Source organism: Columba livia, chromosome 3 (assembly GCF_036013475.1).
Source record: "Columba livia isolate bColLiv1 breed racing homer chromosome 3, bColLiv1.pat.W.v2, whole genome shotgun sequence".
Taxonomy (NCBI): Eukaryota; Metazoa; Chordata; class Aves; order Columbiformes; family Columbidae; genus Columba; species Columba livia.
Window position 1 is genome coordinate 107,701,729 of NC_088604.1, and position 144,179 is coordinate 107,845,907.

The window sequence follows — 144,179 nt, forward strand, 5'->3', positions numbered from 1 at the left end:
ACACCTCCAGGTGTTTTAACTCCTTATGCCTTCAGGTGTCATAACACCTTATGCCTTTTAAACAATTCTGGGTAGGTTTTTATTATTATTGTTCCTGAGAGCTAAGAAATCGGAATATTATGAAAAAAAGACATACAGCCACAAAGAAATAACAAGGTTATCTTAATGGTTATTTTAAATAGAAACTAAAAAGCATAAAGAGGTAGACAACTATTCATATCACTGTGGAAGTAGCTGTACAGATCATCAGATGTGTTTTGCTCTAAATGTGATGTAAAAGGTCACTTTTACACAATTCTTGTCCCACAGTGCTACAAGAAACCTTTCATATTTCTTCCATATCCCATTGGAGATAGCTATGAAGGCTGCAGCAAAGCTATGAAATAGAAATGTTAAATATTTTTCTGGCAACTGAACACAAGTAACAAAATTGATGAAGTAGGGCTATGAAGGAAGAGTGAATAGATGTACAGTTAACTTGGGTAACTTCAGATCTACTTAATACCAAACAGCAGAAGTTCTGTTGTTGATGTTTTTTGTCTGGTTCCTCCATGGATTTAGGGTATGAGCCATTTTCCATCAAAGTTAATGATAAAATCTCATTGAATTCAACTGAATGGAATAAATCCTATAACTCTGTCCAACTTTAAATGCAGTTATATCTATAAAACAGGTGCATAAGGAGGCTTAAGGCAAACCAGCAAAATGTTGAGAGATCATTTATTGTGAATGAAAATTATCCTGAGATTTTAAAAGACAATAATAGAGACTGCTTAGACTGGGGGAAATAGAGGTAGAGGGGAAAAGAATCCCTAATTGTTGTTGCATGCTGTAGATCAGAAAGCAGAAGAGCTTCAAAAATAGATTTTCAGCACAGAGAGAAGTCAGCAAAATGATCTCTAGGTTGAAGCTGAGAAGGTAGGCAGTAGGTTGAAATAATTGATCCTACATGTTCCTCCATGGATCAGCCCACATATACTATATGATAACAATGGAATTGTTACCCATTCCTCTTAGTGTTTGCTATCTCAAAGATGGCAACCCCAAAATAAAGCTTACCTGGCTTAAGAATTTATTCCTTAGAAAGAATCCACATCTTGCACTCTGTAATGGCACTTGTCAGTGTCCCCATGAAATGCCACTTATCCTTTCCTGGGCTAAGTGGGGCCAGGACACTCAGTCTGTAAAGAAACACTCATACACTGCTTGGCAGCTTGCTGTCCTATCTTCAGCAGTCTAACAGATCCAATGTTTTTTCCCACAGGCACACTATTTCACACTATTTAAGGTGATCACCTTAAAACACTTACTTCTTGTGAGTATTAGTTCTTTGAGTATTAGTTCTTCAAGCTCCCACTTTGCTTCTCCTATCTGCCAAAGTCCATTTTATTAGAATTGTTTGGACTCCCAAGTCTGTTTCTAAAGGATAGATTTTTAGTTTCAATAAACTATTGTATCTTACCTCTTTAACACATTACAGGGGGTCTCAAATTCCTATTTTTTCTTTTCCTTTTATATTTTGGGGTGTGCACACTGTCCCCTCTGTGATGCTAATAAGGTGCTCTTTATGTGTCTCCATGCTGAGTCTGGGGAATTAGTTTCCTAACTTTTTCCTTTCAGGCAGTCTCTAACTTCTTTTAAATAAGAAAGTTTCCTTTTGCAGGCTAATGTTACTTTTTTACCCCTTGGTGTGATGCCTCTGAACAACATTTGACCTACTGACCTCACCCCATTTCCACTCATCTCCTCACAGATGCTGAGGACTGTAGAGACTTATTCAAAGGTACATGCCTGGTCTTTTTATCTCTGTCACTGTAGTTAACTGACTTAGTAATTCTGCAAAAAATTACTTCCATAAAGGAGTTATATTGTTCATTTTGCAGAGTAGGTGGGGATCCTGCATGTAGGCAAGGGCTAATACTCATCCGTCACAAAATCCTGGAGAGCTACAGAGGCCCCTTGGATGAACTGTGGAAGAGTTGGTATTGCTTTAACGTATGTAATGCTTCCAGTGTTTGCCTTTCGGTTTCTCTCTACTGAATCACAAGGGTCAGGATTAAAATATATACAATTCTCAACCAGGTCAGCATTGAGACAGGTGGTATTCACTGTACTAGTTCGAGGAAGGTAGAGAGCAGAGCTGCTGAGGCTGCAACTACAATTAAAATCAGTATATAAACTCTAAATTTTCATTTTAAAAACTGTGAGAAAATAATTGATTATATTCCTAAATTTAGTTATCCATGTAAGTGATTGTTGTAGTTGCAAAGGGAGGGTACTTTTTCATGAGGAAGAGGTCAAGAAGGCGATGCAATGGGAAGGAACATGATCTGTAACATAACCTCTGTAAAAGCATCATAAAATGGTGTGAAATCTTATGACAGTTAAGTAATACCATGTCAGCTCATTTTCATTAGCTTCAGAGCTGCCTAGCCATTTGACAGTCCTCTGACTTTCATTTCAATTTTATTACATTAGGGAAGTGACTGGAGAAAGCTCTGAAAACACACAACAAGCAATAAAATAAATAAATGAAGAAAATCACATTTATTAAATCAAGCAGTTTATGTGAGATATTTAAGGCAGTGTTTGCGTTTTTAAAAGGTCAAATTAAATTACCTGTTAATTTATACCAGACTTGCCCATGACAATTGTCTTACAAATCTCATCTAAACAGACTGATAGAAAGCATGTATTTGCTTACTTACCTCGATCACTCTGCTACTGGACATAGATCAAGTGCAGTGAAGGAGAAGGCTCATTTTTTGATGATTTATGTATCTGGCAGAAGGACTTTTTGCTGTTAGGATTATTATTAATTTTTAGGCATGATCAGAACTCAATAGGCTGAACACAAACAGTGCTTTCTTATTGTTTTCTTGGGTGAAATCACAGAAAGCAAAAGAAAATGGGTTTAGTTCCATGTAGCAGAAGTTTGTTCATACAATTGAAATGCCTACAACCTTCGCTGTTGCCCATAAGAAATGCAAATTATTCAATACACTGTTGTGGTTTAACCCAGACAGCAACTAAGCCCCACTCACTAACTCTCTCAATGCCCTCTGGGTGGGAGGGAGGAGATAATCAGAAGGGTGAGAGTGAGAAAACTCATGGGTTGAGATAAAGACAGTTTAATAGATAGAGCAGAAGCCGTGCTCAGAAGCAAAGCAAAACAAGGAATTCATTCACTACTTCCCATGGACAGGCAGACTTCCCATCACATGTAGCCATTACTTGGGAAGACAAATGTCATAACCCCAAATGTCCCCCCCTTCCTTCTTCTTCCCTCAGCTTTATATAATGAGCATGATGTTACACGGTAAAGAATATCACTTTGGTCAGTTGGGGTCAACTGTCCCGGCTGTGCTTCCTCCCAACCTCTTGTGCACCCCCAGCCTACTCTCTGGTGGGGTGGCATGAGGAGCCAAAAAGTCCTTGACTGTTTAGCAACAACTAAAACATCAGTATGTTACCAACATTGTTCTCATACTAAATCCAAAACACAGTGCTACACCAGCTGCTAGGAAGAAAGTGAACTCTATCCCAGCCAAAATCTGGACATACATTTCCATGTGCCCAATACATTACTCATATTGGTGAAAGATGAGCCAAGAGAGGGGAGACTACTGTACTCAGGAAAGCAGATTGAACAGTCTTTTGATAAAAAAGTAAAACAGCTAGAGACTCCTAAGTACATTCAGTATTTTTATTTACCTCTTCAAAATTTTAATTTTAGGTAGCAGAGTAAAATTTTTTTGAATTTGTTACTTTAGGATAAAACTGGAATTTCTTCTCTGTACTCCATCCGTAAGCCACAAATGTCATTTAGACAGTGTTTTCTATGGTATTTCTCAGAGATATTCAGACAGCTTTGCAACCCCCCAGCTGTGTCCAGAGGACAAGGAATCACAGCAAGTGCTAGGCAATGCTCCCATTACATAATATCCAACAGTTCCAGAAATATCCTGTTATTTTTTAGACACCTTCCATTTTTCAAGGCATATAACTTATTGCACCTGAAATTAACCTCTCTCTTTGCTAGATAATGGCATCTGAGGACCCATGTCAAGCATCTACTGAATTTGGGGAAGATTTCAGAGATGTTGGAAGTAATGCAGTTGCTTCACAGTTCAAACCAGAGGGACTTCAGAGTCACCACAGTCTTTTTAGGGACATTCCTTGTGCCACCAGATGTGCATGTGAAAAATGTATGTGGTATCTTGCTCCACTTGCCCTGCCCTATTTTTCATATCTAGACTAGAGCTAAGATTTCTTGTTGTCCTATTTTAAAAAAAGTTTGCCCATGGTGAACTTATTCTTGCTGACTACAAAAACCACATCAAACCTGTCAGGAAAGCTGTTACCTTTCTCAGCAAAGAAGCGGAAACTGGAATTAGGGTGGAGAAAGAAGACTCATCAAGATTACAACCTTCTGAGGCAGGTTCATGGAGACTATAATGACTACACCAGTTTGGATGCACCAAGAAGTGCTCCATTCAGTTGTGGAACAAAAAGGTACCAGGCTTTCAAAGGTAACAAATACGTTGTTCCAAGACAAGTAGCCACCTTTCCCTGTGGATTTGCACATTAAGTTCCACATTCTGGCAGCAAAAACACCATTTACCAGAGTTAATGGTGTCAGATTGCTTCCATACCAAATGTGTACTCTCTCCTTGATACTCATTAGTCTTATTCTCCAGACATGACAGCAATAGCTCAAGCATGCCCCACACTTCTTCCTAGTCCTTTGCCATGTTCCTTTCATACACCGTGTATCCTTTGCCTGATTGCAAGCTGGCATGATGTTGCATTGCTGTAGGTGTTTCAAAACTACGCACCTATGCTAACTGGCTAAACAATGTGTGTGTAGTGAATGATGAAGTGGCAGGCCAAAGAGGACAAATACTCTACCTGGTTATTTTTTCACTGAGGATAAAACAGTAAGGGTCTCTTGCTTTTCCAAACCCACTGATTGTCATGGAATTTGTAGAAACTTAATTATCCTTCTGATCCTCAAATTTTTGTCTGAAGTGGTTAAAACTTGCCAGCAGTGTCTAATGGTTTTGTGAGGGGATTAATGCAGGGAAGGAAATCTCTTGGCATACATAATTTTTCCTTCAGAAAAGAAGCTAAGTAATAATACCTAGAGTGTGCCTATGCTATTAACCTTGCCCTTGACCAACTGATCACGTAAGCCTTCTGAGACAGGAACGGCATCCATCACAAGAGTGAGGTCCTTGAAATGGAGCATAAGCTAGGGCTTTTATCTTCCATCCTTGTGGTTGTCTTCATAGGTGGACTTTTATTCTTTAAAGTTCTCCAACAACCTATACAAACGAAGAAGGAAAAAACATTTGAGGACGTTCACACCCAAAAAGCAAAGAGAAACATGGCAGTAATAGCCATTCCTGGATTAAACAGGAGGAAATTCTGCTGTCAGGCTTTCACAATTGATTTAATTCAGATTTAAATTTAGCCTGATCAGTTTATTTGTAGTTGCTGCAATTAGCATATCTGTTAAATCCAGGGAATTAGATTTAGGATTAAATGCAGTTCCTGGAATCAATCAGAACAAGTTAAAAAGGACAAGAGGAAATGACCTCAAGGTTCACCATGGAAGGTTCAAATTGAATATTAGGAAAAATGTATTAATGGAAAGGATTGTGAGGCACTATAACAGGCTGCACAGGGAAGTGGTTGAGTCACCATCCCTGGAGATGTTTAAAAGTCTTATAGATGAGGTTCTTAGCCACATTGTTTTTGTGCTGGAATTAGGTTATGGTTGGACTCGATGATCTTGAGGACCTCTCCCAACCAAAATGAATCTATGATTATAAAAAACATATTCTCATGGGTGTTACACCTGCTTGCAGGCCTGAATCTGTGCTACTGAGTCACTGGGAGCCTGATGACTGATATACCCAGGCAGTGATTTGCTGCAGAAGTTGAGTATGACCCACATTTTGTTGTCAGATTTTTCTGTAGTTGTAAAGTGAATTACAGCATGTGGGCTGCTTTACTCTGGGTCTATGCAGAACGCATATAGAGTGTTGGGTTCACCTGCATGAAGCGTGTTAGGCACTGCATATTAGACTTGCTGAACATGTGCAAGGGTTGTAACACAAAGATGTCAGACCTATTGAAAAAGTATGTTATTCCTACCTCACCCCTGCACAGCAAATTCAGTACTTCCCACAGTGCCAGACATCCTGCACATCACAGAACAGCTGAGTGCTTTCTTCTTGGGCTGCTCGACAGACAGCAGTCTGGTCAGACCTAAAGAGCAGTCGACCACCCAAGCCACTACACTTCCCAATACATGTAGGAAAGGCTTTGAATCTATACTGGTAAAATTTCCAAGGGCAACATGTTCGATTGTACCTAGATGTGGTAGTTTCAAGCACTACAAAGATGAAAAGTTCAGCCCTGCACTCCTCGGTGAAAGAAGAAAAGAGGAGGGCACAGAATCATAGAATGGTTAGTGTTGGAAGGGACCTCTGGAGATCATCTACTCCAACCCACCTGCTAAAACAGGTTCATGTAGAGTAGATTGCACAAGAATGCATCTTGGTGGGTTTTGAATGTCTCCAGAGAAGGAGACTCCACAGTCTCTCTGGGCATCCTGTTCCAGTGTTCTGTCACCCTCAAAGTAAAGTACTTTTTTGCTCATCTTATCTTTCCTGACACACCCTTCCCAATGCATAACATTCCAAGAGAGCTTCGGAGTACCAGACAGGTACAAGGTCCATGCTGATCTATTGCCCTATGTCAAGCCGAAAAGACAAATTCTTTGTCCATTCTGACACATGGACAAGCACCTAAGGTCCCATTTAGACTAGTGTTAGAAGTGTTGCATGTTGCCACATGAAGAAAGTTCTATACTGTCTTTGAAGATCCAACCAAAACTTCATGCCTTGAAAAAGCTAATTACTAGTTTTTTCCAAGGAATAAAAATGGCATTCCTTAGGCTTTCTGTGACATAGCTGTATTTTGAACATCATTTATTGGCTGCCTAAAAAGAGCAAAGCCATGTTCACTGACAAAGGACTTCACATTAATTTTCTAATTTGACATTTTCTAAATAAGCTATTTAATGGATTTCAGCTCTTATCATTCTAATTGAACAGCAAAATAGGCCAGTTAATTCATTTACAAAGAGCGCGTGAGAACCAGGACTTGGACTACCTTCCAGCTTCCCAAGAGGTTGTTCCAAGTATTGACATTCAGACAGAAACAAGTTGTATATATTCACAAATTTACATTGATAAACCTCAGGATGGAGGTCAAATTTCTACTTTCAGTTCATTAAAAAAAAAAAAAAACAAACACAACAACAAAAAAAAACACCAAACCACAAACAACAACAACAACACAAAACAGTGTAAAATAAAATGTTGAGGTTTTATGCATATTGATTTAACATTATTATAATCGGCAGCTTTCAACATTAATTCAGCAGTTCCACCTAATCTCAAATGAGATACATATTAAATGCAAACTTTCTCTATCTTTTGGGTAGAGCATAACTGAATATACCCAGAGTTATGCCTTAATTTTCCAAGTGGAAAACTGCCTGTATGCAACAGAAAATCCATGATCTTTAGTATGCAAAGTTTTGCAAATTTGTGCAAAAGTTCTATCATATCTGTAAATACTTGCATACAAAAAGCTTATATACAGACAGGCTTAATTTGCTTAAACAAAAGAAAATAGGAATTTTAAACTGCAATTCATAATGACTTATCACTCATTAAAGTTCAGTAAGTTAGCACTAGGTTCTAAGCTTGACCTTGATTTAATTCCATATCAACAGCCACCATGGATAAAACTGATACACACTTATTTATTTATTTGTGAGAGTTTTCTTTTTTTAAGTAAAAACATGTCCTGTTCAAATAAATTCATATTGTCAATATGAGAGTTTGAAACTGAAAAAAAGTAATCTATGGAGTTTCTGAAACAAGAATCTAAGCAATAGTTTTACTTCATTTGGAATATGTAAAGCACTGAGCTAGATGATTGCATTACAGTGGATAACAGAGAGGCTTTTCTAAAGCAAAGATATAATTTAGCAGTGATTACAGATCTTTCCCCTTAAAGAGTCTCTGGAGATTACACACACATTTTATACACATGTATATGTATATCTACTTATAAATAAGTGCATAATGAAAATCACACTTTGCCAAGTGCCCCTCACTCCCATTAGAACATAAAGTGAATGCAAAAGATAACATTGTTAGAAATAAATGTGTAATCTAATATTTCAATAGCAATCTAGTTGCTTCAAGGCTAAAAATATCAAGGAGACTAAATCAATTTGAGCTTTAAACTTAAGAAGATTTCATGCCTCTGGTTTGTCTATTATTTGTTATTTGGTATGACAAAAACAATGAGATTAAAGCTTTTGAAAAAGAAAGTTCTAATTTGTTTATACTATATTTTGGCAATAACCCAAGTAGGGGAAAAATAGCTGTCTGGCAAGAAGCTCCAAATCAAGGAACTGAAAATTAGGTTTCATAATGCATAAATTAAAAAAAAAAAACTCAATTGTTTTCTTAATATCAGAAATTCTCTGAGGTTCAGGCTATCCTTGATCTGTTCCCTTGTAATACCTTCCAGAAGAAAGTTCCAAATTAATAGGAAGCATTCACTTCTGTTTGGCAACTGTGAATTATTCATTTGCAGTAGGTCTCACCACAGAGGATTACAAGGTAATTATTGTCCCAGAGGTATTCCTTGTACTGTAGTTAGGATGATGTATACTGTAGTTGAGATGATGCCGCTGTGTCTAAGTATTATTTTTAAAAATACACTCTTGAACCTCTGCTTCTCAGGTGCAATTTTGTACTGATGGATCACAAATCACATGACCTGTAAGCTTTCGCCATCCTGGACATCTTGATGGCGCTAAAACATTGAGTTGACATAAATCACCAGAACTAAACAGCGTCCAGACCAGACTTCTGATATCCCAAGTCTCTAAAGATGAGTTTCGCTTTTTTAATCAATTGAGCAGCTATGAGGACTTGGTCAAACTCGATGTGCTGTTCAACTTTCAGCTGGTATGCTTACTTAATCTTTCCTGGTAATAGCACCCTTCCTGTCCATAAATGTGACAGCATCTCACCCTGAAAATTCTCAGTATTTAAGCAGTTTGTCATAAAATGTGTGCAAACAACTTTTACCTTAGTCTTCAGAACTTAGCTCATGGTAATGGCAGAAGGACAGATAGAGGCAGATGCATCCACTAACCTCCTGATCCAGAAATCTAACCACAAGAAGCTGTTTCTCTAACATACTTTTCATCTGTGCTTGCAGACATAGCATGTTGCTCACCAAACATAACAATGGAGTTATTTCCAAAAAGATTTTGAAAAAATAGTTACTACATGCCCTATTTTAAAGGTCCTACTTTAATTATCATGGATAAAAGAATTAGCACATTTTCTATTTTGAAACTCTGATTTCTATGCTTGCAGTGCAGACAGGTCAGAATCTTACTGGGTTCCACCAAATCACCTGAAGAAAGAAAAAGTCATGATGAAAGTGTAACAGACAGTGAGAAACATTAAGAAACCATATGTTATCCTGTTACATCCAGGAGCAGGGTTTTTCTGAGCAAAACCAAACTTCCAACAAACCAGGGAACAAGTATTCCTAGAAGTATCCACCAGAAAGTACAGCTGTTATTGTTGATGTGGAAAGGACATGTGCATGTGTGCACAGTATTTTGGAACAGGAGAAGACCGAAGACAACCAGTCCTTCTTCATTATCGTGCAGTTTAAAGCAGCACAACAAAACTGCATGTTGCCCAGACAGCTGGGTGTCACCATCCTGCCCACATGGCTCAAGTGTGGTAGTGAGATGAAACGAAGAAGGCTCTGATCTAGAATGCAGCAGACTTTGACTGCAGTTCAAGCACAGCCATTGACCTGCTGTGTGATCCTGATCTAAACCCCATTACCTTCACACCTTTCTTTTCTTTTTCATGCTTTCTTAACTCTGAGAGAGCAGGGAATTTGAGTTTTGAGCTGTAAGCTTCAAGGGTGCCCTGCAGCAGTCCAGGAATGTAAAACAAAATGTTTCTATTAAAAAGACAAAGTTACACATTTCTCTGTTGGATGTCAGCTTGGATGCCCCTAGCGCCCAGCAACTAGCCCAATCTTCACTGAGGGCAAAAAGTGGGCAAAATGCCCTTACGGTATTTCTGGGTGAGCAAGATTGTGAAACTCTATAACTAATCACCACAGTGACACAGGTCGATTATGATCAGCCATGGACAATTTTAGCCTTAAATGGAAAATGATAGAGACAACCAAATGAGAGCAGCAGCATCTGAGGTAAGAAGACTCCAGATAACAAAAAAGTTGCAGAAGTGAGAGCAGGACCTCTGCTAACTTATCTGTTGGTTTCACCTCCATCTCCTGGCTAATTTTTTTCCCTTCCAATACTAAAAGCCAGGTCCTGCAGCAGCAAATATGTGAAGGGCATTACACCTACTTGCTTAGTCAGCAAGGCTCTATGTCATAACACAAAGAAAAGCTGATGTGCAAGGTTGCAGTGATGAAGGGTCTTTAGGGAGCACTCAGAGGAGTTCTCACGTACCTAGCCAATTTTTAGTAATACTACAAACAGAATAGCACATGGACTTCAGGAATGTCTGTAAAGTTGAATTAAAAAAAAAGTTTCTAATCCCAAAATTTGCAGTTTTAAAAGCAAGCATTCTTTATTGGCACACCGCCAACCCCAGGGGATCCATCCTCCCAGTGGAAGCGAGTAGAAGAGGCTCCTAAAATCTAATGAGTGCCTAAAATCCAATGTCTGTGAACCTTATTCTTACTAATTAGGTAAATGCCTAAAATCTATGACCCTTGTTCATATAGACTTATTTTTTTACTAATTGCTAATTTTAGGTATCAGTACAAAAGAGTTTGTAGACTAAGTTAAGAGAAAAGTAAAGGAGAAGGAAGGAAGGGCAAGGTAGAAGGACGATATATTATAATTATGTGGTCACTTGGGAAACTCATACATATGAACGAAAGATAACTCAGTATGGTTTTGTTTTGTTTTAGATGCAATTATATTAACTTCAACTTTTAGTCTATAAATAGTCAAGGTCAAAAGACTCCTTGGGGGAACATGCTCAAAGAGCAATTTCAGCAAGAGAATGTAGGATGCATGTCTGGTGGCAACAGGCAAAGGAGACATTGAGCATGAAAGGGAAAACTGCACAGAGCTGAACTCACTTTGAGCAGGCCAGGTAGGCATGGGAGCATGTGCCCAAGAAAGAATAAGTAAAAAGAGGGATGACTTCAACTGCTGAGAGACTCTAGACTGAGGAAAGATTAAAAAAAAAAAAATAACAACAACAAAAAACAACAACAACCACCAAACAGAACTACAGTTTCCAGTTGAATCAAACAAAAACAAGGCACTGGGTACAATAACATGCCAGGTCACAGGTTCTTTCAGACTTGTTTGCTTATTTATGTCCTAGTCAAAATGCAACATAATGAAAATGGAAGTTAACACATGTTACTATTTTGAACATAATAAGAACTAAACACCAAGGGAGAAATAAACAAACAAGGGGTATGCCCATTAAAAAACCCAATAGCCCAGAGAAAGCAGCAGGTTGAAAAGAATACAGATATCAAACCATAGATAGCATGGCAATAAGGCATGGGGGAAATCTTTCAAGTCAGGCAATCCAAAGAGTGAGTAACTTTCATTTCCTTTTAAACACTCCTGCCTAGGGTTTCTGAAGCTCATCTCCACCCTCATTGCTGACAGCTCCTCTCCCAATAGCTAAATCCCAGTCTTGATAGAAAACACCCAATTCTGTAAAAGGAAGGGCAGCAGGCACTCTTCTTCATATCCCAGTGACCACACCTATCTCTATTTGACCACTTCACCATAGGACTAGTACTTCAAAAACTTAGACCTATAGAAGCCATACAAAAAGAAGTGTTGTGCATATGTGGCAACAATGGCTTATATTGATCCATGACTACTAAAGTACAAACAAGGAAATACTCTGGACATGTTCTGTTTCTAAAGAAATAAAGGAAAATAGCAGTCATATGCTATGTATGTTTAACCAGAGCAGCTCATGCTGTCACAAAGTCCCGTTCTGTGGGAAGACCACAAAACCACAAGCCAAAGAGAGAAAAGTAAATGCCGAGAAGGTCTGATAATCCCCAGGCTAATATTCCTGTTGAATCAGCAAGAAATTATGAAGTCATGACACTAAGACTCTTCCAAAGGCCACTGTCACATACTGACATCGATAACATCATCCATTCCAAACAAGGCAGTGGCTTGCTTTACACAGCTAAAGACCACAGGACTTTACTTACACCTGCTGAAACACAGGAGCCTCTCGAGGACTTTCTGAACACCTTTCTACCGAGATGCTGGCACATGAGTATAATCCTCCTTCCTTGCTCCACATCCAGGGAGCAGCTGGAGTTGGCCAAGTCAAGTCTACCGTCTCTCTTTAGGTGACATATTGTCCATTCCCTAAACCACTGCTACCCATAGATTTATGAGGCTGTAACAGGTGACGGTGTGTGTGTTGCAGTCTGTCACCAAGATGAGGAAAGAAAAATGAGAGAAGCTGGTGAAAAGGCATTCTGGCAGACATTGAAGACAATGACCGAGAACACAAGCAGTTACTTTGTTTCTGTCAGCCTGGGGTTTTCAGTGAACATGTAACTGTGTTTGCTTCAGTCTAGACAAAAATCAAAATATTATATTAAGCAGCCTCAAAATGGAAAGTATCCACTGAATTATATATGAAAAAGGTTTATGGGAAAATAAAATCAATGTAAATGCATCATAATGAGGATACTATCTGGTCACCAGCAGGACCTGAAGGAATAACACAAAGATGTGCCAGGGGAGGTTTTGTCTGGACATTAGGAAAAGCTTCTTGGCTCAGAAGGTGGTGGAGCACTGGAACAGTCTCCCCAGGGAAACAGTCGTGGCTACAAGCCTGACAGTGTTCAAGAAGCAGTTGGACAACACCCTCAGGCACATGGTGTGAATTCTGGGGTTGTCCTATGCTGAGACATGAGCTGGACTCGATCCTTGTAAGTCCTTTCCAAATCAGGACATTCTATGATTCTATGACAAACTGCCAGTCACTCTCTAGGCTGTATGATCTACACAAACTGCCTCCTGGTGTTTCAGAGAAGCAGAGTCCAGAGCTATGATCTATTGTACCTGTGTGACATGCACCTCAGCAAACAAAAATGCACATCAGAAATTGACACTGCTGAATGTCTCGCTTTCCAGGCCAAATAATGAAAGCTCTTCTGTTTGACAGCCCAGCATGCATCCAATGCATTGTTTTTCTTTCTCACCTCTGGGTTTATGTCTCTTCCATCCTTCTGTTATTCTTCTTTATATTACAGCGATGTCCATAGTCTACAGTACTTATATGATGCAAGCACGTAACAGGAGGCAGTTTAGTTTCCAGCCAAAATTAATATCACGTAAAATGGAAGAGGTGTAAGCTTAAAAGCATATGCTGAGAGTGGAGGTGCAGATGGTTTAAGTGACTTGCCCAAGGTCAGAGATAAAATCTGATGGCAAAAATAATCTATGCACTTTCCTTGAGATTAATCTAGTTCAGGGAGGGAATTTATTTTTTTCCCCAGGGAATGTGGATAGGAGAACTACTTTGCTCAGAGATCAGATCAGGGTAATAATACCATCCTTTTCCTCTACAGTGAACAGCACACACAAAAACTCTCATCCAGAAAGCTGAATTTAAAGTAATGGACTTCAGCCAGCTTAAAGCTAAACACTTAATTAAGACCTTGGCTGAAGAGAGGTTCAGAGAAGCTTGCAAACTGGTGCAAAGACATCCCCTTATTTCAGTCCACCTGTAACAACAATCCCAGTTCTCAGATATTAAAGGGACTTGCATCCAGATGTATCAATAGGAATCACATTCATGTGTCAGGAAGGTATAATTTGCTGCTCTTAGGAATCAGTGGAGTACTTCCAGATTTTCATCTGCATTAAAACAAACAAACAAACAGAACTAATTACTAATTACTATTCAGTTTCATTCCTCGATGTCCCAGTGAATAGCTAAATTATTTTCCAGATATATTAAGTTCACTTCTCTGAACTTTTTTTTTTAATATTTTGTGCCCCTTCCCTCAGCTTCTAAGTGCCTGTGTAAAGTAAACTTGTCCACCCTCACCAGCATTCACTGCTTTTCCTGATTTACCTCCCTTCAGGAATTTCCATTTTATTTCTCTTCCAGATCAATAACAAAGATACTTAATGAGACCTGAAAGTTACCCAATTATATATCTTTCCAATGGATCTATCACTGGATATCCCAGTTTTCAGGCTACATGACAACACACTCCATAAGCCAACCTGAAATAATTTTCAACTAAACATTCAGAAGGCATCCAGTCTCCTGTATTCACTCTCTTGTGAAGTTCATAGGCATAATAGAGGCAATGGTACAATGGAATACCTGTGGAGAATAAAAAGGATATCAGAATACAAAGGATAACGTACATACAAAGTTATGATTATGAACAGCACAGGGCAAGATTCAGAGCAAGCCACTCTCCCCCCATCACCTTCAGAGCATCTCCTCTGAGCTGTGTCTCTGATGCCAAAGGCCTTTCCTCACTCTCTTCTCACTGTTGCAAGCAGGGGTTTCACACCCTGAATGACAACCCCATCCTAAATAAGGGGCTTTTTCTCGTCTACAACATAACAGGTGACCCAAGATTTTTTTTTTTTTGTTGCGCACAAATAGTCCTTCACAGCTTTCTCACCTCTCTCATTCTTCTCACTAGATTTGCTTGTGTTTTCCTGTAAGTGCAAGCTTCAACATTGTAAGCAGTTTTCCGTTGAGTATTGTAGAGAGCTCATATTTCACACCTAGAACTCACTGGAACCTGTATTATCTCACTTAGTAGCCCATTTCTGCTTCTGTTCTTTAGAGTACTTCAAATGATGAACACAACCAATTTTGTGTTTTTTTAAAAAACACAAGTAATTTCCTTAAGAGTTCTGTCACTTCTGTTTCTGCTTTCACATCCAATGTTTTTATTCCTGCTGACATGCACTTTCAAAATAACTGGCACAACATTTTTAGATTATAATCATCCTCTAAATAGATTATTTGCTGCCAAAGCACTTTATTAAACTTGTTAACTCCTCCTTTGGATTACTAATTCAATGCTAATGTTGAAGGACAAAGTTATGAGTGAACATATGGCTCTTGCAGCATTGATTATTTAAAAAAATAACCTATTATAATCTCAGGCAGAACCATAGCCATTTGTGAAGCATTAATGATAAAAGAATGCCAAAACAAAACACAAAAAGCAAAATGTATGACCACGTGAAGGATGGCTTCTTTTTTGCCTTTTGTTTTTTTTAACTGGAACACAAGTAGCAAACAGCATGATATATATATATTAATATATTAATATTGCTGATTTGTTTCCACAAGGATCAGCAATATTTACCTTTTCACATACAGTTAATATATGTGTTGACTACAGAATTTTATCTAGGTAATCCACAAAAGACAGCCATGCATTAGCAGCCACCCAAGAGTTTGGCACAAAATGCTCTTCATAAGGCAGACAACAATCTTTACGTATAAGCACATCTTTAAAATTTCTAGGTATAATTTCCTGGACTGTGGGCTGTTATGTGTCACTCCAATCAGAAGATGCCAAAACCTCTCAGTCCAATTCTGGATTATAGTGGGTAGAGGAGAAATGGCCTTTGTTCCTGTGGATTCTATGCTGCTTGCTTCCTTCCTTACAGATCCCAGGTCAGCCCATCAGCATCCTTGTTTCGAGTACCACAGGATACAGGTTTATCTGTAACTCTCTCTTCGCCTGTTACCTCCTAAATACTGACCCTCAACCATGTGAGCATGCTGGACAATGCACTGAGGGTTTGTGGCCAGAAAGTGTGCTTTTTAGGTTGTTCCAGCCCTCCTCAGACCCGCTGAGAGGATCAAACTTTTCAGATTGTGTGCCAGCAAAACAGACAAGCCCAGAGGTTAAGGCAGCCTGCTAAGCTGTTTACAACACCAACAAGCCCATAAATTACAACCCTCATGGGAAAGGTCATAAGGAATCACACAAGGGGTTTCAGATGATATGAAAACTGATAATTTGCCCAGTGCGGAAGGAGACAAACACCCCCATCTCACTTAGTCTTACCTGCATCCAGCTAACTGTCCCACTTCAAAACCAGATTGAAATATTTTTGTTGTAAAGACCAACTGTTTCATCATCTTTGTCTTCCATGGTTTTTCCCCACACAATTTAAAATGTGAAAAGCAATGAAATATCTTTCTGTCTTATTAAACTCAGGTAAGAACCCAATTTCATGAAATTAGATGAAACCTCAAGAGCTTTAAATTAATTCCAGAGGAACTATGCTGACCAGAATAGTAGCATTAGAAGTCGAGTATAATGGCATACAGGACAAGAAATATTTTCTTCTTTCTAAAATCAGATTTTTAGTGGAACTTGTCTGCTCTGTTTATAAGATTTATTCCTCCACTTTCCTCTGTGAGAAACATCTGTTCTGTCACCTTTCTTAAAAAGAAAATCACAGATATAGTAAGTGCATATAAAGCTTCTACCAAATACACGTCTCTTTCTGAGAGCATATAAACCATAATTTGATTATGTCAAATAATATACCTATAATTATAATTTAATCATCTTGTAGTAATTTCTTATAGATTTCACTCTGAACCGCTGTTTTAACATTTGATTAAAAATACTAATGTGTCAAACATAAAAAAGAAATTGGGATTGAAACCGTATATGGGAATATAATTATACAGCAATTAAAGTACAATTGCATGATGATTACTAGAAAATTTAGAGCAACTGACATAGTAAAGGCATTTTTCTCTTTTAGTATGATATGTTAGGCAATTTTCTTGATTTCACTTCAGCAATCCTATCTTTTGGATTTTTTTTTCAATCTTAATTTTACATGGAAGCTTATTTAAAAAAACAAGCAAACAAACAAACAAACAGGCATTATCTTGGAAACACTTAAGTTTCTTGGGCCACATACCTCACATGAAACAATGTTTGAGTCACATCACTATCACCTTATAATTTTATTGACATGGATGCTAAATTAGTACTCAGTTGAACATGTCTGGTCATTCAGTGGGAAACATGAGCGTCTTTCTAGGATGCCATTTGTATGCAAGACACACAAATAATTCAGATCTCTCTCAAAATCAATTCACAACTATACATTTTACAAAATGATGCAATGTGAACTGTCCTTCATATAAGGTCCCAATTCTACAAAGCACTTGACATATGCTTAACTCTCTTTGAAATAACCAAAAGACTGAATCAGTTTCACTTTCTGAAGACTCCCATTTCTAATACAGTAAAATAAGTGTGCTAGATATGCTTTCAGCAGTGTGGTACAGTTTTCCTCTTTTCCTTTACTATTTATCTTTTTTTTTTTCTTTTTACAATGAACCTTTGTACTCAGCTGCAATAGTTTTGTTATTCTTATTGCCTCTAGCTGTCTTCCAACTCTGTCTTAACACAGTCCACCAGTATCCGTATCACATTAAAAATGTAATAGCTGCATCTGGAAGGGGATACATTTTCTAATATTTGTGATTTGCACAAGGGACCAAACATTGAACTTCAGGCTATAAGTTGGAGATGCATTTTTTTTGCAGCTAAGTCTTTTTGTATTCATAGTGTAAATGGAAATTGGTATTTGTTCACGTAACAATTAGATTAAGCTTCTAGATGCCATTGATCTGTGCACACAAATCTGGCAAGAGGCATGAATATGCAAATTTTGAATTATGTACACTTTTTAAAAGACTAGCCCATAACATCTCAACCACTTTCCTCATTGTCTTTAATCAAGTACCTTGCTTATTACTTAAATAGACTTCACATAACTATCAACAACGTAAAACTAAGAAAGTGGGAAAAGAAGGTAAGAGCTATTGTATTGGAAATCAATTTAATAGATTTATGACAACAACCTGTTGTGAGTTAATGAGTTACTAGTAAGAGATAAGTCCTTGAAGCAATCTGTCATACAGGTATGTCCCAACAGGTAACTTAAGGTGGAAGAGAGAGATATCTTAAGTGTTTGCTTACACATTGTAGAAAATAGTCATAGAATAATTTTGGTTGGAAAAGATCTTTAAGATCAGCAGGTACAACTTTTAACCTAACACTGTCAAGTCCACCTCTAAACCATGTCCCTAAGAACATAATTTGAGCAATGTTTATTTTAAGAAACTTCATGACGTACTGTGTTTCAACTGTTCCTCTAGACTTGGATGTTGCAGAGGTTGTGACTGTCATTTAACAAGCTGTACTTATTATTTAAAATTTAATTTCTTCTAGACCACTTGTTTTCATAAGTACTGACAGGAAAATGCTGAAAAAAGACTAAAGAGACTCATCTACGAGGAAAGACAGATCTGCCAAAATGGATATACTTCCTCTGAGACAGAATATCAGCACAAAATACCTGGATAGGCACAATAAACTTTTCAAAGGTGAGCCTTAAGAGAGAGCATAATGGTCCAGTGGTTAGGGCCCAGGACCAGGACTCGAGGCACCTGACTTCAGCTACAACATCTGTCACGGATGATCACTTGTATGACATTGGGTAAGACACTTGGGACCTAACCCAAAGATCAACTGCAGCTCAATACCTGGCCAGCTTTAGACTGGGCACTGTAGCCCTTTAGCTGACATGACACAGAGGTCACATCAAGTGATTCAACTGACTGAGGACCCAGGTACCATGTGGCTTTTGCACTGTACTCCAAATTGAAGAAGGCTGTGCTAGTTTCAAGGTGGGTCAGACAGGGCTACAATTTGGAGCCTCAGTGTAAATGCACTGTTTGTTTTGATTCCCACCTTTTCCTATAACAGCATTGCAAGGGTAAAAGCAGAAAGCTTGTGAGCACTCATAAACTACATGAACATAAAGAGAGAAGGGGTGAAATCTCACCACCTATGATGGGCAAATATGCATACACCTTTAGAGAAATAACCTGTCAAGATCTAATCAGCTCAGCAGTAGACATATAAGAGAAGCTGCAGAAGTCTAGCAGTCTTCAGACTACTGTCAGTGCCATTATGCCTAACACAGGGGAAAGACTAACCAGGAAAACATTTGGAGAAGCTCAGGTTGTTCCCGAGTGCATCTGGTTTTCGTTTTTGTTTTTTTGTTTGTTTGTTTGTTGTTTGGTTGGTTGGTTTATTTTTAGAAATCAAAAAATACAATAAAACCTTGAAAACACAAAACATGAGTGGAACAGTGACATCGGTCTTATTTTGTGAAGGACCTACAATAAGAGCTCTCATCAGTATGGCATCCCAGTCATTTCTGTGTGTGATCGCAGAAGCCAGAGACGAAACTTTATTGGCCATGATGCTGTATGTTCCAGTGTTCATCAACAAAGGTAAGTTTGGAGTTCTACACTGACACCTTCTGTTTCTTGTCATGGTCTGAACAAACACCATACAGAAAGAATAAAAACATGCAAAATACCCTCCTCTCCCTAAACTCTACTTTCACGATCTGGGGAAAAATGAAGCAGAGCAGACTCTTGCATAAGTCATGTGAAAGTGAAATGGAGGGAGAAATCCAGCAGTGGATGGCAGAAGTCTCCTGAAAGACAGCTCTTTTCAGCATTATTTGCATAGTGATTTGAACTGTTGGTATCAGAATATCTTACCTTATGTCTGTATTTTACACTTTGCTTTCCCTGCCCTCCTTTATGCTTTTACTTTGGCACGCAAGAATCTCTGTTTAACATAATTTGAAAACAAATACAGTGCTGTGTATCAGTGCTGTAACACACGAGACAGGAGCAGGAACAGCTACTTTTCTCTACAGCCTGAAAGCAAAGCAGGTAGCAACCATATCTTTCACTGCTGTGAAAAAGAGCAAGAACAGAGCATCAGGGCAGTAGCAGTCTCTGCAGGACAGGCTGCCTCTTCTCCCAGGTGGCACCAACTCCAATCCCCTCTCAGATGAAAGCTATTTATTTCATATGCATCTTTTAAGGGAAGTAGTAGCTGCTAAATCCTTAGGAGATATCATATCATAAAGCTTGAGATTCAAGCAGAAAGAGAAATCTGGGAATGATAATATAGTAGAAAAAAAAATAATAATAAAAAAAATCTGTGTATCTTTTAGAAGATATTACTGTGTACATCAGATTGAGTTACTGCTGTTAAATAATGGGTGTGTTTACATGTTTTCTTTGTTATTTAATTTCCTACAGCAACAAGACCTTTGTATTGTAATTCTGCTGCTATTTTTGACAGCTTATGGTGTTTTAGAGGTACCTTTTGAAATGCAACCTCAGTATAAAATCAGTGTCTTGAGGTAGAGACCTCGTCTGTCAGAGGTCCTGGAAAGTCTGGGCCAATTCACGCAGACAAAAATGAACAGCAGGTTGCCCAGTGATTTAAGGGAGATCTGAACGAACTTGCTCTACCTGAGGTAATAACAGTGCCTTTGAGGATAGTTGAGACAAAGTATAATGCCTTGAATTTAGGTGTTTGGGACCACAGGGACACAAGGGTGCAGAGAAGAAGAGGGAGGTCTTCAGTTGATTGTTTTCTCACTATGTGTAAATCTTGCCATTCCTTTTTCTCCTCAAAGGGTATATCCATAATTTAGATTTTTAAAGTTTGAACTCAAAATCTACAAAATACACATTTAAATAATGCAAATATATTATGCAAAGGCTAAGGATATGTAGGTGTAAGTCCACAAGCAACTTCAGTGATATTTTTGTCTTGTATTAGGACAAGAGAAATTTCACCAGCTACCCAAAATTCAAACTTGTCGTCACTACTTACCCTATTTTCATTTGACTTAGTGCTGGTAAGGTACGTAGAACTTGATATTCTTCTTTCTACTTGTTAGACATAAAGTCTCTCATCTGTTTTACATTCTTCTCTCTTTATCTTAATTTTATCTCATTTAATATTCTTTCATATGCTCTGTAAACATGCAGAACCACAAAAATCTGTAAATTAAGGCAGGCAGTGGTCCATAGAGCATACCTTGGCTGTCCTGACAAAGGTGTAGAAGATGTCTCTAAAGTGTCAGAAGAGGTCAGATTAGCCCCTCATTCACATAAGGGCAATTTCCAAGGAGCTGCTGCTGCAGCTGCTGAGAAGAAAAAAATATCCTTTGCAAACTTCTTCCTGTTTTGTTGAGAATCAAGATTTATTCAACCTTCCATTTGTAACTGTGTACTTCTGACCCAGGAGAAAGAGTAATTCTTAGTCATATAAGGCAAATAAATGTTAGAGTATCCTCAAAATAGGTGTCCATAACAAAAACACTGTCTTACAGTTTTCCCACCGTCACCTGGTAAAGTAGTCGCTACAAATGAACATTTCGCTGACCTAAAGGAAAAAGAGGTTAGAGGTGACATAAATGAGGCCATCACTCTATGAAGGAAAAGCTGTCTAAGTAATAACATAATTTATCCCAGGCACAGATCTGTTCTACCATGAACAGATTATTACAGGTATCCATCCTTGCTAGACCTAAATCCAATTGAAAAAAAAAAAAAGAAATATGTAAGACATGTAACATTGTACTGGACAGGTCATCCTCCTAGGCCAGTGCTCTCTCTGTGTGTGGTGCAAGGGACACTGGTCAGGGGATGCCTGGGCACTCCTGGCTGTTGGTTTTCCTCACACCTTCCCAGCATCCACAGCTGTTGTTCCTGGGATGAAGAAGGGCACATCCTCTCCTGTTCTTGATTATGAACCTGTTGTTTATGAATGTGTGTAATTGCCTCTCTGGTCTGGCTGATACTGTCTGCCCCATGTCCTCCTCTGGCAACAAATTCCAGATATTCACTAACCCCTGGGTAAGGAAGTGCTTCCTTTAACTGCTTCAAGTAATAGTTTTAAGAAATATTCCTAGCACTGTTTTACCTTTGCTGTATTTACTACCTTTGAGAATCTGTAAATCTCAGTCCTATCCTTTCTCAGCTTCATGCTGTTTAAAACAGCTGTGCCAAACTAGTCTTCCTAGTGCCTCCTCATACAGCAGCAGTTACAACCCCAACACCCATTCAGTTGTCTTTCCTCACACCTCTTCTTAGCTCTGTTCTGCCTGAGATGTGGACACCAGAATGGCACTGAAGTCATGCACCCACCACAACTCTGCACAGGAGTGCAATGATCTCCTGTCTTTTCCCACTACCTCTTCTGCTGAGCAGGCGCTGCATAAAGTACTGCATATCACCCATTTAAATTGACTGTGAATCTGAACAACCTTAAGCAACTATTCCATGTACTTTCTCCTGCTTCCTAATTCTCTTTTCTGCCCAAAGCACAAGAAAAATAGACTTTTTACAGCAGATTATAATACTATTAAGCCAAGGACAATGCATGCAGAAAACATATGAATATTTTTAAACTGCTTTAGGACCGTTTCCATGTTTACCATTAGATCTTTCCTCACAAATTACTATTTAACTGTAGCTTCTTTATGACCTAGCTCCAATGCTGTCAAGACAGAGCTGTACAAGCAGGCCCTAATGCAATTTCATCTTCAGCGTCTAAAGGCAGAACAGATCATTAATTTTTGTAAAAGCAAGCAAAGATTCAAACACCCAGAAGGGAAATGCTTAAGTGCATTCTCAATATTGGGCACATTATTTAAATACTGGCTAGAATAAAGGCTTAAATAAGCTACACTGGTCACAATGACATTACCAATACCTATGTCCATTAATTACATCTTCATCTCATCCATAAACCCTCTCATCAGATATGACCATTTTTAAAGCATTTTCATGTGAAAGATTATTCTCTGTTTCTCCCAGTTGTAAAGAGATAATGAAATGGCATATATAAGTAGCATAATCGAAAAGCAGAACATAATATAATTCAAAAGTCTTCACTCAAAATTATTAACAGTGGTTGATGATTTTTGGATACCCAGTCCACTTTGGTTTTCAAGTGTTATTTTCAGCACTTTACATATGCACATGAAATCTGAATGTATGCTTTAAAGGAAGAAAAATCAAAACATTAAGTGCCACAGGTTACATCACAGTCATCTAAAATCAGCAATGAACTGTGATTGACTAACAATAAATAGCAAACATAAAATCCAAGAGGAAACAACTAATATAAATTTGTCGACTAGAAAATTTCAAATTAGATTCATTATTAGAAAGAAAGGCATTGACTGCATCTAATAAAATATGAAAGGATTGCATTACCATAAACCTGAGTTGTGACATATCACCATGCCAAGATGCCATGAAATATCATAGTGTGTCACAGCCTTTACTGAAAATCAAAAAGCAGAAAATTAGTGACAATATAGCCTTATGAATCTTCTAGATCCTCATTGTTTTGGCCTTCAATCAGAAAAGGGTTCATAACCAAAGAAAGGCTTTCACTTCCCTACACTCAAAGGAAACATTTTATTTCTCACTTGCAGCTTATGTGCAGGAATGACTATTGATGCAATGATGTCCAGATGATAGAAGCTGTGGTTCAATTATCAGTATCTCTTTTCTGCATGTAATCTGGCATTGCTACCAGGAAAAGGAAACGTGCTGCAGTTTTCCAATTCAAATACAATAACAATTGTTCATGCTTTAGTCATGAACCTACCTGCAATATTTACTGAAACAATGTGCTTGTCAAAGGCCAAAAAAGGTCCATCTATCAGCATATTATTACTGTTAGACCATTTGGGGTTGTTTGCTTTTTTCGTCCTTTGTTTGTTTGTTTGCTTGTTTTTTTTGTTTTGGTCTGGTTTGCTTTGGTTTGTTTTGGCTGGGTTGATTTTGGTATTTTTTGTATTTGTTTTTTGAGGGGTGGGGCTTCTGTGGGTTTTTTGTTTGTTTTGGTATTTTTTTGTTTGGGGTCTTGGTTTGGATTTTGTTGTTTTGTTTTGTTGGGGTTTTTTTACTTCTTCCTTTTGTGTAGGTTTAAAATCAATATTAAAAACACTGTTTTAGCAACTACTGAATCAAGCAATCTCATGATTCTGCAGGTGTGACAAATGAATAAACTGACCATAACAAGGTCAGATTTTAATAATCTTTTTCATTACCATGTAAAAAAACCCCCTTCCATAAAGGCTGACAGCATTGTACAGGAGTGGTTCATCTGACTCTTCACATCAGATTGAGGTTCAGAGTGACTCTTTTGTTCATGCAGGCCTGTTATCAATGCTTCTCAGAACATCTCTACATAAAAGAAGGTCCCTGAGACTCTTTCTGCTCTCAAGTTTCTTCACCTGCTGTATACTGCTACTCTTCTCGTACTTTTCCTATTTTGTTATATGCCTTCACTGCCAGAAGAAAATGTTTTTTCTTTAGTCTTCCAACACAATAGTTAATGCCACACTAATGCTCCTACTAATATTCCATGTACACTAAGAATATAATTTTCATGCCATTTCATGTTGGAGCTCCAGAATAAGATTCTCTCTTTGTGAATAAGACAGTACTGGCATAATGGTTTTTCTACCTGAAATGCTAAAATCTGGACAGCAACATGTCAGACATAAATACTAATTTTGATCGCAATTGAGTGCCCCCTGCAAGCAGAGATAAACCTTTGAAACCCTGGCAAACAGATTGTAGTGCTTTGGTGTTTGGTAGATTTACATTAAATACAAAAATAACCTAGTCACGATTTGTCATGTATCTTTCCACTTTCTTCCTGAAACCTCTGTCTTTTCATACTAAGCAACTCTTTTAATAAATACAGAGGAAGATTTTACATTTCTGCATGGGTACTCTGTAATAATATTTAGTTGACAAGACCTATAGAGGTCACAACTCATTGGTGTTTCAATATTTCTCTGTGCTACGTAAATATATCTACAACATTTTTTTTCTCTCTGTGTTTCAGTTTTGGTTGATGCTTGTCTGTCTATCTCAAAATTAAAAAAAAAAAAAAAAAACTAAATACTGTTTCAGATATTTAAGATTTGTGACAGCTATGTTACCATACACTTATCTACATACACTTTTTAGCTAATTAAGAAACTACACATAGCATATCTATTAATGCAATTTATACACCTGACAAAAAAAAAATCAAATATTTTTAATTCATTAACTCAACAAATACCTGTACATGCTGCATTAATGCTACTGTTTCTGTAGCAATTAATGTAACTAATAAAATTCTTCCTCACGGTGAGTCAATGTCATATGTTTGATTAATTTACACCCCAAATGTGCCCTCTCTTCTTTGTCGCTGAGAAAATGCTAAGAACTTAATTCTTTCTTTTTAATTAACTATTTCAATTGTCAAAGGTGGTGGCAAATATCTTAATTTTTTTAATAGCTTAATTTTAGACCTGCTCTGAAGTAAGCTTTTGAAACCTTTAGTCCCTCTTTATTACAATAATCAGATTTTTTAGGATTCTTTCTCATAACAGCATGCCAGAATCTTCTTACTCATCTGAGACATCTGCTCTCTACAGAGGAAAAAAAAATCCTTCCCTAATGAAACTTAAAAAGAAACATTTCTGCATATGCAAGATGGAATTCATTTAAAAGTATGAAGAAAGGTATGGTTTCCCTCCCTAAACAGTAATGACTCATACAGAAAAAATTCTCCAGAACTTCTAGCATAATATTTTTTCCTAAAATAATTATGGAACTGATTCACTCTTGCATTGCTCCAGTCCCAAAATACATTGAAATCAACTGACTTCCAAACTAGAATTATACTGCAATGAATCAGTTTTTATATATATTTAAACCAAATTATTTCCAGATACATGTTCTTTTAATATTAAACACCCTCTACAATGCATGTTTCTGTACCTGAATATCAAACTACTCATTCCTTTACCTACTATTTTTTTTTTTTGTGCAAAACAGAAATTACGAAATACTAAAAAATATACAAAGCTATTAAAAGCAACTCAGATCTCTGTTTTCTCACCTTCTCTCACAATAGTCTGCAAGTTCTCTGCTCTTGGCTTCATGAAGAGGAATAAACTGCTTTCCTTGAGGATTCCTTCCTTGGCCAAATATTGTGGGGTGCTCTAATTACATATTGTACATATTGTCTTCAGTATTTTTCCATGACAAGTACAGACAGATTTCTAAATTACAAGAGTCCTTATACTGTGTATTTTACAAACTATTAAACTCTTTATGTTACCTATATCTTAAGTGCTGAAAGGTGTAAGAAGCAAGACCCCACCTTCTACTGATGAGGACAGACATACTATAGAGAGGTGACTGGACCGAAGTTGTATGTCATTAGAGGAGGATGGGCAGAAAGCATCAGATGAAAAACTACCAGATTCTAGTGCTACTACTGATTCCTCAGAGATGTCACTCTGTGTATCTTGAAAATGAAAGTATTTTACACACCAGAAAGGAAAAGAAACAGAGGGAGAAAAGCTCTATCATTTCTACTCCCAACATTTTCAAAAGTACACAGAAATCACCACTAAAAAATTGAGTATTTAGCAATTTCAAATGCATGCCAGAAGTGAAGGAGTTAGGCAATTAGTGTCATGAAATCTCATAGATAAGTCACTCAACTTAAGCGTGATAATGCCTATTTTGGAAAAGGATTCAATTAAAATATATGTACACTGACACAGACTGTGAGCACACAGGAGTTGAACACTGAAAGAGGTTTAAAAATTCTGTAAGTAAAAAATGCATAATCATCAATAATAACAATCAAATAACAACTATGAAAATCACTTATCTACCATTACGTATTCAGCGTTTTTCAGTAAAGTCACTACGTGGTTCCAAAAAATTGTGCCAAGACCTTACACAATTCTAAATTTGTTGATTTCTCATTAACCCAGCTTTATGGTTTGGGTTTGTCTTTTGGTTTGTTGGGGTTTTTGTTTGTTTGTTTGTTTGGGTTTTTTGAGTTTTGTTTTACTTTGAGCAAATTCATAATTTTGAATAAAATTACTGTGACTATGACAAAATAGCCTTTTAGCCAGGAAAAGAACCTACTTTGCTGAGAAACTAAGAGATTTATAATAAGAGACAAAATTTTTGAAAATAAATTTAAATCAGAAATAAAATCTTGTTGGACCCAGAATTTTCCACCTTTATATTCACTCATTATTCCTTCCAGTGTTCCAAGGAAATACATACCAACATTTTTTTCCACTTTTTACTTGCATACTAGCAGATGCAGCACAGCAGAATCCATATTAAATGTATCAAATCTTTAGTGAGTCTGTAGACTGAACAAGCACGTCAACACTTTATGCAAATCACATAACCACTACTTGATGATGACCTTTAGGCAACGGGTATCTGAAATTGACACGGATATTGGATTAAGTGCTAGAGAAGACAGAACAAGTCTGTTTCCCACACAACCACAAAGAGTATGATTGAGACTTAGAAGCTTCCACCTGAGTTCTCTGAAAATACCCAGTGCGGGCATCCTGTGATAATGGCTGTGTTAACAGAGGTTCCCTCCCTATCCGCCTCCATAGGCACTCATTACCGTCACTTACTGCCTAAGCAGTAGTCATCAAGGACATACATGTCCTGAATTTAAATGACAGAATACAGGTGTAAAGCATTTGTGATTGTGGTGTGGTTGGTGATGACACCTGGAAGAAGTCAGCAGTAAAAAAAAACACTCAACATCACCTCCCCCTAAGCTCCAGCTGCACAAACTGCAGTGAAACAATTTAGGAGTTCTGTTTCTCTTGCCTCACATGTAAGTATACATTTTATTAAAGTGATAGGTCATTAGGCTCTGATTTCCACAGTTCTCAAATACCTATGAACAGTTGCTTGACAGTTGAAGGCCTCCAACAACTTAGTAGTTACAAAGAGCACAAAGTGGGAAACTATAGATCCTGCTGGTGGAGCAGCCAAGTATAGAAATAGGCTGCCTGGTTTTGCCCACATTAAGACAGTAGGAATTAAAGAGTACAAGGTGGGGGAGGAATTGGGGACCTAGAGAAATGGCTTGCCAAATTGCACTCTGATGCCTTGCTACTATTGCCCTGCTGCAAGAAGCTTTGTCCATAGGACACTGATAATGCAGGATACACCCAGATTACACTCTGAATTCTACAAAATCCAGAAAAATAACAGAAAACTGGAGGCAGGATTTTTCTTTAATGTGATTCAGGTTAATGTACCACACTAAGAAGACACTACATAGAACGGAGACCATCTGATTTATTAGTAAAACAAATGTTAGGACCTCTACTTTAAATTTCAGAAATGCAGAATTATTTTCCTGCTGAACACAGTTGATGCGTAATAAAAACATGCAAGTGAACACCACAGGGTATAGAAAACCCACAACATACTCAATTTTTTTAGTACTAGAAGGAGGTTTTGTTTGATATGCACAATGACAGTATGAAATGTCAAATAAAACAGTAGTCCAAGAAACATGGTATTGATCAAATCTGAGACTATAACATTAATGATTTCTGTTGCTGAGCAGAACTGCCTGATTTATAAGTAAAATGCGTAAAAATCAGTTTAACCATTCAATGGAATTTTTAAATAAAAACATCATCAGTTCCGAAGCCAAACCAATGTGAGTTAATAATGTTCAACAACAGATTCGATTTCAGTTTTATGAAGGACCGTGTGCAGTCCCAGTGACTAATAAAGCATACAAGGAACCCTGTTTTGACTAAGTTCAGAACCTAGAGATTTAGAATAAAACCATACCTAACCTGAATGGACTAAAATAAACATAAATGCAGAAGATTGTTGGAGCAGGTCCTCTTGGAAACACATTTCTGGGCTCATGAAGGAACAAGAAAACAGTCAGGACTAGATTTACCAAGTGTAAATTATGCCTGACCAACCTGATTGCCTTCTAGGTGAAAATGAATTTATTTGAGGACAAGGGGAGAGCAGTAAATCTCTTTTACTTCACCTTTCGTGAAGCTTTTGACACTCTCTACCAAAACAGCCATGGGTCTGAATGTAGATGTTACAGTCTATATACATAGATAAGCACACAGATGGAAAATGGGTGGGTAGGCTCAGAAGGCAGAGATTCATGGGTCATAGTCTACCTGGAGATAACAAGCAGATTACCATCTGGGTCTGTTCTGGGATCTATCCTCCTTCACATCTTCATCTATGACTTGGAGGAAGCCATGGATGTCACTCTCATCAAGCTTGCGTGTGACACCACATTAATGGTGGTGTCAGGGGGACCAGTTGATACATGCAAGGGCAGGGCTGCTGTTCAAAGGGAAAGGATGGAGGAATGGGCCAAGAAGAGCCCTGTGAAATTTAACAAGGACAAATGCCATGTCCTGCATCTGGGAAGGAGGAACCCCTGACAATGACACAGGCTGCAGCTCTGTGGAAAAGAAACATTAGATCTTGGTAGACACCAAACTGAATGTGGGTCAGGAAGGACACCTGGCAGTGATGGAGACCAACAGCATCCTGGGCTGCATTACCAGCAGCACAGCTGGTATATTAAAGGCAGCACTTGTTACACCACATCTAGAATATGACATCTGATTTGGGGACCTCCAGTACAACTCAGGCATCAATAAATGGGAACGAATTCAGTGGAGGTTCACTGCGATGACTGGTGTCTGGAGCACTTGCCTTGTGAGAAGTAACAGATTTTCAGCTTTGCATTGCACTCACTCCCCAGGATACTAAAACCATTTTCAGTGAAAAATGGAACAATGCTTGCAGCCACCACCAGTTAGAGACAAAGAGAAAAAAATGCCAGACATTCATAAGCTCAATGTCTCCAGTGTAATATCATTATCAGAAATCTCATAGAGTAATCCAAATTGATACAGAAAAATACTTCTAAAGGATGATATTAGGTATGTGACATTTGAGGAGACTTTTTATTTTCCAGTCCTTTAAGAAAACTCTTTGAGATGCTTAGAAAGAATCATAGAATCTTTTTGATCAGAAGAGCCCCTCAAGATCATTGAGTCCAACCATAACCTAACTCTAGCACTAAACCAGAAAAGTTGGATATAAAAAATTTGGTCATTATTCAGCCAGAAATCCCAGGAGGGAGGGAATGAACTCTTCTTCTCTCACATGTGGCAATACTGCCAGCGCCAACAGCCAAGAAGTGCTGAGGAGCCTACATTCCCCTAAACTGGAACTAACTGAAAGGGACCAAGTGCATTAATTACTATCTACAAGAAAAAAATGATATTTTCTGTTTTTCCTTTCAGCCCTGATGAGTGGCCTTAAGGGGGCTGTCATTTATACTGAGTTTTCCTGATACACAGAAGTGCACTGTCATTGTTTTGGATGCCAAAAAATGATTTTATTCCATGTTCCCCTGACATCAAAGAACTAGATTAAATGACACACTGAAACAAGGGCTAGTCTGGTTTTATTACTACTTTGCGTGTATGTGTATATACATGCACACACCACAGCAAATCAAGGTAAAATTGCCTAAGTCATTTTGGGTTTCAAGGTCTTAAAATAACCAACTTCTGTGTTTTCCTCTTTCAGCCTTATTGTTACATTAAAACTACACTGTTCCCAGAATATTCTTGTGTGATTCAATATCATTGCATTTACAGCTGCTTCTCTCTCCCTGTTCCTTTCTCTATGCCTATGATTGCCTTTCTGTTTCTCCATAGCCTGCAATATCCCTCCAAGGAGCAAAGGAAAACAGTTCTGTATTGCTCAGAAAAAGGAATCCACCTCCTGACTTCCAGCTGTGATACAGGAACAGTCTGAAATGAACCTCACACCAAGCAACACACTTCACCTGGTAATTCCTCAAAGCAATGAGACGAAAAACAATGGCAAGTAATTCACAGTAAAAATATTCACATTAAAGTGACAATTTTAGAAACATCCTATATAGACAGCTCTCTAACAAGACAGAAAACAGTACAGCTGAAAAATAATTAGAGAATAAAATGGCTGTGGAATATCAGTATTTCCTGACGGGGTTAGGTTCTCAAATGTAACACTGAAATTTCTTTTATTTTCCTCAGAAGAATTCCTTCACTATCTTGCTTTTATATCCCCGAGGTTTTTGTACCAGAGATTTTGTACTAATTATTTTCAGGTTTATTCCTTTTCTTTATAGCGCTGTAAGTTCACTCCAGTTCCACATGCTGCAGTCTGGGGTTGCACACCCAAAAATCTGCTTTCCAGAGGCCACATGCCTTCCTGCTCATCAGGACTTTGTCACTGAAGTGCTGTTTATCACATACACCAGGTCCTATTTCTGTCTTTCATTTGTTAGGCAACTACAGAGACCTGATCATGTTTTACTTTCCTACCTTCTCAGCAGCCACTTAAGGTTACATATTCTCACCAATAATTTAATGAAATCAAAACCTGATTCCAACAAGCAGAAGATTCTGAATGAAGGCTTAAACGTAAAGTTCTTTTTATTAGATACTACTTTTATGCTGTCTGTGGTTCTGTCAAGGAGAAAAAGATGGTCAATAGGCATTACATAAATTAAAATTGCTGTTCTTACAAAAGAAAGAAATGGTCACTTTTAACATCTGATAGCGAGCAGATACTTTAAAAATAAAGCCACTTTTGAAATCTACAGGTTTTTAAATATTTTTTGTGAGATTTTAATGAAATATTTTGTTTAGATATTTCTGAAAAACTCTTCTGATTCCAGCTTTGGAGAAGGACTGAGGCGGGATGGGGGATGAAAAAAACAGATATAGGAAGTTAGCTCCACTGTTTGAATTAATGTTTTTCCTGGCATAACCTGAAAGCCCTACACCAACATTCAGCCTGAAAGGGTGCTAAATAAAATCCATCTAAGATTGGCTACACATAAAATGAAATTAGACAGGCAGTTTGATTGTTTTCACAAAAAGTTTGAACCAGTGCATGTGTATTACCCAGAATTGCCTAACTGATTATGTTGACGAGATCTCAAATTTACAAAACAGCAATAGCCTGAACTGCACATGAAAAACATGTCAGCTGTTCTTCCTGCATTTTAACTAGGTACCAATTTAAGCCAATTATAGCTATTCTAATTATTTGAGAAATATGACTACATAAAACATCTGATTTCTAGTTGATTTAATTAGATGTCTGCATTACCAAATCCTCCTTACTGATAAAGGTTATATCAGATCATGGACACTGGAGAATGAGTGAATCTTTTGCATGCACCCGTTCAAATGGGATCAATTTTAGACAATGGTTTGACTGATTCAAGGTTTTCTTCTAGAAGGTGGATCCAGAAGGAATGGCATTTCCTCAGAAACAGAAGAGACAGAGTTGTTTGAAACAACTGGTACAAAATCAGAGTGCTTGAGCAGCAACATGATTCCTGAAGAACATCCCAATATGGAGAAGTGAAGCATATCCTCAAATAATCATATGTATACACATACACCTCTGCATATATTTACATCTGTGCAGGGAGAAAGAATGTATGACCTGAGCTACCTATGTGAAGACTGATGTATTTTTGATCTATTGCCCTGGGCATTTTTGCTTCTCTAAACATATATCCATGAAAAGGTGAACTGTAAGCCTCAGGTAGCTGCAAGGCTGAAGCTCTCAAACATGGGAAGCTGAGGAACTTGGGGCATCATTTATCCTACAGCAGCTGGAAAGCAGAGCAGGTCTTGCAGAGCAGGTCTTGCAAAGGTGGAGTCTGTTAATTTTGAAAGTCCATCTTCACCCTGCCTAAGTTCAGGAAAGATTAAAAAAAAAAAGTCTGATATACAGGTTCCAAACTCAATAAGGCAGGAAGCTCCGCTGGGACAGATTCCTCAGCTTAACAACACTGTTTATCAGTCTTTACTGCAATCCTTCAAAACAAGAAGCTTCCCTACTGTCTTTTTGTTCAGCTTTTTTTTTCTTCTTTTTTAAGAATAATCTCTAAAGCATTGTCATCAGAAAGTTATCCTGCATTTTTGAGACAATTATTGTTACATTGGTTTATGTCACATCTTTAAAGCTTTTGGAATCAACAGAGACAAGACCAGAAAAATATCTCAATATGAGGATTTTCATCTCTATTTGTAGGACTTTATTTGGTAAAAGACCAAAAGATGTTGACTATCTAATTTAATTGCCTAAAGGTAATACTGGTTACCAAAGAAACCCCAAAATATATTTATTAAACACTGAAAACTCCTTATTGGAAGTACAATCCAGTAAATGTCAAGATGAAGTGAGTCCTGAATTTAACTCCTTTTTACTTTCTGTAGAGAACTGAATTTAGATTCTCTACAGAGCTTCCTACTTAGTACATATTTCCATAATGTTGCATATGGATCAGAACAATAAATCTGTAAAGTTTATTGACTTGTGGAGTTTGTTTAGTCAAAATATTTCCTCCCTTCTATAGGGAACCTTCTATAGGGAGCCCAAGTGTTGATTATGAGTCTCCAGGAGGATGCTGGAAAGAGACAGGCAAGGTCTGGGTTCTCCTGAGTGCTGAATATTCATAGAAGGTGCCTGCAATTATGTAATTGGATAAATGATATTTAGGATCCATCTTTTACCTATCTAAGATAAATTATGTTTTAAACCCATGCCAATACAAAGACACTAGGTATATTCAAAATATTGAGTTCTCTTTTAACAAGTTAAAGAGTATGTGAGTGTAAATGATCAGATAAAATAGTTCCTGTGCATTAGCAACACTTTTGGTCAAGTGGAAACAATAACTCTTCTTAGCATAAAAACTTTGGTATACCCAGCATATCTCAATGCACATGGCTTTTGGCTTGGTGCACATCCATCATTTTATTGTATACAATTCCTCCTGACTGGGCTGCACCATTTAACAATTCCTTCTAGGTATATTGTTCTATAGGCCTTTGACTGTCCAAGATTCTTCCAAAGTAGCTTTAATCTTACGTATTATTTTTGCAGCTGAAAAATCTAAATGTGATTTGTTGGCTCTTTGTCATCAAATTGTGACAAAACTATGGCTGGAGCTTACGCTGCTTTTTGGCAGACCAAAATTTCACTATAGATAAGGAGACTGCTCTCTCTGACACCTATCACATTTAATTCTGTAGTCACAAATAAAGTTTCACAATATGCCAGATGTTTCTACTATCCTATTGTAGAAAATAAACTGCAAGAAACCAAATCACACTTACTTAGAAGGTTACCACCTCTTACCTCAGTAGCAACTGGTGATATGTGCAATATTAATTATCTGCAAATATGAAGGAAAAAAGATTAAATTAGATTTATTATTATTATCCTAATACTTCAAACACCACATTATTTCCCCATCTGCCAATGAGTATTCTTCTCATATTTCAAATATCACACACTTTCCCATATGTCAATGGGTCATGCAGGTGCCCCTACACAGAGAAAAATGTGCAGATCAGACTGTAAAGAACAAAACTCCTCAGCTAATTTCACTAGCACCTGATTTAACTTACTTTTCTATTGAGGTTTTGTATAATGTCTTGTACCATCCCACTTAGAAATTCATATTCCTGGATCTCTCATTGATATGAATATAAGTTAGCGTATAAACGGGAAACAACAGACCTGATAATACTGTAAAAAAATTGTTTATAATCATGTAATGGAAAAAAATCTTATATACAGATTTTTGCTTCCTATAACAGCTTCATAAACTACAAGGGACTACAGTTTATAGTGTGTGTAGTGCCATAACTCACCATGTCTTTATTTTAATGCAGTAACTTGGAGGTGATCTTGGGTTCCTCACCTCTATCTGTCTCACTACAGTAAAAAACAGATCCCTTCATTCTCAAGCAGTAAAAGACAAAGCAAAAGCAGTGAACTGAAGTATGAACTGTTGTCCTGGTTGCAGTGATTACTATAGGAGGCAATGATGGGAAGTAAAGTGATCTCAGACAGTGTCATTGCACAGAGGTACCAAAGGAGGATACAAGTGAGTAGGAGAGATTAAATTGACATCCTCAGAGATTTGAGTATGACAGAGGTAATAACTCCCTCCCTGAGAAGGAGTTACACCTGGTAGTGGTTCCCAGAGCTCTCCTGCACAGTCTGTGAGCGCCCTAGGAGGAGCCCCGGGAATATGACATATCTAAGGTTTACATAATACCCAAGTGGCTTCATACAGTAGGATTAAACAGAGGCTCTGCTTTTTAAAAACCTTGCCCAAGTATTGTTAGGATTATCATATATCAATAATTAATGTAATTAAAGGGCAGCATATATGCCTGTACTGAATCTTTGTTGAAGATGCTATTACTAGATTAATTATTTTTTTTGTTTTGTTTTGTACTTCAGGAATAAACAAAACCTCACTGTGGAAAAGAAACACTGCAACTATAATCTATTCATTATCAGCCTTTAACAAAAAAGGGAGTGTTTACAACTCCAAGAATGTGAGGTAAACAATTAAGGAGGTGCTGCTATTTGCTGTTGCTTAGGGTTGATGGAGCATGCAGTGCATGACATGAGTGATTACTGGACCCTCGTGAAAGTTTCTGTGCTGGCACACAAAGGCCTCTGTCTTGATTTTAAGCAACTATCCAATAATAAGATCTGTAATAATTAGTTGCCAAATCTAGCAAAGCCCCAAGCTTGACTGACCAATACTTACTGAAGGATACCAAAACAGTTCAGCCCACATTTAACAGGTTTACACATAAGCAGCAAAGACATTAAGCCCTTTTCTTTACTACAGAATTATATTAGAGACAGTATAAATACTGTAGCTGTGGTGTCTGTAACATAGGAACTCCCTATGGCTAGGCACAAGAGAAATTTAATTTTTCCCTTTCAAACATTTCTCTAAGCCCTAATTTCTAATCCAATTGCTCTTCAGTTCTTTCCCTATGCTAACTCAAGTCACAAGAGAAAAAAACATTCAAAATCCCTCCTATTCTAATTAAAAAGGTCTTGTCTTGTATTACTATGAGGACACATTCTGCTCCCTCCCAGGAAACTTGATGGTCTCTATTTTGAGAGATCAAACTCAAACGGTACAAATGAGTTTCTGAGTCTTTGTTCCTCTTTCTTCTCTATGGTAATTAAAACTGGCAGACAGAAAGAATGCACAGGTTGACTTTCTTTTATTCAGGTCAGCTAATTAAACCGTGGTATTTTTAAAGTATCTATCATTTTCATTTCAGAGTGAGCATTTTTTTGAAACATCTTCAGGACTCAGGACTTCATGAAACAATGATTAAAGTCTTATACATCTGGGACCCTGAGTCTTCCTGACAAAGAACGTGTCTCCAGGTTCTAAGTCATCTGTCTTTTTTTGAAAATGCCAGCCTGAGTGGAAACTCACAATTTGCAGCCACTAAAAGATGGGACAGCTCATAGAATGTTCTAAGGCAAATTCTCTCCCTTGGTAAGGACACCCAGTTCCCATGCCCCCTGACAGGGTAGCTGGTCAGCATCTAGTGGAATCCTGCTTGGTCCCCATTCAGACCCTCCCCTCTTCTATCAGACCTGAACACCTTCTCCAGCAGCTGCTCATGATGACTGATATTGGTTTGCAGACCAGGCTCAAAGCTAATTTATAAATTGTGAGAGTAAATTTACATTCCAAAAATTGCACAAAAGCATTTTTCATCTATTAAGAGAACTGTGCTGTGTTTAGTCAAAACATTCAGAATAAGCCTTTTCCCCAGCAGACATGGAGGCACAGCTCCACTGAAGTTAATGGATCTGTACTGATTGACACCAGTGGAGAAGCTAGCTCAGGATTTGAATTTTTTAATACTAAACAGATTTCATTTGGACTCTAATTTCAACACACAGCACCTCACCTCAGGCATTCATTTTATATCCTGTATGGCTAATTTGTACTAAACATAAAATTTGCTGTTGTCTATGGGACTGAAATATTCAACCTACCCATGCATGCCGAAGTCAGGTACCCCTGTACACTCTGGAGTCATTAGAATATGCTATAATAGGTATATCTGTGCATTTGGGAATGCACATAGAATTTTATAAAAACGTTTTCAACTGTTTACTGAGTCTTTAATTGCAGGCACTGATGTATTTACTCCCCATGCAATTGCACAACAAGTAAAAGATCAATTTGCACACCTACAAATTCTGAATTTTAGTACGTTCTTATTTCAGTGAGAACCCAAATCCCACCTGAGCAGGGCAGAAAAACTTGTTGCCCAAGGTATTTTTTCTAAAATGAGGAAAACTGGAAGTAAATAAAAATCAAAGCTCCTGAGCTACACCTTTCTTTACCATCATACCAGCAGAACACACTCTAAGACCTGGGAATTACATTTCTGTCTGGGGCAGAGACAAAGTCAAATGAAACACCCTACTATCAGGCAGGCGTGCCGCCTCACTGAGAGCTGCAGCATCCTGCCTGTTGGGTTATGTGGCTGTTACAAGGCAAAGGCAGGCAACCTGCTCCTCCTGTTGGCAATCCCCTGTGTTTTGGTTATACTGCATTAAAAGCAAGGAGGATTACACACCAACATCTGAAACAAAATATACTGCTGTACCTAGTCTGTCTTGGCGAGAGAGTAGAATTCAAACTTTTAAATTAGAGAAATTATAATATTTCACCAAATTTGCTTCCTTGTTAATTACCTCCCAACAGTAGCAATAAAAATTCTGTCTGAAGAAAATATAATTCACAGGTCTGATTGAAAAAATTACAAGCTTTAAATTCTCAGAAGAAGCCCCAGCCTTATCCAGGCATCCAATATTCAGAGGAGATGCCAAGGGGAATCTGTCCACCATTCCTTCTAGTGTGTAATCTGAAGCTGTTAATAGCCCTAAGGTGCCTTGGCTAACTATTTCTCGCCTGCTCTAATCAGGATTAACAACTTCTGAAAAATGAGTTTCCTTCTTGTTTTAACTGTGATCGGCATGGCAAAATCTTTTAATTGGCCTTGCCAGCCCCTCTGTGCTGCCAGGAAGCTCCATTGTCCCTTCAAGTTTGGGGAATGAAGTGATCCTGGGGCTTATCACATCCCCAGTAAGACGAACACCTCCAAAGCATATCAGTCAGTTTGGATCCCTAAGGAACAAGATAGGTCTAACACTGGCCAAAGACTCAGGCTTACAATCAGCTTCCCAATGGCCTCGAACAAGTCATATCAAGCGCAGTCTTAGGATCCTCCTCTACTTCAGCTTCCTGTTTAAAATCTCATATAGCAGTAGTTTGGATCTGACACTTTTGAAAAGCAGGAACCACGCTGTTTCTGGCTCAATTCCTTGCAGTAAAAACAGGTAAGATTTGACAGAGGGCATCGTATTTACCCTAGCAATAACTGGAGACTGCTCAATGACTAAAATGTTAAGACTGGCAAAATGAGGCAGATAGAATAAGGGCCCAAAAAGGGCAAATTCAAGAGACGAAGGCCTGAGCCTGAAAGGGAAGTCTGCAAAGGTGGAAAGGCATGGGGAAAAAACAATTCTGCCTGCTCCCGCTGCCTCGGAGCTCAGGAGCAGCTGTGGAAGCCAGCGAAATGTTGCAGTTTCAGATTGCACCAAGCTCAACCTGGTCAATCAGAGTCAGAGGTCCAGATACCAACTGGACACATAGTTCACAATTAAATGAGTGGCACCAGCAAACCCACCAAGGCAAAGAAGCATCAGAAGGCACTATTTACCTTATAAAATGGAGCTATCACCAGGTTACGGGGGCTGTTGCAAACGTTTTGCCCTCTGCAAAATGCTATATCCAATCTCATCACATGATGTGAGTTTTTTTCCTTCCAAGAGAAAAAATACTGGCATACAATGAGATGTGCACTGTTAGCCTTTAAGCTATAAAATATATATGTCATGATATCTTACATGATAACTAGGCTAGGACAATGATTTCAACACACTGTTATGGTCTTAAATTTACCAATGACTTTGTACTGCGAGCTACCAGAATATCTCAGCAAGTCAAAAATATTAAGACAAACTCCTAGTCCTATGTTCCACTCTATATTCAAGCCATAGCCTACATAATTTTCATTGTTAAGCAGTCTGGCTAGCAAGAGCCCTCTGATTTTGTCAGTATAGTCTATACTTATTTTTTAAAAGCAAATGTTCTATGATTTATTTCTCTCTCCTAAAAAAAGCATGATCATGAAATCTGCAATTTAATTCCTCTGCAGTTATATTTCTGACTATAGCCTAGAGTTCAAAATATTCTTTGACAACTATCACAAGTTCTACTGAGCATAGATCTGCTGCTGCTAAAGATTTCATGTGAAGTTGAATTTTAAGTACTAGAAGTAGATTAGCTTGGCAAATGGAAGTACTATTAGGCATTCAACAACTGTTCACACAGTCTGGAGCAGAAAAATTGAGCTGATGAAACCGACAGCTTGACAGTGAAAGAAAGAGCAGGAACACATCACCATTGTCGCTTTTTTTTTTTTTCCCCAGAGAGAGCTCTGAGACAGCAAACAAAGGAAATGTATCACCCACCAGCTAATAACAAAGAAAACAGGTTGGATTTATATTTAGTTCAAAACCAGTGCAGGCTAGCAACACCCGACCTCTGTGCACCAAAAGATTACTCTGGGTCTGATCCAGGGGATGGCAGAGATCCATGCTCACAGCAAGTCTCAATGACTTTTCCCTCAGTCAGTAATGAGCTCCCCTTTTTCTCAAGGCTTCAGACCTTAACTGAAAAGTTAAAATGCTGTAAAGAGGTTTTTTTTTGTTAGTTGTCTAAAATCCATTAAATACCTTGCATGAAGAAGCCCTCATGTTCAAAACCACTGAGACAGTGATGGATTTTAAGAGTCTAGCATTCAAAAAGATCTTAAGGATCTAGGCTTCAAATGAAGAAGACCTTTTTGTAGGCATCCAGAATTGCCTCTGTATTTTTGTGGTTATGGCATGAAAACTAACTGATGCACATGTGTCTCCATCTAAATGCAAATTAAATTCAATGAGAAGTATAACAGTGTGTAGCTCTTTGCCCATATTTTGGTCTACAGGCAGGTCATCTCTGATGACACTCAGATCCTCCTAACCAAGAAGCCAAACTGTCTTTGCAAATCGCACTAATAATAACAGAAAGTTTTCTATCACTAAAGAAACATTAACACTTAAAAATAAGTGTAACATCCCACCATGAGTACAAAATGCATTATCATTGAATATTTTTGGATGTATGCAAACTTTGCAGATTTATTTGCAGTTGAAATCCACCCCTCAAAAATTTTGGAAAAACCAAAACATTCCAATAGTTTGAAAGTAACCCAAACTCAAACTTTTCAGTTTGTCTTTAAGCAGCATTTTGCTACAATATTTGGAGGATTTTTTACTATTGCAGCACACTCTTTTTCCTCTGAAAACCAAAATATTTTGCAGCAAGTTTAGTATTTTTCTGGTGGAGGAAAGGACATCTATAACCAAAAAAATATCAAAATGCATCTGGTTTTGTGAACCTATATAATTTCTGATATGGGTCCAAACTTTTGGTTCCGCTGATATAATTAGCAGTGAAAAAGCTTTATTTGCAGATGAGAAATGTAGATTACGAGGTCCATCTGCTTTATTGAAATTCACAGACAAAAACACTATGCTGGACATGGAACTATGAAGCCAAAAATGTTAAATCATGCTTAAATGAAAGAAGGCAGGCCCAGGTATTCAAAACCAGAAGTGGAGGGTTACAGAGCAGGGATGAGAAAAAGCTCTTTGCCAAAGAAGGTATATGGAAGGAAAGAAGCGCAGAGAAGAACCAGGAGTATTATATGATCTAAAAGGTCATGTCAAAGGAGGTCAGGTACATCCACAAGATGAAGAACATGTTAAAGGCTCTACAGAAGACCTGTAGTGATGTAGTCACTACAGGTTGGAGAGCCTTAAAGAAAAGGAAAAATTTAAGCCAAGGAGAACCCACAAAGCATCCTCTCAATAATTACAAAGGATGAAGTCATTTTTAGCCCATAAGAGAATTAAATATGAGTGTAAAATGGAACTTAATGGAGATCTGTCCCTAAAAGAAAGAAATTGTGTTCTTAAAGTATCAGTTTGTTTGCCTAATGTTAGGTGTATATTTCAGAAGAAAAAAATGACACCTGAAAAAACAGTTTCTTCCAATTGACTTCAAGAGGAGCCTAATTTCTATAGCCTTCATACAGATGTCTGCAGGTTCAGCTAAACCATACCCATTCACCCTGACGGAAGAGTGTAAAGAATAGAACTACCTGGATTTTGTAGTTTTGAGTTTCCTTTTTTTAAAAAAGGCAGAATCATGTTTCTCTAGTAAGTTTTTGATTTTATATGTTCTTCAACAAAGGGTCCTTTGAAGTGGAAAATCCTTACTGTCTGCATGCAAAGGTCTATTTGTTTATATTGAATTAAAAAAGCTGACATGTCATCAACATTTTACATGCAACTGTTCAACACAAGTTTACCATAGACAGCTGTAAACAGGTCAGAAATCAATACAATGTAGATATGTTAATATCACCAGCTACTAATTTCTAAGTTAAGATTAAATTAAAAATACTTCCTCTGGATCTGTAGCAAATTGTAAGCCTTCATAATAAGGGTTGTGGATCTTCTTCTATGTTACACATAAACACCGTTTAATCCAAAAAATCAAAAGTTTTATTCATGAAATGCACCTAAGGCAGTGACAGTCAATAATACAAGTCTTTGTTTCTGTTTAAAACAGGTGTTGCACTAGCACTAGTAATAAAAATGTCTTCAATCCGGGTGGACAACATTCAGCTTTCCTGTTCTCCAAAAACACATCTTGAAGGGGTATTAGCTTCTATATCCAAATGTCTGGTCTCTACTGAGTTCTGCACTAGCATCATGACCTCATTTTATCTGTGAAGCTGATAATTGATTTCTCTTTACTGAAAGCATGAACGTTGCTGCTACCCATACTAGACTAGTCTGGATTTAAACTACCAGAAGACATGATGGCTATTTCTTAATCCTACTAACAGTTTTCCCAGCCATGCATTGCTTGTCCTTCCCCTTCACGTTTGAGATATAACTATTGTTGTGTGCTTGGGATATAGCTGACATTGCCTTAGAACCATGAAGAGTGCAATAATAACATTAGCAAAAGAGGTGTCATTAAGTAAAGAGATGCCTCTGCCTCTACACACTCATTTTCAGAATGGTTTAATTGAATTTGCTGAGATGAAGAGAGCTATTTCTGGTCATCTATTCAGTGCCTGTTGCCTTGGAAAAAAGTCTGCAATAGGATGCCGTAGTCAGTTTTAACAATACAAATGTGGAATGATACTACAAGGGTAAAAGGGAAGAGTAGGCTTGTGTAATTTTCTCTTATAGAGATATGTACTGCAGTACAAACAGATCACCACAAATGTAATGATTTCAAGATAAACTAGACATGCAAAACCAGCATAGATGTCCTGCCCCAGCAAGGACTATATTACAAAACCTTTAATCTCATATATATATTTTTCAATCATGCTGCAAATTCTGTCACAGGCCTATTGCCATGGCATGAGATGTTCCAGGAACATTCAACAGATTCCTCACCTATCTACTCTTGCTCACATTTTACTTTTCTCTGTGAAAAATATGTGTTATTTATGTTTCTTAAGCTAATGCTCGCTGACTTAAACGAACTTTCACTCATACCTAGCGAAAAAAAGGATAAAAAAGCCAAAATAACATCTCAGAAAATCTGGCCACTAACCTACTGTACAGCAAAAACAAAGCAGATATTTGAAGACATGCTCTTGCTTCACAGCCCTTCAGGCAAGATTCATTTTCCCAGCAGCTCCCCTTAAAAAAAAAAGTCTAGCCCCATTGCCAGAAGGTCAACAAATTCAGGCTATTTGAATTGGTGGTATGGAAATAATGCACTGGAAGGGAAAGAAACCTTATGCAAGAACTTCCCATGAGCAGCAATGGCTGGTTTATAGTAATATAAGGTATCTTGCTTGCCTGTGGACCTTAGGTGAGCCAGTGTTTTGCAGAGTAAAGCAGTACACCATGGCTACAACAGTACATTTGTTCACAGGTATTAGCTCCCACATACAACACTAGCTCTCAAACCCACCTTACAAAAAAAATCCATAATAAGCTTTAAATATTATCAAATGTACATGAAAGTAACCAAATGAAAGAACAAACAGCTTCCCCTACAGTACAACAGTAAGAAATGAAGCACTTCTCCTTTTGCTCCATAACCATGTGTTTTACAAACATGTTTGTATCAGCAAAACAATTGAAATTTTTTTCCACTATCCCAGACATCAGGTAGAAGTAGACACAGAAAGATGCTAAGTCAATGGAAATTCAAAAGTGCCCAGTACCTCACAGCTGAACCATGCTGTGCTGTGGGGTCTGACCTGTAGCAATAAAACCCTGCTTGTGTTTTGGATATTTACGTAGGCAGACACAAAAACCCACCATGAATAATAGATATCTCTGGGTTGCTTCTAAGACTAAGCTCAGGCTTTTCATGTATAAAAAATAACTCTGTTTCAGCACTGACTGTTCCAGCGACCTCCATATGACTTTTAATCAAAACTTATATGTAGCTTGAGCTTCAGAAATTATTTGATTTCTTCTCAGAAAAGAGTGAGACAGCTCTTGTTTCAATTAATATTTCAATCTCACAGCACACTGCGTAATCAAAAAATGTAAGAGACCCCTGTAATTTCAAAAAATTGAACTCAGTAATTAAAGATTAAAAATATCATGGAATCCTCGAGTGGCCATAGCAATATAAATACCCCTCAAGATACCATAGCAACACTTCCTCTTTTATTATTAAATATATTAAGTATCTTGCAGCTCATAAAATGCCAGTCAATGCAGGTATATTTTTAGCATCACTCCATAGAGCATTGATTCCTCTGCTGCTCCTCTTCAACTGAGCTTGTCATGTTGGAACACTAGAGGTCAGCCTCCCAAAGAAAACCAACCACTGCTCTGTTTTTAATCCATGAGGAATTATGGGACTTGGACTTAACCTCCTTCAGAAGCGTCACTGGAGATGCAGTGATCAGCAAAGTGCCGGGCTCCAACCACACAAAACCGTGCAAGGGCATCAGGCTAGGGGAATGGTTTTGTTCTTAAGCCAATCTTCTTTGAGCACTTGACTGATGGAGATTAAACCAGCTAGACAAATATTAATTTTGCATTATATTCCACAGACACCTGTGTGAAACCTACAGACCAGCTGTCAAGCATAGAAATAGAATAAACAAAGGCTTCTGATGTGTTTTTCCCAGGGCAGAGAATTCAGGTTCCCCTTTTTGGCCATCTTGCATCTACAGGAATTTGCAAAAAGGTAAAGGGGCTAGCAGCAAAGTAATTGTTTGCTAGAGGCAAAAAAATAGTAACTGGCCCATAAAGGGAAAAGCTGTGTTTCTTGCATGAAAAACAGAACAATATTTTTGTTTTCTTGCCTGTTATAATTAGTGCTGTTCCACTTACCAAGGATAAATCATGTACTGCCAACCTCGCCACCTACTAAGTGAAAATGAATGGATTTGGGGACAAGGGGAAAGGCAATGTATGCCATTTACCTCAGCTGTGGCTTTTGACACTCCCCTCAGTATTCACATATTCAAGTTTGTATGTTACACTGGATGCACAGACAACCTACATGGATGGAAAATGGTAGGATGTGCAGGCTCAGAAGGCAGAGATTCATGGGTCATAGTCTACCTGGAGATAACAAGCAGATTACCATCTGGGTCCATTCTGGGATCTATCCTCCTTCACATCTTCATCTATGACTTGGAAGAAGCCATGGATGTCACTCTCATCAAGCTTGCATGTGACACCACGTTAATGGTGGTGTCAGGGGAACCAGTTGATACATGCAAGGGCAGGGCTGCTGTTCAAAGGGAAAGGACGCAGGAGTGGGTCAACAGGAGCCCTGCGAAGTTCAACAAGGACAAATGCCATGTCCTGCATCTGGGAAGGAGGAACCCCTGACAATGACACAGGCTGCAGCTCTGTGGAAAAGAAACATTAGATCTTGGTAGACACCAAACTGAATGTGGGTCAGGAAGGACACCTGGCAGTGATGGAGACCAACAGCATCCTGGGCTGCACTTGTTACACCACATCTAGAATATGGCATCTGATTTGGGGACCTCCAGTACAACTCAGGCATCAATAAATTGGAACAAGTTCAGTGAAGGTTCACTGCGATGATTGGTGTCTGGAACACTTGCTGTGTGAGGAGAGGCTGAGGATGATGGACTTGTTCAGCTTGGAGAAGCGTTGGCTTTAGAGAAAGAAATGGCAGCCCACCACTATCCCTGACAATGTTACAGAGGACACAGAGTCAAGCACTTCACAGCACTGTGGGAAGGTGAGGGACAACAGGCATAAACTGGATCAAGAAGTGTTACACCTGGACACAAGGAAAAGCCTTTTTACCCTGGGACTGACAAGCAGTGACAGAGGTTGCACAGGGATGTGCAGGCTCCATCCCTGGATGATTCTAGGGCCCAACTGAACAAAGTCCTGCGTTGCCCAACTTCTCTGACCAGCTGATGTTTCTTTGAGATGGAGTTTCGACTACAAACCTCCAGAGATCCCTTCCAACCTGAATGGCTTTTTGACTTTCCATTTCATGATATGCTGTTTTAAAAGTCCATAAAGGACTTTCTCTTCTTTCATCTTAAAACTTGGCCACAAAATCACATAAAGTTTCCCAAATTGGGGGATTACAAATTAGGAGGTCTCAGTTCCGGTCCTCACTCTATCATTACTCTGCAATATGATTACTCCTTCTATTTCAGGTTGATTTGCTTTACACAAAGGCAAAGCCATATTATAATAGATATTGCTGACCTGTGCTTCTCATCTCAGGGAACAACATAAGCACTTTAAAGTGGCAGAAACCACTTCACCTCAACCCACAACAGCTATTCAAGAGCCCACAGCAACACTACACAAGACACAAGGACAGTAGGTGACGCAAAGCAATGAATCCATTAGAAAATGAAATATCAGTACAATATTAGGATGACTACCAGAACAAAATTACCTAAGCTGAAAATGGACCAGAACTCAAGGTAAGAAATCTGTTTTGACAAAACCAGCTATTAAGGTCTCAGATCACCAAGCACAGGATTGTACCTGCGTTGTCACACCACACCCCAGGAGCAGCTCTCTGGCAGAGCAGCAGATGCCTGCAGAGCAGCAGTGCAGAGGGGGGAAAAGCCCTGCTAAAGTCCAGGTTCCCCCCCACCTCCTGCCATCTGATCACCAGTCTCAGTTTTGATTACTTTGCTCAGGCCACCGGAATTACTGCCTGTGGCATTTCCTTTGTTTGCTTATTTTCTCACTTTTCTGAACAGCTTTTTAATCTCCAGCCATTTCACTCTCCTTCCTTCTCCCACAATTTGCCTTTTCCATTGCTGCTTTTATGCTCAATTAGCTCTCCATTCTCCATCCCTTCTCCCTAGGCAGGCATCACTGCACTAATTTCTCAGCCATAAACACCCCCATCACCTCCAGCTCTTCCAGAGCTAATGACCAGAACAGACCATGTGATGATGCAGGTGACATCTCACCTCACCTGTGAGCTGGTAAGACAAGCAGCAGGTCTTCTGACAGCAACAGCACATATATCCTCTAGCTGGCAGATAACCATCAGAACAGCTAAATGTTAGTGATTGCTTCCTAGTGTAACATCTAAATTTTTAGTCTCATGACTCAATGAAAATAAAGGTGGAATAGAGAGGGAGAGAGAGAGAAGAGATAAGGCTAAAAGCAACTATTTTCGTATGCAACTTATGTCTAAATTAGGATATGGGAAAGGATGAAGAATGAATAAATGGTATTTTATCCTCACATGGAAATAAAAAAATCTCCAATTCCACCCAAATGTAACAAAATGTTATTTTGCTGTCTTCCAGATCTCAGTAGAAAACAAAATCAGCAAAAATCCACTGTAGACATGGTAGTCTACATCAGCTAAATTGCCAGATGTTTTATTATAAGGAAACTGTATTTTTAGAAAGGCAGAAAAAAGGTTCATATTTTCCTTTTTTTGTACTCCCTTCTTCTCTCATTGTCCTGGTTTCAGCTGGGATAGAGTTGATTTTCTTTCTGGTAGCTGGTATGGTGCTGTGTTTTGGATTTAAAGTAAGAATAATGTTGATAACAGTTTAGTTGCTGCTAAGTAGTCAAGGACTTTTCAGCCTCTCATACTGGCCTGCCAACAAGAAGGCAGGGAGTGCACAAGAACCCGGGAGGGAACATAGACAGGACAGTTGGTCCAAACTGTCCGAGGGATATTCCATACCATATGACACCATGCTCAGTGTATAAACCTGGGGAAAGCTGGCTGGGCTGCATATCAGTCACCAGGTGGTGAGCAATTGCGTTGTGCACCACTTCATTTGTATATTCTTTTGTTATTAGTAATATAATTGTCATTATCTCTTCCTTTGCTATCCAATAAACTGTCTTTATCTCAAGCCATGAGGTATTATTTATTTTTAACCCTAACCTACTGGGGGTGGGGCAGTGAGCAAGCTGTTATGTGATGCTTGGTTGCCAGCTGGAGTCAAGTCATGACACTCATTTTACAAAAGCTTATTACTTAAACTATGCATTTGGGGTCAGAGGCATGAAAGCACAACTTCAGTGAGGCCGCAGTTCCTGAAATCCTCTACAAAGATGGGTCTTACTGATCCTGCCCAACAAAAGGGACAAACAGCACAAAAATGTTTCAGGCTTGGCAAGAAATTGCCTTGATAATCAGGTCTAGCACACACAGTGGGATCGTCTAAGAAAGGAGACTGAGAAACAGCTGTGGAAGTAGATAGAAAAAGGAGATAAAGACAGACAGGAAAGCACTACAAAGGACGCTTCCTCCCTCCCTGCATAATATAAGCCATGTATTTATGAAACACAGTGAAGGTCTCATTATGTTAGCTAGTAATGAACACTTAATTGTAATTAGCCACAGTTTCAAGCTGGAGGGAACAATTATTTTCATTACTGCTAATTAATGCACAGGATGCTGTGTAAGACTTGCCCATCGCCCATCCTAAAAAAGTGACCTCACCCACTTCATTGTTTTCCTCTTTTAATATGGAAGGTTTCAGCTCTGTCTTCTCTGCTGCTCATCACAGTCTCATCTCATTTATTCCTTTGCTTTCATTATTCCTTTCAAATTTTCAGGCTGTTCAATTTTTCTCCATATCACAAATGCAGCAAGGTGTTAAAGTACTTTGGCATTTTCTTAGCATAGGTGTGCAGTTCAACTAACATCAATGAGTTTCTCAGAACTGGATTTCAAAGAATTTCATTTTCGATTCAGTAGATATTTTACTGAAAATTGTCTTTTCAGTGCTTCCTCCCCTCTCCTAGGCATGTAAAAGAAAAACAACTCTTTTTTTTTTTTTGGCTAAATCATTGTGATTTCCAAAGTTATGCTGGGGGGGGGAAGGGAGGGGGAAGAGAACTAATCTTTTCTACATATGAGAAAAGTGTGATAATCAGATTAAGTTATTCATATGGACTAAAGATAGTTAAATATGGGGTATGGGGTTCTTCTTCTATAGATGTTTATTGTATGGCACCCAGAACTACTATCATGAAAACCATTTCCTGCATTTTTCTACTATTTTTAGTTTCTTATCTTCAAATCAGTAGTGATCTGCCATCCTCACTGAATCAATTATCAGCTCTTTCTCCTGCTGTCTTCTCCTGACAAACAGGAACTGGGACTATGGAGTCAGGTTCAGGTTCACATCTTTGATACCTTCTTGGTAGCATTTCAAAACATTTTGCTATATGATCAACCAGCAATTACCTTATTATTCCTCTTTGTCTTTGGGGTTGAGTAGAACTATTTCTAATTCTTGGGAAAGTTGATACAAATTTGGCTACGACATATTTCTCACCAGCTGTATTATTATAGCAGAAAATTATAGTCTTTTACCAAACCTAGCACATTTTGAACACTCAGAATGCAGGCAGCACTACTCAGCACATTTCAGCTTGGCAATCCTTTCAAAAATAAAATTTGAATTTAAAATGGGCCTTTCTTGATTTGTGGCATGATGACAGACCCATGGGGGATAGCTTTCATTCCTCTTTGTGTTTCATCTGAATTGTATAAACAGAAAGATTACATTGTCCAGAGAGTGTTTGTGAGAAATATTAAATCCACTGAAACAGTCATAACTCACGCACCTGCTTGGTACCATTTCAAGGCAAAAGGAGTCTAGGGTTCATAAGAATATACACACACACACACACACACACACATATATATATATATATAATTCAGTTAATGAAAAAACAAAAAACAAAAAACAAAAAACAAAAAACAAAAACAAACAAACAAAAAAAAAAACCACTGGGAAGGTCATAAGCCCTGATGTCTCAAGGCATAAGCCAGACTCTACTAATTAGAGTTTAGGAGGGCATCACCTTTCCTTACATGTTCATCTGAAGCATCTGGTACTGCCTGCTACTGTTGAGTATGGAGACCAGAGGAAATGGACCATGTGTTTAATCTAGTGCAATGATTCTGCTAGTCATATCCATGTAGGACAAACAGGAATATTGATCTCTGTCCTCATACAGGGCAACTAAATCCAGGAATATTAAGGTCTTTGGGAACCCTTCCAAAAATCTCACTACAGAAAGCTTACCAAAAAAATTATCATCTCTGTATGATTACTAAACAAAATTAATAACCATCCCTGACATAAACCTATGTCAGTCTCTTCTACACCATTAACTATGAGCACCAGACCTTGTGTTCTGTCTGCAGTAAGACTTTATGCAAATCATCAAGGCTGACACTGTTAAATAGGTTGGTGCTTGTCACAATTCAGGTCAACGAATTGTTGCATATTGAGCTGTATGGATTGCATAGTTTACTACTGGGAAACAGCACGGTCAGAGAAAACATTCCTCAGAGATGATTCAGCTCACTCCATTCAAGAACAACTGAGAGACCTACCTAAGGAGCATGTTTGGTTTCATAGTGTAGGACCTACCACTTTACAGACATTCAAATTTCCAGACAGACAAAAAGCCCTTGTGTGGAAATCAGTTCTCTGTTTTTCTCCACAGATTAAATGTTACCCTATGTGATAAACCCACAATAATATACTGTAATGTAGGTTAATATAAAATGTAATTTTGATATTTTGTGTTGCTTTCCTACTGCATTTTTACCTTGGCTTATGTTTGTTTGGAATGGTATTTCAAATCAGTTTTCCCACACGGCTGACAGTAATGAATAAAGAATCTCCAAAGACTCTCAAAAGAGGTATTTGAAATCCTTCATGAAAATATGCAGGTACAACAAAATAGCTCACAGCACTTGGGCTATTACCATGAGGCATGTTTAATATGACAGACTCATAGGAGCTCATCTTCTCCATAAGCAGGGATGGGAGAGAAGGAACACCAAGTTCTGTGAACACTTTGAAATAATGCTAGTTTTTGTAATCTACAAGATAGGAAGACCAAGAATATGCAGGTTCCCCTGGTGAAGTCCGAAGCAGATAATATATTCCCACTGTTCTTATACTTCTTTAATTCAAAGAAAAAAGAAAAAAAAATCCCACAAACAAACAAACAAACAAATAACACTAGTCACTGAAGATGCCATTAGCTTTCCCTGCAGCTTCTGAATGATTTTGTGATTTTGTCTTTAACAGGAGATAAAGAAATAACACATATAGTGAGGACCTAAACCTATCTCAAAGAAAAAGGCCTTTTTTGCAGTTTTTTCCATAGATAAGTCAGAAACCAGGATCTGTGAAATAAAGTCAATAAATCGAGTGACATAAAAAGAAGCTAGAACCATAAGCTGTGCTGCTATCATTCGTGAAGTGCAGTGCAGCGCTTCTTGCCCTCAATGCAGTAACACCAACATGTACAAAGCATCACAAGCAGAAAGAAACTTGGTGCTTTGGCTGCCTACTTGTGTGTTACTATACTGTAATACAATATATAAAAACATGTATTTACCACTATATATTCGTTGTAGTGACTACGTACTGTCTGGTAGAATGGAGAGAAATGCCCTGACGCACAAACTGGAAAACGACATTATCTGTCCCCTGTGAAAGCCCGTCATAAAGCTGCTGGAAGTCTGGATTGAAATAAATCTTGCAGCCCTGGACAGCAGAGCAGCTCCTCAGGAACTTCTGTGCCCTGCACAAGTCTCACCCCAACAAATGAGCACCTGCGGAGCCTTGCCAGGGTAACTTAAGATGGTGCTATCTGCCCTTCCCCTCAGTGGGAGGGATGCATTGGACAGGTGACAATGCCCAAGCGGCCACCACATGAGTCACAAGCATCTCAGTCTGCACCAGAGTGGAAAAAAAAAAAAGAGATTCAAACAGAAGCAACACATTTTGAATGGTAGTAGCAGATGAAAACGTATTTCAGTAACTGTCTGCTATTCTGCACTGGGGCCAACAGCTCTGACAGGAGGCAGAGGGGCAGGAGAAACTTATACTGCTATTGCCAGATACACAACGTCCATAAAAGTCTTAAAGAAGCCCTGGGCAAGACTTTGGTCTTCTGTGGCTCCCCAGACACTTTATCTTCCAAATTCACTAAACATCACTGTGACTCAATTAGCAATTTAGCCCATAAAATGGAAGAGATCTTTCTACCTGCAGCATGACTGTGAAGGGCAATAGATCTACTCCTTCTGACTCCAAGCAATGGTAATAAAATTAAGATTTTTATTTACTTTTTCTCTTTTTCCCCTTTATGAGAAAAGTAGAAAAAGGCAAAAAGCAGTGATTAGCATCAGAGAGTGCATCAGATCATGCAGCTTCTGAGAAAGACAGAATGACAGCTGAGATTACTCCCTCACTTTACACTGTTCTCACAGTGTCTCATGTTTATTTTCATACATTCAGGAAATGCAGACCTCTACAGCTGACATGAATTTTAGTTATGGAAGAAATCTTATTTTTGGAAGGACAACAACACAGCCTGTACTGTTCACAGGGTTCGGGCACTTAAAAGGAAACTGTACTCCTCAGGCATGTTAAGTAGTAGGGCTGGGCAAAAAACACAACAAAGTGATGAGTTTATAAGACTCTGGCAAGTTGAAGTACTAGCAAGCAAAGGGAGCCTGTGGGAAAATCTTCTGACGGGTACTCTTAAAAGCTGGTTACAGGCTAAAAGGGATCATACTATATATGGAGTTAAGATGGAGTTAGCTTGATTAATATCTTGCCAAACCAATTTAAAATTAACTAGTTATTATTAGCTATTGGGACAGCTGCAATAATACTGGCACTCATAGCCCACAATAATTCAGGAAAACATCATATAGTTTAAATTGTTACATACACAAGAATTCCTCTTAGTGATACCTACTATCTGCACCTTTTCTATGGTATTGTATTCATCTTTCCAGTGTCCTTCTGCTTCATGGCTTCATTTTTTCTGAAGCAGAGTGAGGGTACAGCTGATGACAAGTCATCCACATCCTGAGGCCTTCACTAGAAGGAGCGCAGTGTTCATGGTGCCAGTCCCTTCTTCCTCCTCAGTCCTCAAATCCACTAAGGGTCATTTTCATGTTTTCTTGATAGAGTTGGCTTATATAATCTTTCTTTCCTCTGGTTCCCAATTATTTGTTGTTTGGGGTTTTTTGTTGTTCTCCGTTAACCTCTACTCTGACTTTACCCAATGACAAGGCAGCTCTCCTGCAGTGACTCCTAAGTCACTGGCACCTCCAACACCAGCAACTTGCATTTTCACTCCACCACACAATCTTTTATTTTTACAGATGGTTGCTTGCCCTTACTATGAAATAAAGCTAAACTGAAGCCAAGCAATGCCACAGTCGCCTGACTGCTGGACAATCACAGCTGAAGTTGGCCTGGCTGAGGCAAGCCCAGAGCATCCCTTGCACCATTGTGCCAGTGACTAAAATCCTATTCACAGGGCCGTGACTGTTCTGATCAAGTCTTAGCTGTTGGATGTAAAGCTTTACAAGCTGGGAGACAACAGGTTCTTTTACAAAAAGTGCCAAAATACGTTACAATCTATGCTTTAATGAACTTTAGGGTAGGTGGGCCAATCTGCTCTGCAGTAGCAGCTCTTGTTCTCAGTGGGTTATTCAAAGTGGGTTACTCAAAGACAAGCTCTCAGATAACTTACTGCAGATCAAACTTAATTTTTAGCATCTACTCAGGGCAGCTGTAGACAAGTGACATGTATCAGGGTGAAGGTCTGGATTAAGGCCACCTTTGCAATCCCAAATTGCACTCACATCCTGAGGGGAGGAAGAGTTTTCCCTTACTTTGCCACTTCATACTGATTGTGCAAGCCACCAGCAAACCGTAGGGAAAAGAACTTCTGCTTACTGGAAAGTATAAGAGACTTCCCCAGGACCTGGAACAAGTTGGTCCTATCCAAAGGAATTAGTAACAGCTGGAGAGCAGATGAGGAGACCTGGCTCCAGTTAGAATATGTAGTCACTTCTGTTTATCAGCATGGCTCGGTACAGTACACCTTTGTGTCCTAGGCATTAAAGATTTTCTGAAGTGATCAGAACTCCCTCCTCACCCCAATAAGTGCGAGGCTAGGATTTAAGCACTATGAAGTTCGAACATTGTATTTTCACAGAGAACATGGTTGCTGTTCGACAAATGCCTCATTTTAGCATCCCTGTACTGTGTCTTTATATACCATTCTCTTTTAATTAAGCTATAAAAGTTTGTTGAAAGCTTAAATCTAGGTGAATAACAGTTTCCAGGGTAAACTTGGGTTGAAAAAATCCCAGTTGCCAGTCTGTAGATTGATCTCCAGTGACAGAACGACTGTGACCCCAGTTCTCCCAGGTAATTCTGAGCCTCACTCAGAGTTTAAGCCTTCCTGTTCCCCACCAGCTTTTGTAGATAATCATAAGGCCCTGTTATAGTCACAGCATTTTTTTTTTTTACTTTGCTAATCCGCAATAAAGGAGAAATAAAAGGTTGAATTTTTTTAAAGTGTTCAACACATAGAATTAAGTGCACAGTTAATTTAACAACGTCCTTCTAAGTTCCCCTGATGAAATCTAACAAAAACATTTACTCTTTATTAAGGAAATGTCCCTTGTCCTTCACCACAGGATTAGTCTAACTCATCTGTCTCCTCAGGATCTTACAGCTGTCTCTGATACAGAGACCTTTTAACTTGGTAGGCACTGTAAGATCTAAACCTCTTTCCTAGCAAATGGCCTAAATAATTCTATTCTGTAAGTTATGAAAGCTTAACTCATCTGCTTACAACTTTAAAGTGTTTGAAACCTTAATAAATAAGCCTTCTCTGGTTCCCCTGCATGCACTACGTTAACACGAGTGCCTCAGTGATCAGGTCTGCAGTGAGCTCCCACGGTCTGAGAAGGGATGTACATTCACTGCATTTTACTGCTCTTGCTGCAGCACTGAAGGTATCAAAGCAACATCCCTCACTGCTCATCAGCACCCTGACTGCAAGACCTTGAAAAAGGGACAACCTACACCACTTCCAAGTGAAATAACTAGGGACCTTTCTCTGTCATATCAGCTCAGTGTCACCTCCCTGGAAAATCCAACATCTCAACAAGATTTCTTTCTTAGTTTAGTGTTATGTATTTCATTTTGAAAGTGTTTTAGTTTGAAGTTTTTCTAAATTATCTTTACTGGATGATATGCATTGGGATCCTACAGCACATTCAAAGGTAAAGATGACAAAGAGATCAAGTTTTAAGTGTGTGTCAATAGAAGGCATCTAATTATTTTTAAAATAACTGTTGTCCTTCTTGATGAGGACTTCTGGCAGTACTGCTTTTCTGAGCATTTACACAGAACAGCAAAACTAACTCAAATCCTTTTGCTCTGTGATAATCTAGCTCCCATTCAGTTCCAAAAAATTGAGGATCAAACCTGCATTACCTCCTTTCTCCTCAGCGTAGCTAATACACCCTGAAATTCTTTTGAAAGCATCAGTCTTCATTGCCAGAAAGAACTAAAACCTCCTGTAGCGAGGGAGTTGGTGGCGGGCACTATTCAACACAGAATGAACTAACAGAGCCATTCCTCAGGCTTACCTCATTCAGATGTATCATCTGCTCCCCATGAAAACAGAACACATCTGGCACAACAGTTTATTGGCCTTTCATATCCTACAGGGTCAGCAAAACCTTCTCCAAAACCTAGGGAAAAATCATGAAACACAATTAAGGAAAAATCCCAAATGAATCCCAAAAGGAACTGAATACATTAATTTCCACTCATCTACTGATAAATCATAGTAATATTAAAGAGGCACAGCATACAGATATTTTATTTAAGCCATTATTTGAACTGGAAGTTATAGTGATTATTTTGTTTCCAAGGATTATTGACTGGGTTACAGACCAAATTGCCATACTGACAGCTTCAGCCACCTAAAAATTTAACCTGTGTTGGAATGGTGGTTTTCAGAAGACAAAAAGCTAAATTTACTGCTGAGTTATCTGCTAATTACAACAGCAAGGAATGCAGCACCAAAACTCAATGAACACAATTTGGCTTGAGGCACAAGGCTGACAGCCTCTGTCTCTCAAATCACCTTTCAGCAGATCAGTGTAAAGGCAATGACAGAGCCCAGCAGTGTCCCAGCTCTCCTGTGCCAGAAGGGAAGGAGCACCAAGAGGGAAATGAGGATATGAAAACCTCTCAGAGCTGACCTTTCCAGAGAGCCACAAGAAATAAAGCTCAGCCTCATGTGTTTGGCATCACAGATGTCTTATTATTTGATAAATCAGAAATAGGTATTTGCTCCTGATCACCAGTCCACTTGTATGATCACCACGATTGTCTCCTCCCTATCTCAGAATTAGACAAAGTCAAGCTGCTTCTTACAAAGCAAGAAAAACCATAAAATCTTATTTATTTCCACAGTATAACTGTCAGGGGGCAGCTCCCTAAGAAAATGGTGAGCCAAGAGCTATCAGTGGCCACAACACAGGCTGGGCAGTGAGGCCACTGATAGGGTTCAGCACCACAGCACCAGAGCTGGGCAAGCAGAGTGGGCTGGTGATAGAAGCGTGTCCTATCAATTGTCCAGTGATCATTAGGTAGATGTAAAGGACCAAGTCAGGTCCAAGGTCTGTTCAGGAAACCTGAACAATGATCCATGAAATGGTACTCTACAATATAGTAAAAGACTGGGTCTCTAAGGCTGAATTTAAATGAAGCCCCTAGGCCCACAGGCCAGGAGTCTCAGATGCAGAGGGGCAGAGCCATTAAGGCCTGTTGGTGACCAGGTGTGAGGGCCAACAGCAATCCCAGGAACACATTCTCAGCAAAGCAAAACCTTTCCCACAAGAACTCTGGGCTTCTTTCACATAACCAAGCTGAAACAAATTGCCAATTGATACAGAAATTCCTGAGAAAAGTTTTCCATTTAAAGTTTGATTCTTTCAGGTGTTATCAACTAAGAAAGACTGAAGTCAAGTTAATTACTCGGTGCAAACTGCAGACAAAACAAGTCTATATTGATATGCTGTTCATGAAGCCAGTTGGCCATTGCAGTCCTGCTGCTATAGATTGACTAGATCTGGTTCCAGGATCTTCAGGATAGACCTGCACATCTTAGAGACGGAAGCATGGGGTCAGCACCAGCGTGGAGCAGAATTGCCCCTGAGAGAGCAGGAGGAGCCATGTTGGGCCCTCCAGCCTGCAGGAAAATTTCACATAAATAATGCAGAATATCCCCAGGCTGTACAGTTTTCTCCATCACCTGTGCCAATCCACAAAAATAATCAGTGCAACAGACACATCTTTGTCTCTCCCAAGTTTCATTTGCAGTGTATTGTGCTCCAGAGCAGATGAGAAGAATGTCACAGTGTTAACCTCAGCTCAGGCTGGGGTCATTACTGTTCAGCTATTCCACTTTTCATTCAAAGGATAATTAAGATGTCCACCTGCCACCAGTAACTGCACCTTCACTATGCACCACCAAGGAGTTAGAGACTGTTACCACCTGCACCATTGCTGGGGTGAATCACATGAGTTCTCCCTCCTCTGCATTAGGCAAAATGTTAAAGTATCAGCCCAAATCCTTCAGACTGTTTGAAATAACTTGGAAAACTCTGCCTCCAATGGTTTAGTTAACACTTGCACAACGTGCTCTGCTGGCTGGGCTCTGGAGCCAGTAACCTCTGATGGAAAGAGGCTTATAAACAGTAGGGGCACAAATCTAAACTTGCTTCCAGCAAACTTTAGAAGAAGCCCTTTGCCTCTAAGCTCTGAAAGCAGAGATGAATTTCACTTCTGATTGAAGACTGCTGTTATGCTTTAGCACCTAGTGATCTCTGAGCAAGACAAAAAACTGATTAGAAATCAAGAGTTGGGCATTGCCTTGAAGTTAATGAAGTTAATTTATCATAGATCCTGCTTCAAGTAAAAATAACAGACTGTGTCTCATGAAAGACTGGGATAATGGTTGCTCTGGCCCCAGTCAGCACTTCTAGAGAGAACAGCAAAATTAGTGGTCAAATAAATGAAATGTACATTGTGATTTATATACAGCCCTGGGTAATATCATTGAAATTAGCTCCAGACATTATTTCTGCTCCTTAGGTAAATTATTTGAAATAAATGTCAGGCAAAACCTAATTCTTATATTAACTGAAATTGACCTGAGTAAGAATGCATTTCTATGGCTATAAACCTGGTAGGAAAACAAAAAAAAAAAAAAGAAAAAAAGGACTGCAAAGAAAGGTTAATGCATCATAATGCACAAGGTGAAGGAAAAACTCTAAACAACACAAAAGTTATCATCGTTAAGAATTTGAAGAATTTGGAAGGGAATAAATTAGGTGGCTTACTGAACACATTGAAGTTCCAGAGCCTACTGAGGGTGGAGTTTTGCTCTATCAAAGTCAACGCGACACTCACTGATCCATTCCCCCCAAAACACACATTATGAATGTCCACATCCTGTCATAATACACTACGGAAATAATCCAAATGTGCAAATTCAAGACGAAGTCAAGAAAATATTTAAGGTTCCAATGTTTCTTTGGATGTGAAAGTAACACTTGGAGTATGTACTAAAACAGGTAAGTAAGCAGTTTGTGTGGTTTATTAATATTCACTAGCTTGTCTACATAATAAAACAATGTCTCCAAAGTGAAAGCAACCAACAAATTATACTTTTTACTTTGCTAATCTAACAGAACAATAAGGGGAATGATGGTAAGAGATCATACTGAGCCCACAGGGAGATGTTATCTAATATTTAGCTCTCAGAGATATTAAGAACTGAAGCAAGAACACAAAGGATGTTGACATTTTGAAGCTTAACTTTGAGCTAATGTAAAACAACCATGGAAGTACAATTCTGCCTCACTAGTATATTGAAAAGCCCAAGAAGAAATAGTTAAGAGACAGAGGGTGTATAACTGAAATAAATCCTGGGCAAGTTTAAGGGCAGCAGAAGTTGATGCAGTTTAATAGAAATGTAAAAGCTACAAGCAAACATCTTCTAACAATACAACTACTCTCAAAGGTAGGATTGAGAGTTCTCAAATAAAAATAAGAAAAAAATTATAAAGTGAAACATTGAATTTCAAATTACAGGAATTGATCCAACTAACTGTTGAGGTATCTTAAGAACTACAGTCACCTCAGACAAAAGAGAGTAGAAAAAATTAAATCCCTGAAGGTAACAGTGTAGTACTGAAGCGGAGCAAAGAAAAAATAAAATACAAAGAATGCATATAGAGATGATAAAAACTTAAGGACCTGTAAGCCAGACAAGTGACTTGCAAGTGCTATGCAGAAGTGGCTTTACTCTTTTCCAGGTGGAAGTAGTTGTGAGTAGAATATGGTTAATCAATGTGGGGCAGTGGAGAAGAACAGGAGTGGGGAACATCAACTGAGTTAACTTCTTTCCGTTATTTTCCCATACCAACATTTCTTTTGTTGTTATTCTCATGCAGCCATACTTCCAAATAATCATCCTGAACAAGTTTGCTTTCTAAGACATGTAAGCACTAAAACCATAGCCATTTACTCCAATAGCAGTAGGATGTCTTCAGCGGCAGCTGTACAACTGAATGCTCTGCATCCAGTTGCTGCATTAAGACTGAATTTTTATATTTCATAAGTAACAACAGAATGTCCTGACCCTCACATCTCAAAAGTGCTGCTCTATTAAAAACTGGAGTGTCCTCCTAACTCCTTGGATGAGTTGTGAAAATTGCACTCTGCATGAACCAGAAAAGTATACTTAGAGATTCTGACATTCATATACATGCTGACATGAGGACTTAGACCATGTCTTAGTCAGCTATGAGAAATTCCTTGGTTTCTCCTTTTGTGCCTTACTCAAAGCAAAGTGCTCATCGTCATCGCTCATCATCATGCAAAAACCAAAAGTTTTTATGCCAAGAAGCACCACATATCAATACTGCTGGCTGTGATCTAGAGGTTCACAACAACTTGCATAAGGCAGACGCAGGGTGGCCAGCTCGCTAGAACAGGCTGACAGCACACTCAGCATTCCCAGCTGGTTCTGGAGCCACCAGGTTCATGGCTGTCCTTTCAAATGAAGGCTTCCTAAACAGAATCAAACTTTATTTCAATGGCAGAGACCCTTGTGCAGCAAGTCTGAGAAGCAGCACAGCTCTCCGCAGACTGATATTCCTGATAGGCAAGAGTGTGTGATGACTATCATGGGCTCCAGAAATGCTGGAAAAGGAAAACTAAACTCAGGAGCTCTAGCTCTGATGAGACAAAACAGCCTCTTGCAACAAGAATCAGCAGGCACCCATGAGAGCCACTCACACATCCTTTCTTATGCCTAATGTCAAGTAGAAGGCTAGGCAGAGCACCATCAGTGAAAAGGAGGAAAATAATATATATATTAAAAAAATATAATTTCACTGGCTTAGATGATTAAAACAAGCTTCCTGTATGGGAAGAAGAGCAAACAAAATGAAGGGGCTGAAGAGGAAGACAAACCTTATTGTTTATTTTGCCCTCATACTTGTTCTATCACATGCTTCTTCATTGCTCCTGTCCCACCAGAACTCAGATGAATGAAAGATCCAGCAAGAAGCTTAGGAAAAAGAGCACAGAGTAGTCAATGGCAGAGGTAAAGCAAGCAGACGACAAGGAGCTCCCTGCACTTTGGATAAGAGTCTGTTCACAGGAGAGGTCTCCAACATGAAAATGATTCAGATAAAGGAGGGGGGACAGTACTTCGTCTCTTATAGTAAAGTATAAAAAGCAAAAGCATGCTATTTTTTCAGAGTTTAAAGGTGGGTTGTAAAATAAAAGGTCATTTAAAAAAAAAAAAAATTCAACAGCCAGAAAGCAGACTTCTCCTTGCTCTACAGAGATATTAGGGCTGCAATTCAACGTCAATACTCAGGTTGTTAGCATCTGCTCAGACCCCTGCATTCAGTATACTGGTGAAAGGTTCTTGCTGACACACAGCTCTAGCCCAGGGTTGTTTCTGCTGCAATACTGCCTCTCTCCAGCAATCAATTTTCTACTCATCATCTTGTCTTTCCTGCCTTGTGGGCCTGGACTGTGCTCTGTGCATTTGGACATCTCTTCCAAGGTCCATCACAGATCACATTTTGTGGCAGATGGTCCACATTAACACTCCTCTCCCAATACTCCTTTGGAAAGACTGACTCATTTTGGAAGATTGTCAGATTTTTTGTATTTTCTAGCTTGTCTTTCCCACAACTGCATCATTGCCTTTGGAAGTAACACTTTCAGTACCTCTAAGCCTTCCCCTTGTGTCACATAACAGCTTTTTATAGAAGTCCCAAAACACCACTTCCCCATATCTCATACTGCAATAGCTACTTTCTATAGATATAGACAATATCCAAAAAAAAACCACATTGTCACAAATTTACTTGTATTTTGCTGTGGTATAAATAATCACTCTGGCATCACTTGCAGCACTAGGAATCTAATTTTCAAGTCTGAAACACTTCAGTTTAGCAATGTAAGACTCAAGAATATGTAGTCATTCTGAAGAACCGCAGCCTCAAATGGCTTTCTGTGGATACAGCAGAGTCACTAATATTCAGTGTCATTTGCTGAAAGTGTAAGGCAACTGAAGCATGGCCATCGGTAATTATAAAGATTGTCCTGTCAGTGAGAAGAAAAACATTTGATTCATACATCACCAGTTTCTTACAAAAATTATACCCCATTCATCCATGAATGAAATGGGAATTTTGCCTCAGCCAATAGTCCCCAATTCATAAGCCAGAAAGTACTTCCTATCTCTCTACCATTTAAAAGTGCATCCTTCAGGCCATGCTGTATCCACTTGTAGAAATATGCTCTTATCTGTACAGTATTAAACCCCCAATATTAGTGTGCGGATGCACCCTAAAGGAATAACTACCTAATAGCTGCTCCTCCTCTCTCTGGAACAAAAATTTCAGCTTGCTCATATCATGGAAACTTATGGACAACAAAACACCAAGGTCCTATTTCAAGTAGACAAAATTGTCTGAATTAGTTAGTAAATCCCCTTCTACAGGAAGGAAGGTTGTTTCCTAGAAGCTCTTTATAACCATCTGGGTTATCAACATATCTGAGCACTCAGGTTTTGTGTGCTACAGGGCCAAACGCCACAGCCATCCTGGCAGTGCTCATTTATCAAAGCACTAGAAAAATATGCTCAGTGTTACTGCGTCCACACCCCTATGACTCCTAATTTAAGATACTTACCAGTGTGATATTTTTGGACCCTTTTTCAAATGTGAATTTTTGGGGCAAATCTTGTATGGTACATTTCTAGGAAACAAATTATTCAGGTTGAGAGTCCTTTATGGGGAACGAGGTTATCAGCATGAGGCAGAAAAATAGCTGCACTCCACTGGAATAAGAGCTAAAAAAGCTTAAGATTGGACTATTTGGACTATTTGGGGCAGGCAATTCTCAGCTTGTAACTCTGGATATAAAATGTTACCAGAAAAGCTGAAATGAGTGAAATAATGTCCCCTCTGAAAATACCTTATGCTAGTGTCCAGGGTTTTGAGCTGGAACAATGCAGCATAGATGACATCCACATGTTCATAAAATATTCCCCCATTGGAGCACATTGTCACCAGCAGCATGCAAAGAAAAGTGTTTCTGAGAAAAATACAGAACCGTGGAGAGCTAAAGCCAAAAAAAAAGCATAGACCACCAACTCAAAAGAAGCAGATGATAAATGCCTTGCATTTCACATAAACACTGGAGGAAATAGTAACCATTGAAAAGGAACCAGGAGATTATGTTAATGTACTGCCACAGTTCCTACAGTGCACAGGGATTCCTACTCTGAAATTTCAGGTTTGAACATTGTTTGCTTCTCCACCTCAAAACACACACATTTCCTAAGTTTTTGACCTTCTTCAAGCCATTTCCAGAGAGTGGTTGAACCAACAGCTCTAATCAAGGTTTAGATGCACAATCCTGCACTCTTGCCCTTTAGAAGCTTCCTAACTGCTCGGGAGATACTATCCTCTGTCCCCACTCAAATTAATGTTACATCCAGTGCTTCCAAAGGAAACTTTCACTTTGGGTTCCAGCATATCTCTGGCACAGATTAAAGCCTGAAAAGCCATTCAGCAGATCTGAATGTATCAATAGAATGAATTGGTTGAAAACTTGTTACTTTGCTTCTAGAATACAAGCATAGGAGCAGGATGCTGCATCCTCCCTGGAACACCAAATCCCACAGCATCAACAGAAGTGTTCATTACTGCAAGTTCAGAAGAAATGAGGACTACAAGGCAGAGGAGAACAGTTCAACCAAACTTCATGTCCAATTAGCATGTGAGTAAAGCTTTTCTCACCTCTGCTACAAAAACACAGTCAATATCCATTTCTTTGCCACTTTGATAATAATTAGGCAAAGGGAATGCCTGTTGGTCCAAGACCTCTCACCCTTTTGTGCCTTTTGTGCATTTTTTTTAAGACAGACTGGCTCATCTGTTAATACTAAAGGCTGACAAGGGTTCCTGAGTGATGGTGGATAGAGGCAATTTTTCCTTTAATAGAAAGATACCTCTACTGGAGTATCATTCCAAAGAGGCATTCGTGGTTGTGGATCCATTTGCATTAGTGTAAAAATTGAAATGGCAAAGATTGCATTTCGGATACTAAATCCCTCCCCTTCTGTCCTAACTAATTTAAAACAATAATAGCAGAATAAAAAAGAATAATAAGAAGATAAGTGTGTGTGTACTGAGCAATGAAGCAAAGAAGTAGCTCAGAAAGGACTCACCAGAATCTTATTTGCCCTTCAAAATAGGTATAAAACTTTGACACCAAGGTATTTTCTGTATGACACATTTTGCAGCTTAAAGATATCTTACGAAAGTGTGCACTGTGGCAGAGGCTTCATTGTACAAGAGACAGGATCCCAGACTCAGAAAGCAGCAACTCTTCAAATTGAGATCACAGCTCTTTGTTCCACTTTCATTGACACAAATAGAAAATAAAGTTGCTGCACTTTTATTAAACCTACCAAAAGAATGTGGTGTCTTTCTGTCAACAATGCTCTGTCCTGAAAGGCAAAGACAATCTGGGCTTTTCCTCCCTGAAAAAAAATAGAACCAGAAATAGCTCTCTTTCTTTTACTCATTCATTAACTGTGTCTCATCATCCAAACCTTTTGACTTCTCATTTTCAAGATTCTCGAAATCACAATACTTTGGTAAAAATCACCATAAGGTTCTGTCTTCTCCAGGATGCAGGATTGTGTGTATATGTTTATAATTTGCTCCTCGACTCTTCCATACTTCTATTGCATTTCAAAGCAGTGAGTCTTTACACATAGCTATACCTCATGCCCTGTTTGATTATTTACTAATACTTCTCATTTAACTCCATTGTTGGATTACTCAAGACTGAGTTAAGGCAAAACATTCTCAGTTAAAGGCTCTGATTATTAAATTCCAGCAAAGAGCACAGCATGCAGTCCCTGGGACAAAGCCCTTGCATTGCCTCAGCAAGTTATTTTTGAAAGCTTTATTCTTAATGGTTTTATGGAAGATATTCACTCTTCTCTTTATTTCATTTTATAGGCTGTGTGTTTCTCACAGAGGTCTTCCAAATGTTTTTGAAAATACCTTGCCCCCATACTTTTCTTTAGTTATAGTACAGTTTGCTAATTAGTCTGTTCTTTCTTGGAAGTTAGCTCTTTGTTGTGGGAGTAGCTAATTCTGGAATTAATACTATGTGTCTATGGTACTGAATGACACACTGACACCTACGAACCAGGAGCATACTGCGTAAACAATGTATATTAATTGAAGGTGATATCAAAATAGAGGAAGCTGAAGGTAGAAGGGATCCGCGTCACTATTGTGTGACTTAGGAAAAGACTCCACAAGCCACCATTAATTCAACAGGGTGGGAAAGGAATAGAGACAGATACATGCATAAAGACAAAATTTTCTGATACAGAGGTCTAAGGTTTGTCTAATAAAAGTGGCTGTACATACACAGGCACACACACATATACAGACATTCTAGGAAATCAGTTTTGACTTTAAAAAAACGTAAATGGCAAAAATGCTAGTGTGGATACATGGCTGCTTGATGTACATTGGCTCCTACAGTGTTATAAGCACCTCTGTTTTAATATCTCCAGACAACTCTGAATGTAGCCTCATATGAAGGTGGAAAGTGGATTTGATTTGGAACACAAACAGAAAGCTTGAGTTTCTTGGCTGCAGTATTTTCTTCACCACAGACAGAAGTGATCTGCTCAATTCCCATTTTCCCTCACAACATCTTAGCTAAACTTTTTTTTTTTTCAGCTGGTTGTATAGAGCTTCTTACAAATCAGTGCCTTCCAGGAATAGATATACATATCTCCTGGAAAATAAAATACACATATATATGTATGCCATTTTTATGAAGAGAGAGAAGTGCAAGAGAAAGAACTGTGCTTAGGTAATTTAAAATGCTTGGAAATATGACCTGAAATCTCAGTAGTTACAAATATATTCTCCATTAACCAAATCACTATTAAAGATTTCAAATCCATATCATAAGTCAGTAAGCATGTCTCCTTCTTTTAAATTACACTAAAGTGAAAGTTTCCTAGGGATGAAACTCTTATCTCTCTTCCCTCTTCTCCTTCAGTAACACCTTGGCCAAGCTTTTCTTGTTTACACAGAACTAAATAGTTTCTTCTCGGCTAAACTGTCATGGGAGTAGCTAACAACTTCAGAGGGGTTTTGCTCAGTTCCTACTTGGTCAGAGCTTCAGGTTTATTTTGGGGAGTGGGGGGACTGTGCAAAATGTGGCTGATTGCCAACCAGCCAAAGGGATCTCCTCTGGAGAGCTAGGGTAGCATTGTGGCAAACAGTTATTTACTGCTCCAGGTCTCTTGCCACCCGCCAACTCTGACATGACTGTTGCAGAAACTCCAGCTTTGTCTCCAATCACCTCAGAGACTCCCTGGGCTGCCCAGAAGGCCCGACAAGCCTTTGTGAGGACAGAAGGTAAAATGAGCTCGCCTTGGCTAAAATCAGTACTGACTGATTGCAGCTTTCTCTAACTCATACCACTGTGAAATCGAACGGTTTGCAGGCTGTCCCCAGGATGAGGAAAAGAGAAGAAACCGCAAGAGGAAAAAGGCTTGGGAAGAGGAGAGTGAGCACCATGCAGAAAAGGAGGAAGAGAAGCAGTGTTTTGGGGGATAAAAAAACTGAAAAGATGCAAGAAGGTCCAGAGAGTCAGGAAGCCCAGGTTTGTACTAGACTCTGCTGCCCATCTTTCACAACTCTCAGCACTGCTCCAAGTCAGTCCAACTCACTGGCAAGGGACAGCGAGAGATGGTGCTGCATGGGGCAATAGGCATCTCTGCACAGGCACAGGTCTCTCAGATCACCACCCATGGGGATAAGGCGCCAGGGTCATCCCAGAGCCAATGCCAGCCATAGCTCTCTCTTCTGGGTTATCGACAATTCCTTGTAAAAGCTGTTCCCCAAAGAAAAGGGAACCAAGTCATGCCTATTCCTGCCTTTGTGGGTTTACCAGAGCTTTCTGACTCTCTTGTTGCAGGTGCTGTTTTCCTGTTACAAGCTGAACCCCTGTGACTCCTGGGCACCCCCCCACAGTTGATGTTAATAATAATGTGGAGTTTTTTCTGACTATGTCTGCTGCATATTTTGGACTGGGGAGATGTTATTTCACCATGAATCCTTGTGGAGGAGTATGAGATCACCCCTTGTCCCAGCATCCTTGCCAGTGGGCATCAGGACTGAGTTTAAGTGCTTTATGAATTAAACCACAGCACAGTCACACAGGAGGGGAGAGGCCAGACAGGACCTCCAGACGCAAGTGTTCACTCAGCTTCTGCTGGAATTTTGGCCAACACACACCTCCTGCTAAGGCCTGATGTGTGCTGGCAGCCCCAGGCACGAGGAAAGCCACACACACTCCTGACCCAGGCACGGTGGCTTAGAGACCTCCTTGCTAAGCAGATGGCAATACTGCATTCCTGCTCATTGGAAACCTAGTCCATGAGTGCTTCCCCATGAAATTGCTGACCAGAATCGCTGCCAAGGCCAACACTGTTGAGCACCGGAAGGCAGGACCAAGCACAGGACAAGGAAACAGTCACGATGCCCAGTTCCCCGTAGCCACAAGTACTCATCGCGTGGTCACATGTTGGGACTGATTTTTCTCCCTCTTCAAGCTCTCCTGGCTTCCACAAGGCTGTGCCAATACATCAGGTTGGTCTAAGTTCTGCCACTCCCCCTGGGGCATCATAGTCCTAGCAAGACCAGCCTTCAGCCATCTCAGGCCCTGGAGACCTGGGAAAAGGTTGGAGTGAAGAAGAGGTACCCTTAGTGCAAGGCAATCCGGTTGGATCAGGTGGAAGAGGGTGAGATTAGAGAAAACCAAAATGGAGATGCACAAATCCCTCATGGGCCCTACTGGGGTGCATACTCAAGTGCTGAGGGAGCTGGAAGATGGGCTTGCGAGTTCACTGCAGAAAGGGAGATGTGCCTGCAGACTAGAAGAAAGCAAACACCACATGGGCTGATGAGCAGTGCAGAGGATTGAAAACTGTCAGAGTGGCCAAGCACAGAGGGTGTTGACCAGTGGCACCATGTGTAGTTGGAGGTCAGGAATGAGCAATGAACCCCAAGGCAAGGGGCACTGGCAGCAGGTGGAAGGAGGTGTTCCTTCCTTTGTAACACTGAGAATCTCATGGGCTGGAAAATGGATGCTCTGCACAGAAACGCTCCAGAGTGCGTCTTTGGAGAAGAACTTCTCCTCCCACCTCTGCCAGGGCCTTTCTCAGCTCTGGGGCCCTTCCCAAGGACAGCCCCAGCAGTTGGGTGCAGGCAGCATCACAGCACAGAACAGGCAGCAGCCACAACAGGCAGCACTGCAGGAAGGCTGGTACCATGGAGACCGTCCCAGGCTCTCCAGTCCCAGCCTGGCCCAGTGCATGGGACTTGCTGCCCAGAAGAGTGGTTTTAGGTTCCTTTTCCCAAAGGGTTAAGAGAATCAACCACTGGACCTTACACTGTTGCTTCCTGGAGTGTAAAATAGCCAGAAGATACTTTTGGAAATGTCCCTGATTTCCTGCATTTTTCCTGAAAGGGTGGGGTTTTAACTCTCTTAATGGCTTCTGTTTGAATTAAGGCATTGCTCAGTATAAACAGTTCAACCAGACACGTGCCATCCATGTTGGATCCTTTGCCATCAGGATGACCTTGCACACAGATTTGTCTCTGGCTGTGTCGGCTACTTGATGGGTAAAGGTCACAGGTACCAGGGCAGGACTCTTTTCTAGTGCTCCTCCAGCCGCATATGACAAGGATCAGGCCTTAACGCCCAAGCGTGATAAAGCCTTAACACCCAAGTGTGCTGCTCCATGAACATGAGTATTCCTCCCTCAGCTCACCACACATTTTGTTTCCACGTGGCTCTCAGCAGGATATGAAGGGCTCTTCAGCACTGGAGGTTCCTCCCTTCTTTTGGAAAAAATGGCAAATTTTCTTCCTGTTGGACATGTCTTAATTCCAGCACCTTGGAGATTAAAAACTGGCACAGCATGCATGCCAGAAACATTCCCCCAGCTTCGCTGGTGTCCACCAAGAGGAGTGTGTCTTTAGCCACAATGGCCATTTCCAAGGAAAACAGCTTATTTATTGACCAGGACCATACAGGGAGAACAGAAGAGCAGGGATGCAGACAACATTTGCCACAAGGCCAGCGAAGCAGCTTGCTGATTCTGCAAACTGTCAATCCAGGACACGGAAAGCTTTCAGCAACCATAGCTCTTCTGGAACAGACTGTGCCTTGCACATCCATGTCTATGAACAAGCCTTCTCCTAGAGCTGAAAAGATCTTGCTCATGAGATCTTGCTCATGGCTAAAGGAGGATGGTGGCCTCGGGCACTGACTAAGGCTTGGGGTTGCATTATCTCACAGGATGACAGAGGGAGGACTTTCCCTAGGGAAGAGGCAGCAGTGACTGATTGAGATGGAGGACAACTTCACCACAGCTTTGGCTATAGGTGGAAAGTTCTGGGTCAGAGAGGAATTCTACATCTTCCATAGCACAACACAGGAAAATGGCAGTACAGCAAAGTTTTATCTTAGTTTAATTATTCCTGGAGGAGTCGTATGTTGGTAGCAAGTGGAGGCAGAATGTCAAAGTTAGTCATTGAATGGGAATGATACAGAGAAATTCACTTGGTTATTAAAAGCCTGAGTGTTCTAGAAGTTGCATCTTTTTTTTCGCTAGTCATTTATGGCTTCTTTTTTTTTTTTTTTTCAAGGAAGGGGTCATAGGGAGAGGCATAGATGATTTATCTTCATAGCTCCTAAAACATACATTGTAGCAGTCAAGATCGAATATGCCTTTTTCCGGTACCTTTTCATTTTTTAACATGGTGAATTCAATTGCTGATCCATAGCAGACCGAGTTCAATAGACACCTTTGACTTTTCTCCTTTGGCTCAAAAGCCAGATGCAACCTTCTGTCACTGGTGTTAGCACAATTAATGCAGATAATCTGCTCTCTGCCATCTAATAATCTAGGCTTGCCAACTATTTAATGATCTATGTGAGAGTACAACCCAATCACATGTTACACAGAACATCAGCACTATAAAGAAATATGATGTTCAAATGAAAAATGAGACAGTTTGAACGTCTTTTAATAGCTTGGAGGAATAAAAAGAGGAAGCACTGTCTATATAATACAAAAAATAATATGGAATTTCCCCCTAGATTTCTGAATCTTCTATGGCAATTCATGTCACATCAAAGCGCACATCTGTAACGTCCTGCGCTGCATTCTGTGGGTCCTGTTCCCATTCAGTGGGCTGGATGCTGTGGCAGAATGTCCCCTCAGACAGCTGGCAGGTGGCACACAAGTGGGAGGAGAGAACCGTGCTGCCAACCAGAAGGACCTGGACAGTCTGGAGAGAGGGGCTGACAGGAATGTGCTGCAGTTCAACAAGGGGAAGAGCAAAGTCCTGCACCCAGGGAGGAAAAGCGCTTGTCCCAGGATGTGGTAGAAAGCAGCTGTGCAGACAGCTGGGGTATTGGTGGACTCCCAGTTGACCAGTTTGGAGCTGGAAAGGTGCCCTTGGGGCAAATAAGGCTACTGGGCTGCAGTAGGCAAAGCATGGGCAGCAAGCAGGTGGAGGGAGGTGGTCCTTACCCTCTGCTGTGTCCTGCTCTGGGCTCCCCAGAGCAAGGCAGACATGGCCATACTGGAGAAAACCCCCAGCTCAGTGCCCCCCCAGGCCCCTCCCACTTTCCACTGGGCTGGGACTGTTGGTCAGTTGGAGCCACCAGAGACAGCAGGACGGAGCTGTGCTGGCACACAGCAGAGCCCGGAGGAAGCAGGATCTGGCACAGCAGGGCTGCCCCAGCAGTGGCACCAGCACCAGTGTCCCATCCTCGCTGTGGCCAGCTGCACTGCATCCTTGGTACACAGCGAGGGTCCTCCTGTCCCAGGCAGGTTGGGCCAGGCCAACTGCTGCTGTGGCCTCAGGTGGGCTCCCCCCACAGCTCGGGGACATACGGGCACAGCTGGGCCCTGCAGCAGCAGCATTTCTCATGCCTGCTGCTCTCTGCTCTGCAGGGAGGCTCTCACTAATGCAAACCCATGCTGAGCATGGACGTGTGGCTGACCTGGGGCTGCAAGAGGAGTGAGAGCCACCTTCTCCTCCTCCAGGAGGAAATGGTCATTGCCAAGTTGCAGTAAGAGCCTCAGAGCCCAGCTGTCTTTGCCCCATCCCTGGCCATGGGACCCAGATAGGGACAGCCTGGCACCAGCCACAGACCCTAGGACCTTGGTGCTGGATGCACCAATATCCATGCCAAGGACAGGTGGGGGACAGGGGTCTGCCTGGCAGGACCCCAAGGAGGCAACCTCCAGCTCACTGCCTGCATTTCCTCTCTGCAGATGTGGCACCACCCTGCGCCCACAGCGCTGCCTGGCCCTGGACCAGCTGTGGGTGCTGAGTGAAGGGAAGGAGGTGGTGGAGATGTTAGAAGAGGAGGAAGAGGATGACAGCAGCAATGAGGATGGGACCTGCCTCATTTTCAGCTGGCCCACGAGCTCCTGCATTGCCACTTCAGGTGAGTCATGGTGCCACATGCCATGGCAAGGCAGGAAACATTCTCAACTCTGCCCATGCCAGCCTCGGAATGGCCTCTGCCCTCTGCATCAGTCACAGTCTTTTGTGGAAGTATTCCTGCTCGGTTACCACACCAGAATGACTTGGACAAATGCACACACTTCTTTTACCAGCTGTGCGGAAGTATCTTTTGAAGTCATCTTACACATAGCTCAGATGCATAAAGACATACTAAAACTTTTGTTTTCAATCCCATTGCTCTGGTGTCAGAAGCACCTATACCATTAACAAACTAAGTGGCTTCAAGATCAGCTGTAGGACAAGAAGCATTTAATCCTAAGTTTATTATTTTTATACGCATTTATGAATAACTGTGCTTGGTTGAACTGTAATTTTTTAAACTATAAAACCTCATTTTTCTAGCACCATAATGATACATCATTCTACTCTAACAACTTGTATTAGACAAAAGCTTATGTCTACATAATTCATTTAATAATACAGAAATTTGACTGCATACATAGTAAGCCAGTGTAATCAATAACTGTATTTTTCTAATACTTCTTACAATCTAAACCTCAAAGTATTCTATAAAACTTCTAGAGTCTCTCAACATCTATACAATGAAGACGACTAAAATACATAGGAGTTAAGGGATTCACATGATCTCATAGTAAAATAGCCGGGCCTGGTGCCCAATTCAGAGACTAGTTAGCAAACCACAGAGGCACTCAACATTAACTCCACCTGGCATGTGTCAGCAAGAAGGACGGACAGGCACAGCTGGGGTCTCTGCACTTCTGCCATCAGCAAGGGGAAAACTGTGTCATTGGTGTTAGTATTACCTGCCCCTTCTCTAGTTTCTGAGACTTCTTTCCCACCCCAGTGTTCTAAACACATGTACTATCACTGCTTCCAAATGCAACCACTGGTAAGAAACAGAAGGAAACCCTTTTAGAACCAATTCACTTCACTTCTGCACGTCATCTTGGCATCAGAAGCCCACATACACAAGTACACTATTCCAAACTCTTCATTATTTAGTTTAGCTCTATATTTTATTTTGCATTTTGGGTTTACTCTTCCCTCTCCCCCCTCTTCTCTCTTTCTTTTTGTTTCATCCCACTCCTGTGTATCCTGGATCAAGAATCCTCACATCTGCATGCAGATTTGCCTTCCTCCTGTTCATTATTCTTTAACAGCACATATTACTGTGCCTTTTGACTCCTAGGTTTTGAGTTTCTTTTTTTTTGAAGCCCTGTTTTGTGAAACACAAAGTCTGGAATGAAAAGGATTCATCAAAGTCATCATTATTCCACATTTATCTTCATTGAACTATCTTTCTCATGTATTATCCCTCAAATGATGTAAAGCCTCCTATCTGCTGTGTTCCTCTTTATTATCTGCAGTTCCCCTCTCATTCATTTCTCACCAGCACTGTCTTTCTTCTCTGCCTTTAAATTTCTGCACCACGTATCAATACTGCTTGCTGTGATCTAGAGGTTCACAACAAGAAGTCACACAAACAATTTAAATATGATGCAGATCACAAAAAAAGAAAAAAAAGAAAAAACACACACCAAAAAAACACCACAATTTCATGCTGTGAATTTGGATACTGTTGTTATTCAAACTGAGCCCTGCTCTGTGGTAAATGCCCTGCCTGCTTCCTTACCTTCCAAGGTTTTTTCTCCAGAAGCACTTGGGAAATGGCACAGCTAAACTACAACTAACAACAGAGACTTTCATATATCCCCACCTTCCTCTTTCTCCTTCATATTTACTGCTACACACACTTGACTTTGTGACACTTTTTAATTTCCCATGTTGAACAGCATACATACATTAGACTGATACACATTTCTCTGCACCCCTGACATCATTTATCAGCAGTGGCTCAATTACCCTTGTCATGCATTTATTGGCCTTTTAGAACATGTCTCTCTGTGAATGCATGTGCTAGCTGTATTCTTCATCAGCGTTCAGCAAAATTACCATTGTGGTAAGTGGGAAGTGACTGACCTAATCAAGTTGAGCACACTACACAATTTTCTGCTGTTTCATAGCAAGGACTTCATACAGTTGATCACTCATCATCTAGCTACAGGCTTTCAGACACCAAACAGAGCTAACCTGCCTCTCAACAACTCTGAAGCATGAATTTCTAGCTCAGAGGTTGCTAATAGGATTGAAGGATTGCAGTGCTCCCTTCTACTCCTTTTCTGTACAGCTATGGATGAAAAATATATGTATGAAATATGGTCCAATACACGGAAGGAAAAGCATCAAGAATATGTTGTAGAAAAGACTGTTCTAGAGAGGATAAAATGCATTTAAATGGCTATAATACAGGCATCAGAGTCCATTGGTCCCATTCAGTCATACACAAGTGAGATAAGTATTTGGAAGATGTCAAACAAAGACCTATGCTGTTTGTTCACACTGTCAGGGAAAGACACAGCCCAGTTATTACTCTATCTGGATTTGCAGACCAGAAACCTTGGTGGTTTTGCTTGCCCTTATGTTTTTCATTCTCTCTAGTTTATGACTTCTGTACCTTTCTGAAAATGTCATGCCAGCTACATCAGTAGAGTCTTGATGTCACATAACAGAACAATTGTGCTCAAGGAAATTTTCACATGACCTTCACATGACTCAGTCAAATTGACTGAAAAGGAAGAACTCTGCACCCAGTTCCACCTTGCTCCCAACCCCCTCGATGATTGCTAGGCAGAGGTGAAGCACTCTCACTGGTGTGACCAGACAGTGCTGGTCTGGTGGCCTTTTGCTTTGTGATTAGACACGGTGACTTCAGTACAATTTTCTTGGAAAATCATCTAGAGCTTAGACCGAAATCTGCTTGCTGTCTGATTTGATTTTAAAGCTTACAAGGAAGGGGGTCAGCAAAGAGAAGGACAAAAATGACGCAGCCTTATATTCACTGCAGAGCTGCTGCAAACAAGTGATGCGGATTACTAGAATCAACTAGCTAATGAACTTTGCTTAAATCATTTTCACCTTAAAGTTCAGCAGGGAAAAAAATGAAGACAAGTTGGACTGGGGGTGGGACAGGCAATAAGATAGAGAAAATGTGCATCACAAGAAAATCACTATCAGATAACTTTGCATAAAAATTTTAAATTATCAAACTAAATCAGTACAGGCATTGAAATACTGGGATGTAAGGAAAGGGAATTCAAAAGAAAAAATCCCACCTCTTTAATTATCTCATGTAGGAAGGAAGACTTCAGTGTGAATTCAACTTCATACTCAAAAATATCATCCTATTCCTCCTGCCTTATAGTGGAGCTTATGATAGTTTTATATCTTTCTTTTGACCCTCTGGTTCCATTGCAAATACAGTAGTTGTTTTTATGTCTGTACTTGCTGAGTAAAGAGACTGTAGCTGGGTCATGGTCCTATACAGGAGAAAAAACAATAAAACCCAATTTTTTGGCTATACATTTACACTCAAAATACTCCCAAGTAGTCAATCCTGGCTCCACCTCACCCATTTGTCTAATGCTGTCTTTCTGCCATTCAAAAACAACCTGAGATACAGATTCCTCCCGTGTGTGAACATTTTCAGAATGCCAGAATGTGATGTGTCTTGAAACATCAGGAGCACAGGACACACAAAGGACATCAAGTTCTTTCTGCAAGACAGGGACGTTTGAGAGTGCTGTATTTGACAGCACAACTTTCTCACACAGAAAGGTGGCAGCTTTGAACACTTCTGAGAATTTTTAAATGCAAGCAGTATACGTTGCCATTGACACACAAATGATACTATGTTTTGTTTTTTGAAGAATAAGCTCTTGATAGCCATTGTCAAGAGATGGGGTAATCTATTTAGTAAAAAGACAATGAGTCCAGATTTCAGCTGCTGTAGATCCCTGCTGCAACGCCCCTGATAACAATAGGGCTATCTTGGCTTAGAGAAGTCCAAGATTATTAAATGTGCCCCGATAAATTTAAAATTAATCAGAACACTTCCATACTCAATGAGAAGCCTAGCACAGCTCAACCTTATTGTCCGAAATTACCTGAACAGTTGGAACTGCATTTTTCCTCTCCTCTTTTGAAGTTCATGGGCTGAAGAATGGAATTGAGGTATGAAAACAAACCGTCGTCCTATAAAATCCAAAACAATACAAAATATATGAATTTATTCATTAAAAGACCTGAGGATTTCTCAGTTGGAGCTGACTTGTTTTACAGGGACAAAGCTGCATCATTTTAGTCATCTTTTTTTAAATACTGTTAGTAAATGGGAGGGATTAGCACATGTGAGAGTAAATTAGATTGGAAAAATCTTCTCTGAGCACCTGTTGTTGTCCCACTTTGAACGTTACAACTACAGGTAATATTGCTAGGTACACTGCATGAGTTTGTCTTAAAGGACACAAAGAGTTTATCTGTTCAGTCTGTTTATCTCTGTTCAACTGGGCCAGAAATCAGTCTGGTTCCTCTACATCTAGCTCTAAAAATCCAGTCGAAAAAAAAAAAAAGTGTATATAAATATATATATATATATATGGCTCACACTTTTCCACATACTTTCCTTAGCCTTGAAAATGTTGCACTACCTTTTAACTATTCTTCAATAACTACTTTAGTATTTCACACTTGAAGAAACAAACACGACATCAAATTGCTTACTACGTTAACACAAGAAACCTCTTTTCTAGGAAGAAAAAGGTCTCTTGATTCCCTCACCTCCTTTTAGAAACCATAAGAATTACTTATTTATGTTTTACTATGAGGGTGGTCAAACATAGGAACAGGTTTCCAAGAGAGCTTATTGATTATCTATATGTGGAGCTGCTCTAAACTAAATTAAATACAGTCCTGGTCAACCTGCTCTAGCTGACCTTTCCAACCTGAACAATTCTGTGATTCTGAGATAAACAAGCAGAGTCTTAAGCTCACCTTTATTTTTCTTTTGTGGATAAGCAGTGAACCAGTGCAGATGTTTGCCAGGTACATTTAAGATTCTGCATCCCATTTTTATCCTAAATGCACTACTATATCTTTATGACAAACTGTTTTAATATATACATCTGGCAACAAAGTACAAATCATAGCAGGTACTGTAAATGAAGCTAAAGTTCGTTTTTTTAGTAAAGAAAAACTAAGCAAAGTTGGTTTTCCTTTGATCTGTTTGATAAGATGGAAGTTAAAAAAAAAATGTATTCACCTTAAGGGGTTACATCTATCAAATGCATCAGAGTACAGCCCTGTGGGGCTGTAGGCTCTGTACCTGTAGACTTAACAGCACAAGCTCTTCCTGTGCACAGCTAACAAAATTGCACATCAGAGGAAATAAAGAAAGGCTTACTGACTTTAGTACGTTTTGTTCATCTAAGAATCCATCGAGAATATTTGAAGGCAATACTTTACCTCAGTGTTCACCTCTGCACTTTTTCACGTCAGAAAGCATACACATATTGTAATGTGAGGTTTTTGTGAGGACAAACCTTGGTGTTCGAAGTTTCTGAGTAATGATACTATTCAAAGACAAGAATTATCACCCCCTCCCTGTTTTTTTAAGCTACTTTGATAGTTGTTAATTAACCATATCATGTAGACTTCCATTAATTTAACAGGAAAGAAAAAGAGCACAATATACAATCGCTTGGAAATTGCCCTTTTCCATTCTCCCAACATGAGTTATTTGGCTGTGTGTCCTGCGACATTTAGTCACTTCCTCCATCTAGATTTGAGCTTGGTAGAATAGACTTGAGTTCTGTCAGGTCTCAAGCTTTGCTAACTGAGCCCAACGGCTGCAGAAAGTGTACAGAAAAAAAAAAAAAAAAAATAAGGATGATGGGGTGAGAGATGGGGAAGTTACAAACAAACAAAACCCATTTTCCATCCAGAGCAGAAAGAGATGCAGAAGTGGAAAGAAGCAGCAGCAGCAAAAGCAGTTTGTCCAAAAGGTAATGCTGCCCATGAGCCAGCAATGCATCCTCATGGCAAATGCAGCCAAGAGCATCCTGAGCTGTACTAGGACTGTTCCCAGCAGATCAAGGTAGTTGATCCTTTCTCTCCATCCAGGGGCTGGTGGGGCCACACCTGGAATGGTGGCACCAGTTCTGTGCTCCCCAGTACAAGCCATGCACTTATTGTAATAAGTCCACCAAAGGGCCACAAAGATGAGGAGAGGACTGGAGTATGTCCCATACAAGGAGATACTGAGAGGTGTGGGACTTTTCAGCTTGGAGAAGAGAAGGCTCAGGGGGTATCTTAGTAATATTTATAAATACCTGATAGGTGAAAGCAAAGAAGAGGGAGCCAGGTTCTTCTCAGTTGTATACACCAACAGGACAAGACAAAATGTGCATAAATTAAAAACCATAAAATTCCATCTAAACACACAAGTCACCTTTTCTGAACAGTGAAGCAGGTTGCCTAGAGATGCTGTGTGTCCCCATCCTCAGAGATATTCAAGGCAAAAAAGAAATAAAAAACTGTATGGCAATTTGCAATATAGATAATTATCAACAAGATCAAACCCAGTTTTAGTTGCATGTAAATGAAAGAGCAATCCCACTTGTAAGGAAGCAAGAAGAGAAGTAGCACAAACAATCCTCATGTATCAGAAACTGTCTGTGAAAATTTATCCCCCTAGCTTAGAATTATAATTCACCTGTGCTCATGAGGCATCAATCAGGGATGAGGCAACTAGAACACTGATTTTACTGAGTATTGTTTCATTGTCTGCATCCATGCATTATCTGAAAAAGGCTGAGTTAAATGCCTGCAAATTAGATTGAAGAGGCCAGAAGAAGCAAAGTAGCATTTTATAGCCTGTAATTAATGAGTCACTCAGCTTGTAGACAAACATTTTGAATACTGATTGCAGAAACCACCATTCCTACACCCATCATTTACACCAACGATAGTGTCACAGCAGCAAGAGCTCTGGCAGTCCTCCAAAGCCTGAACTCCCAGCCTTGCAGAGACAACTTAAAATTGCTGGAGATGGAAAGGGAGTTAAAGGACACGGCCATCACCTTGGTGGGCAGGAAGGGATATTAAGGGGGTCACCTAATGCACTCCTCCTGCCTTGAGCATACTAATTTTTTAGTAGGATATCAAGGTTACCCCTAATGATTACAGTCACCTACAGGAGAGCTGTTCATTGTCCTTCATTGTCAAAGCAGAACCTGAAGGGCCCAATTCAATGTGAAACAAGTATTTTTGCTGCTGGCAAGCAGTGTTCAGATCCACACAGTTTAATTTCAGGCTTTATCATTTTCCCTATTATTGATGCTACTTCTGTTCTTAATTTACATGCAGAACCTGGCACATGAAGGGAGTCTGTTGTACCATCAGTTTGAAATCATGCTCAGTCTGAATCAGAAGACAGGCACACGCTCTTCTAGCAGTTTGTTTATAGTTATTTAAAACCAAGTAACTGTTTTCCTCCACAGCAATGTTTCACTGCTCTGCCCTCCTACCTGCCACCTTATAGAAAAAGTCTGGCAGTCAGGATGTGACACACATCTGGCTGGCACTACACAGGTGTCTTATACTAATCATGTAATGACAAATGATGCCATTAATATGTAATAGCACTTCAATATACAAGCTGCATCATCTCCACGAAGCTCTTCACAGCCATTTGCCTGCAGTGTGAGAAATCTCATGCATTTTACAAGAAGCCTAACAGAAAAGACCAGCAGCTGTATGTTGTTTAACACCTGTTTGAAAGACAGTTTATATTACTATTAAAAAAAACAAACCAACCCAAACCAGATGTGTGAGAAGACCATGTGTTTGTTTTATTTAGCACACTTCTTCAAAGTTTCTCAGCATGTCATAGCCCTGTTGCATGCAATCTTGCAAACACTTCTCATGGCAATCGAAAATAGTGTGCTGCTTTACTAGTTGACCACTTACCTCTTATCTGAATTACCCACCTCATTAGGTAGAATTATTGCTTAAGACATACTGATCTGCTCTAGAATGGCAGCCACTGAGGATTCAACATCAAATGCTGATGTCAGGGTGAAGTGCAACCTAAAGCAAATACATCTTAACATGTATCGACTCTGTTGTTTTTCCAGTTTAATTAAAAATTGACTTTTTAGGTCATTTTACATTAGTAACAGATGGGGATGAAATAAGGATAAGTCAATATTTGCTTCTCGTACCTAGAAGACCTAACATTGCAGCCATTTAGAGAAAGAGGCTTGAAATAATCCTGTGCATGTGCCTGCCAACTGCCCTCCACAACACAATAGCTAACAAAGTGACAGCGTCAGCCATAGAATGGGAAAGTGTGCTGGTTAAATTCAAATTCACAGTAGCCCAAGCGACTGGATTGCTGACAAGTACTGGTATGTTTCAAACACAAAGGAATGCACATGCAAAACTAATAATAGCAGCATTACCAGCTACCCTAATTTTAATCATGAGTCTCATGATAATTTACATCTTCCTTAGTGGCCTATCATCAACAAATTTCAATTTTTCTTCTTTTAAAAAGAAGCATATTTCCAGCCCTCAATATAGAAGAAAGCTTCAAAATTTAAAACTAACCACTTTTTGTGAGATAGTTGTTCAGGAGAGGGGTGGGGGATATATCGACTTTTAAGCAAGTCCTGTGATTTGGGAAAGCCTGAGGTTGGTAGTTCTGTACTAACATTGAAGTAATCTGTTTGGTTTCCTTTAGTACACTTCAGGGAGAGGCAAGCAGACTATGGTTTTATCTTGCATTAACCTATTGTATATACATGTTCACACTTCGTGCTCAGTTATAATACTCCTCTTGGATAGGTAGCATTTCTGCAGCCCCAAATTCCTCTTAAATTAGAATAAATTGTTCTGATTTACAATACTGCCACCCTCCTCCACATTTAGTGGAATGAAATCAAGCATAATACACTTACAAAAATTTATTACAGCAATATCACATTACATGTGCATATTACCCAAATTGTATAACCTGGCCACAAAAACCTCATGTGAAAATGGCATCACCTATTTTTACAAAGTATTGCATAACAGGAGAATAAAATAAATAATAAACAGTCAAATACTTTCAAAGAATTTGTTTTTTTCTTCCCTAACATTAATAGGCCAAACATTACAGATGAAAAAAAAAAAGAAAAATAAAAAGATAAAGAAAAAAAACAAATATGTTTAAGACAACCTACACTCCACTTGCAAGTACTGGGCAAGGGGAATCCCTGTGTGTGCACAGACACATGACCACCATCCGCACTTGGCCGTGCTGCAGCCTGCCAAGACCAAGTGCAGAACAGGTCTCACTAGGCAGGTAGACAACCTTGCTTTAAGTGGGCAGATTGTTTGGATGCACTCTCCAAAACCACACAGCAACAGTAAAAATGAACATACAAAAATAGATGTATTTGTGATGTTATAAGCTCTAAATAAGCAATGAGTCTGGTTCAAAAATCCACAAGATTGACTTTATATAATTATGAGGAATCATCTCATCTCTGAGTTCCTACATTGCACCTATTTGTGTTTTAAGCTTTCCTCTGCACTGACAAGCACTAGGAAATTTTCACACACACACACACTAAAAAAAATCCTAGAAGCTTTGCAAGCATTTTAATTTCAGTTTTAAGAAAAGAAAGAGACACAAATACTAAAACACAGAGTGTAATCACACTGTGGATAACAGGGGTTGGATTTGGTTTTCTGTCTGTGCATGTGTCACTATCTCCATAATTAAATATATCAGGATTCAAAGAGGCCTGTATTTCTGGATTACAGCCATTGGCAGCCCTGCAAAACACTAGATACCTCTTTGCTCCAGCTGTGCCCACTCAATACTAATATAATTCACAGAGCCACAATGTCACAGCTATGAACACGGCACTCTGCCGAGGTGCAGCACTGCCAGCCTTGCCTCAGCCAGCAGCATACAAATGTGAGCCCTTCTGGGAGCATTAATAATGCAAGGTAGGCAAAGTACAAGGCTTGGCACAGCCTCATGTGTGCATTAGCTGAGACGACCAGGACGAACAAAGTTAAAAATTGCTGGATGTGTCAACAGTCTGTGTGGATTCCTGGTACCCTTTTCCATCACCCTCAAGGGCTTCATGAATAAAGATAAGCCACACAAACACTGTCCATTTATTTTTTTTTTCCCCTCAACATCATTGTATGTGCACACTTAATAAACTTCCTTATCTCTTTTGGTAGCAGTGACCCAAAAGATTCAACAAACCCATGTCTGGATAATTTAAAAATAACCAAACAAATAGCTGAGAAAAATGATAAGGGAATGCTTAGCTGACAATGGTGGATAAACAAAAACTTACCTTTAGCTGACAATGTGGTCAGTGTGTGATGTCAACGCTACAAAAATTTCATCAGGTAAACAACAGACAAAAGTTACCTTGACCTTTCTGATTGTCATTTGGTGATTTCAAGTTAAATGTCTGCAGCAATAAAAGACAAAGAAATGAGAGAGAAAAACATTGAAACATTTTATGGCTTTGTACTATGAGGTTCGGATTTTGAAAACATATGGATTGGGTATTAGATTCAATGCAAAGTCCTAAGCTTCTTCCATTGTGGTTTCAGGGCTTGTGAATAATTTCTGAACATCTCCCATGCTGTAGCAAGACCAACATGCCATTGTCCATAAAAAAAGTGAAGATGCTATGCTTTTCTACAGGTAGCACCCCAAGGCATTTGCTTTCGATAGTCCTATTTACTGAGATGCTCAGATTTCACAAATCCTGCTAAAATTAATGCAGCCTAAAAGCTTTTGGAGCACTAAGCAGTGAGCAGCTGAGTTTCATTCCAAACTACAGTGAATTTCTTCCCGGAAAGGGTTGTCAGGTGATGGAACAGGCTGCCCAGGGAAGTAGTGGAGTCACCACCCCTGGAGGTGTTTAAAAGATTCACAGATTAGGTTCTTAGGTGGTTTAATGTCAGTGGTAGGTTAACCGTTGGACTTGATGATCTTGAGGACTGTTTCCAAACAAAATGATTCTGTGACTTTATTATTTTACAGACTTATGCCTCTGTGTCAAAACCAAGTTCTCACCTTGATTAGCACTTGTCACACCAGAAAAAAACTTGGTATTGGGGAGGCAGCTCCATCAAGAAAGGATTCCATTTTTTTGTTAAAAAATCCTGTATTCATAACTCTACCGTCAGCAAAATATGCTCTGGATAAGGTTCAAGTCAGATTGGAGACACTTGCAAAATCACTGAATCACGGAATGGCTGGAGTTGGAAGGGACCTCTGGAGATCATCTAGTCCAACCCACTTGCTAAAGCAGATACACCTAGAATAGACCACACAGGAATGTGTCCAGGCAGGTCTTGAATGCCTCCAGAGAAGGAGACTGCACAACCTCTCTGGGCAGCCTGTTCCAGGGCTCTGTCACCCTCAGAGTAAGTAAGTTCTTCCTCATATTCAGATGGAACCTCCTGTGCTTCAGTCTGCCCATTGCCCCTCATCTTATTGTTGAGCACCACTGAAAGGAGTCTGGTCCCATCCCCTTGACATCCACCCTTGAGATATTTATAAATATTGATGAGATCCCCTCTCAGCCTTCCCTTCTCCAGGCTGAACAGACTCAGCTCTCTCAGTCTCTCCTCATCAGACCATCACCTTTCCAGGGATGGAGGTGAGGCTGACTGGCCTGTAGTTTCCTCAGTTGTCCTTCTTGTCCTTTTTGAAGACTGGAGTGATGTTGGCTTTCCTCCAGTCCTCAGGCACCTCTCCTGTTCTCCAAGATCTTTCAAAGATGATGGAGAGTAGCTTAGCAATAACATCTACCAACTCTCTCAGCACTTGTAGGTACATCCTATCAGGGTCCATGGATTTGTGGATGTCCAGGTTTCCTAAATGACCTCTAACCTGATCCTTCTCAACCAAGGGAAAGTCTTCCTTTTGCTGGACTTTCTTTCCTACCTCCAGGGCCAGGGATTCCTGAGGGTCAGACTTAGCAGTAAAGACAGAAGCAAATAAGGCATTCAGTACCTCTGCCTTCTCTGTATCATCCATCACCAGGGCACTCTCCTCATTCAGCAGCAGAACTACATTTTCCCTAACCTTCCTTTTGCTTCTGATATACTTGAAGAAGCCATTCTTGTTGTCTTTGACATCCCTGGCCAGCTCTGCTTCCAAGTGGAGCTTACCCTTCCTTACCGCAGCTCTGCATATTCTAACAGCCTCCTTATATTCCTCCCAGGTGGTCTGTCCCTTTTTCCACATTACATAAACATCCTTCTTCCATCTGAGTTTTGACTGGAGTTTGTTACTCATCTATGCTGGCTTCTAACTCCCTTTACTTGATTTCTTCCTCATAGGAATACATTGATCTTGAGCTTGGAGGAAGTGATGTTTGAATATTAGCCAGCTCTCTTGGACCCTCATGCCTTCTAGAGCCCTAACTCATGCAATTCTTCCAAGCAGGACCTTGAAGAGGCCAAAGTTCACCCTGCTGAAATCTGTGGTTTTAGTTCTACTTGTTGTCCTGCTCCCTACATGCAGGATCCTGAATTCCAACATCTCATGGTCACTGCAGGCAAGGCTGCCCCCAGCTGTGATATCTCCAACCAGTTCCTCTTAATATGTTAGGACAAAGTCCAGCAGCACGCCTCTCCTCTTCGGCTCCTCCACCATCTGTGTCAAAAAGTTGTCACCAATGACCTGTAGAAACCTCCTGGACTGTGCATGCTTAGCTGTGCTGCCCACTCAGCAGATGTCAGGGTGATTGAAGTCTCCCATGAGAATCAGGGCGTGTGATCATGAGGCTTCTTCCAGGGCTCATTGGGCTCCTCTAGGCAGAGTTCAAGACATTTGAGTTGCTCTCTCACATAAAGTGAGCAACTCCTCTACCTCACCTTGAGGTCTTTTCTGAAAAGTACATAGCTCTCCATGACAACATTCCAGTCATGCAAGCTGTCCTGCCACGTCTCCATAATAGCAATGAGATCACAACCCTGTGAATGCACATAGATCTCTAATTCCTCCTGTTTATTCCCTATGCAATGCATGTTGTTTGCACAGACACTTCAGGGAAGTACTGAAGCATGTGGTTTTCTCATGAGGGGTGCAGAAAGATTTACAGCAGCCGTGTGTACCCTTGGGGTGGCTGGCCCTCTGGTTCTCATCTTGTGAGGCAGATAAAGAATTTTTGTCACTGCTCTGATTGGTCTGGCATGTTCCGCAGTTGGAGGTGATTGTGTGAACATCACCACTTTGGACCCCACGCCCCAAGCTCATCAGTTTAGAACCTGTTTCATCTCACCCCTCTATGCTTTCCCTTGACCTACTGCTGTCTTCAGTCAGTCAGTGCGAGGGTAATGGACTCCCTTGTTCTTGGTTACTTAGTGATGGACTTTCATGTCTCAGGGAGGCTAGAGCTTGACCCCACGAGTCTATCTGCCTCCCTGATACTGAACACAACCTTTTTAGGCAAAAAGAAATTCCAGCTAAAGTGATAGCAAATCTGACTGAAAAGGATCTTTGAGATTTTATTCATCACTTGTTTCACAACTCAGGATATCCTGAACTTCATTTGTTCTCTGAGTCACCTCTAATAAACACACTATGTAGTTTTTAACCCTCCAAAAGCTACTGGATAGCTGAAAAATCACATCTGTTACTTAGAAGTGTCACTTCAGTAGCTTCCAAAAAAAAAAAATCCCAGACTGCTTCCTATCTCCAAAGTTATTACAGTACATGTAGGCTCTTTCCTCAATTTATTTGTTTTATTGGAAGTGGTGAGGGGAGCCACAAGACAGGACAGGCATCGCCATTTTACATGAAGCACACAACTAACTTTTGTTGAAGTACTATGCACATTTGAGAGCAATTTTAATTATTACTTCCTGTCCACTTCAACAGATGTAGAATCTTCTATCCTTTCATGTTTTTTACAGCTGAGGTAGAATCATAGAATGTCCTGAGTTGGAAGAGACCCACAAGGATCATCAAGTCCAACTCCTGTCCCTGCACAGGGCAACCCCACAGTTCATACCATGTGTCTGAGGGTGTTGTGCAGTCTCTTCTTGAACGCTGTCAGGCTTGGGGCCATGACACCTCCCTGGGGAGCCTGTTCCAGTGCTCCAACACCCTCTGGCTGAAGAACGTTCCCCTAATGTCCAACCTAAACCTCACCTGGCACATCTTCCTGCCATTCCCTCAGGTTCTATCATTGGTTGCCAGAGAGAAGAGATCAGTGCCTGCCTTTCGTCCTTCCCTTGTGAGGAAGCTGTAGACCATGATGAGGTCTCCCCTCATTCTCCTCCAGGCTGAACAAACCAAGTGACTTCAGCTGCTCATTATACAGCTTCCCCTCCAAACCCCTCACCAAATTTGTCACCCTCTTTAGGACACTCTCTAGTAGCTTAATATCCTTTTTATCCTGTGGCGCCCAGAACTGCACACAGTGCTCCAGGTGAGGCCGCACCAGTGCAGAGCAGAGCAGGACAATCACCTCCCTCGCCCAGCTGGCAATGCTGTGCTGGGTGCACCCAGGACACGGTTGCCCTCTTGGCTGCCAGGGCACACTGTTGGCTCATGTTCAACTTGCTATCGATCAGAACCTGCAGATCCTTCTCTGCAGAGCTGCTTTCCAGCATCTCATCCCCCAGTCTGTATGTACAGCCATGGTTGCCATGTCCCAGGTGCATTTCTGTTGCCCTTCTTGTAGATTGGGACAACGTTTGCCAGGTTCCAGTCAACTGAGATCTCTCCAGATTCCCAGGAGCATTGAAAAATCATGTAGAGAGGTCTCACTATGGCTTCAGCCAGCTCTTTAAGCACCTTTAGATGAATCCTATCAGGACTCATTGACTTGTAGGGATTTATCTGGAGTAGCAAATCCCATACAAGTTCTGGATTGATTGGGAGTTTATTGTTTACGCAGCCATGTTCTCTACCCCAGGGCTATGGGCCACCCCTATGTCCATCTTCAGTGTTGAAGACTGAGGCGAAGAAAGCATTAAACATCTCAGTTTTGTTTACATCCTTGTTAATAAGGTGACCACGCTCAACACATAATGAGGCAATATTATTTCTAGTTTGCCTTTTGCTAGTAATATATTTTAGAAAGCCTCTTTTATTGTCTTTCACAGTACTGGCCAGCTTCAATTCTTATAATAAGACAAGGGTCTTATTATAACAAACGCAAGCATTGATTGAAAGCAGATAAATGTCTAGAAAACAAAAGGAACACTCCTTGAAAATAAAAGGTAAGGGAATATTCCTAGAAAACAATAATTAGAGAACATTCCTAAGAAGCAGAAAGAAACTATTTGTAGAAAGCAGATGAGGTAATAGCTTCTGAAAAGCAGAAGGAATTTTCTTAGAAAGCAGAGAAACATTGTTCTGAGGCAGGTGAGACAGATAATTGCTAGAAATCTGAAGGCCGGATGTTCCTAGCAAGCAGCTAGGAGATATTACTGGAAACACAAAGGGGACATTCATAGAAAGTAGAAGTGAGATATTCATAGAAAGCCGAGGTGTGATATTCATAGAAAAGCAAATTAGATGGTTGCAGAAAGATGGGGAATACAGGCAGAAAACAGAGGGACCTTACTCCTGGTAAACAGTGATGAAGTGATAGCTAGATCATAAACAGGAGGTTCTTCAAAGAAACCAGAGGGGAAATGTTCCTTGAAAACTGAGAAGAGATGGTCATGGAAAGCAAAGGCAGACTACTCCTACACTGCCCTAGGGTGGAGACATCCCTAGAAAGCAGAAGGGTAATATACCTAGAAAGTAAATGGGAGGTCAGACTGTATGCCTGGAGAACAGAGGAGAGGTTTTTTTGAAAGCAGAAGAAAAATAATGCTAGGAAGTAATGGGAAATTAAACTAAGAAAACAGAAACATTATTTCAAGAGCACAGAGGGACTTATTTTTTCAAGAAGTGGAGGACCATATTTCTAGAGAGCAAAAGGACATATAATCCTAGAGAGCAAAGTGAAGTTATCTACCAGAGCAAATGCAGGATATTCCCAGAAGCAAAATTGTGGAAGGGGGTTATTCCTAGAAAGCACATAGGAGGTTATTAGGCCTATGAGGCATTCCAGGAAGGAGATGGCGAAATATTCCAAAAAAGTGATGCCTAGAAATTAGAGAAATATCTATTTCTAAAAATAGTTGTTTCTGAAAAGTGCATGGGTTTGTTCCTAGAAAGCAAAGGGGAGAACAGCCTTGAAAAGGAAAAGAGGGGATATTCCCAGAAAGAAGAGGGTTAACATACCTAGAAGGCAGATAAGGCACACTCTTCAAAAGCACAAGGAGTATACTCCTGGGAAAAAAAAAGTTCCTTGAAACCAAAACCAAGCAATATTCCAAAACAGCAAATGGGACATTTCGCTAGCAAACAAAGCCACCTGTGGTAGAGAGGGAACATCGCTAGTGAGCTGAGGAGGTATGTTCTTAAAACCATTCAGTACTTAAAAGTGCCCTATAAGCATAACAGAGACAAAGTTCTTAGTGGAGTCTGCTATGACAGGACAAGCAGTAATGGTTTTAAACTAAAGGAGGAGAGATTCAGGCTAGATGCGAGGAAGAAATGTTTTACAATGAGGGTGGTGAAACACTGGCCCAGGTTGCCCAGAGAGGTGGTAGATGCCCCATCCCTGGAAACATTCAAGGCCAGGCTGGACGGGGCTCTGAGCAACCTGATCTGGCTGAAGATGTCCCTGCTCATTGCAGGGGGGTTGGACTAGATGACCTTTGAAGGTCCCTCCTGACCTAAACTATTCTATGATTCTATGATAAAAGCATAACTATTAAATGTCTAGAAAACAAGAAGGGGAGGTGGGGGGATATTCCCAGAAATCAAGAGGCAGGGCACTTGCCCAGAAAACAAATAGAGGATAGATCTCAAAAGCCAAAAGGGAATGTCCCCAGGAATCAAAAGGGGACATATTCAGGGAAAGGAGAGGGGATAGTACTTTTTGAAAGCAGAAGGTAGCCATTCCCAGAAAGCAGCTGTTGGGAAAGTAATATTAGAAAGCAGGAGGATATTGAAAAAAAAAAAAAAAAATACAGACACACACACACAAAAAAAAAAAAAAAAAAAAGAGAAAAGAAAAAAAAAAAAAAAGAAAAAAAGGAACACTCCCAAAAGTCCTCTAGAAAGCACAAAATTGGAAGAAGGATTCCTAGAAAACACACACAATTTCTAGCAAAACTCTAAGATGGCATTCCTAAAAATCATGCACAATTTATACAATCCAAAAGGGAGTGTTGCCAGAAAGTGTGCAGTATTCAGAGACTGCATTAAGTAAAAACATTCATAGAAACCACAGAAAATTCCTAGGAAGCATTCCAAGGGGGTGCCTAAATATTAGGAGAAGTCCCTTATAAAAACGTGGACATTTCCTAGGAAACATATGCATACATAGGTGCCAAAGCTCCCAGAAAGTGTTTGTGTGGGAAGGATGCTACCAAATGTTGGGGATTCCTAGAAAGCAAATGGGAGAGAATCGTAGAAAGCATTAAGAGATTCTCAGAAAACTTGGAAGGACACAAGGAAGCATTAAGGAGAAACTCCTGGAAAGCTTTTGGAGGCAATTCCTAGAAAATGTAGGTTTAGTAGAAAACCTTGAGAAGGGAATATACCAGAAAGGTATATACCAGAAAAAGTACCAATTCCTAGGAAGGGAGCTGGAGGATTCTTAGGAAACTTTTGGGAAACATTCCCACCAAGTGTAGAAACGTCCCAGGAAATGTTAAGGCACAAATTCTAGAAAGTGAAAGAGAAGTTTTCTGGAAAACAAAACAGATGCATCCACAGAAATTATGGAAAGTTCCTAGAAAGCAAGAGACATGCAACATCTCAGAAATCAAACTGTCAGAGTCCTAGGAAATGCCAACGATTCCTGCAGGCACATCAAAGAAGCCCTAGAAAACATGAAATATTCCTAGAAAGCATCAAGGAGCAGTGCTAAAGCAAAAGAGGAGGATTCTGAGAAAGAAAAAGCAAGAGTTCCTACAAATTGTGAAAAAATCCTAGAAATCAAAAAAGCAGGGGGAGAATCCTAGAAACAAAAAACAGATAGGAGTCCTAGAAAGCATTAAAGGGTGAATCCTAAAAAAGCCCAGCAGTTCCTAGAAAGCAAATATGGGAGGGTTCGTAGAGTAGAAAATGGAAGGGGTTGTGGTCTTAAAAGAGAGCACGATCAGGGCAAGCTACCCTTAATGCTTCTAGAAGGTATTATGAGAAACCATTCTTGATTTTTAAGGCAAGGCAAACAATCAAGCTGCAGGACAGGGGATTTTTTCACACTTCATGTGTCTCTCAGCTGGACTCCTCCCAGAGAGATGACTTCTGAAGAGTGCATTTGAAACAAGAATCAACAGAAAACAGCTCAAGCTTAATCTTTGAACTGTGAAAATCACTGAGCCTTGGAGAAGTTGAGGGTTGGACAGAAAGTTCAGTGCTTGAATCCAGCTCTAAAGATAAAAAGTCACACATAGCAGAATATGAGAAGTTCACCATAGGACATTTTATTTTCACTAACAATTTCATCTTGAACAATTGTGTGGGCTTATCTCCAGAAAATGGTAGCACACATACAAACTCTGGGGAAATTAAAAAAGAACAGATTTTTATCAGAAAGTCAGAATGTATACACAGAGGGTTGCCCATGTTATTTTAGAAGTCTTATCTGTGTGCCTGTAAGGGATTACTCAGCAGTCCTCTGTTTTAACATGAGGTGATTTCTTCTTAGAGCCTATTCCATCTATTAATCTTTATATTTTATGTAAACCATTACTCCAAGATGAAACAGAGCAAAGTAGCTACCACCACTTTTATCATTAAATGGAAAACAGATAAAAGAAAACTATGTGATTCCTCACTGTCTGGGGAGAAGTTATTAATCAAATAGCCAAACCTTCCAACCTTTGATGTGAGCAAGGCAACACCCCCAGTTTCCAAAGCATCACAAGGATTTGGTGCTTGTCTAGTACACTGATATACTTCCCATGAACATGAACCACGGTTTTGTCACAAAACCTCCATTTTCTGTTTCATTACCTGCCTTTGCCTCTATTTACACAGTGGCTGACTTCTTTCCAAAGGAAATGAACTCTTCTGAGCCAGGATTTGACTCTCCCATCTTCTTTCTCCTACACCTTTGCTTTATTTCAGCAATCACCTCCGTGTTCTGTATTCAAAGACTACATATAAATGCCATATGTTTATTCATCACCATACCCTGTCAATCTTTCAGACATTATGACAGACTGACAAGGCAAAAAAGTGCATTTCTGAATCCAGCTGAACGCTCCTGCCTCAGGCAGCACATGGGAAATTGGTCACAGCCTTTGCTAGAGCACGAGGACATCAGGAAAGAAAATTTTTTAAATTGCCTAATTTTCATTCTCATCTTCGGTTTGCAGCACTGGAAAGCAAAGTGGCTTGTAAAAAAGGACAGTTTTAGATGGGATTTAGCAAATAGATATGATATCACAGCATAGCATCATTTTAACTATCTCAGTCTGAGAAATTCAAGCAGCACATCTTAAAGTGAGGTTAGTGCTGGTGAATATGAAGTAACTGAGTCTACCTGAGGCAGGAGAGGCCTGCCAGGAATCCCAAAAAAGCTACATTATGTGCTGAGTGCAGAGAGGGTATGTTACTCCACAACAGATCAGCATTTTAAAAACCAATTTTTTGCAAGAGCTGCAAACAGGTAACTGAGCAATTGCATCCTTTACAGCACCAGACTCCTAACATCCCGAATTGAAGTGAAAATTAAAAAGCCCACTATATCTCATGCTAGACATATAACACAAGCAGGGAAAATGTGGATTAGACTTGTTTGGTAACACAAGATATTAAGGTTCACCTTGAACAACCTCTCCCAGCCCTTCCATTGCTCCTTCCCAGGCTGCACCTCAGCAAGAGATGTCTTCTCATCCGTCTTCTTTTCCCTTCGTCAGGCAGGTTACTGGCACGCAGACAGCCTAATCCTTGCCAACACCTCCCTGCCTGGTAGCTGTCTACCCAGAAATATCTGTACTTCATTGCACACAGTCCTTTGATACTTGCCCTTATGTCCTTTGATCCTTACCTTTATGGAGAAATCCTGTTAACTTGGTCATTCATTTCTGATGTCACTGGTTCACTTCAATACAAAAGCCTAAACCATGGTGGCTGGTCAGTTTGCCATTAGAGGTACTTGACAGTGGTTTGGATGAGGCAGTCAGGGCTCCTCTGCACCTGCCCTGGCAGTGTTTTTTCAGGTGATAAAGTGGTTCAACGTGTTGGGGTAAGCAACAATATGTGCCGAAGCCAGAGGACGCTGGCACAGAGTTTCAGGTTATGTAATAAAACTGTGGCTTACAGCTTGTTTGCACTTTGCATGCTATGTACGCAGGAGTATTCTTTGGGAAATTATAAATAAAAAAATAAAACCACAAAAACACCTCCAAAAACACACCACACACGCAAACAAAAAAAACCCAAAACATACCCAAACAAGCAAAGGAGTGGTGGAGAGAAGACCACCAAGCAAGCAGGCCACTCACCAGAGCAGCAAATTCAGTCCATCATGTGTAAAACACTGTCATAGCTAAAAATGGGTTCAAATTCAGAGGCGCCTATACTATACTTGATATTTTTTCAGCTGATTGGTGATCCTGTGATACCTACCACCCACAGATCTCTATCCCAGAATGTGCTTGGGAAGAGGCCTGTTCTCAGCATTAAATCTACACACAGAGCAAAACACACATTATTCACTTTAAAGGAGAAGAAACCCACTTACCTGCTCTCCTTACAAACCAAACTTGATCAGTCATTTAAGGAACTGCCTTACCTCTCTGGTACCGTTTTCCATTTTTCAGCATTCATGCCTCTCCCAGAACCTCCAAGCAAAGGTGCAGTGTTAGGATCAACTGTGTCAGTGCTAGGGGTGTCTTCTGACACTAACAGGATGAGGCGGCATCTTCTCAGGAGTTCCCTGAGAAATACTGCAGGGTAGCGTGCGGGAGGCAGCACAACGTGTAGCATGGCTATTCCATACCTGATGCTGCACAACTGCTGCTCACACTGGCTTCAGGCTCAGCACTAAACAGCCCAATGCCCAAATCCTGTCTGGTGTGGGTCACACGGAGATCAACTAACTACCAATATTTATTTACTTGCTAAAAATGACCTTTTGCTGGCTTTTGTTATATCACTGTCATAAATAGTATCAGAGAAAAAAAAAAAAACACAGTAAATTCCAACGAATACGTGACTCACTTTAGCTAAAGGCAGTTCCATATGCATCTTTACGATTCACTGCTGTGACAACAACCCCCTTTTCTTTTACACAGACATTCAGTTTAACACTGTGTAACTCTTGCTGCTGCAATAAAGGAGTAATTTAGAGAAAGATTAAAGCAATCTGGTTTTAAGAAATAGAAAGAAAACTGGCAAGAAGGGGATGGGGCTATGTCTTAAAGACATCCATTAATTATCCTAAAAGCCTCCCATTAGCAGAACAGAAAATAATATCTTTGGTCAGCATCTGTCTTACAGGTGTTGCACACTTTCGATGACAGAGGGCTCCTGTAGCTTTCCTTGTTCTCTTCTTTACTGACTCACTAATAAATTACCCTATGGCAGCCTGGGCAGGCTTCACTGCCTACTCCCCTTATTTGTATAACCTCTCTACCTTGGAGACATGGGTGATCTATTCTCTGTCAGAATAGCCAATACAGAATATTGGCAGTTCTACTCTTTGTGCAAGAGATAACTATAATTTACTTATATTTTCAAAGTAAATGTTGCAATTCTGACTGGCGTTTTAGAGGAGTAAACACGAGCGGTATGCTTAAGTGTTTACACTAGATCATGCTTTATGGTTTTTCTCATGGATAAACTGGTAGCACACTGGTAGCACTGCTAAAGTGATAACAGGAATAGTGGTTACTCAAGCAAAAGGGGAAAAAAAAAAAGTAAATTATTGTGCTGCAAACTGCTGGAACAGTACAGTATCACTTACCAAAGTGGCTACAGATTAACCCGTAATTGTCCTTTGTCACAGGACTTAGTTTGAAAGAAAATGCCAAGGCTGCAGTATTCGGTGATTAAGAAGCTGATCTGTAATAGCCCAGCAACACTCACCTTCTTCTACACATCTACCACTTTCCACAGCGCATAAGTGCTGAATGTGCCGGTTAAGCTCCTAAGCTAAAATCAGCACAAAGCAGGTTCTAGGTATTTACACATTACAAGGACTCTTCAAGAGATTCTGGAAAGGCTACCTGGATATCTTTTAAAAATACTTGATGTTTTTATTCTTTATTGTAGGTGGAATGATTAAACATCACTTTAACCTCAGAAAGCATCTTTTGTGGTACTTATTTCACCTACCCCAACTGCTCCATTTCAAAACCAGAAATAGTTGTCTTTAACAGGCAATATATTGGCTAATGTCACCTTCACAATAGCTAGCATAGAAGATTTGAGTTCTCACCACGCAGGACGTGAGACTGTGGTTGTATGAGAGGGACTAAATCCACATTTAAATGAAATTTTGAAAATAAGTATTATGAAACCCAACATGAAATTATTGCATGTAGCAGACAAATTGGTTTTATCTGCAAAGACCAAATTCCTCCTTGATTTTTTTTTTCATCTCCATTTCTACTTCAGCCAGAGCAGAAGTATAGGAATATTCTCATAAAAGTGACAACCTCTTCAACCCTGAAGAAGAGAAGTACAACACAGGACCTTTCACAAAGTTGTCGGTTTGAGTTTTGTTGTTGTTGGGTTTGTTTTGTTGTTGTGTTTGTTTTGGGGTTTTTTTTGTTGTTTTTATTTGTTTGTTTGTGTTTTGTTCTGGTTTTAAAGGATAATGAAGTATGACATTTGTTTCTGCAGCTGTAGAATTAATGCTTTAAAGAAAATGTTTCCTCAGAAAGCCACAAACTCTACATACCACATTAATCTTTCAGTATATTGTAGCCAGATTTCAGAAAGGACAGACTACCAAGTAACTATAAACTGAACAGACAAGCTAGTATCAAGCTGAATAGTTCAAACAAAATTTGTAACTTGAGAAATGCAAGAATTATTTCAACAAAATAATTAGCTTTAACACATCACATTGAATAGACGATCTCTAAAAAAAAATTCAGCAAAAGATGCTGAAAACTGAAAATTGTCATATGCTAATTTCTCACTGGTAATAGGTCATCCTTGAAAGATAAATAAATTCAGTTCCACTCAAATAAGAACCTTATCAGCTTCAAGCAAAGATCTGCAGCTTTTTCAGCTGTATATGGCCACGGACAGTGGTGGCAGGGACACAAGCAAGAGGATGACACCCCAACTCTTCCAATGAGTATCAGGAATGAGTAAGGGAAGACTTTTTTATTTGTGTTTCTTGAGACTACTGTACCTAAAAACTAAAGCTACAGGCATTCAGGAAAACAAAACAAGTTAGTTGACAACAGTTTTCCAATGCAATAATGCAAGTGCAGGGAAAAATCCATCCAAAAATCAGCATCATAGCCACGCAGCACAGCGTTCAGCATGAGCTGCAAAAAACATTCAAGGTAAATATCCAACCAGCCTGCCCAGGGCTTCATGTTGCAAGCCCAGACTGCAATGAGCGCTTCAAAAGCTATCTTAAAACCATGCTAGATACATCTGAGCTGTCATGAAGTTTTAGAGGTCTCCACGTGCTTTCTAGTTACCAAGTGGTTCGTTCAGGGTGGGATCACTGTTTCCATAGAAATGGGGAACAAAAACAGAAGAAGTGGAAGAAACTTATGTGTGTTTTGCTCACAGTTTCTATTAGGCTGGAACTTTCTTCTTGGGCTGGGTAGCATAGATATTTCCAAGATTAATTCATCAAACACCCTCCACCAGCAGTGAGGCATCAGCAAGAGGTTTGGGAAAGGCAGTAGACAAGAAAATAAAGCAGTGGGCACCTTATTGAACATCAAAATTTTACACTCATTTTTATTGCCACATGGCTCAGATCAGGACAGATGCCTTTCAGACTTACAGAAGAAGCCACTCACACCACCTCACCTGCTAAACTACAGGTTCACACCCTGGCTCTGAACAGGATATCAATCACTCTTTCCCTGCAGTGAAACACAGAATGGGAAAATAGTGTCCATTCCTACAGATCTCTGGATGAGGAGCTTTAAATAAAGCCATCTTGTAAGGCTAAAACCGAAGAACAAGCCCAAAGACCATAACTTCTGTGTGCATGCTTATACATTCTATATACTATATAGTATTACATACTATCTAATTATACTAATATTATACTATGTAAATAATATTACACACTATATAGTTAGTATGCAGAAACTATGAGCATGTATACAAAGACATCATGTCCTTAGAGGCTCATCAAAAATAGCAATATAGCTCAGTTTTGGAGGGTGAGCGAACAAAGTGGCAATGGGGGAGGAATGAGGAAATAAAAAAAGAGAACAATGCAGAGGGAGGCAGGGTCTCAGTAAATGGCTCTTGCAGTGACCAAAAGACGGGAAGCCAACAAAAACTCAGCAGCAGTTAAGGAACCATCAAGCCCAGGATATACCTGAAAAATGCCCTGGAAAGACTATGGACAGTCAAAATGTTGAGCTCCTGATGGCTGTCTCTTTCTTTTTCTCTCCCTGAGGACCAGCCTTACCCACAACAAGCTCCATGCAGCTGTGGAGACCCAGAGGGGTCAGTCTGTGTGTTCATCCTTCTCCGTGAGGTAGCTGGAATAACGTCTCCAGCTCCTAAGATGATGCTAAGTGACATCCACCTCAAATGTTTACTGCAAAAAGTGCAAGGTATAGGAGGTATCAACTCAATGTAGAATGTTGAGGAGGCTGTTCCATGCAAAGAACAATTATAAGGAATCATTGAGGGAAAAATGTTCAGCAGTTTTTTCCCAATTTTCTCTATTTTACTTCCTAGCAATTTAGATGAGGTATCTTGTTGTCTGCTATACAGCAAGCTCCATGTCCCCCTGAGAGACTCTCCCCAGTGATTTCAGCCGTGCTACAATCAAAGTGAACTATTTACACCCTGGAAATAACAGGATGGGCAGCTTGTGAAAGCAGGAGACTCCTTAGGTTTGTTGGAATTTCTATGGCTAAATGAAGAAGCTGCACAAGAAGTCAGCCAGCTAGGAATGTAAAGCAACACTTAGATAATTGCTTCAAGTAGTGTAATAATTAGTAATTAGCAAGGAAAAATACAGTGCTGAGAGAATGATACTATCTGCTTTTGTAACAATCACATGTTCTTTGGAAATATCAGATATATGCAATGAATGTGCCTGAAATAAAGGAATAGTAGTTTCAGAGTCAAGAAATTACTCCTAAAATGATTGTTCAAAAAGAATAAATAGGTAAATAGAATACTCATGACTGTCTAATAGCTACAGACTTCTAGGGAGGCCTGTAAGTAGTTCACTCTTGTTTTTATGCTTAAAAGACAAAAAAGTATGAATGTTTTAACATGTAAGTGAACAAAGCAGAATTTTGTGCTCTTCTTTTACACATTGCTTTCCAGTAATGCATGACAAATTAGCCTGCCAAGTGTAAAAATCACCTGTTTTCAACAAGAAACCTCTGCCTCTGTCACACAGAGCAGTACACTGTGGCTCCGTGAGAAGCAAGTAGAGCTGATGTGCAGCAGTGAGGAAAAATGCTGAGAGCCACGACCAAACCACCCTCACAAGCACTACCACCTTTATTATGTGCATCAGCTATCTATAAGAAAAAAGACTGAACACAGAGTTATGAAAACAGTAAATAGACCTATTAAGGATCTATTTAAAAGGCATATCCTGCTGGGACAGATGCAAGAGCTGCACAGCCCAACCATCCTGGCTCAGCTCACTTCCCAAGACCAGTTCCCTAGCAAAAGCTGTTGTGCAGAAAGTGCTGAGATATGCCCCAGCTGGCTTTCTGCCCCTTTTGCTTGGGAACTGCTCTAACAGTGAGACTCATCTCCTTGATACACACCTGAGCTCTGCTGCAGCTGCTCTGCAACCACCCCTGTGCCCAAGCAGGTACTCTATTGAACTACTCCCCATCCTGTAGACCTGGCTTCTCAGCTTGGGCTTGCCTCATCACCAGTGATTTCCCCAGCGATCTGGACTTTTGGTGGCTTCTGCCAGGTCTGCCCTGCTTGGTTTGCAGCCTGCACTGGGCTTCCAGGTCACCTGCCCTTGCAGACCAGCCCATCCTTGCTGCTCTCAGGCACAAGGCACTGCCAAGACATGCCAAAGAATATGCTTCCCCTGCTTACCACAGGGTTTTGCATGCTCTGACTGCACAATAGCAACAGCGATCACTCCCCACAGCAACCAAAACAGCTCCAATATCCCAGCTGCAGCCCTGCAAACATCCTGCCCCACACATTCACTACACAAACAAACCCAAGAAGCAAGTGGCTTGCTCCAATAGAAGAGCACCCTCCTTGCACATAGAGACACAGTGAGATGATGACATTTTTCTTTGTCCTCTGCTCAGGCAGGATCAAACCCTAAATCTGCTACAAAGAAAATAACCAAATGCAAGCTCCAGAGGTAAGCCTATTACATTCTTAGGCAGCAGCTGGGAGAGTTAACCTCAATCTGAAATCACCTTCATCTCTTTGATAGAGAGGTGACATATAGGCTGCCAGGTCATCACAAACATCATAGCTGCAGAAGTATTGCATGCAAAGAGACAGCATTTCTGAGTTAAACAGGTTTGCAGTGAGTCCAACTGCAAATACACAGTGCACATGGCATCATTTAAAATTCCTTCCCCTACAGCTGTTCCAGTTCAGTTCTTTTCTACTATTATTTCTTTCCTCCTGTATTCATTTGTTAGTGCAGATGAAGGTCAGGGGAGACCAACTCAGCACAAGCTGACCAGAAGTTCAGAGCTCACCTCACTATACAGATACAACCAAGACATCAGACCTGAAGGACATCATCCACTTTCCACTTGGAGTATGTGTTAGGCCTCGAAAATCAAACCAAATGGTGGTCTACTCCTTTCTGAATATATTTTATTCATCACAGAGTCTATTTCAAGCAACACTGTATGTCACCTGTCAGACTAAATGCAGATGAGTCTTTCCAGATTTCAAATTCAAATTTATTCCAATTTCCTAAAGAGGGAGATATAAATGTATTTGTGTATTTGGGGCACTTTCCATTGGTTTAATGTGACACATCAGGGTACTAAAGGTAATCAGGCTGTCAGGCAGCTTCTAAGGTGTATGTGTCCACATAAATCTGTGCACTCATCTAAACTTCACACAGCAGCAGCCTACCAAGGATGAACAGGCAAGTGAATCCCATATCTCCCTGTCCTTTTTCTGCCTGCCTGCTACCCACCTCTCCTCTGTTCCTCTCAGCTCTTTGGTCTGCCACAGGGTATAAGTTTTCCACTGCTTATAACTGCTTGGTGAGCGGGGAGTCACATCTCTGGGCTTTTAGTAGGGAAAAAAAAGACACAAGGAGCAGCTGGTTTTGGGAGCAGGAGCTCACATCAGCAGGCAAGGGATGCAGCTTATCAGGCACCCTGCCATGTTTTTCTCGGCACCTCACACACACTGAACTCAACACAGGGCTTCCCACTGAGCTCAGCAAGCTCTGGGCAAGACAATGCTTCCCTTCTCCCAGCCCAGGAAACCTTCTCCACCTTTTCCATAGAGAACAGATCAAGTGAGCAATAAGAAATAGCCCAAAGTAGATGCATCAACAGAATATTATATTGACACTGTTAAAGCAAACAAACAAAACACAAATCACCACACATCACTTAGACGAGCCTAAATGAGTTTAAGCATTCTTGCTCAGAATCACAGACTTCTTTAAGGACTTTTTTCCCCTTACAGAGAGTCTGATATCTGGCAAATTATGAGGGAAAGCAGATGCAGCCCTAGCAGACATTTGTTTTTCTTTCCCTCTGAGGACTTTTTTTTTTTTTTCCTTTTTGCAGACTGCAGCTAAGGTTCCCAGATGAAAGAAAACCTTTTCTCCACCTGCTCTACAATGCCCTGAAGGTGTCACTCATTCACTTGAAATGTGCACCTGGCAACCAGGGGGTCCCATCAGCCCAGGAAACATATCCCACAGTGCACAGGTCTCCGAGGGAGGCATCACACTGAAGCAGATGCCATATTTAGAAGCTACATCCTTGGCAGCTGGTATTGTGAATATTCTTTAGCAATTCAGACAATTTATCTACCTGCTCACCTGTGACAGGCTGACCTAAAAGCAACTCAAATATTGATCCAGCTGGGACAGAGATGTGTCATCTTATTAAACACCCTCATAATCCTCTGCTAGAGGGGCCAGAGTTGAAAAACGTTCTGCAGGAAGATGCGGTATTTGTGGCAACCTGCAGCGGTCACAGGAGGAAGAACAACACCACCAAAGTGGGAAGTTTGGTCAGGAGGCTGTTTGTGTTTACGTGGCTACAGTGATGTTTAAAACCAGCACCTCTGGACATAGTGCCCTTACAACAGCTCGTTTGGTCTGAGGAGGTCAGAGACCTCTGTGTTGGCATGCAGCACACAAGGACATCAGAAAGGCTATACCACAGGCTGTATCGACTAAGAGTTCAAATGCTGTAATAGGACCAGCGAGATTACAAAAGAAGGTTGCCCAAATAAGACAAAACAACTGCTTCTTATAATCTGTTCTCAGTATTTAGTTCACAGTTCTTGGATATGAAAGGTTTCCCAGGAGCCTCAGAATATCCTGTAGGGGTGGAAAATGTGGTAGCCACACATAGCATTTAAGCACTTCTTAAGCTGATCTGGAATTCAGTTTGGCACTTAAGTACCTAGTTAAACCCACACCTGAATATCATCCACGCTTCTGCAATTTTCCCAAACTATCCCCTGTGTCCACAACTTCATTCCTTCACCAGCTGTTTCACAGTTTTTCAACACCACTCCCCAAAAGCCATGTAAACACAGAAAAAGGTAAACCTGGTCAGCTCTTTCCACCCAACGCCTGGCAGCTCAGGCTCCCAAATCCATCTTGTTGTTTGATCCAGAGCCCTCACTCCTCTCTCCAGAGTGTTTCCTACCTACTGCCTCTGATCCAGCTCCAGACCCTTTAGCCATCATCTCCCACCTTCTGCCCAAACTTTTGACCAGAGCAAAGCTACCTCTCACCTATGAAAAAACTATCATGAGCTAGGCTTCCACCTTGCCTCGTCAATTTATCTAAAATTCTGTGCACCTGCCATTCAGATAGTGCTCCTCCTTTTGCAAAGCTCCTTCAGCGTCCCAAAGCCCTGCAAAAGCACAGGTGCCAGCAGATCAGAAAACATGGTGTTATGACACAGGAAGAAAAAAAAAAATGCTGGAGAATCACAGACACATGAGATGTCATTCTGTGTACTCCACATCATCTGAAAAACTGCTATCATTTTCTGTCGTGCTGTCAGCAGGACACAGACTGGTGTCCTAGCACAGTTTGTATATAAATAGTGGATACACAAAAGTTTGTCGCTTTAGATTACTTTAAATCCTACATTTAGATCTCTGGCAAATGCCAGCCTCCCGCTGCCATTAACATCTGTGTGGCTTCCCTCCCTTACCCCCATTTCCCTCTACTCTTCCCTCCCAAAAAAAAAAAAATAAAATCAACCTTTGGAGAGCTTGGACTATCTGATCTTGAAAATTACCTGAATTAGCTTGAATTATTCTGCATTTAATTACATTTTGAAACATCAGAACAGCAATAATATTTCTGAGCACAGTGCTCCCGTCAGTTTACTTAGATACATTAGTTTTGAAAATATGATTCACAATAGGTTCACTTAGCTTTCATGAGGGACAATAAAGCAAAGGCTGAGATATACCAAGGGCAATGTGTGTACATCCTTAAAATCAAAGATTTTTTATGCCAAAGAAACCTTCAGCTAATCTGTTTCTCTGCAAGCAAAGCAACTTGATTTATTGCCTGACTTCTTTCAAGAAGAAAAGATAATTGACAGCATTATATAAATGACAAGCTGAATTACTAATCAGAGCTGGCATAAGAACAGATAAAACTGCAGTTGGAAGCCCAGGTTAAGGTTAAATAAAACTTATAATTAATTACAAATTTCACACATGACAGACATGCATTTAGCTCCATTTGAGGTTTGATAGTTTTGGCTATAAATGTAGACAAACTACATTAAATTAATATAATTAAAATACAGAGCTGTCAATGTCTATACCATTAACAAGAACAGATCTACGAATGAAGTTTGAGCCTGAATGAGCCTGAAATTCAGGACATTTCCATCTCTATATTTGCTTCTACCTAGTCTGATTTACAAGAGGCTGCATGGCCTACCACCTACTATGATATGAAACAATAACGTTAAATAGCATGAAAAAACAACTAACACCCTCCTGTTGCCTCCTCTGCAATTACTCAATGGCACATAGAAACACCTGCAGAAGGACCTGCCCACCTCCAATAGGACCCGCTCATCACTTTCACCGCTCTGTACCCACCTGGAGATCAGGAGATATCGTTGATGGTCCCTATTAACACTTTTCAGAAGTATAGAGAACATGGCGATTCTGCACCTTCCTAAGTTGCTAGGAGAGACTCAAGAGTTTGAGAGCATGGGGAATGTGCAGCTTTGGTGGGCATTGTCAGGGAAGGAAGACAGGGAAGGCTTAAGTCACAGGGGATGGAGAAGGGCATCTCTGAGTGCAGGCTGAATTAACTCTAAATCTAAGAGTGAAGATTTTATTCAAGAAAAATTGACAGTAAGTACCAGCTTAATCCTTGTATCCAGCTGTACATCCAGTAAGGTGGGTCCTTCAGCCTGGTGTTTCTGCTGGAAGGCTGATTAAAAAGGCTAATACTGGTATGTCTACCAGTACCATTAGTCCACAGAGTTAAAATAAACAGAATCTGCCTGAAGTACTAGAAATAGGGTGTTGCCTTGTTTCACATTTATTTCACAATCTGAAGAGCTATTTTTTATTAAAAGCCACTCAGATCCAGGAGCACAGTATAAGCAACCAGACAGTCACATTACATGCAGAGCATACGATCAAGTAATGCAATGTTTTAAAGCAAGAATCAGATAAGCTATTTCACCATTGCAATCTGCCTCAAAGCTGGGGTTCACGAGGAGCTGAAGCCATGTCAACATCACAGAAATATAGCTGTGGCACCTGACCAAGAACTCACAGCCAGAGCATTGCTGCCTCCACATTCCCTGTGTGCTCTTCCCTCATTAGCCAGAGTGAGGCATCAGATGCATTTGCCCACCTCATGGTTCAGTACCTAATTGCTTCAGCACATGCCATGGCATGTCATCCCCTCTGCTGAGGCTCAGAAGACTACAGAACTGTTTTGGTAGCTGATTAGTACATTACTTGACAGCTACACAGTTAAGCAACTGTTTTTCTTGCTCCTGAGCAAAAGTTGTCAGAGTGCGATTTGCCCCATTTTTTAACTGGCACTGGCTTAAACTTGACTCTTTTCTGTGTCGTGTCTCTTATTCACATCTCCTTCACAGGTGTAACAAACCCCACATAAACATTATCTGCAGTGAACATGGAGTCGTACTGATCATCAAAAATATGTTCCAAGAATTCAGTGTGGTGTGAGGCAGCTCAGAGTTCCCAGTCTGTGAAAGCTTGCCACCACATCTCGTACAAGAACTACCTCTCCCAGTGATATGCTCTGAGAAACCAGAGCGCGAGCTGCTGTGTCAACAACAAGGCTCATTAAGAGGCAATTCTGATGGCTATTTTAGTATAATTGCATCCTGGAAGACAGAGTACCTTTGGAGTCTCCTGACTGGATGTTGACACATCCTTAAGCAGGAACAGCAAGATTTACTGCAATTTGTCTGATCATGTCAATAGAGGGAATAAGCAAAGATATGACTGCGTAAAATGGTAGAAATTAGTACCTACTAATTTTGGTAGATAAACATTTGCTGATTCCTTACCTGTCATCACCTGCTAACATTGGATGCCTTAGCCATAGGTTGACTATACCTTTTCATTTTGAACTGAACTTTTCTCTTTGCAAACCAAGCAATGAAACAGCCCACAGAGCATTTCCTTTTATCTCTCACATGCATGCAACACTTGAAAAGCAATAAATTGTGTAAAGCAGAGTCATTCAAAGGAACAGTCATCTATGGCATTGGCTGCCAGCCCTCATTCTAGTCCCATCACAATCAGTCCAAAAGGAGTTTAACCAACAAAAAATAATAGATGCAGAAAAATAAACAAATGAAAGCTGAGAGGGGCAAGCACAAGCAAGCTCTGAAACTAGTAGCTGAGTGAAGAAGTCTCAAGGAACTTGGGCTAAATGAAAACAATTTAGTTCAACCAAAAATTGTTAAGCATTTCCCAGGCAACTTCTTGCAAAACCAGGACAAAGCCTAAGCTTTCCAAAGTTATTTGGCAGAAAAAACAAAGTCCTTTTCTATAGATAATAGGGATGAATAGTGAGGGGTGGGACAGGGTAAATGACGCCATGTACCAGGACTATTCTGATTTCCCTTTTTCTCCCATTCTCTGACATATACCCACACACAAAACAAACAAAAAACCCAAATAAACAAACAAAGCTATATTCATAGAGGGTCTGTCAACGTTTTCTTCCAAGGAAATGATTACCCAGGCATATTTACTTCTCTCTCCCTCAGCAAAGAGGCTCTGATCCAATGGACTAAGCATCTAAGGAGCATCTCGTGCATGACTATGCTGACTCTAGGGCGAAACAGGTCAGGCAATCTGTCATTCAAAATTACTTCTTGTGCTGGTTTGACTGAAAATAAGTTAATTTTCCTTCATACAGTTAGAAACCTTTCTTTTTCATAGCTAGCATGGTCATTGTCTGAATTTAGTTTGAGAGCAAGAGACAACACCCCAGGACAGCGTTAATATTTTCAGTTGCTCTGTTCTGAGAGCCAAAGATGTTCTGAGTGCTCTGCCCACAGGTGTGAGGCATCAAGGAAGGGGGGCATGGATGTGGCAGACCTTGACTGACATCCAGACTGATCAATAAGAGTATTCCATCCCATTAACATCATGCTTTGTATTTAAGAAGAGCCAAGATCTTCCGCTTTCTCTCTTCTCTCATGCTCTCTTTGTCGGAGCTGGGACAGAGACCTGTTCAGGGGAGTTCTATTCAGGACTTGCTTTAGTTTGGCTTTTTCACATCCTGCTGTTTTGCAGCGGCCTCTCGGCCTTTCCTCTTTTCTCTTTCCAGGATTGGCTGCTAGGACCAGGTGCTGCTTCCTGGGACTGCCTGCTTTGTGCCAACAGAGTTCATGAGGAATTGCACTGAGTATCTTTTATTTTATATTCTGTTTCTATTTTATATATTTATTTACTAGTAGTGTATTAGCATTTTGTTATTTTTTTAAACTGTGTTTATCTCAATCCAAGTTTCTCCCTTTTGATTCTCTCCCCTATTGGGGGCAAGGGGATGAACTGAGCAAGCAGCTATCATGGTTATATTGCTAGCTCGGGTTAAACCAAGACATACCTGTTAGATTATTTCAGTCTATTAATATTAGCACTGTCTGTCTTCAATCTAAGCCACAAATCAAACTAAAATATACTATATCCTGTGGTCTAGGTGTCTTGAAAGCATTAGAGTTACAGTGTAAGTAAACAGTATGCAGACTGATCAAATACATATAGAGCACGCACCAAAATAAAGCACATATTAACTTGGATGAATAGTACTTTTGTCAAAATAACTTCTACAAATTTACACAAGTCTAAATGGTGTTTATCCAAGAGGCCAAAATAGCTCCCAAGTTACCACAGTACTCTACCATTTCCCAGATTAATTTAAATTAAAGCACGCACAACTGTTGATCAATGTTGGTGGTACATTACCAATTCCAAACAGAGCCCTTCATGACTATGGAGGTAGTGTTGAATTCTTAGGGACTATTTACCCTGCATGTCAAGTGTGAATGCGACACTGAATCGAAGTGCCCCATGCATCCCTGCATCTGAAAACCCACAGCATAACCATGCTGCTGAGAGTTTCATGATAGCATCAGCTAAGGCTAGTTTATTTTATACCATGTGCTCATCTTTGGATCTTTGCTGCTTCTGCTGCACATTTTCTCTGCTCCCTGCTTTTGCAGCATACATCTCCCCTTCAACAACAACCTTGGCACTTATTTCCTGCTTCACAAATTGGGAATGCCCTTCTAAAATTTTAGAATGTCACTAAGACTCAGCAGATATTTACTGAGGAGCTGAAAATAAGCAGTAATCAGGCTGGCAGGACTATGTATAAAGGACAGCAAGAAGTAACACCTTACCAGTTGCTGAAAACAGCTGAAAAAAAAAACAAAAAAATAAGTTAGCAATAATCTGCAAGAGCCATTCATTTGAGAACCCACCAAAACCACTCATACTCAGTGTTTGTGGGAACAGCATCCCAAAATTCCTTTCTTTTCATTGCCTTTGAGTTTTCTTCTTACTCCTTCCCTCCAGAACCACCTGCACAAGCTCTAGCCTTTTGAACTCAGCCTGCAGTCTGCTAACACAGCAATTAGTGTAAGCCCCAAGAGCAGTAGGCAGAAACCAGTAACTATTTGTAGAAGAGATTACATTGTACTGATGATAAACAAAATGTCTTTGTTCCTTCCTTGCCTGTGCTTTTTCTTTGGACTATGGATGACCCAAATAATTATCTATTCCATTAGACTCCACAAAGGCAAATCCATTGCTCTGGTTCGAAACATGCACGCAAAATAACCTAGAATTATTAACTGCAGCTTGTAATTGCAAACAATAAATCAAAGAGCAAGAAGTAGTACAAAATATACCCACTGTAATCACTAGCCAAATTAACACTTCTACAATGAGTACACCCTGCTTTTTCCACTCAACTTCAAACACTATTTCCTCTCCTACCCATATCCCTAGATTTTGAGATTCACTTTGCTCATAATCCAATTTCTTTCACACGGCTTCATGTGGAGTCTCTTTTCCTACCTAGTCTCAGCACTTACTGTGCTAATACTATGACAGCCAGGGAATTAGGTGGCTGCAGTCAGCACCTGACCCATGGGAGGTGGGTGAGGTGGTACCTGGGACTCAGCCAGCAAGACCCACATGGACCCCATGCAAGAAGAGTTTGTGTCTATTTAGCTGTTTTAAAATAATTGTCTTTTCTTAAATGCAATCAGAAAATCAATCACAAATATTGACCTAATGAAAACATTTCCCCACACACATGTATATATACACACACTGTGTAACTAAACAACATCAGAGCCCAGAGTCTACAAGCAGGCCCCAAATCACCCTGACCATCCCCACCTGGGAAACTCAACCAGACGTTTGCCCACAGTACACAAGCTCTGGATAAGCTCAGGCTGCAGCCCTAGTCCTCACCTGAGCTGTGTTGTTTTCTGTCTTCATCCCTGTCTCCTGCATAGACCTCAGACCTACATTGTAGTCACCCATCTCCTCCTCCCCACCCCCCTGCTCCTGTCCCTACCTCCTGCTGCCAGTGCCCTGAATGGACCCCAGTGTGGCTCATTCCCTTGCCTTGTCCAGGGCTGCTGGACCATGCTACCAGCTCCCTTCTCTACCCACGCTGCTCAGATATTGTGGGTTTGCACTGTGGCCAGGACAGGTGCTGGGGTCTCCTTTGGCTCCCAGCTCATCTGCTGCCTTAGGGAGCAGCTCCTTCACAGGCAGAGCCACAGAGGAGTGCCTCAAAGTCAGAGATTAACTTTCCAGAAAGTTGTATTCCCTTTGCAGAAGAAAAACATCCTCAGATTTCACAGCTCCTACAGAGATTATAACCACCTGCTTTAAAAATCTTAGTTCGAATCTTTTAGATACTCAGGACAATTCACCTGCACTTAAATCTAAGCCTAACTTCAGAAAGTAAATTAATCAGTCCCTGGCAAAAGATAGGAAGCACCTTTTGTTTCCAAAGGGGTGTGAATAGATATTCGACCAGCATAAGGATGACACATCATATCACAGCAGTGATAATATACATATAGTGCAACAAGAACAACAATATCATAGAATCACACAATGCTAAGAGTGGAAGGGACCTCAAAAGATCATCTAGTCCAATCCCCCTGCCAGAGCAGGAACACCTAGGTGAGGTGACACAGGAAGGCGTCCAAGAGGGTTTTGAATGTCTCCAGAGGAGGAGACTCCACAAGCCCCTGGGCAGCCTATTCCAGTGTTCTGTCACCCTCACTGAGAAGTTTCTTCTCAAATTTAAGTGGAACCTCTTGTGTTCCAGTTTGAACCCATTACCCCTTGTCCTACTGTTGGTTGTCACAGAGAAGAACCTGGCTCCATCCTCGTGACACTCACCTTTTATATATTTGTAAACATTAATAAGGTCACCCCTCAGTCTCCTCTTCTCCAAGCTAAAGAGACACAGCTCCCTCAGCCTTTCCTCATAAGGGAGGTGCTCCACTCCGTTCGTCATCTTTGTGGCTCTGCACTGAACTCTCTCCAGCAGTTCCCTGTTCTTCTTGAACTGAGGGGCCCAGAACTGGACACAATATTCCAGATGTGGTCTCACCAGGGTGGAGTAGAGGGGAAGGAGGACCTCTCTCGACCTACTAACCACCCCCCTTCTAATACACCCCAGGATGCCATTGGCCTTCCTGGCCACAAGGGCACAGTGCTGGCTCATGGTCATCCTGCTGTCCACCAGGACCCCCAGGTCCCTTTCCCCTACACTGCTCTCTAATAGGTCATTCCCCAACCTATACAGAACCTGGGGTTGTTCCTGCCCAGATGCAAGACTCTACACTTGCCCTTGTTATATTTCATTAAATTTTTCCCTGCCCAACTCTCCAGCCTGTCCAGGTCTCTGGATGGCAGCACAGCCTTCTGGCATGTCAGCCACTCCTCCCAGCTTCGTGTCATCAGCAAACTTGCTGATGATAAGTTTTTTTCCCTTAGTTTAAGCAAAAAATTATTTATTTCAGTTACCCCATAACCTGAGCTTAACCATAGTTTTTTGCAGATATAATTGGGTAAAGTCAGAAGGAGGCTAAATGAGGCACAGCTATTAGCAAGACATCTCCTGGCAAGCAGAAAGAAAAAGACATGGTCAGCCATTGAAAATGTAAGTGGTGAAAACTTAACATATCAGTGACCAAAACAAGACTCAGTTTCTCCATTTTCTATGAGATATAAGTATCTACAAAACTCATGATGAGAACTGGTCTGTTGGAAGGCTAATCTTTGTGTAAGCACAAGTTCAGATGTATTTGGGTTACTACCTACTACAGTTTTGACAGGAAAACTAATTATGGAAGACAGGGATAAAAGGCAAAAGTGGGTGGATCTTGCATTGTAGGTGACACACAGCACCTCTCCTTTCCAACCAGGAGCTACGGGTGCAGCACTGCACTGAGCACCAGCCCTCACCACCCACATTCCAGTCCCATCCTTGATTATCAGGCCAGTAACATCCCATAGCCACCAGGTTCAAAATAGTTGCTCCCAAGGATCACACTAGGTATCAAGGGCTTTTTTTTCCACCTAGAAGAGATAAATACAACAAAAGCCAACAGATCAAACTAACTCAGATTTTTCAGATTACAGATGAAGTCTTTTTCACAGTGAGAGTAATTATCTAATGGAAAAAGCTTGTCCTAAGAAGGGTCCAAATTAAGACCAGTACCAGAAATCAGTGTGCTTTCTGAATGACAATTTTTAGTTAAATTAAGTTAATGAGTCCCAGATGTGACAGGTAGAAATTTATAGTAGTGAAGAGTAAATGAGGTGAATCAACAGTTCTGTTTAAACAAAACCTATTCCTCCATTGCAAAAATTAAATTTAGCAACTGTAGCATTGTAGACAAAAGTTATTTCCTAGAGCATCACAGATAATTGTAACAAGTGAGCACTGCAGAAGTTACGTAAAGAAAACTAGGTAATCAAATTTGTGCATACAAAATGTGCACTGCTACATTATAATAATATATTATAATATATTTTATATATTATATAATAGATATTATATATTCTAATTATATAGTATATATATGTCATATGTATATATAAATGTGTATAAATACATATTTTGTATAAGATGTTATATTATATATAGTATCTTATATATTGTATAATTATATATACATATATATATATATAAAATTGAATATTTCTGGTCGACAACAGGTTGACCGTGAGTCTGAAATGGGCCCTTGTGGACAAGAAGGCAAACAGTATCTTGGGGTGCGTTAAGAAGAGCATGACCAGCAGGTTGAGGGAGTTATCCTCCCCCTCTACTCTTGCCTGCTGAGGCAACATCTGGAGTACTGTGTTCAGTTCTGGGCTCCCCAGTTTAAGAAGGACAAGGAATTACTGGAGGCAGTCCAGTGGCAGGCTATGAAGACAATTAGTGGCCCAGAGGACCTTTCTTATGAGGAGAGATTGAGAGAGCTGAGTCTGTTCAACCTGGAGAAGAGAAGGCTGAGAGGCGGTTTCATCAATGTTTATAAATATCTCAAGAGGATGGGACCAGACTCCTTTCAGTGCTGCCCAACTGTTGGAAAGTAAAATGTGGGAAAGCAAGATGTGCGGTTCCAGCCATCTGGATCATAAAGGAAGATCAATACTAACATGACCATCCGGACAACTGAAGACACAATACTAACATAATAATATATAAAAGGCCTTGGACAGATTACTTTGAAGTACGTTTCTCATAATTGTAAAAAGTTATAGCCCAGACTCGTGAGAATGATATCTCGGGCCGGATAACCGCCCCCAAGTGTATGGGATGTGTGAATGTCCTTGGGCCTGGTCTGTGAACGAGTGGAAATGCAAGTGAGACAAACATCACATGAGTTTAGTGTGTTTTTAATAACAATTAGTGGAAAAACACCTTTTGTAAACATCTTAGTCCATGCCCGTACCTGTAAATCCTATAAATTGTAAATGGTGAATAAAGAAGGCAGCCTAGGCCTAAGTCAGTTCTCTACTTGGCCAGGCTCTGTGCTCCTTCCTGAACAAGATCTCTGCTTCTGCGTGAATTTCTGTCTGCATCCCGGTATGCGTCGTTTCTAATCGCTGCACCCAACGATAGGATGAGGGGCAATGGGCACAGATGGAAGCATAGCAGGTTCCACCTGAATATGAGGAGAAACTTCTTTACTTTGAGGGTGACAGAGCACCGAAACAGGCTGCCCAAGGAGGTTGTGGAGTCTCCTTCTCTGGCATTCAAAACCCACCTGGACACATTCCTCTGCAATCTGGTCTAGGTGAACCTATTTAGCAGGTGATGATCTCCAGAGGTTCCTTCCAACCCCAACCATTCTGTGGTTCTGCGATTCTGTAATATAGCCCCTGGAAACATGAAATACAAGAGAAGGAAAATTCAGAGACTACAATTTGGGAATTTGGGAGCTATTAGACCTCATTGCTAATCAAAAATGACTGTGGCCCCATCTCACTATTTGGAGAACTTTTGGGACCATAAAGTTTCAGGGACAGAAGATCAGTGCCAGATCTTTCTGGAGATAAAAGGTAATTACAGGAACAGTTTTTAATTACTGTTTGCAACTCCATTGCTCACCCAAATAAAATACTTAATATAACATCTTCTCAACCTAATCGTTAAAGACATCACAGCATAGCCAGGCCAAACACTGACCCAGAAACCATCCTACCTCCACTTGCTGCCTCCAGACCTCCAGCACAACCTGCCATAGGAGACACCTACTCATGCAGTCTGCTCAGCCTTCCAGGGGAGCAATTCTTCCTTGATTCATTCCTTGTTTCTTCCCCCATTTCCCTCTTTTAAACTTCACCAAAGACCAGCATGGTTGACCAAGGCTCCTCTCCCACCCTGGATGGGACAGCCCATTGTCACAGGGCAGGCCAGAGCAGTGGTGACTCCAGCAGACCATCACTGCTGCTGCGATGTCCTGGGTGAGCTGGGAAGAACACAAGTAACACTGGGCCCCCCACCAGTGGGCGGGCTGTGACAGCCCACAAGCCAGAGAGAAGCTTCTCTTTCTGCCTCTGGCTTATCCTTTTTCTCCCTTTCCTTCCATGGGTTTCTCTTGCTTTGGTCTCAGAAAAGCAAGTTGAGATTTTAGCAACAAGCACTTCATAGAATCATAGAGTCATTTGAGTTGGAAGAGACCCTCAAGATCACTGAGTCCAACAATAACCTAACCTAACTCTAGCACTAAACCATGTCCCTAAAAACCTCGTCTAAATGCATTTTAAATCCCTGCAGGGATGGTGACTCCAACACTTCCCTGGGCAGTCTGTTCCACTGCTTCACAACCCTTTCCATGAATAATTTTTTCCTAATATCCAGTCTAAACCTCCCCTGGTGTAACTTGAGGCCATTTCCTCTTGTCCTGTCACTTGCTCCTTGGGAGAAGAGACCAACACCCTCCATGCTACAACCTCCTTTCAGGTAGTTGTAGACAGCAATAAGGTCTCCCCTCAGCCTCCTTTTCTCCAGGCTAAACAGCCCCAGTTCCCTCATCAGACTCTTGCTCCAGGCCACTCACCAGCCTCATTGCCCTTCTCTGAACTCTCTCCAGCACCTCAATGTCTTTCTTATAATGATGGGCTCAATAGCGAACAAAGGATTCAAGGTGAGGCCTCACCAGTGCTGAGTACAGTGACACAATCACTTTGCTGGCCACACTATTCCTGATACAAGCCAGGATGCTGTTGGCCTTTTTGGCCACCTGGGCACACGGCTGGCTCATGTTCAGCCACTGTCAATCCCTCAGATCCTTTTCCACCAGGCAGCTTTCCAGCCACTCTTCCCCCAGCCTGTAGCACTGCCTGGGGTTGTTGTGACCCAAGTGCAGGACCTGGCACTTGGCCTTGTTAAAGTTCTGTATGGCCTTCCTGCCCTCCAGCAGGTCAACACTTCCACCCAATTTGGTGTCATCTGCAAACTTACTGAGGGTGCACTCAGTCCCCTCATCCAGATCATTGATAAAGAGATTAAACAGAACCAGCCCCAATACTGAGCCCTGGGGAACACCACTCGTGACTGGCTGCAAACTGAATTGGGCTCCGTTCATGACAACTCTGCCAAACGCATTTCTCCCTCCTCCCCTCCCCAAATATAATATATAATATAAATTCTCTTCTGTTTTCAAGCACTTCTTCTTTTTTTTTTTTTTCCTTTTTCTACAGCTAGTAAAAGGTTAAAAAGGCTTTTCATGCAACCAGAAACAATGGGGCCAGACAAGCAAACATGGCCTCTTTGAATCTCAAGTTGTGCTTAACTGTTTAGTGCCTCTCAGTGACCTGTCTGCACCCAAGCACGGGGACAAATGCTGCAGTCTTCAGACTCTTCAGAGGCACCACAAGTTACATCCACCCACTTCTTGAAAGAGCTTGTAAATAAATTACTCCCTACCTAGACATTCATTTCCTAACAGCACTCACTCTGTAGTTTAGCCTTAGATTTAAAAAAAAAAAAAAAGGTTTAAAGGCATCAAAAGACTTCCAAATGTATTTGATAGAACTAAGCAAAGTGACAAGTACAGCAATACCTATCCATATTTACAAGCATGCCTTTTATTCTTTCATGTCATAATTCTTAATACTTCTTTTCATTAAATTACTTCAATAAGTGTGAATATATATGACAAATGCATTTTCATGCTCAGGTATTTACCAAAATCATGTTTTGATGGTGGTTCACAACTCACATGGTGAGTGCCAGAAATCATTCAGTGAGGGAAACTCTTCTGCTCTCCAAATACAGAAGTCTTAGCTAGTCAGTATAAATTTCAAACTTTAGAGTTTGAAACTGCCTAAGCAGTTAACCCTTCTCGTGCAATGGAGAAAGTGAGACGCAATCTGAAGAGGTCAAGAACACTTTCAAACCAACTCAAGAATCACACATCAAATAAGTTTCAGAGCTTGGGAGCAGAAAGAAAATGTGATCATTTTGAAACACACTAAAATATTTAAACAACACATCTGAGATTTTTAAGGTAGCAACTTTAGCACCTGATTTCAAATACGTTTGAGGGACCTGAATTTCAGCAGGTTATTGCTGATCAGCTTCTGGAAAAACAGTTTCCGAGAGAGCATGATCCCAGCTCAGCACTCTCACACACCACTTGAGAGTCACTCAAAGTCCTCGGGTTGAATAGCAAAGCCTCATGCATCTCTCCCAAGGCTATATACGTCAGCTTGCCATCACATACCGGGGGCTGAAACACACATTTTGCATTAGTAGCTCACTTCTGTTTCTAAAGATTAGGCCATGATTGATGGCCTTAAACACACACAGTAAATCCTTTCAAAATGAGAGGTGAAAGTGAACCAACAGCCATATGCTAGTACTGAAGTGAAAGCTGTCATATTTTGGGCTTCTATAGCCTATGATATCCGTAAAGAGAGTCTTGACAACATTGCGTTACTAATTTGCTGTCACTGACAATGAGTCATAGCTGCTCCAAAACGTGCATTGCACTGTCATTTGTGACAGTCTTGCAGCTGGATGTTGCTGTGTTCAGGCTGCATGTCCACCTATAATTTCAATCTTTTTTCTTCATTCTACAGATGAACATACGTTTTCTAGACTGTTTTCTTCCACAACCAGATGTTATTATAGTATAATTGATTATTTTACTACCTGCAACAGACATTGCATCAGCCAAGGTCAGACTTGCGTTGTTTGGGCAGAAGGTCTCAGTAGAGGAGCAAAGCCCACTGGAACCAACTTTGTAAATAGCCTGAGCTATTTTAAATTTCCAGTTTGAAGATGTGAGAAGCCTTTTAAGATAAATCAGCTTACATCCAGTTACCTAGAAAGACAATCTGATCTAAGGGGTAGAAGAGATCAGCAAGACAAAGCACATGGCAACTCTAGGGGGATAACACTCACTACAACTCAAGAATAGTGTGGCCAGCAGGACTAGAGAAATGATTGTCCCCCTGTATTTGGCACTGGTGAGGCTGTACCTGAAACACTGTGTTCAGTTTTGGGCTCCTCAGTACAGGAAAGACACTGAGGTGCTGGAGAGAGTTTAGAGAAGGGCAATGAGGCTGGAGAGGGACATGGAGCACAACTCTTATGAGAGGCAGCTGTGGGAACTGGGTTTGTTTAGCCTGGAGAAAAGGAGGCCGAGGGGAGACAACTACCTGAAAGGAGGTTGGAGCTTGGAGGGTGTTGGTCTCTCCCATCAAGTAACAAGTGATAGGACAAGAGGAAATGGACTCAAGTTGCACCAGGCAGGATTCAGATTGGATATTAGGAAACATTTCTTCCCCAAAAGGGTTGTCAAGCATTGGAACACACCGCCTAAGGAAGTGTTGGAGTCTCCATCCCTGGAGGTATTTAAAGTACGTATAGATGAGATCCCCAGGGACGTGGTTTAGTGCCAGTGTTATGTTATGGCTGGACCCGATGACCTTGAAGGGTCTCTTCCAACCAAAATGATTTTATGATTCTATGACTCCAAGAGAAACTGGAAGGTTCATCTTCAGAGGATTAGAGTTTGCATTAATCTCCATCTTCATTTGCCAACAAAGACAACACCCAGGAGCATCTTCATAGGGAGGGGAGGACAGAAGGAAACTCTGCTTAAGCACAGGACACCAAGCATGGTTTTTAAAAGAGGTGGCAAGCTCTGTTAACCCTCCAAGCCCCAGCATCTGGAGCTGGCAGGGAGCTGCCTCTCCAGCCTCTCCAGCCCTTCTGCTACCTGCTAAGCACCTCACTGCTGCGCTTAAAGCACCACCTGGTGTCTGCAGCATTTCACAGGGCTCCTGAGTTTTTTACACAAAGGTGAGGCTCCTGAGTACAGCGCAACACAAACTCCCAGTTCCAGGGGAAAGAGAAATATTTAAGGCCCAGTTCTCTGTTCCCCTGTGACCATACAGCTGCTTTCTCCACCGCAACACTGACCAACATTTACACTGGCAGTATTATTCTCCTATACCAAAAATCAAAGCAGTGAAATTCAGATCCCAGGGAGCACACAATCAAACTGCATGTGTTTAATTAGTGGCAGATTCAAAGGTTGCCCCCAGGCTACTCAGCAGGAATTCCAGTACCACTGTATACTATAATTTTAATAATCTAACTAAATCTGGTTTGAGCCTGGTAGAAATAAATGAAATTGATCACAGAATATAAAATTATCTTGTTATGTAATCTTACATCCTTCAGCGCTTTATTATCAGAGAACAGTTATAAATACCATACCTTCCTTCTAAGGATTGCACCTATTATGTATTTATTAACCTACTGGGGGCTGGGGGGGCTGCCCTAGTCAAAAAGCAGACACAAACACTTTCAGTAATAAGTTTCAGAGTGCTTCTGATTTACTGACAACAGCCAACGTTCATGTCATGAACTATTCTTCAGCCTGAATATGGAATTAAAAAAGGTTTAAATAGGTGGGATGTTACATACCCCAGCAACAAGCACAACCTGGCTCAGCCATTTCATCTCTGTTACTGTGAAATGTATATCCTTGTCCAACTTGATACTTCATATCATTTAGATGTTGAGATACATTGAACTGTACTAGAGCTCTGCTTCTTAAGAACCTATGGGTTTCTTGACCTGTCACTGTTTTCCTGCAAAGTAATGTCCAAATGGCATCTCTGACATTTCAAAGCAACAGCAAACAGGCTGAGTAAGCACATTCACTGAAGGAAAAAGAAAGAAATCAATAATAGAGAAAGAAGGCATTTGCGTACAGTGGGGTAATGAATCCTCAGAGTGGGGCTAAGCAGACATACTGTCACAATAAGAATCAGAGTTCTCACTTTGATTTTTGACTTTCAAAAAGCAATAGAGGGGGCTCCCATAAGGTCATTTTGTGGAAGGACAGAAGGGTGAGAACTACAAAAATCCATCTGGGAAGCATATCTACCTCTTATAGCGAATATTACTATCAAGTTTTCCAGTTAAGACTGGAGTGCATTTGCCATAAAAGTCTGCTATCTATTTATAAATGAAAATAAGTGCATGAAGTAAAGCAGTCCCTATACCAATAAACTTCCCAAATGCTGAAAACCTACAGAACCCATCAAGCCAAACCCAAAATAATTTCTTACATTCTGATACCTCATTTCAATAGTATATAAATTAATGACATCAGAGAAATGTGGTAAGCACAAGAATGATATTTTCCTGCACAGCAGAAATGACTGAAGATCTTGAAGAGCAGCAGTGTCTGGTCTATTTATTCAGCAGACAAGGTTGTGGAAGGCAGTTTTGCATTCAGTGATACAAGTGATTTATGAACTAAAAAATGGTATAGTTCTGTGTAAGGCTGATTGCCACAGCAATCCATGTGCATTAAGGTGAAGTGCATACAATGGACTTCATAGTGGAAACAAGAGTACAGCACCACAGAATCACAGGTAACCCCAAATAAAGCTGCTATGAAAAGTCACTAGTAAACAGAGCACTTTAGCAGTCTTCATAATCCTATATCATTTTAGGAAAAAGACTCACCTTCTCTCTGCCCATAAGAGTCTGTCTTTTAAATTGACATGGTAACAAGGAACAGAGACACTGACAACCAGTGTTCACTTTAAACATCTAGGCAAGGATCTAGTCTGCTTTTGTCCTAAGACAAATGGGGAACACATCCACTGAAAACAGCCAGCACTAAGAAAATTGGAGATATGGCAGTTCTATTTCTTGTATATTTCAAGAGCACCAAGTGCCAGGCCCCCTGGAAATAAAAACAGATGTTTTACCCCACTAGAGCTTCAGGAAGCAGGTTGAGAAATTGTCTTTCTTCCAATTTACTCATTCATAATAAAATCATCCTGTCTCCTGGAGCTCCACGTATTGCTATATCAGCAGGCAGAGATTGCAAGGCTCGACTCTGGAGGCACCTTGAATCCATGCATGACTGTACACAGTACCTGCCAACAGCACATATCCTTGCTATCAGTCTTAGACATCATTTTCATTTTAGGGCTGCTAAGGCATGGATGTTGCACTATTAACCTAATTTTTAACAAATGCTGGACCAGAGGAAAAAAAAAAAGAGAAAGACAGCATTTTCCACTGAGACAGGCTATGAGCACTCAAGAGGGAAAAATGACGTCTTCTTTGGGTGCCTAGAACAAGTTAGCATGATTGTGGGATCTCTCTACCACCTACTCCTCAACAGAGATCCAGCGTAATGGCCATAGGAACATTTCACCCAGAGATAAACACTTCATGATACTAGTCAGTCTTGCAGCATGAGAAAGGCACCATAATTCCCAATACCCCCAAACCTGCTCAGCATTGCAGGCACTTCAAGGAGTTATTAACTTGGACCTCCATCTGGAAAACGTATGTCTTTGACAGCAAAAGCAGCCAAATCTGTCGGATCCCCTTGATTTTATTTCAAATAGAGAAACAAATAAATCCCCAAGAATTTGATTTGAGCAAAGCAGAGAGGAAAGTTCTTGAGTAAGAAGCAATAAAACAAAACAGAGACAGGAAAAAACAAACAGTAAAAAGAATTTTAAAATATACCTCATATATAGTCTCTTTCTCCAGCAGTAAATGAGGAAATTATGAAGTTACAAAGCATGAAAGCCCATCTCCAGAATGTCTCTCCTTCCCTCTTCTCCAGTCAAAAGAATTCTCTTCTAATTTAGCAGTCTGGTATTTGTAAAATTACAAAGCGAGCACTGGTGAGCATATTTAGCAACAACATTTCACAGGTGAGGAGATTTGCTGAAATGCTAACTGCTCACTCAAGTTTGCCTTTTCCTCCCCAGTACAAATAGCAACGACACATCAGTATACTGACTGCATCTACTTTTACATGCCTTTAAGTAATTCAGCTTCAACTCTCAGTTGAGAGCTATGAATTTGTTTCTAAGCCTTACATTTTATATTGTACAAGTCCAATCAAGTAACAGATACTGGATGCTCTAGAGTTGATGATGTAGCCCCTTACCTCTCAAACCTTCACAATGAACTGCTGAAAATGACTTAACTCTTAAAAGAAGGTAAGATACGTAAGTATATGCAAGTAATTTTAGGATTAAAGTGTCCCTGTAGGAAAATAATAACAAAAAAAATCAGATACCAAAATTGTTCTATTGATTTACTTTATGAAGCACAGATTCGATCAGATCCCTTCACTGGTTGTGATCACTTTGGGCTGCCAGCCAGCAGTACAGTGCAGTGCTTGCCCATGAGGAGCCAAGCAGCACCAGCACTCGGCCTCGGCAATTTCCACACAATCACAGCATGGGTCAGAGAAGCTCCTACTCAGGACTTCCACCCTCACTACATTTCACACCCCACAGGGTGCTCTGTGTAGCACAGTTCTACACTCTGCAGTGCCAGCGTCATGTTTACAGGCGGGCAGAGTAGAAGCAGTGGGATGAAACTTGCAGAGACCAAGGGATTGCTCTGTGCGGCCAAAAGGCATTTGAAGGCTCTTCAAGTTCAGAAGGAGTCTAAACCATCATGCAGATATAGCCATTGTCACATTTTGTGAATAGCCCGTCATAAGGGGATTTTTATGCAGTTTCTTTCACAGGCTTTTCCCCAGAAATCAAGCTTATGCAGGGTGTTGCAACCAGGAACAGTTCTCCATGTGGTCAGTCATTGTGGATCTGTGTCACATCACTAATTTCAACCACTGTTTTTTAAAGACTGGGCCCAAGTAATACACAACAAGAGTCAAACAATGTCCATACTAGTATGAGGACTGGAATCCAGGTCTGCAGTAGCTACAAGACCACCCTTTCTCAAAGTAATACCCACTCTTGGATACACTAGAAGTTATCAGTCTGTGTCATTAAATCCATGTTATTAGAGTTTTAATTTTATTTTTGTTCTAAGAGACAATTCTGCATATCAGTGAGAAGCCATGATATAACATAAGGGTGAAACCATTATTTGCAAAGTATTTTAAGTTACAGGGAAGGAGGCTTTCTGTATTATTAGCTTTAAGTAGCAAGGGGTTTACATCTGTTTTGTTTCGGGCTTTTGTGTGTGTGTTTTTTAATTTGTTTGTTTGGGCGTGTTTTTGTTTTTGAAGCTTGCTTTCTTGTAAAGTGCACATATTATTCACTCACAAATACCCAAAGTTATGCTGAAAGTAAGAAGTGACCAACGTAGATTCTTCCTTTGTTTCGGACCATTAGTAGAGGCTTGAAGGGGATGCAGTGGTTAGATTTTGTAGTTTATTCATTCTGAACAGAACCATACAAACATACATGGTTATAAATGTAAGTTAGCATTGGGTAAATTTGCATTATTTGAGTTATGGAAGAACTCTACTCAATTACATCTGTTGATTCCATGCTATTTATGAGACCAGAGTATTGCAAAAGGAACAAACTATATTACAGAAATAAAACTAGCAGGAAAATGTCAAAAAATAATGATAATATGGCATTATATTTTATCTCCCCTAAACATTTCCCTATTTTTTTTTTTCTAAAGACATTTATGGTTAAGGAAAGTGCCTGGTTTTAAAATAAGCGATGCTAAATCTGAAGCATAAGCTATAAATTGGCCAGGCACAAAGAAGTCACCCCTCTAGAATAAGCATGCAATAAATTCTAGAAAGTGCTTGAGAATTCAAATTGCTGCTAACAGAAGAGGTGCAGTAACTCACTCAGAGAGGCCAAAAGTCTCTATTCCTATAATGGCCATGGAGTTTGGCTTGAAGCTTAGCGTCATAGACCACTTTCAAATTGCAAAGGAGTTTTAGCAGATAGCCACCTCTGGTTTGAGCAGAATAACTGTAGTAACAGAGAACTTTAACCCTTTTATTCTCTTCAGATGCTGTCTCAGTATCTGAGCATCACAGTCAGCAACACCAAGCGATGGTAGCACACTCTCAGCTAGGAGAAGTTTCCCTACTGTCATCTCATCTCCTCCTCATTCCTGTCCCATTCCTTTGCACCACCTTCCTTTTAATTACCTCCTTCACATAGTCTTCACAAGTTCCTGCACTACAGCTGCTAAACTGTCAACATATGATGATAGCTAACTGAATAACTGTCAGCAGGAGATAACAGAGGAGACACAAAGAAGTCCCACTTCTCAGCATGTATATAAATTATTCCCCACTCCTAACAAGAATGAAGACACTAGGGTCATGATAGGACAGGCCGTGGTGTAACTAATACACAGTTGTTTAGGACAAATATATATTGTAACATGTACCCTATGGCTCAGAAGTCACTGACCTTCTTTCTGAAAAGAAGCAGTATAAAGTGATGTAAATCAGGATCTATGGATGAGTTCTCTAGAAAGAAAAGCATCTCACAAAGGAAGATGAAGAAGTCACTGCCAAGTTCTGAAGAGGAATGAGCTCTGACTGAAAAGGAGAACAAACATCCTCAGTGATTAAAAAAAAAAAAAAAAAAAAAAAGGTGTTGAGATCCTGTGATCCTGTTCAGTTTTATGTTCCACAGATAAATTAAGTGTGGAAAGAAGTTAGAAAGATTATGGTTGAATGATGAAACCATCAAGAACTTTTACCTTGACTTGGGATCAAGTCTTCTGGGTTTTAAGAACAAAAAGAGGAAGGTACATCATCTTTGCCAAGTCTTGGGAGATGGGAGAGGTGCCTGAGGATTGGAGGAAAGCTAACGTCACCCCAGTCTTCAAAAAGGGCAAGAAGGAAGACCTGGGTAATTATAGACCAGTCAGCCTCACCTCCATCCCTGGGAAAGTAATGGAACGACTTATCTTTGGTGTCATCTCAAGGCATATCAAGGATAAGAGGGTCATTAGGGGCAGTCAACATGGCTTCACCAAGGGGAAGTCGTGCTTGACCAGCCTCACAGCCTTTTATGAAGATATAAAGAGGTGGATAGATGATGGCAGGGCAGTGGATGTGGTCTGCCTTGACTTCAGTAAAGCATTTGACACAGTCTCTCACAGCATTCTCATAGCTAAACTGAGGGAATGTCGTCTGGACAATCGGGTAGTGAGGTGGACTGTGAACTGGCTGAAGGAAAGAAGCCAGAGAGTCATGGTCAATGGGGCAGAGTCGGCTGGAGGCCTGTAACTAGCGGAGTGCCTCAAGGGTCGGTGCTGGGGCCAGTACTATTCAATATATTCATCAATGACTTGGATGAGGGACTAGAGTGTGCTATCAGCAAGTTTGCTGATGACACGAAGCTGGGAGGAGTGGCTGACACACCAGAAGGCTGTGCTGCCATCCAGCGAGACCTGGACAGGCTGGAGAGTCGGGCGGGGAAAAATTTAATGAAATATAACAAAGGCAAATGTAGAGTATTGTATCTAGGCAGGAACAACCCCAGGTTCCAGTATAAGTTAGGGAATGATCCATTAGAGAGCAGTGTAGGGGAGAGGGACCTGGGGATCCTGGTGGTCAACAGGATGACCATGAGCCAGCACTGTGCCCTTGTGGCCAGGAAGGCCAATGGCATCCTGGGGTGTATTAGAAGGGGGGTGGTTAGTGGGTCGAGAGAGGTTCTCCTCCCCATCTACTCTGCCCTGGTGAGACCACACCTGAAATATTGTGTCCAGTTCTGGGCCCCTCAGTTCCAGAAGGACAGGGAACTGCTGGAGAGAGTCCAGCACAGGGCAACAAAGATGATTAAGGGAATGGAGCACCTCCCTTCTGAGGAAAGACTGAGGGAGCTGGGTCTCTTTAGTTTGGAGAGCAGGAGACGGAGGGGTGACCTTATTAATGTTTACGAATATACAAAGGGGGAGTGTCACGAGGATGTAGCCAGGCTCTTCTCGGTGACAAACAATGGTTGGACAAGGGGTAATGGGTTTAAGATGGAACATAAGAGGTTCCACTTAAACTTGAGAAGAAACTTCTCAGTGAGGGTAACAGAGCACTGGAACAGGCTGCCCAGGGGGGTTGTGCAGTCTTCTTCTCTGGAGACATTCAAAACCCGCCTGGACACCTTCCTGTGTAACCTCATCTGAGTGTTCCTGCTCCGGCAGGGGGATTGGACTGGATGATCTTTCGAGGTCCCTTCCAATCCCTAGCATTCTGTGATTCTATGATTATATTCAAGAGTATATAACTGGCTGCAGAGCTCCTGTCAGAGGTTACGTTTCCAAATCCCAGCCTTGCAAGGAGACATTCACCCATTTTAATATTTTTCTATTTGTGCAGAGAGTATTGTTCATCAACGTCTTGTGTGTACCAGTACTTCTCTGAGAGGAAAGCCGTCCAGAATAGTTATTACACAGCAGGCCCTAGGTTAACATCTTCTTCCTGTACTGCCATTCACTACATGAGACTTCTCTGCTCAATAGCTGTGGCAGTCGATACCCTGACACGCATGAGGCTTAAGTATTTACTGGATCTGGAATCTCTGGGACAGAAACCATAGCATCTTAAGACTTGTTTGTAAATTACCTCACATAAAGGAACTCCAGAATATGTTACAATTCAACCAGCAGCAACCACATGAAATTTCAGTGTAGGGAAACAAAATGGAGACCAACTTTTTAAATACAACAAATAAACATGTAACAAGTTTTGATGACACATTAACTCCATAGCTTAAGTTGCTGGTTGAGTGAAGATACGAATATGTTCTGGAAGTTATTTTAAATACAGTATAATTCCATTGTACCAGACACAAGGGGAGCCATGAATGTGTTCATCTGAATTTATTGCAATATGCCCTAACAAAGCCAACCACATAACAGCAGCAGGGAAAAAAAATTGAAATTCAAAGTGAAGGCAGAACAGCCACCACTGACCTGAACAAACCAAGCTAATTAAAATTCTGCTGATTTTCACAGAAGTTGTCTGATGTGATGGAACCCATGGGACTTATAAAGTGGAAATATTAATAGTAAGCATTTTACAGTATTGTTGAAATTATCAACACAGTTGAAAACAAGCAAAAATAATACAGAGGTAAATAACACAACCTCAGCTTCCACCTAAGGGTGGGGAATGCATCATGTAAGAAAGAGGTTTTTCACTATAAATTGAACTGGATTGTTTTCTGTCAAAGTGTTATTTGGTACAAACATAGTGACCATGACAACACATTTCTAGACCTAATCTTTGCAAGAAGATCCATCAGACAGGAGTGACAGATCAGTCCTACATTGCTGTACTTTCTTTAGAAACTGCATGAGTTACAAGATTCAAGGTGATCTAGAGACAAGACATAAACTGCAAAACACCTCAAGGCCCAGAGGATCTGGCTTTCAGACATGCACTTGTTTGATTTCTGATCTGCTCCCAGAAAGAGCTGGCTCTACTAAATCTGACCTGCCAGCCTCATGTGCCCAATGCTACAGCTGGCAAGATGTCACACGCTACAATGGATGATCCAGGCTAGGTTTAGATGCACAGCCTAGCCGAGTGAATACTGAGCTCTAAGCACATACATTATCTTATTGAATTCACAGGTACTGATCATGTGCCAAAAACCCAGCACTTGCTTGTTCGGGGAGGGGGGTTACTGCTCAGGACCTCGCAGGATCAGCCTCTAATGCGTACTCTAGTCCACAGGGCCAGTTTACATGATCTTTTAGGCAGAAGAGCAAAATTGATGGCACCCTATAATGACACATTCTCCCAGACAAGAGTTACAGTATTAAGATTTCTCTGTGTAACAGATCTTAGCTACTAGATCAAGGCAGCAAAGTTTTTAAACATCCTCAGCAAAGAAATTCACACACAGAAAAAAAAATCCAAAGATCCTGTTGCCCCATTTTGACTTTTTAGTCTGCCTCTGAAATGCAGATAAGGAAAATGCTGCATGATGTCAACTGATTCTTGAAAAAGTGCCCTTCTATAGTTCCTGCTACAGCAAAGGTGGGTCACACTTTGCACCTCAGTTGGGCAGTGCCCTTGCGAGATAATACTGAAATAGTTAAATAGTACACAATATCAGAAGAATATGGTGGCATCACTGCAATCTCTTTTCTTTCTGGAAAAGGGTTAATCAAATAGATCTATTCCAGAACAAAGAGATGCATATAGGAGATCTTGCACATATTAGCCCTATGTTTGAAAAGAATATTATGACAGGTTTCTAAATGACCAAAAAAAACTACAAGAGAAGTGCATGTTTCTCCTGCTTCATTCATAACATCTGAGGTGCCAGAACCTCATTTTCAGATAAAATCTGCACATAATAAACATACGTATCTCCCCTCCACCAAAGCCATCACTGCTATTGTCTCTCCCTTAGATCCAGAACCAGACAGTAGCACAAGCATGCAAGTAACAAAATACAAGTGACTATAACACTAAATAACTCCACCCATATGCTTTTAAAGCTTTCAAATCCCCCAGGGCGGTGGAGAAAAGTTCCATAGTTAGCACAAAACCCAGTGATGTTTCCCAAGGTCCCCTCTGAGCAATCCCAACTTGCAATTTTAAATTAAATTTTTAATAGAATGAACTGTACATAGCAGTATACTTCATAATATAAAACGGAAAGACCTGGATATACTGCCTTTATTGAAAGGTGTGCTTTATTCCTAAATAAAACCAAGTAAACATAACACAGCTTTAACCTCCCACTTCTAAACATGAATAATCTTATTTGGGAATGGTTTAAATGAAAATATATGAGGAAAGATGTAATAGCAAAAAATGTGAACACTGCAAGACAGGAAAAAAAAAGCCACACGTATTTAAATTCTAATTTTTCCCTGTTTGTTGTAAAACAGTTCTTCTGCAATCAGCTGTGCTTATCACCTAATAAACAAAAGACACATTATACACAGACTTTTTTATGTTCATTTGAAAATATAACTGGGGTACTAATTAAAACAAAATAAAAAGGCATTTTCTCCACCAGCAGAACAAAGCTCCCAGCCAGCCATTGCAGATGTCCTTATGGCTACAGTTTTGCTGCAGAAGCATCTACTGCCCCAGCCTGGCACCTGGATTCCATGGTCATAGCTTGAAGAACCAGAGGAGGCAGGTATAAGTTTTACCTGGAGGTGCAGGCACCAGCTGGCCATGCACTGCAATCATCATCTCCAAGTTGTTCCTGATGGCTAGACAGCCCTTAGTGCTGAGATGGTACATTTTTAAGATAATGACTTGGGGCAGCTGAACAACATGGTTCCAGGACATTTGGAGCTAGCTCATGACATCTGAGTGAGGCTGCTTTGCAGACATCCTACTTAAGTGCGACCAGCACGCTCCAGCTGCTCTTCCAGACTTGTTTCAAGACAGCACAATCCCACCTGCAATCCCTGTACATTTTATTTCCTGTGGTGCTTCCTCCTGTCCTTCAGCATACAGCTGCTATTTGGAAAAGAACTGACTTCTGAAACACGTGGATGATGTCCAAGAATTGTTACTAGTGACTGCTCTAGTGATCAGAGCTACTTCTTGGAATCAAGATGCTCTCCAATATCCTGGGATTTGGCTGTTGTAGCGTGAAGACACCAGATTTTTTCAAGTGTGCTCCAGTGCTTTGAAGTCTCAGTAGTCATCTACACCCAAGTACCTCTACACTCAAGGCAAGTGTTACAGGCACTGACAGGTAGGAGTGACTAGGGAAGGACTAAGCATAGGAAAAATCCAGGCTACCGCTCTGCAGCTTCTGCTCTCACTTTTCCAAATCAGAGTACATTGCAGCACTGGGATCATTGTTTCCACCTGCCAAATTACTGCTTTGGGCTTTCAAAAAGGTGCAGAAAGAGACTTCCTACAGGGGTGTTTTGGTGACTCAAACACAAGGCTGTCATCTAGCATGCCAAAGCACAGGAAAATCTATTTTTCTTAATCTGAAAGGTCATTAATATGACAGTGGCACTATCTGGCTCCCATTAACATTTAGAAAAATGATATCCTCATTTCTATATTCTTTATACTTCAAAACAAGCCCTTCTTCCACACCCCCCCCCCCAACATTTAAATGTGCACTAATAGATTTAGCTGATGGGCTTATTTATTCAGTGGGCAATCTATAGAACTGAGACTTTGTCCACAAAACACAGTTATAGTACCTCCAATCTTTTCCCCTTTACTATAGCTTTGAAGCACTTGGAGGTGCATCACAAGCTAAAAATAGTCTGTGAACCATCAATGAAGTAGAATTTTACATTAGGGGAAACTAAGAGGGGGAGAGTGGACAGGAGCAACAATTCTGAAGGTCAGAGCTTTCCATCTTCCAAACTGTGGGACACTAGTAACATACTCAAAACTGCAAAATATGCCACTACTGGAAGAGAGGAAAAAAACCCTGCAGTATAGTGTAATTAGAAAAGAAAAATGCTCCTCAGAAGAAATGCCCAACTGGCACCAAGGGATTTGTGGGTGTAAAACTTGTAAGTGTTTAAACGCCATCTGCCAAGATATTTAAAATGCAATTCCAGGCACAAAAAGCAGCATAACAAATTCAAGAACCTGCCAAGCACAAGGGGCCTGAAATCTGAGCTCCAAGAGACCAGAAACAAAAGAGTTGACAAGATGAAAAACATGTTTCTTGCTGCATATGGCTGACCACCACTGAAAATGTATACAGTTCTGAAAAATAACTAGTATGAACAAGAAAGCATATTCTTGCTTTTGAGAATCATCAGAATAGCTGTTTTTGAAGTACTTGTACTTCCTAGCAGAAGTTATTTATTGCATACTCTTTTTCAGCAAAGAATAGAGTCATTATACAGTAAATATTCCTAGTCCAGAAACACATCCAAGCATATATTCATGGCTTCTCCTGGCTTCCCTCCCATAAAATTATTTTCCTCAGAGGCAGCTCTTCTCTGCAATTCAGACAAATGGTCAGCATAGTGCACCACCAGCATTAGTGATTTATACGTATTTAAAATTCCATCCAAGACAGGAATCTCTGGGCTCCAGGAAGCAAATGTGGCCTTGGTGCAGCTTTCTGTTCCTATTACTAGGGATTTAGAAAGATTCTGATTAAAATTATCTTGTGAGTGCTTGAGACAGAGGATAAAACATAAAATATACAGCCAGTTTCAGAAACTGTTATATCTGAAAGATGTAACATCCTGCACTGAGGCTGCTCTGAGCTGAAGGTTAGCTACTAAGCTGTTTCTCAAACAAGCATGGCTAAGAAAACAAAATGAAAGATAATACAGCTCCAAAGCACAGGCAGTTCCAAAACAGCAGCAAAATGCCCCTGGGTCATGCACAGGAGGAAATAAAATTTGAAAAAAAAAGCACCAACCACACACCCACAGAAAAACCAACCATGGTCTGAGCCCTGTCAGCCCCCTGCTTGCTCCGCAGGGCTGGCCTTATGGACAGCCTGCCTGCAACTGAGGTATTGGTAAAGGCCCCAGAATACACCCTCCCTGGGCTATCTTGGCTAGGACACATCATACCCTCCACAGCCCCAGCTGGGAGATGGACACCTACACAGTGAGCAAAAAGCACCCAAGTTGTTCCACTTGAGGGGAAGGAACAGCAGAGGCACCCCAGAGGGAACACACAAAACACAGCACATTTCTGTCAAACCCTGGCTCTGTCATTGCATTCAGCTAAGTCACGTGCAGAATACTACAAAACTGAATGTATTGGGAGATCTAATGCAAAAAACACACCTTTTAATAATTAATTGTGTTGGAACAATTTTCAGTTTGGTAATTATGTGTTATCTCCAAGTCCATTAAAATATTTGGCTCAAGCGTTATTTTGACCTGTAGGAGTAATATGTGCCTCCTATCAAGCTAAAACATTTTAAAACTAGGAGACTTGTAACAAAAAGGACGAATTTCAGATCATCTATTAAGTATGCCACATTTAGAAACGGTCCTTACAGACTGTAGTAACTGACTTTAATAGAAAAAAATGTTTTTTCCCTTTCTCTCGATACACCAGCAAGAACCAATACTGGTTAAGGTAGTCAACTGAAACACCTCTCCTATGAGGACAGGCTGAGAGAGTTGGGGTCGTTCAGCCTGCAGAAGAGAAGGCTCCAGGGAGACCTTATTGTGGCCTTTCAGTACTTAAAAGGAGCCTGTAAGAAAGATGGGGACAAAGTTTTTAGCAGGACCTGTTGCAATAGAATAAGGGGTAATGTTTTTAAACTAAAGTAGGGGAGATTCAGGCAAGACATGAGGAAGAAATTTTTTACAATGAGGGTGGTGAAACACTGGCCCAGGTTGCTCAGAAGTGGTAGATGCCCCATTCCTGGAAACATTCAAGGCCGGGCTGGACGGGGCTCTGAGCAACCTGATCTGGTTGAAGATGTCCCTGCTCATTGCAGAAGGGTTGAGCTACATTATCTTCCAACCCAAATCATTCTACGATTCTACAAAAAGCAAGCTGTACAATGTATAGCTGCATTAGCTGCATTTGCTAGCAGGCCAGAGTATTTTTCTTCCATGCTTTTCACATGATTCTATCTGCAGAACAAAGGTTATTCTTCATTCTATTTCCATCTCAAATCTCTTGTTTGGGGACAGGGAGAGGGAGAAGGGAAAGTCTTAAACAGAAATGGCCGAGAAAATAAACCTCCTTCCTTATACTGGTGTTCGAGCAACTATTTCAGCCAAGAAAAGACTGGTTTTCAGTGAACTCCTGGACTCTCAATAAGGCTTTTAATTAGTTAATCACTAATTCATTAAAACTAAACAATTGATTTAGCACATGGCAGCAGCACCCTCAGAAAAAAGAGAAAAAGCAATGAGATCAGCTCATCCACTTGAATTCTCCATGCTATTCTCCATCACCCCATGGGGGTAACCTGAGTAACACATCTGTGTTTCTTGAAAATGAAGTGGGTACGAGGCTTCATATTGAGATAGGCTTGGCATTAAATTAGAGCACAGGTATTTGATGCTGAACTGTCTCCTTGCTTCGTGCTTGTCAAGAACATAGTTGCTCTATGGTCCAAGGACCAAATTATTCTTTAAAAGAAAATTGAATCTCAGAAGAACTGTAGATTTCGACTATTGCATTTTAGGACCTAGTGCTTTTTCCCTCCAGAGGTTCAGTTGCCAGGAGGGAATTGCAACCCCTGAGTTTTAGGTACCACAAAAATCTCTTGAAATCAAAAAATCCCACTTTATATGCCAAATCCTGTTTCCAGTGGACATGGGAAGCTGGTTGTGTGTGGGCAAATGAATACTGAGTTTCCTTGGCTGTTCATCAAGATGGACATAGAAGGAGGCGTCAGGATCAGAGTTAAGGAATTAACTCCAGACTAGAGAGAAGCAGCAGCCATGAATACTTTACTCAAGTGAGGCCATCACCTGCATTTATCTGAAATGCAAGTACCAGATGTTCCTTCTTTGTCTGAAGGGACCTTGATCACACCTCCAATATGTACAGGGAGTTACAGCCATGCAGCTTTCTTTTCCATTGCCCCAGGATTTGCTTCACTTTTGTAGCATAGTGAAATCATTGTAGGAACACTCCTTAAAACCTGCCCTTTCCTGAGGGACTGCCTGTGCTCACAGCAGCAAATATTTAGAGAAGGACCCCTTCCCTCCACAAAAAAAAATCTCTAAGCTGAATAATGTCTGTAATCAAGTGTCCATACAAACACTTGTCTTTATTTAATGAAATATTGATGTCTACATATGTGCTTGTGCACAACATATTTGCAGAGGCAAACTGGATCTATCCTCAATTGATTGGATACTGCTTCCTAGTTGGCTTATTCCATCTGAAACTCAGAATATAGATCATTCTTTCAAACAAGGGCAGATGACCCTGTTGGAGGGTAGGAAGTATCAGAGTGCTGTTGTATCCACCTGCTTACAGTGCCTTTCTATAATTCCTTTTTTATCTTAACAGGATTTTTTTTCTCCTGTTTTCTTACTTTTTTTTTATCCACAGACTAAAACATCAGCAATAAAGACTGAACTATCCAACTTCTCCCACCCTTCAGCTAGCACTGACCTCCATCCAGGAACCAGTCCTTGCTGTGCTTACTGAGAACTAGAGACACCAAGCACCAGTTCCTCCCTAACTGAGAGTGGAAACCTGACCCTGACACCTGCTGACTGTCATCCTTACTGAGGAGTATGGGAGACCTGTGGCCTGTTCCTGTACACTCACCTCTTCATCAGAGAACATACTGATAGACTTGACCCAAGGCATTTTTTTCCCTAGGGAGCACCTCAATGATTCAGCTACACAGTCACTCTTGCTATTCAGACCAATTGGTACTTAAGTATCCTATTTTATAGATTAATTGGAGCTTTCAGCAGGAGAGGGAGTATGGGAAGCCTGTCTCAGGATTCCTTATGGTTAAGTTCACTTAGAAGAGGAAAAGGTGCATTCAGAGTCCTCCAGCAGAAAGATAATGAAATCCTAGGACTGCCTTCACTGGTTGAATGCTCTACCTGCTGTGTATTGCAATGAAAAAATGAGGCCAGGCGGAAGGAGACCTTCTGGATCATACACATATAATCACCCGAATGCAATCTCTACTATGTTATCAACTACTTATAAAATAAAAAAAGCTTTGACTGTGCAGAAAAAAAAAATCACCAGAACAATCTCTGGACCAAAGAGAAAAATGTCATTGTAGTTATCATGAAGTATTACCAGCCTAGGCAGTGAAACTGCTCAGGTGAAATTAATATTAAATTCATAGAAGCTGCTATAGACTACACTTACACACAAGCCTTATTGGTAGATAAATGAGGTGGAAGGGCCATCACTAGAAGTAGCTTTTAATAGTAAAAAAAAAATAAATCTGGCATGTTCACTATAGGCATCACAGCAGAGGCCTGATCCTGTCAATTTTGTACTAATTCAGCTGCTTCAAGGATCAGACCTTGTGGCTATTGTTTGCAACCTGTAAATAGGCAAACTGAAAGACTTCCAGACTTGCTAACATATGCAAAAGTAATTGCTTCAGACACCCTGGATAATGCAAACAACATGCAATTAGTGTCTGCTTCTCTCGTTTGCAAGCACGAAAAGTTGCCTCAGGGTTTTACATCCAACTACCCTGGATACCTAAGAGAAGATTTTTAATGAAGCTTTTTGCCGGGTAAAACTATGCTTCCTGTGTTTACAGATCCACAAGTTCCATGAACAAGCACTCTGACAAAAAAAAAAAAAGACACACATAAACCAAAAATATACCATAAGCAAATACCATATACTGAAGCAAAACAACTTTCACACAAGCAGGTTTTAATGTCTCCACCTTTGCCCATTGAGCCTTCTCGTTTCTCAGAGCCAGGTCTGCTGTTTTGTGGGGGTTTTTGTTTTGATTTGGTTTTGGATGGGGTTATTTGTATGTGGAGGGAGGATGTTTAAACACTCTTGAATTTTTGTACAGTATATTGATTTAATATATCAAGAAATTCATCTTGTTATTTCATAAATATTTTTAAGTGAACTACGTTGTAAATACAACTACAGAACAAAAATAGATTTCTATCCCCATAGTATCTATCAAATAGGTCCTGCTCTAGGGTCACAGGCTTCTGTGTACAAAGACTGTAAGAGCAATGCTTATTGTATACTGAATTCAAATTGCCTTCAGTTCTAGAATAAAGATTTGATACATTCACATGAACAGTTATCTCCTCTCAAATCATAAGCAGAACACAGTTTTGCCACTAGCTTATTTATCTATTTCCAAAAATACTGTTACTGGGGAAAATTTGTGTTACTTAAACAGATGACCCAAAAAGATAATGTGCTTTCCTGCTTTTCTAGTATGGGTACATCCATATCCCATGCAAAATATACCTGCCTCTCACAGCCTCAACTGCAGTGCATAGGTCAGCTCTGCAAAGTCACTATTTGTCAGTCTTCAACACATAGTGGACTCTGGGAAATCACCTTCTTCCTATACAAGGTGCATAGAGTGTTTCTGTTATTTAACATCAACCGATTAGAGACAATGACTACACTAAATTGTAATTTATGGGGTTATATGTACATTTTACTCACAGCATGACACCTCCTGCAATAGCTTACAACCAATTCCCTCTTTAAGCATCTCTTATGCTGCACATAGAGCACCAATCAGTAATTTTTTTACAATGAGGGTGGTAAAACACTGGCAAAGGTTGCCCAGAGAGATGATAGATGCCCCACCCCTGGAGACATTCAAGGCCAGGCTGGATGGGGCTCTGAGCAACCTGATCTGGTTGAAGATGTCCCTGCTCATTGCAGGGGGTTGGACTAGATGACCTTTGAAAGTCCCTTCCAACCCAATCTGTTCTATGATTCTGTGATTATGATAAGTCAACAAAGGAAAGCACCTGCAACCCACGCAACTGATATAGATTTATGCCAAAACTGACAGCTGGGCCCAGCTTCAAGGAGGTGCACAGCCCTCATCTGTAGGATCATTCAAGTCCACCTCTCCCATCTACCCAGCCAATATTCAGCAGTATTATACAACCATATTTTATTCTCAATAGGTCTTACCTAGCAAGTATCACTCTTGCTTGTTCTCCTTTTCCCCGTTCCATCTATCACCTTTGCACACCAGTAAGAGCCTATTTTGAAGTCAAGCTTTCCTGCAGCAACCTTCTTGTGTCCAGTGAAAGCCTAATCTTCGACTTGCAAGTTCTCTTCCCCCACTCTAGTAGCTGCCAACGTGGCTTTTCTGTCTTTCAAAGAAAGACACTGCAGTTTCTTAAATAAAGACTATAGAACGTCATTCTCTGCTGAAGTAAGGTCATGGTAGAAGAGAATTAGCACCATGCCTGTCTCCAGATCTGCCTACTCTGCTCTCTCAGGACGTTCAGCCACCACCATACCTCAAAGACATTAGTCTGTACTGAATCTGGCCTCACTCAGATCTCAGTAGTAACATATACCTTCAATTCAAGCATTTCCCCCTCACAGTCATTGTTGCCGTCTTCAGGGACTCGGACAAAATTACGTGCTTTTCTGGGCATGCTACATGAGGTTTTTTGTTCCTCTTGTCCTGCCTGACTCAGGGACTTGTCAGGCAGCAGGCACCCCCCCACACATACTTTGTTTTAGTCAGGAGTGACCTGAATTCTCTTATCAATGAACACAAGCCTTGTTGTATGTTCTTGCTCATGTAGCTGTGGCCAAAACTGATCAGTTAGTGAAAACACAATGGTTCAAATGTAAAACAGGCAGTTCAGGGAAACTAAGTTCAAATCAAATGATTGTATATCAAGGAGCTGCTACACATGCTTATGCTTTGTCCATGTCCTTACTGTGGAGTCATCAGAATCTCTTTATCTTTTCTTCACTCTACCTGTGAATCATACTTTCTTTCCTCCTTGTATTAAAACATTTTCATATATAAACATCTTATTTCATGTATAATGCATCTAAACTCACATATTTGTTAAAAAAAAAAAAAAAAGGAACAAATATATACTAGGATTACCTTTGAGAACACTGAAAGGAGCTAAAAATAAGGCTACAGGCAGTGCAAGCAACAAAGGCTGGAAGAGATGTCTGCCCTCAAGAACATATGCACTTTCTATGGCCAGAATCCAGCATTGCTGGACCAAGAAGCCAAAGGCAAGGGTTGGAAAAATGAATCTAGATGCTTTTTGTAACTTTTCACTGTATTATTGCCCAGAAACTGTCCTAATAGTTCAGTGTTGTGAACTGTAGGGTAAAAAAAGAGCACAGCCTGATATGTTGGTGTGATGGTGAACTTCAATCTAGAAGGACGGAGAGAGGGGAAGACCACAAGGACACTCTTGCCATGGAGACGGAAGCTGATGCAGCAAACAAGCTGAGGACAACCTCAGATGGAGATCCACACCGTGTGGAAATGCAGACTAACTCCCAGAGGGCTGTGGAGACAGCATGCAGAGGATGGACAGCTTACAATATTATAAGGGTCTAACAACATGGACACACTCCTTTCCAAAGTCTATAGATTTGGGACCACCAAGTCTCTATTTTCTTTTGCTGGGAATAAACTGATAAGAAACATACTGGCAGGAAGGGAGTATATTTTCTCTTCCTCTACTTGGAGTCAAGTATAGTGATTCAATTTCCTACTACCATTATTTGTTGTTCAAACAGCTCTTCAGTTACAATATGACCATAGGGGCAAGAACCTCATGGCCCAACACAGTTTTTCCATTATTTTTGGCTCAGGGATTTTCTCTCTCTCTCTCTCTTTTTTTTTTTTTTTTAATGTTGGAAATTCTCTCCAGATCATAAGTGTTAACTTATATGAGTGAGCATCTGAGCTTTAGTCCAGCATTAAAAGATGACAAAAGCCCCTTATTGCATATGCATGACACCATAGCTCTTATTACAGTAATATCTCTTTTCAGTAAGGTTCCTGCATAACTAAGGAACTGCTCTATTATCTCTTGCTAACTAAACTCAGAAATTTGTTAATGCATGGGGAAGGACATTCATCTCACTCCTGTGTATAGACACCCACATGGTAGAGGAACAGTTAAATACTCACACTTGCTAGATGCTATGCTTTCAGTGTAATTTTTAACTTATAAAACTCTAGATCTCTAAAGATCAGCGCCCTAACATAGCAAGTAATGACAGCCGCTACATCTCTTGGATGTGAAACAGGACTGTGCTGTTTCACAGGGTTGTACTGAAGACACATAAAATAATGTTTGTGCAACTCTCCTTACAACATCCCAGGGTACCATTAAAACTTATATTTGCCAGGGCACAGACATGCAACACAGAAAGGCCTTGAATCACAACTGAATGAGGTAACCAAAAAGGAATATTAAATCATTACTCATTCATTGAACCGGACAAACATTTGCATTAGACTGCAACTAGTAAGAGAATATTTCACAACGCACATGAGGACTGTGAAGACAAACTTCTTCCCTTCAGCATTCTTAGCTTTGCAACCTTAATATCTTTCACTTTCCTCCCTCCCTTTGCCTGCCAAAGAACAACTATGCCATCTCATAACGTCAGCCAAAGGGGTATTTGTGATGTGCCTTTTTAAGAAATGGGATTGCAATTGAAAAATCCAACAGGGAAGCTTATTAAATTAATTCAGCCTGCAAAGGTGTTTTCGTTTTGAACCTTCATAATCTAATTCCATAGTGGAGATGTGTTTGTTTTCTAAGCAAAGAAATTTACTTCCTACCAGTCATAAAAATTTGATACAAAACAGAAATTCAACATTGCTTTCCAGAAAGAAATGGAAAAGTTGTTCCCTGTGTGCTCATTTCTAGTACATGTCTACTGATAGAAAAGCTAAGCTGCTGCATGGAAGCTTTAAGTTCTTTCTACTGTCATAACCATATCATGTGCCCCTATGAACAGATTACACAATATTTTCATGGGAGGCAATTTCTCCCTTTAGTGCAAAGCATTAGGCTAATGTTATTCAGTGCACACATAATAGGAAATTAAGTTTTGATCTCCAGCCTCCCCTATGGTTTCACTTCTGTTGTAGAAGGCAATAACAGCACAAATGCAAGGCAGTAAATTATTTCTTGCAATAGTATGGGATACTCAACAGGGTAACACCTTATATGCCTTATTCATTACAGGCACTGAGCTATGTCAGGAGAAAGATTCAGTTAGTCATGAAAAAGCAGTGAAAATAAGGCACCAGGCCATTGAAACACAGCATTTCCACTTAGGCAGGAGAAGAGACACACTCTTAGAAGAACCACACCAAACCCTACAGGAAGAAGTGACTGAGGAGCCAGATGTAGAGAAGGAAAGCTGTCCAGACAAGACACCAGCATTGCTCCAATGGATGATGCAATGCAATGACTTTCACACCCACAACTGACACTCACCTGGATTAGCAACACCAGGCAATTCACTGAGTTATCCTGCATTGTTTCTCTGTAGAAAGGTTTCAGTTCTAGAACCAGCTTGTTATAAAATGCCAGTATCTGGGGAAAAAGCAAACAAACAAACAAAACAAAAGAAAAAAAAAAAAAAAAACACACACACACACAAAAAAAACACACCACACACCACACCAAAACAAAAACCACAGACATATTTAAGAGAAGAGTTTAATAATAACTGTTTCTCCTTCCATAACATCCCTTGTATTTTGTTTTTTGTTTGGGGGTTTTTCCAGTTTTTCTGTTGGGTTTTGGTTGGTTTTTTATTTGTTTTCTTGTTCTTCTTTTAGTATTTTGGGGTCTGGAGGGTTTTCATTTGTTATGGGTTGGGGCAGGTTGCTCTTTAAAATTAAAAAAAAAAAAAAAAAAAAAGCCATTTTCCTGTCTAATGAAATTAGACCATGAAGGAGGACAGACATTTCCAGCATGGCTTGTTAGAGCACAGAGAGGCTCCAGAAAATGCCCAACACCCTGACAGGCAGCCACTCTGAGGCACCCCTCAGTCTCACATGCCTCCAGCACACACTGCGACTGCCACCACAGCCATTCCCGCATAGCATGGGAAGGTGTTCTGGAAGCATTCCCATGGAATGAGAGGCTGTGCACAAAACCCCCTGCCACAACACCCCCAGTGATCAGAGTTTTGGGCTGGCTGCCATTAGTCCAACCATAAGGGAAAGATCAGTGCTACACAGTACAATGTAAAGCAGGACAGAAAGTACACAGGCTATGGTTCCTGTGGTCATCATGACAAGTCTTCCAAGTAAGTTTTACAGGAACAGGAGCTGTATTCAGCCTTATTTGCCAACACTCAGCCTTTTCCCAGGGTCAGCCTCAAGCTTGAGGCCTATAATTTCAGAGAAAGGGTACACTGCATTTCAGTATTGGCATCCTCAGTATTTTGGAAAACAAACACACACACACACATATATGTATATATAAATCTACAATACACAAAAGAAAAATCCAGGGACGTTTTTGGTAGATATAATGGTATTATGTCAGAAGGAAGCAAGTGCAACACTAATGTGGATAGTAAATCTTTGGAGGAACATTCTGTCAGGTGTTGAACAGATGCAGAGGTTTTTTATGTGAAACACCCATCCAACAAGCAGAAAGACAAAGCCGATGACAAATGCACTTACTGCTTTTTTCTCCAGGTACCAGCATTACACTGACACTCCTGCTGTGCTGCTTGGTCAGGGTGGAAACAGTAAGCTTTACTCCAAATAGCAATATGTGCTCAAGAATCTGGTCTTGTTACAAAAAGGTGCAGATGGATGGGAAATAGGATGTTTTAGGTGACCAAATAGTAGGTCGAGAGACATAACAAATGAAAAATCCTGTTAGGCTAATTAAGTCACCGAACTGTAAAGCACGCTTTTGTCCTTTCACAACCCCTTGTTAGCCCAACATACACCCATGAAATTATCCAGTCAGAAAGGGATTCGAGACACCAGTTTTCAGTGAGAAGCTGTCACAAGACGGACTGAATCAGTACATGTGCATTTCAGGAAAGTTAAGAAGGATCCTGGATGACAGCGCTCCTCACTGTGGAGCTCAGCTGAATTGGGGAAACATATCAAGTGCAAATACAGCTCTCAGTGTTGTGAGAAGCACTCTGTGGATGGCTGGATACTGCCAGCTTCAGTCAGCAAGTGTCTGCAGGCAGAAATAAAGACTATCCTAAAATATGCTTATATTTGAAATAGAAGATGGTGGTGGACACTCCCAACATATTGATGAGGGCAGGGGAAAAAAAAAAAAAAAAAAAGTAATTATTTACATAGAACTACATTGGTGACTGGATGGTTAAAATCATTCTCAGTTGCAGCTTCTCATTACTCCTGGCCTGTTTGGTGACAGAAGAAGAATGACTGTCATGTTGGTACTCATAACATCTGCAAACAGAACAAGGAACTCTCTAAAGCCAGTGGGTGGGAAAGCCGGAACACCAGCCCCTCTGAGGATTAAATGCCTGTAAATTCCTGAACACAAACAAGGCCAGATTAATTTCAAGCTAAGGTCCCCATGCATAATTGGAGATCCCAGACTGGACTGCCTTGGTGGTTCTCATGGCACAGCTGCTGGACAACTGCAAATTAGCACAGCACATTAAAGAAAACTGGGATTTTCATAACACACATGGCAATAGCTCCCTGAGCTATGGGCTGAGACTCACTATTGCAAATCCTTTTTTCCCCTCTGTTAAGATACTAAGCTATAACAAGCAAGTATCCCAGAGATCAATACACACAGGAACAAAATAATCGGTTTTTTAGTCTGTATTATGCATTACTAATAGAAAGACCTATCTTTTGTTTAGCTGAGCAGATCCACTGATTTTTTTTTCACTGGGGACTCGCTCAAATGTTTTCAAAAATCCAGTCGGTGATGGAAAGGGGTTCCTAAATTGTGTGATTTCCAAGATCACCGATGGGAAAAGTAAAAAGCTGAAATGCCGGGTGAAACACAGTGCATTGGAGAAACCGAGTACAGACACTGTGAGGGAGTGTGGCCATCCTGGCTACGGACTAGCTAAAGGCACACGGGTCCCGCTGCAGCCTCTGGAAATGACCCACGGCATTGTCCCGACCCCTGTGTCCCCCTGCTCCGACCGGGCGACTGGTCCCCGTGGTTTCTGCTTCTCCAGCGTGTGAAGAGCTCCCCCAGGCTGCAGCTGCCCCAGGCTGCGGCTCCCCCCAGGCTGCCACTCCCCCAGGTTGCCGCTCCCCCAGGCTGCCGCTCCCCGAGGCTGCCGCCGCTCCGGGCGGCCCCGGGATGTGGCCCCTCGATGCGGCCCATCGATGCAGCCCCGGGATGCGGCCCCGGGACCCTCCTCCCGGGATGCGGCCTTTTCAAACCACCTGGCTGCTGCTCCTGGCACACGGGTCGGGGCGGGGGGGCGGGGAAATTCGTCGTCAGCCCTTGTAATTCTTGTTTGCGACACATATGCAACTGGCTGATCAGTTTGATTCCTCTGTATATACATCAGGTTTCTTTCAACCTGCCAGGCATCTGCTGCTCCTCCCTGCTTTATCATTTTCTCTTTCTTTCTCCTTCTGCCTTCTTGGGTGTTTGCCATTTCTCAGTTTTTCAGTTCCAATTTCCTGTCATTCTCCCTCCTTCTTTTAGCCACATATTCCCCCCCCCCGCCCCCATCCCTTTCTCCTCACTGTATGTCTTGTTTTTCAATAGAAAACAGTGAGTAATTCAGACATAAAAAATCTATACGTCTGTTGGATTAAATAAATACTAGGATGTGTTTGACTCTGTGTAAAGAGGATATATACATATCTTCAACCTTTCTGCCCCTTTAATATGGTATCCTAGGCAACCTGAATTTTCATGTTGCAGATACAACCATCCGAGCTTTTCTTTTTTTAATATAAAAATTAACCTTTGCACATCATCTGAGAATTTCAGAAAGCACATAACCTGATTATGACTAAGCTCCATGAATTATTCATTTGTCTGCAAGTATGAGAGAACAGATTTAATTACATTTGAGGGACATCTTCTATAGAATTAAGCATTGAAATCCTCAATTGTCTACCTAGCAGTTCTAGGCACACTCTACACTGGGCTTTAAAGGTATATACATAAATGCATGGCATTAGTTCAGAAGTTGTATGAAGTGAAATTAAAAACATACCAATATCTCCATACATATAAACAGTAGACCTGTCTACTCACGAGCCACTTGTATATTAAATCAAACACAACTTTATCTTCATCATCAGAAAATGAAACAATAAATTAAAAATGCCAAGTTATCTAGAATGTGGCCATGGGTCATAAAACATGTATGCACTCTGTTTATAACATAAATTTCTCAGACAGCTATAGGTCAATGTTAACCATTGAAAAATGTGTGTCTATCACACAGTAACAGCCTTTTGTCGTATTTGGCATGCCTCAAATCAACTTCAAATGAGAGACTTTGATTGTAATCGATATTAGTTCTCCATGTAAGCACTTTACAGAACATTTTTACACTGATGAAAAGTACCTTACAAGAGCTATAATAACAATATCAATGCTTCCACCATTTCAAAGGAACTCATTGCCAAAACATAAGATATACTCTATTCCCCTCCACACCCCCCTATATAAAAATTAATTATTTTAAAGGCTAGTCCACCCCTGCATTGATCTAATTTCACACACCTGTAACCCAGAACAATTCAGCTCCAGTTCCCAGTAAAACTAGAAGCGGATCACAGTTAAGCAATCCCATCATTTCTCTGTATTGAGGGGTAGGCTTTAACCTTATTTTTATTTGGAACTGCTAATATAAATAAAAATCATTTACTGACCAGGAGTGCTCTTGTTTGTAGGGTCTGATATACAGGCTAGTTCCCTTCTGATGGCCAAGTGCCCCATTGCCACAGTCACCCTGCCCCTCACCCCCACAGCCAGCAACACAAGTAACCAGCAGGTGAAAAAGTTGCACTGCCGCAGTTTCTCTACCTTCAAAAAACAAAACAAACCAACCAAACAAACAAACAAATCAAAACAAAACAAAAAACAACAACAACAAAACAGTTGAAGACATTGAACTTTCTTCATATGATGTTTCAGGACGTACTGAGAAAATGCCTGTTCAAGAGGCTGCTGTTCTTAACTGCATGGTCTTCCAAAGCCAGAAAGAGAGATTCCTTTTTATTCATATTTTCTGGTGCAGGGTTAGGGGTTTTTTTTATATGGAGTTAAGCATAATTTGTGTATATGAAGCTCTTCTTAGTTGTTTGGCTTTTCAATGTGATATAGAAGGAATCTGGAAAGTGATCTAAGCACCTAGTTCCTCAAAACATTGCAGCTTTAAAGCCTGCAGCTGTCCTATGCCAAATGTACAACTATGCTTACAAAAATTCATTTGACTAAGAAACAAGTATAATATTTAGCAACAAATAAAGGATAACTTTTCCCAGACCTCTGCATAATACAGGTGATTCAGTGTATCTGAATAAAAACAGTAGGTCTCAGCTGACAACTTCTCCTTCAGGTGGGGACAGCTGTAGGGACAGATGTTTGTGTGTGGTATTCACACAGGTGTCACTAGATATATGACACAAGAAGTAGCCCTTGATGGTTTTGAACTGAATCAGTGTTTAAAAATTAAAAAATAAATTAAATTAAATTAAATTAAAATAAATTTTAAAAACCCTACACACACAGAAATTTGAAAACCCTAGGCTGGCCAAAACATGGTAAAACATTTGATATTTCATTACTCTCCCCCCTTGCTACTGGAGAAAGTGAGCAAATAACAGGAATTGGTATTAGACATGGTTTAATACTGCAAAAATTAAGACATGAACTGCTAATCCCTTGAAGACTGAAGGGGTAGGATCCCATATTTAATAACAAAATACAGTGAAGGCTCTTATTTATATGCCTAGAACAAAAGAAAACATTGTTTTCAAAGCCAGTAGCCTAAATCTAACCCACTTCTTTTTAAATCAGAGGTCTAATTTCAGCACCAAGTGCCACAAATACGCATTATTTTTATCAGCTTTTACTTAGTCTTTCATGACTAATCTTGGATGTGAATCACCAATAAAGCAAAAATAAGCAAGCAGCCCTATATTTTCCCCTGTGTCTTTTTCTGCTGTTGGCAGAGGAGGAGGCCAACGCAGCTTAAGGTATTTTGCTCCAAACATGGCATATGTCCATAGCAACAGCCTGAAGAGGTGCCTGCGCTTGGGATGAAGCTTGGTTTATGCTACAGCTGGTGTTCTATAAAGGACCAAGACAAACTCTTCAGCCTTCCCATCCCACAGCTTCACACAGGGAACAGTCATCCACATGAATAACCCCATTGGCTTCAGTTACTGCTCAGCAGTTGGATATCAGCATCCCACTAAAGCAGCTTCATTTTCAGCTGCTGAGCAGCCATGCGTGTTCACTGAGCCAGCAGCTCTGAAAACAAGTGTGTAATACTGCCTTTAGGAGGCCAGCAATGGGCCTCTGAACATGACTGTCATAACTGCTGTGAATACAAACAAATAAGTTATTGTGGGTTTATTCCAGGGTACACTATATAGTTTAAATATGCGTAGTGGTAAAACTAGAAGAGAACCTGAAAGCTGCTTCCCTTCTCCTATCTAACACCTTTTTTTACCCACAAAGCCTCATATGTAACGTAAATAACAAGTCTACCCGGATTTTTTTTTCCTACAGGATGCCTTCTTGCAGTTTGTTTTCCATTGCAAGGCAACTAAATGGCTAACATTATATTTTAATACTTTAATATATGATGTTTCACTATTTTGTGAAATATTAATGAGTCTTCAATGCATCCTAATATAACTGCTGTAAGTGTTTTTACTGCTTACTTCAAAACTGCTATGCTGCAGAAGTTCAGGTTTTCTGTTACTTTTCTAAATACATCATTTCCTGAAGTGAATTGCCTGCCTAACATAAACAAAAGTACTTTATGGATAGTTGTCTTCACATGGCAGCACTCTTGGAGTCTGAGCATAGTGGTCTTCCAGCCCAAAATCTTGCAAAGATTCATAAAATAATTTAACAATGCACAAGATTAACCTGACCCCTGCAATATCCAGATAAATATTATGGCCCCTCCTTTCATAAGTCAGGATGTTGAATTATATGAACATGCTCTTTCAGAAGCCGCAATTCAAACACACCCATGTAGCCAGGCACTCCAGCAGCATGAGCTAAAATCCCAGCGGTACTTACACTTCTGCCAACATGAAGCCTCCACAGGACTTTAAACATACGCTTAAAGTCAAATCCATAGTGGGCCTGGCTGAATTGAGACAGATTCAAAGAGGGATGCAACATGCTCCCCCAGGCTGTGGGGAGCTGCCAGCTTTGGCCTGCAGGCATCAGTGGGAGAACACCTACAAAGGACTTCCCTGGTTAGGGACATCCCATGTGGCAGGGCAGGAGGTTCATAGCCGTTTCTTTCTGTTCTGGGGTTTGTCCTGTCATAGTAAAAGAAGATAATTTCTTTCCCACATGGAAAGGCTTGAATTTCCAAGATTCCCAAGACCTTTATCTACCTGTTCAAAAACAATCCACTCTCAGTTTGCTTCATACCTTATTTCCACTCCTTTCTTATTCTCATTGCTAAGGCATGTTCTTTTTTTTTTTTTATTGTAAGTAACACACTTGACACTAATTTAATACAAGTTTAGTGGCATTTCAATGGTAAAGAGCATAAAGTCCTTTAACCACTCCAGACAAGTTGCCAACACCTTACAAAATCCTAAAAAATTAGCATCAAGAAAATAAAACCGGAGACCTACTATCATTCTCTGATAACATTCTATGGTCCTCCAGCAGCAGAGCTTGAATTCTTTGCTTTACCTTCAGCCCTCCAAAGATTTTTGCAGTTCTTCCTCCCTTCTAAGCTTGTAATCAAAAATGCCATTGAAGACGTTGTTTTACATAGCTTCACAAGCAAGTTCTGGAGCCCTAACTCCATCCTGACAGAACACAGGCTGGAGACACTGCTGTATTGGTCTCAGCCATAGCACACCCACATCCTCACTGTCAAGATGCACCTCAAATATGGAGCTGAGGGTTACACACGGACTGCATAGTAAACTTTCATACAGAGGTGGATTTTCACCACAAGAACAAATTTTGAGTGTTACATTTGCTTCTTTTCTTGGATGGTATGGATATTTATCTCTATGTGACCACCTGGAAAAAGGTATGTCAAATTTGTCACCTGCTCAGGTTTGCTTATAGCTGTCATTCTATCAAACACAGAATAGAGGATGTTGTACCAGGTCTCTAAAAAGATTTCATATGAGTCTGTATCTTAAGTCATAGACTTACATCCCTATCCCTTAAGTAGAACAGATATAACTTAATAAGATGAGCTACAAAAGTTACCACATTTTCTAACCAACAATGATACATGTGCTGCAATTCTTCCTGATACAGCATTGACCTGTCACAACCATACTCATATTCTGGAGCAGTTACACACACAGAGCCATAACCACAGACACTGTAGAGTCACATTCAAAGTACAAACATTTTCAAAGAGTTTTCCCTCTAAGACTCAGTAATCTTGCGTAAGTGTTAGACAGCTAATGTTAACCCTGAACCCAGCAAAGTTTCCAAGCCCACAGGTGCAGTTACAGACCTGCAAGTTAAGACAGCTTATGCTTCAGTAACCCCCTTATCCGATCTACCTCAAATTATTCAAACACAACACAGAGGAGAAGGTCAGTATGATTTCAGTGTCCAGCGAGACAGATGAAGCTGCTCTCCCAGAGCCACCTAAGTCGAGCTTTAGCATTGTATCACAGAGGCATCCCAAAAGTCAATTCAGGCAGACAACAAGCTTCAAACAAACTTTTTTTCCTAACATTCAATCTGAACCTCCCCTGATGCAACTTGAGGCCATTTCCTCTTGTCCTATCACTTGCTCCTTGGGAGAAGAGACCAACCCCCTCCATGCTACAACCTCATTTCAGGTAGTTGTAGACAGCAATAAGGTCTGCCCTCAGCCTCCTTTTCTCCAGGCCAAACAGACCCAGTTCCCTCAGCTGCTCCTCATCAGACTTGTGCTCCAGACCCTTCACCAGCTTCATCACCCTCCTCTGAACTCTCTCCAGCACCTCAATGTCTTTCCTGTAATGAGGGGGCCCAAAACTGAACACAGCATTCAAGGTGGGGCCTCACCAGTGCCAAGTACAGTGGCACAATCATTTCTCTAGTCCTGCTGGCCACCCTATTCCTGATACAAGCCAGGATGCTGTTGGCCTTTTTGGCCACCTGGGCACACTGCTGGTTCATGTTCAGCTGCTGTCAATCAATACCCTCAGATCCTTTTCCTCCAGGCAGCTTTCCAGCCACTCTTCCCCCAGCCTGTAGCACTGCCTGGGGTTGTTGTGACCCAAGTGCAGAACCCGGCACTTGGCCTTGTTAAACCTGATACAACTGGCCTCAGCCCAATAATCCAGCTTGTTCAGATCCCTCTGTATGGCCTTCCTACTCTCTAGTAAATCAACACTGCCACCCAATTTGGTGTTGTCTGCAAACTTACTGAGGGTGCACTCAATCCCCTCATCCAGATCATTGATAAAGAGA

At 40.5% G+C, this 144,179-nt stretch overlaps 2 long non-coding RNA genes across 4 annotated transcripts; both read right to left on the minus strand.

The window, feature by feature from the left end:
• Window positions 1-2,528: 2,528 nt before the first annotated feature.
• Window positions 2,529-117,191, minus strand: LOC110363522 (uncharacterized). 3 transcript variants are annotated; one of them, XR_010471681.1, is made up of 6 exons: window positions 116,931-117,191; window positions 54,970-55,074; window positions 34,155-34,191; window positions 14,405-14,507; window positions 13,897-14,029; window positions 2,529-5,327 (listed from the first exon to the last, which is right to left on the minus strand). It is a non-coding gene; the product is annotated as an uncharacterized LOC110363522 (long non-coding RNA). The 3 variants fall into 3 exon arrangements; XR_010471679.1 differs by having other exon boundaries at window positions 13,372-14,029; XR_010471680.1 differs by lacking the exon at window positions 116,931-117,191 and adding an exon at window positions 74,550-74,936 and having other exon boundaries at window positions 13,372-14,029.
• Window positions 75,057-92,051, minus strand: LOC135579156 (uncharacterized). Its single transcript, XR_010471678.1, has 3 exons — window positions 90,327-92,051; window positions 80,885-80,927; window positions 75,057-78,531 (listed from the first exon to the last, which is right to left on the minus strand). It is a non-coding gene; the product is annotated as an uncharacterized LOC135579156 (long non-coding RNA).
• Window positions 117,192-144,179: the final 26,988 nt, after the last annotated feature.